Source organism: Homo sapiens, chromosome 5 (genome assembly GCF_000001405.40).
Source record: "Homo sapiens chromosome 5, GRCh38.p14 Primary Assembly".
Taxonomy (NCBI): domain Eukaryota; kingdom Metazoa; phylum Chordata; class Mammalia; order Primates; family Hominidae; genus Homo; species Homo sapiens.
Window position 1 is genome coordinate 177981546 of NC_000005.10, and position 121960 is coordinate 178103505.

A 121960-nucleotide genomic window follows, 5' to 3' on the forward strand; every position below is an offset into this window, starting at 1 on the left:
GACAGCCGCGGATAATGAGGGAGGGGCTCGGTGGACCCCTTGCTAGGTGGGGCCAGGCTCTGGCCCTCTTGTGCATCGCTTTTTGTACATCACGGTGTGGGCAGTGCTGTCCTGGGGCAATGTGGATCCATTATTCACTGCAGCACGGCACTACTGTTATCTTCTTATTTATTTGTTTCGTTATTGTTTATCCCCCAAATAGAATGAATGGCTTGCTGAAGTATCCCTTGTGCCTAGAACAACATTGGCACAGGGCAGGGGCTCGATGGATATTTGCTGAATGGACGGATAAAAGGATGGATGGTGGACACATGGATGGTGGATGGATGGCCGAATGAATGGATGGATGGATGGTGGATAGATGGCTCTGACGGGGGAATGGGAAGTTTGATACGTTGCTTCAGAGCCCAGAGAGGTTGGGGGGGTGGGGGTAGGAGCAGCGGCCCTGCCATCCTTCCCTCCCTGAACCACCCGACCCTCACAGCCCGTCTCAAATGGGCAAGGGGTTCAGGCATCCAGGGAGACGCACAGCTGCTGCCACACCAGGGCTCAGCAGTCTAGTCTTCTGCCCACCACACCGTCTCTCCTGCCTGCAACACCACTCTCCCTCCCACCCCCAGGGCACGGGACCTCCCCTGGGATCTGACCCCTCACCTCCAACGTGGTCCCCAGAGGGCAGGAAGGAGTGCCTGGGACATTTTGCATGGCCTCCAAGGAAGCAGCAGCCAGGAGGCGCCACAGACCTGAGGTTTTGCAGAGGCGGGACAGCTGCCAGCACCCAGGGCCCCGCCCTGGCGACACGGAGGTGCTGCGGCCAAGAGGGTTCCCCTTTGGGTTCACTGCTGCTGCCCACCACCCGGATCTGGGACGGCAAGGCTGCTGGGGACACTTAGCTTAGCTGGGACAATGTCTCAGGAAGCAGGAAACAGTTGGATCTGCATAGTGGTGGCTGTGGAAAGTCAGCACACAAGGGAAGTCCCCTGCCCATCAGTGTGTAGAAGGAGGTCCTGTGTCCAGTCACGGCTTTCAGGACCAAAGGCTTCCGCAGGGGCCCCAGGCCAGGGCTGCTCTGACCCTCCCATTCCTTTCCCCTCCAACCCCCTCCAGTGTACAAAACGCAGCGCCTGCAGGTGTGCTCAGAAGAGGAACTCCGCAGAGTGGAGGTAAGTCTCCGACATGGGAGAGAGGGAGAGGATCCCCTCTAGAAACCTGGCCTGGGCTCACATGATCCTGTCCTGGTATGTCCCAGTGTCCAGCAGGAACTTCTTGGGTCCAAGACAAATCTCCAGCTTCTGGCTCCCTGCTGGGCACTCGGTAGGTGCCTGATAAATATTTGCAGGATTCTGTAAGAATCAGAATTCCAGTTGTGCTATCTGAGGAGTCCGACAGAAAAGCAGAAGAGGTTATACCAGTGGAGGGAAGGTGGTCTTGGGGTCTGAACAGTTCGTCCACTGCTGCTCAGGTAGGTGGTTTCACCCAGGGTCAGTTTTGTCTTCTGGAGATAGGCCAGGTGACCTGACTTCCTTCACCCTGGGGCACCTATCCCTTCCCTGCAACTGGAGAGCCGGTGTGGTCAGGAGCTGGCTGTCAGCACCCCAACCCCTTTCGCCTTGCCAGCACTTAGGCCTCAGGCCCTGGTTCTTGGCGTGCCTTGTGTCCTCCTTTCCCTGGGGCAACATGGGCCCATCACACTGTAGAAAATGCTGGATTCTCCCATAGGTAACCTGTCTACTAGACAAAATACAGTGACTACCTATGTCCCATTCAGAGGAACAAGGACGCCAGGGCTCAGGTGACTCAGGAGTCCTGCAACCAAATTTGATTGGTCCCTAAGCCCCAAAGCCTTCAGCCATATAGCTTGCTAGCCATATACAGATACTGATGACCCCCCCAAACACACAGTCATTCTCTTCCCAACCTCCCTGACATCCACATAACCTGGGCAATGGCCACTCTGTGCAACTGACTCCTACCCCTCCTCCACCTTGGGCTGCTTGTAGGGTGCCATTACGGCAGTAAGGCGCTCCCTGGGCATCCAGATGCTGGTTGTGAGGGGGTGAATTGAGGGGCAGGCTGGAGGGAGGGGTGATCTTGGTGGGGTGGGAACTTGGAAGACTTCCAGGCTAATTTTGCCCACATTCAAAAGAGGAGCCTTAGAGAGCCTCTTTAGTTCAGCTTCTTCTTCCAGCTAATAGGAGAGAGTGTGCGTGCTCCAATTTCGGGGGAGAGGTTCAGATAATTTCAATAAAACCTGGAAAAAGCCATTGTAATGCCCACACAGCACAGTCTTAGAGCAGGCAGAGCCCCTGCTGTGAGGCCAGTCTTGGAGAGCCGTGGGCCTCCTGCAGTAGCGCCTCTCTGGAGGAGCGGGGCGAGTAGTTCCGGGAGCATAGTGGGTAGTTCTCAGGGTCCAGGGCATGTGCCACCCGGAGTCGCAGCCCCTTCTCCCACTTCTAGCCCAGGGTCCCAGTACTGGGATTCCCTGACCGAATGGCACCCATCCTGCTATTCCCGGATTCCATCTTGCCAAGGGCAGGCCGAGCCTTAGGCCCCAGGAAGCCAAGTGGGGGCACCATTTGCGGAGGTGGGGGGTGTAGACCGCTCCAGGACTGGCAAGTGGCGTCCACTCTCCAGCTGGGAGAGCCCTCTCCTGGTACCAGAGGGAGCCGAGCTGGGTAGAGACGCAGGACAGGCAGTGGGCCGGGCTTTTCACTTGTCCTCTCCGATCTTGGGAGCCAGGCGCCCGTTTCTGGAAGAAAAACCAAAGCTGGACTGGGAAGGACTCTTGTGGAGACCCGGACGTCAGGCGTGGCGCGTTGGGGAAGCAGCTCCACGGGGACCCAGGAGGCGCCGGCCGGGTTGAGCCGGGTTGGTTCCGACCCAAGAGAGCTCGTCCCACGACGGAGCAGGTCCCTTTGCATCCCGCGGGGCCGCCAGGTGCAATTTTCGCTGGGCCGACGGCGCGGAGATGGGCCAGAGTCCGGCCATCCAGAAGTGCCTGGAGCGCACAGCAAGGCCCTGCCCTCGGCTCCGTGAAGGTGAGGGGGTAAAGTCGGCCCGGAGTCCCCGGGGGTGCAGGAGGGGCCCCGCGGGTTCCAGCAGACCCTCGACGGAACGTTCCAGGCAGGCGAGATCTCGCACAGAATCTGCCCTTTTAAAGGCTCGGCTTTGTCCTCGTTAAACTTGCGTCTGGCAACGCGACCGCTGCGGCTCCCGAGCAAGATTAGAGGGTTTCCGCTCGCAGGGGCGCGCCCGGGGACCGCGCCTCCCCGCCTGGTCTCGGCGCCCCGGCCCAGGGGTCTTCAGTGGTGAGGGGCGCCCAGATCGCTGCATCCCCTGGAGCTCTGCGCCCGGCCGAGCCACTCAGAGCTCCCGCCCCGCACACCCACTTCGAGCTCCAAGTCCTTCCTTTTCTATACTCCAAGTTGGATCCTGCTGGGAAGGAAGGGCCCTTCCTGAGAGACCAGGGATTGCGATTTCCCAGCACAAAGTCGAATTCATGACTTCAGCTTCAACGGGGCTGCATTCTCCCCTTGGCAGGAATGGGATGGAGCGAGGGTGAAGCTGCTGGAAAGACACTCGTTTTATTTTTTTAATCGTAAACGGGGCAACTTCCAACTCTGCCAGTTTTAAGCTTCTAGAGTATCTCCTCGGCGGAGCGCGGTGGCTCACGCCTGTAGTCCCAGCACTTTGGGAGGCCGAGGCGGGCGGATCACGAGGTCAGGAGATCGAGACCATCCTGGCTAACACGGTGAAACTCAGTTTCTACTGAAAATACAACAAATTAGCCGAGCGTGGTGGCGGGCGCCTGTAGTCCCAGCTACTCCGGAGGCTGAGGCAGGAGAATGGCGTGAACCCGGGAGGCGGAGCTTGCAGTGAGCCCAGATCGCGCCCCTGCACTCCAGCCTGGGGGACAGAGCGAGACTCCGTCTCAAAACAACAAAAAAGAGCATCTCCTCTACCGAGAAGGGAAGACAGGGGAGTCCATCGGGTGCGCACTCCGCTGTCGCCCAGGCTGGGTTGCTGGGGCGCCAGTCTGCGGTGTTCAGGCCCAAAGCCTGCAGCCTGTTCAGTCCAGGGCACCGCAGGCGCCAGAACTCTGGCGGGCGGGCGGGCGGGCGGCGAGAAGGGCTGTCTAGGGCGCACGCCTCCCGCAGGGGCGTCAGAGGGTCGGGGCCGCAGGAAAGGAGGTGGGCGAGGACTAGCGAATGTAGAAGGGAAGGGCGCAGAGAACTTGACTTCCCACCTTTTGCGCTTTCCAGGCCAGCTCAGGGGCGAGTGTGGGCAGGGCGAGTGTGGGCACGGCGAGTGTGGGCAGGGCGAGTGTGGGCAGGGCGAGTGTGGGCAGGGCGAGTGTGGGCAGGGCGTGTGGGCACGGCGAGTGTGGGCACGGCGAGTGTGGGCACGGCGAGTGTGGGCAGGGCGAGTGTGGGCACGGCGAGTGTGGGAGACCCTAGGTCTGCGCCACCGCCGGCGTGAGCCTGAAAAGCTGCTGGGAGAACCAGCTCCGAAACAGAGTGCCCGGAAGAGATTGTGACACCTATGGAAATTTAATGAATTGATAAAGGGATCGATTCGATTCAATGTGAGAATGTTAGTTTATTTAATAAATAGTGCTGGTATAGTTGTCGATCTAGAAGAAACTCAATCCTCTGGTTTTCGGTATACACAAAATTGGTTCTGGATTTATTATAGGTTTTTTGTTTTGCTTTACTTTTAGTCAAATCGTTGAAGAAATATTATGGGGCATTTTTCTAGGCTTTATTATTAACTATTATTATTCGATGAGACAACATCCTAAACTACACTTTTTGGCAAGCTACTCAGGCAGTATCTCTTACCATTTTAAATAAACATAACGTTTAACACAGCAATCCTAACTTGGGACAGCTATCCCACAAAAACAAAAGCACCTGGATAAGAGGAAACTGTAGGGGAAAGTGTTTTGATGGAAACCGGCATGAGGGCCCTCCTTTCCGGTTTTGATTCTATCGGGTCTCTGAGGCCTTCCGGGCTTTTGGGCTATTTTACAACATTGTAGCTGATTGCAATGCAAAAATAGCCCGGCCCCTAGACAGGTACGTGAATTCTGTTCCGTGGAGATTCGGTTGACTACGCTCCCCAACTGTGGAAGAGGCCAGCTGTGTGTCCATTTACACGTTCACTTTGCTATTCATCTATAAATGTGTCTGTTCTTTGGATTGTCCTTGGTTTAAACATCTTCATTATTGCCTCCATAATGAATTAAGATATTTAGTACACAATTATTTTGCATCTCTGAGTCATGATTTTACCTTTAATAAAAAAAAAATCCTTTAGCAATATAACTGCAGAGGCACAAAACAAAACACCAAACAATGAACTGCCAGTTAGCAATGAAAACAATAAAATCTGTATGAGCCACTCGCAAGATGTCCATAGGTTGTTAGTTTTAAAAGGACATTATAACATATATGGCAGGATCCCATTTTTGTTTTTATTTTTTAAGATGGAGTCTCGCTCTGTCGCCAGGCTGGAGTGCAGCGGTGAGATCTCAGCTCACTGCAACCTCCACCTCCTGGGTTCAAGTGATTCTCCTGCCTCAGCCTCCCGAGTAGCTGGGACTACAGGTGTGCGCCACCACGCCCAGTATCTTTAGTAGACACGGGGTTTCACCGTGTTGGCCAGGGTCTCAAGCTCCTGATCTCATGATCTGCCTGCCTCCGCCTCGCAAAGCGCTGGGATTACAGGCGTGAGCCACCCGCACCTGGCAGGATCCCATTTTCAATTCTAAAAAGGAAAAAGCCATTAGCCTGGGCTATATGACAAACACAAAGCCACCCAGATAGCACTGAGTACCCCTCGGTTCAGATCCTGTGTTACACTGTGCTTTCCACTTCTAAGACATGCTGTCATTTGTGTGCCTGTCTTCCGAGTTTACTTCCTGTGTATGCACTGGTGGAGGCTAAAGGAATTCCATCTCGGATGAGAGGCTAGTCATTCTATTTTGGATGCTAAGCCACCAAGTGGAATTCTGATTAACCCCGTTCTGGGATCCAAGATCGTTCCTTGTGTAAGGGTAGGTAAAGAGGTATTCCCCGTAAATCGGCACTTAGGACAAAGTCGTACCCATTCCCTCTGAAGCACGGGTGCCCCTCCCCTCTAGTATAGAATCCCTGGGTCTTGAGGGGGTAGACACCATCTTCTCTGGCCACAGCTCAGGACATGGATGTGGCTTCTGCTCTCAGGCCCTGTTCAATGTTTTTAATTGTTTTGTTTTGTTTTGTTTTTTGAGATGGAGTCTTGCTCTGTCACCCAGGCTGGAGTACAGTGGTACGATCTCGGCTCACTGCAACCTCTGCCTCCCAGATTCAAGCGATTCTCCTGCCTCAGCCTCCTGAGTAGCTGGGATTACAGGCGTGAGCCAGCATGCCTGGCTAATTTTTGTATTTTTGGTAGAGATGGGGTTTCATTATGTTGCTCAGGCTGGTCTCGAACTCCTGACCTTGTGATCTGCCTACCTCGGCCTCCCAAAGTGTTGGGATGACAGGTGTGAGCCACAGTGCCTGGCCTCAATGTTTCTTTTTAAGAAACTGAATTTTTCAGCCTTTGGCCTCTCAGCTTCCTTGGACTTTGGAGTGGGTTTGCACAGGCCTGCCCACTACAAAACAGCGCTCTAACATACGCCATGCAAAAGTAAACATATAATCATTTTTAAACCTTTACATAATGTTTATTTTGCACATTTAAACACTTTATATAAAGGGTATGATATATGGAAGTTGTTTTTTAAATAAAAATTCTGATCAGGCGCAGTGGCTCATGCCTGTAATTGCAGCACTTTGGGAGGCTAAGGCAGGTAGATCATTTGAGAACAGGAGTTCGAGACCAGACTGGCCAACATGGTGAAACCCATCTCTTCTAAAAAAAAAAAAAAAAAAAAAATACAAAAATTAGCTGGGTATGGTAGCATGCACCTGTAGTGCCAGCTACTCTGGAGGCTAAGAGAATTGCTTGAACCTGGGAGGCGGAGGTTGCAGTGAGCCGAGATCTCACCATTGCACTCCAGCCTGGGCAACAGACCAAGACTCGGTCTCAAAAAAAAAAAAAAATGTTTTTTTTAAATTCCTGAAGGACATAACAGAAGTCTGGAAGAAACGACAAGACACACCTTGTGTTTGGATAAGAAAATTAAATATTTTAAAGGTATTGATAATTCTTACATTTCAATCATTAAAAGACTGTAGTGCTGGAACTGGAATAGAGAAACTGATTGATGAAAAAGAATGAGGAGTCCACAGCTGTCCCATATATATATATATACACATCGGTATATATATATATACACATCTGTATATATATATATATATATATATCTGTATATATATACACATCTGTATATATATATGAGAACTCAGTATATGAAAAATTATGATTTTACAAATCAATAGGGTGAAGTTTGACGATTAAGTAAATAACAATGGAATAACTAATTAGCTGATTGAGGGAAATTGCATGACTATTTTGCTGCACATAGCAAAATAAATTTCAGGTGATTCAAGTTGTAGCCTTTTGATCCAAATAATAAAGAAAACATAGATCAAACCACTAAAAACAGATTTCTCACCCGGGGCTCTTCATCTGAACCACACAACACAGAAAATGAACTGAGTGACTAATTTCTAAAACATCTACCAGTTCTACAAAACTGGTGTCATTCTAGATGTTTCAGACAGAAGTTAATGCCTTACATACAACAGGTGTCGGAAATTCGTGTTAATTCTCTCAGGAAAACTTCACTGCGAAAGGCTAAAAGACAAATAACCAACTTTAAAAAATAGTTGCAATGTGTGGCCAGGCGTGGTGGCTCATGCCTGTAGTCCCAACACTTTGGGAGGCCGAGGCCAGTGGATTGCTTGAGCTCACAAGTTCCAGACCAGCCTGGCCCACATAGTAAAACCCCATCTCTACTAAAAACACAAAAATTAGTCGGGCATGGCAGCGTGCATCTGTAGCCTCAGCTACTTGGGAGACTGAGGCAGGAGAATCGCTTGAACCCGGAAGGCAGAGGTTGCAGTGAACCGAGATAGTGCCACTGGACTGCAGCCTGGATGACAAAGTGAGACTATGTCTCAAAAAAAAAAAAAAATTGGTTGTAACATGTATGAATAGGAATTCATATCCCTAATCCACAAAGCTCTCAGACGCTAATAAAAGATGACTATATCAATATACAAATACACAACACAGAGGCAATGCAGAAAAGAAAAATGTAAATTGCCAATAAACATGAAACTTTTAACTCTCACTAGCAATTAATGAACATTTTAAAATAAGCAAACAAGAAGACATCACTCTCAGTTAACAAATTGTCAAAAATGGTACAGGTTAACAAGGAGGTGCTGAAACCAATACTCAGGTTCTTTTGGTGGAATTCAAACCAGTGTAATTTTTCTAGAAGGCAGTCTGGCTCAAGGAGATAATTAGGTAGGAGTGCAATTGTGTAATACAGGGGTTGTGATTCCAGACTTTTTAATAATATATATAAAAAACTACTCACAACTTGAGTATCCATCACTAAAGGCCCGTTTAAAGATTATTCTATGGGACGGGTGTGGTGGCTCATGCCTGTAATCCCATCACTTTGGGAGGCCGAGGCAGGTGGATCACCTGAGATCAGGAGTTTGAGACCAGCCTGGACAACATGGTGAAACCCCAGCTCTCCTAAAAATACAAAAATTAGGTGAGGCTGGGTGTGGTGGCTCACGCCTGTAATCCCAGCACTTTGGGAGGCCGAGGCAGGCGGATCACCTGAGGTCAGGAGTTCGAGACTGGCCTGATCAATATGGTGAAAGCCCATCTCTACTGAAAATACAAAAATTAGCCGGCTTTGGTGGCGGGCGCCTGTAGTCCCAGCTACTCGGGAGGCTGAGACAGGAGAATCACTTTGAACCCGGGAGGCAGAGGTTGCTGTGAGCCGAGATCACACCACTGCACTCCAGCCTGGGCGAAAGAGGGAGACTCCATCTCAAAAAAAAAAAAAAAAATTATGTGGGCGTGGTGGTACATGCCTGTAATCCCAGCTACTCAGTTGGCTGAGGTTGGAGAATCGCTTGAACCCAGGAAGTGGAGGTTGCAGTGAGCTGAGATCACGCCATTGCACTCCAGCCTGGGTGACAAGAGTGAGACTCAGTCCCAAGAAAAAAAAAAAAAAATTCTTCTGTGAAGTGCTGTGAGCACGAGAATGCCGGCTGACAGCCACCACTGCTGCCATCACCATCCACCTCCCTCCAGGGGCTTCATTCTTCACTTCATCGAGCTGCCTCCCCGTCCCTTGTCCCTACCCCTTGCCCTGCTTCTGCAGGAGGTAACCCTGCTGAGGGTCGGGGAGCAGGGCTGCAGGCACAGGGAAACTTCCTTCCCACTAAATGGGTAGCAGGGATGGGACAGGGAAGAGGAGTTGGAAGAGAGGAGAGAGATGAAAGAGGGAGGGGAAAAAAACCAAGAATAAAAATCATATCTAGAGGCACATGAAAAAATAAAAATTAAATATTAAAAAAATCAGGCCTGGCGCAGTGGCTCACACCTGTAATCCCAGCACTTTGGGAGGCTGAGGCAGGTGGATCATTCGAGGTCAGGAGTTCAAGACCAACCTGGCCAACATGGTGAAACCCCGTCTCTACTAAAAATACAAAAAATTAGCCGGGCACGGTGGCACACCCTGTAATCCCAGCTACTCGGGAGGCTTAGGCAGGAGAATTGTTTGAACGCGGGAGGCGGAGGTTGCAGTGAGCCGAGATCACTCCATTGCATTCCAGCTTGGGCAACAAGAGCAAAACTCCGTCTCAAAAAAGAAAAAAAAATTTAATTTAAAAAAGTTTTCTATGAACCCTCCAATAAGAGAGGTAAGCATACATATAAATAAGTGAATTGTGAGTAAAATAAGTGCATAATAAGCAATATCGCATAAAAATTGTACCATGAACTAGGCTCCATGCTGTTTCTTTTGAGAGGGTTCAGACCAAGGCGTTTCCCAGAAGAGGCAGGTCCCTTCCTGGGAATGACCCCTCATCAGCCTCAGACGGTTTCGTCTTAGAAAAGTTTGCCCTAAATCAAATGGTTTCTTCTCTATCAGAAACCACATATGTTAAAATGTGCCGCTGATTTAAAAGTTGAAGGCAGATGTTGAAGACTTCTACAGGCAAAACTAATCAAATCTGATTGATGTATTTTTTATAAGACATTGGAGAGCATTCCTTGATGTTGAGATTTGCACAGGTTTGTTGGAAGTGGGATAGACTAGAGTTAAGGGAACCTATGCGACAATAAGTCAGAAAATACGGGGTCAGAAAAAGCCAAGTGTCTGCTGGAATGGAAAGGAGGGGACACTCTGAAGAGATATTTCGGCTGGGCTCAGTGGCTCACACCTGTAATCCCAGCACTTTGGGAGGCCGAGGCGGGCAGATCACGAGGTCAGGAGATTGAGACCATCCTGGCTAACATGGTGAAACTCCGTCTCTACTAAAAATACAAAAACAAAATTAGCCGGGCGTGGTGGCGGGCACCTGTAGTCCCAGCTACTCGGGAGGCTGAGGCGGGAGAATGGCGTGAACCCAGGAGGTGGAGCTTGCAGTGAGTCGAGATTGTGCCACTGGACTCCAGCCTGGGCGACAGAGCAAGACTCTGTCTCAAAAAAAAAAAAAAAAAAAAAAAAAAGGTATTTCTAGGACAGAATAAACAAAAGTCAGTGACTGATTGAGATGGCGGGGTGGGCAATGGGGAAGGGATGTATAGGTAGACTCTTAAGTCAGAAGCCTTACTGAAATCAGCCAGAAAGAGCTGGGATCTTCTTCAATCGTGATCTCAATTAATGAAGGCCCTCACCTCCTAGCCCTTCAATCATCTCCACTCACCAGCAACTGTCTTCATCAATATCACCCTTCAGCAGGCAGCTCCACCGAGGCATCTTGCCCTGTCTCTTCCAGTAGCTCACCTCCCCAGACTTCCTCCACTAATCACCCCAGTGAGAATTCACCATGATCTCCCATTTTTAAATTTCTAATCGCTGAGCTGACCCTCACCATGCATCTGCTTCACCCATAGATGGAAAGGAAGCCACCCCATTTTCTTGTCTTTTCACGAGGGCCGCAGGCTGGGGATCACCTTGGTGGTACTTGTTTGACCTCAGTTCCAGGACTTGGATGGCTCAAGGCTGAGGGGGAGCATGGGAGGGGGTGGGGGGCAGGGCAGATGGCCGGCAGGGGCTGGGTGCAAGGTAGGGTACCAGTCCTCAGACTGGTGTGACAAAGCAAAGGCGCCTCCTGTGGAGGGCTGGGAAGGGAGGGCATGGCTGTAGGGGTGAGGGAAGCAGGTCACTGGTGGTGGTGGTGCTGCGTAAGAATAGGGGCAAGCAGTGGACTCTGGCAAGAAGCTGGAAAAGGCGGCAGGAGACAGATGGGCCAGAGGCTGAAGCAGTGAGCGCTCTTGCTTCCGTTGCTTAGCTCTGCGGTTCTGGAACCAGACCTGAGAAGGGGTAGGAACCACATCAGAGCCCACACTTGACATAGGTGGTGACACCCTACTCCAATGACAAGAGGTGCAGGGACAGGGAGCAGGCTTCTCCAGCATGGCCAGAGGGAGTAAAGCTCTTCCACAAGGCTTGGCTGAGCCTGGTCTGCTGACAAAGGAACCCACAGACTTGTCCCCAGCCTCTGTCCACATGTGCCCTTTTCTAACACTCGGGGCAAGTAAGAAGTGTCAGCTTCCACCAAGGAGATAAATATGGTGACAATGACATTTCCCTTCCCCAGAGAATGGGAAATTTCCCCTAGGGTTAAGTTTAACGATTAAGACTGTAGATAAATGTAATTGCTATAGACAAGCTTGAATTTAGGGTAGGGTTTACACTTAAGGCTAACCAACCCTGGGGTTAGGATTGAGGGAGCATTTGGCTCATTGAGTTTCAAGGCTATGGTTAGGGACAAGCTTCTGTAAGAATATGGACAGTTAGGATTGAACTTCTGTTGGAATTGGCATCACTATTTTTTTTTTTTTGAGACAAAGTTTTGTTCTTGTTGCCCAGGCTGGAGTGCAGTGGCATGATCTTGGCTCACTGCAACCTCCACCTCCCGGGTTCAAGTGATTCTCCTGCCTCAGCCTCCGGAGTAGCTGGGATTAATTATAGGCACCTGCCACTATGCCTGGCTAATTTTTTGTATTTTTAGCAGAGATGGGGTTTCACCATGTTAACCAGGCTGGTCTCGAACTCTTAACCTCAGGTGATCCATCCAGCTTGGCCTCCCAAAGTGCTGGGATTACAGGTGTGAGCTATTGTGCCCAGCCGGAATTGGCATCACTATTAAATATTGAGGGTAGGTGTTGAAATTCAAGTTAGATTAGCTTATAGCTAGGGTTAAACTCAAGTGATATGATATTCTCAATGCAGTTGCTCTGATGCTGGTGGTGAGATGAGGCCTGTGTCTGGTGACCATTTAGGTTAGGGTTATAATGCCCAACATTCTATGATAGCACCAAAGAAATCTGCATTTCTTTCCTGAGAGAGGAGGATCCTGGAGCATCACCTGGATTCGGGCCTCACTGAGGCCAGTGTCCCGGGCAAGACTCTCTCGGGCCCAGATGTCGGGGTACTGGTTCCTCCCAAAGGCTGACTCCAGCTGTTCCAACTGCACTGGGCTGAAGGTGGTGCGGTGGCGGCGCCGGGAGTGCGGGCGGCCCCTCTGTCCTCCTTGCGGGGAGAACCTTGATCTCCCCCCTCCTGCACCAGGGAGCCTTCTGCAGGGTGGAGCACTCGAGTCTGAGAACGGAGAGAAGGGAGGGGCGGCTTCTGAGGAGGACGCTCCTCGGTGCTGGACCACATGTGCCTGTCCCGGGATTGCGCTCAGTGCGTCCTGTGCTGCTCCAGTCTTTTTTTGAGACAGAGTCTTGCTCTGTCTCCCAGACTGGAGTGCAGTGGTGTGATCACAGCTCACTGCAGCCTCGAACCCCTGGGCTCCAGTGATCCTACTGCCTTAGCCTCCTGAGTAGCTGGGACTACAGGTGCACACCAACATACCCAGCTAATTAAAAAAATAAAAAATTAGAGATGGGGTCTTGCTATCTTGCCCAGGCTGGTCTCAAACTCCTGGCCTCAAGCAGTCCTCCCATGTCAGCCTCTCAAAGTGCTGGGATTATAGGCCTGAGCCACCGCACCCAGCCCTGCCCCACCGGGAATCTTTTAGCTGCCATAGCCTGGTTCCTGCACCCTGCTCAGCCTCGGCCCCTGGTTGCCTCTGAGTCTCTGACACCAGGCTGTGCTGTCTACACAGGGCACACCCTCAGACTCATTCCTGGCCCTGGCACTCATGCACTGTCTACCTGGCAACTCTACTGTCTGCCCACTTCCTATTGCACTGCCAGACACATACCCCTCCATGTACGTTCACCCTTCTGGACACACACGACCACCTGGGGCTCACCCTGTGGGTCTGCTGTGTGCACCTGCACCCTAACAATCGTCCCAGCTGTCTACGGAAGACCCTAGTGCTTGTCCCCTGCTGGCGAGGCTCCTGTTCAACCTGTGCCTTCTTCAGACTGCTGCCATCTCCCGCACCCCTCACCTGGGAAGATGGGCACCCCCCTCTTCCGCTCAGACACACCCTCCCCTACTTACTTTTCATCTCCTCCCTACCCCTGCCCTGGCCCAGCCACCAGGCTGCAGGAACTTGAGCTCGTGGGAAAGGCTTGCCTTCCTCCCCACAGGCTCCCTAAGCCCCCACACTAATTAGTCTGAGAGCTGTTGGGGAGGAGAGAACGGGGAGGGAAAGGACACACCTGGAAGGCGCACACCAAGAAAAGATGTCTGGAGCCGAGGCACCATCCCCATGGGGCCCAAGGGCGTGGACCCTCCTAGAGCTCACTGTCCACCATGGGGGACACACACACGGAGCCCGCCCTCCCGCCCTGGACCCAAAGCCCTGGCCCCTCCAGCTCCCTTCATCAGAGAAGGCAGTGGCTTGGGCTAACCAACTCTGAGGTCAGGAGTGAGGGGACAGAGGTAACTGTCTCACATCCCCACTGCAATGTGAGCTGTTCAGCCGCCCCCTCCTGCCAAGGGCTCAGTTCCCCAGTCTGTAAAGCCAAGGGGTGCTCCAGTCCCTTTTACTTTCAAAGGTTCCCACAGTTTTAACATGATAGGATTCGGGTTTTAATTTCTCCTCCTAACCTTCTTCATGGAGCCTATGCTTTCAGCCTCACACCCGCTGCCTCCTCAGGGACCCACGCACACCGGGACGGTCACTCACCCACCGTGGTGGTCGGGGTCCCAGTGGCCGGGTGTCTCTCAGGCAACAGGTTGCTGCCGACTCGCCCCTTCTTTGGCTTCTCAGCCTGGCGCCTCCTTTCTGCTTCCATGGCTCGCCACGGGGACCAAGTGTCCCTGAATCTCTGACTTGAGATTTCTCTGCTTCCGCAGCTCCTCTCCACACCTGTTCCCTCCCCTTCTCCCTCTGTGTATGCCACCCTCTGGGACTCTGTCTCTGAATGTGTGTGTAGGTGCAGGCAGCTGTCTCTGACTTTTTCACTGTCTTTACTTTTTTTCTAATTGTTTCCTAATTCCCCCTTCCTTGGCTTGAGTGTCAGCTCAATCTCCTGCCTCAGCCTCACCTGTTGCTCTGTTTCTGACTACTTTTCTCTGCCTGGCCCTTCTCCCCACCGGGATGCTGCTCCCTTCTGTCAGCTGCCTACTTTCCCATCCCACCCCTGAGTCTTGGAGGAGTGACCTCCTCCTCGCCCCTGTGGGCCCATCCAATCACTACACGGTCACCAGAGCCCCCTTGCTCAGGGAGGATCACAAGCCGGATGAGGGAAGGTGTTCTGTCGGAGGGTCCAGGGACTGGGGCCAAGGGCTCGTATTCCCAGAGGACCGGATTCTTTTGTCCTGTTAAATCCCCTCCTGGGAGCAGGCAGGGGGAGGAGGAGAAAATGCATTCCTCCCGAGACCCCCTCCTCACAACCCCACTGTGGGGAGAGGAACGAAGAGCAGGGGAAAGGGACCCAGGAGTGGAGCCTGCCTGGCGTCTCAGCATGGGGGTGACACTCAAGGATCTGCTTCCAGGAAACTAAAAAAGGAGAAGTCACAAGTGCATGCTGGCCCCTCTCAGATACCCTGATAGTTCAGAACACACCAGCCAGTGCTCAGGCCAACCTGAACCCACTCCGGAGAATGGGCCTCCAGGACACCTTAGCTCTCAAGTACTTTCTGATTTCCTCCCTCAAACACCACTTCCTCATTCACCCAGAACCCCCAGGACACCATGACCTTCCAAGGTCACCCAGACTCTCCGAAAACCCTGACCTGAACATCTGCATTCCAGCTGCATCCTGACCCCCAAACCCACTCCAGACTCCAGGACTTGGAAAGAGACTGAGATTCCCGTGACATACTACATTCTGATTCTTCAAGAAAATCCTGACACCGGGAATCTCTGAGCAGTCAGGACAGCCTGGTCCCACAGTACTCTGCCCCTTGAGGTTACTTAGACCTGGGAAGTACATTCTGACATCCCCAGGACACTCTGACAGTTTAAGGATGATGCAACAGCCCAGGACCTTAGGATCCCCTGGGACACGCTGACACCCAGAACACTTCACCTCTGCTTCTCAGGATACACTGACCCAGTGAGAACACATGGACCCCCTGGAACACACTGTACCCACAGGACAGTCTGATTCCCAGGGTCATGCCGTCATACAGGTCCTTTAAAAACACGCTGGTGATTCAAGACAGGAAATCAGAATCCTTTAGGATTTCGATGCTTACCGTGTGGTCCATGGATCAGCAGCAGCAGCAGCACCAGCAATGGGAGCATGTTGGAAATGCAGATCCCTGGGCCCCACCTCCATTCTACTGAGTCACAATCTGCCTTGTATCAAGATCTCCAGGAGAACCGAGTGCACGTGGGTCTTAGTCAGCTGGGGCTGCCATGACAAAATAGCATAGACTGTGTGGTTTAAACAATAGACTTCTATTGCTCACAGTTCTGGAGGCTGGGAAGTCTAAGATCAAGGGGTCCGCCTATTTGGCTCCCCTGTGAGGGCTCTCTTCCTGGCTTGCAGGTGGCTGCCTTCTCTCGGTGCCTTCATATGGTGGAGAAAGAACCAGCTCTGGTTTCTTTTCCTCTGCTTGTAAGGACACTAATCCCATCATGGGGCCTCACCCTCATGAGCTCATCTAAACCTAATCACCTCCCCAAATCCCCACCTTCAAATACCATCACGTTGGGTGTTAGGACTTCAACGTAGAAATTTTGGAGGGACACAAACGTTTAGTCCATAGCAACGTAAAATTGGGAAACACTGCTCTAATTTTAACCCTTCTCCCCTACCCTAGGACACACTTTGACCTCCTGGAGCACCCTGAACCCCATGGCAGTCCTAACCTAGCAAGACCCAGTGACATGCAGTCAGCTTGGACTCACAAGAGAACACTGAATTACAATGCATCCTGCTGCCTGGGGTACCCATTCTGGCCCTGTCAGGTCCTTGAATGCTGAGGGCACTGAGGATGCATTCACTCTCCAGGACACACAGACCCTCCAAGAGGCTCTGACCTCTGTACCTTACACTCAGCACAACATCTTGGGCTCACAATCACTCTGTGACCCTCTAAGTCACCCAGACCATGAGGACATGGTGAGATTTGGGAAATTCTAACCTTTTAAGGAATTCCTGACCTTACAGAATCTAGACCGTCAAGGGCATCTTGTCTTCCTGCCTGTTCAGAGCCCCCAATTTGCTTGAATCTTGCAAAGTGCTGTTGACACTGAAAAACCACTCAACATGCCAACCCCAACCCAGGAAATACCCTGACCACACTAGCCTGATCCATAGGATATTTTGACGAAGAAAAGACATATCCAGGTCTCCCAAAGCACTCTGACCATCCAACATGCCTTTGACACAGGGGATGTCTTAATGCCAGGGCTCTCCAACCTTCCAGTGTACTCTGGTTGTCTCAGCCCTAGAGTTGTCAGTAGGCACCCTAGTCACTGTCACTCTCCCACTCTCCCAATACACAGACAGCCCAGCACAGCTTCAACACACTAGGACCCCCTGAATCCAAAAGGTGATTATTCTAACTCTTGAGATTCTGTCCTCTCAAGGCAACTATTCCCTGCAAGACCCTCTGTAGAATACACATTCCCAGAACTACCGGAACATCTTCACCTCTACCATACTCTCACCCCTCTGTAGAATACACATCCCAGAACTGCCAGGACACCTTCACTCTGCCATACTGTCACCCCTCTGTAGAATACACATTCCCAGAACTGCCAGGACATCTTCACTTCTGCCATACTCTCACCCCTCTGTAGAATACACATCCCAGAACTGCCAGGACACCTTCATTCTGCCATACTCTCACCCCTCTGTAGAATACACATCCCAGAACTGCCAGGACACCTCCACTCTGCCATACTCTCACCCCTCTGTAGAATACACATCCCAGAACTGCCAGGACACCTTCACTTCTGCCATACTCTCACCCCTCTGTAGAATACACATCCCAGAACTGCCAGGACACCTTCACTCTGCCATACTCTCACCCGTCTGTAGAATACACATCCCAGAACTGCCAGGACACCTTCACTCTGCCATACTCTCACCCGTCTGTAGAATACACATCCCAGAACTGCCAGGACACCTTCACTCTGCCATACTCTCACCCGTCTGTAGAATACACATCCCAGAACTGCCAGGACACCTTCACTCTGCCATACTCTCACCCCTGCCTAGCACACTGTGCTCATCCAGGACCCTCTGATTTCCTGAAAATGCTTTGATTGCACAAGAATACCTTGGCACTCTACTCCATGACAGATCCATTCAAGTCTACCCAAACCTTCAAGGACCACCTGAGCTCCAGAAAACCTTGATCTCCCGCATTCAAATACCAAAAGTATATGCTGACCTACCTGAAAACCTTCACAGCTCTGGACTCCCAGAACATCCAGGAGCCTCTGAATCACGCAGCCAGACCAACCTCCAAAACATCCTAACTCCATGCAAGTGGTGTGATCTTCCAGGACAGTCTGACCTCGAAGCTGGTGATGTTGTAAGGATACTTCAAGTGTTCTGACATGATGAAAATGCCTGTAGGCCCAGAACACCTGCCTGCCCTGACGCCCTGTCTCTCCAATACCCCTGCCTTCCCAATACCCCTGCCTTCCCAAGATGCTCCAAGTCTCCCAGACTCTCTGACTTTCACCATTAAGATCTCATCTGATCCTATGTGATCTCTTTGGATCCTCTTAACACCCTGTTCCCCAGGGTCCTCTGACCTTTTAAAATCCTACAAGATGCCGGGCACGGTGGCTCACGCCTGTAATCCCAGCACTTTGGGAGGCTGAGGCAGGCAGATAGCTTGAGATCAGGAGTTCAAGACTAGCCTGGCCAACATGGTGAAACCCTGTCTCTACTAAAAATACAAAAACATTAGCCAGGCACAGTGGCACGTGCCTGTAGTCCCAACTATTCAGGAGGCTGAGGCTGGAGAATCGCTTGAACCTGGGAGGCGGAGATTGCAGTGAGCCGAGATCACGCCACTCACTGCACTCCAGCCTGGGCAACAGAGCGAGACTCTGTCAAAAAAAAAATCCTACAATACACTTGGAACCTACATGGGCATGCTTATCATCCAGAAACAAGGCAAACCCACAGGACACTACTCTGACCATACAAGGATGCCCTGAGTCTCCAGTGGATCAGATCTCTATGAGGACACACTGATTCCCCTGAACACCATAAATCCTAGCTTACTTTGAGCATATGAACACCCTACCTTCTAGGTTATTTGACCCTAGAGGATTACGTGTGTGTGTGTGTGTATACGCACATACATATATGTATACACCTTTTTTGAGACAGGGCCTTGCCCTGTCACCCAGGCTGGAGTGCAGTGGTGTCATCATAACACACTGCAGCCTCAAACTCCTGGACTCAAGTGATTCTTTCACCTCAGCCTCCTGAATGGCTGGGACTACAGGTGCGCACCACCATATCCAGCTAATTTTTGTATGTTTTTGTACAGACACAGTCTCACTACAATGCCCAGAGGAATATCTTACTGTACCAAGTGACTCTGATTCCTAGAGCATTTTAGCCATCCAAAGTTACTTAGACCTTCCAGTGCCTCTGACACCTCAGGAAACTCCACCCCCATCCGGACACCCTCCCTATCTAGTCCACTGTGATGCTGCAGAAAAGTTATTGAATAGTAAAGAAATTCTGTGGGAAGAGTGTCCCTTAAGGATACTCTGATCCTAGAAGAACATCCTGCAAGTCGGGTTGTCTGAATTCAAATTCTAGAACCAGCCCTTGCTTGCTGTGTGACCACAGCAAGCAATTTCATCACTTTAAGCCTTACCTTCCTCATTCGCAAAATGAGCACAATACTAGAACTTTCCTTCTGTGTTTGAGCAGGTATGAAGAATGCCCTATGAAGACTCTATCAAAGAAAGGAATTCAAGTTTTTGTTTAGCTCATCTGTTCAGAAAAGACAATGTAAAGATACTAGTATATTGAACAAAAGGAAATATATAAGACATACGAGTAGAATGACGTCCTAAAAGGCTAAGGTTTACACCTTAGCAAAAAGAAGAGAATAAGAATAGGCTCATAGTAAATAATTCATCACATCAACCAATAAAAAACCATATGATTATCTAGCATTTGATAAAACTCAACACTTATTCTTTTTTTTTTTTTTTTTTTTTGAGATAGGGTCTCAGTCTGTTGCCCAGGCTAGAGTGCAGTGGCACAGTCTGGGCTCACTGCAACTTCTGCCTCCTGGGTTCAAGTGATTTGCCTCCCTCAGCCTCCTGAGTAGCTGGGACTACAGGTGCCTGCCACCAGACCCGGCTAATTTTTGTATTTTTAGTAAAGACAGGGTTTCACCATGTTGGCCAGGCTAGTCTCAAACTCCTGACTTCAGGTGATCTGCCTGCCTCAGCCTCCCAGAGTGCTGGGATTACAGGCGTGAGCCACCGTGCCTGGCCTCAATTTTTATTTATTATTTATTTATTTATTTATTTATTTATTTATTTATTTATTTATTTTGAGAGAAGGGACTTGCTCTGTTGTCCAGCTGGAGTGCAGTGGCACAACCTCAGCTCACAGCAGCCTCCGCCTCCTGAGTTCAAGTGATTCTCCTGCCTCAGCCTCCCAAGCAGTTGGGATTACAGGTGCATGCCAGCAATCCTGGCTAATTTTTGTATTTTAGTAGAGACAGGGTTTTGCCAAGTTGGCCAGGCTGGTCTCGAATCCTGGCCTTAAGTGATCCACCCACCTCAACCTCCCAAAGTGCTGGGATTATAGGCGTGAGCCACTGTGCTCAGCCTTATTCAAATTTTTATATGATATAACTATTAGCAAAATATGTAATAAAGGCTATCCGTTGAAACCTTCAAGATATTTTGATAAAAGTAATCTGTCAAAAACTTGTCATTCTTAAATGATAAAATGTAATTAGCGTTCTCCTAAAATCAGAAGAAACACAGGGCTGGCTGCCTTTACTCCTGCTATGCAACATTGTCCGGGATGTCCCAGCCAATCCAACTAGACAAGAAAAAAATAAGAGGTATGAGGATTTGAAAGAAAGAAAATTGTTTTCCTTTCTTTCTTTCTTTCTTTCTTTCTTTCTTTCTTTCTTTCTTTCTTTCTTTCTTTCTTTCTTTCTTTCTTCCTTTCTGTCTGTCTCTCTCTCTTTCTTTCCCTTCCTTCCTTCCTTTCTTCTTCTTCCTTTTTTTTTTTTTTTTTGACAGATTTTCTCTTGTTGCCCAGGCTGGAGTGCAATGGCGCGATCTCGGCTCACCACAACCTCCACCTCCCAGGTTCAAGTGATTCTCCTGCCTAGCCTCCCGAGTAACTGGGATTACAGGCATGCACCACCACGCCTGGCTAATTTTGTATTTTCAGTAGATACAGGGTTTCTCCATGTTGGTCAGGCTGGTCTCGAACTCCCGACCTCAGGTGATCCGCCTGCCTCAGCCTCCCAAAGTGCTGGGATTACAGGTGTGAGCCACTGCGCCCAGCCTGTTTTCATTATTTATAGATCATATCTTTGTCAGTATAAAGCATTCAAGAGCATATACAGAAAATTGTTAGAAAAAGATCGAAACATTTCTAAATGCAAGATTAAAAACAAAATCAATTACATTTACATATACCAGTATACCAGCAATAGCCAATTAAATAATGCAACAGAAAAAAATTCATAATAGTACATAACTAGCAATATTGTCAAAGATTTGTAAGAAATTTAGGGGATAAAGAAGTTATAAAAATGAAACTAGTCCAGGCACGGTGGCTCACACCTGCAATCCCAGCACTTTGGGAGGCCAAGGAGAGTGGATCACCTTAGGTCAGAGGTTTGAGACCAGCCTGGCCAACATAGTGAAACTCCATCTCTACTAAAAATACAAAAAAAAATTAATAATAATAGCCAGGCATGGTGGTGCACACCTGTAATCCCAGCTACTCAGGAGGCCAATGTAGGAGAATTGCTTGAACCCCAGAGGCGGAGGTTGCAGAGAGCCAAGATTTTGCCACTGTACTCCAACCTGGGTGACAGAGCAAGACTCCGTCTCAAAAACAAAAAACAAAACAAACAAAAACCACACACACAAAAAAAAAGATACTGAAGGACATGAAGGATAACTCAAATTAGAAGATAGTCCATTGACAGAATACTCAGTATTGAAGGGTGTCAATTCTCCCTCAAGTTAAGCTATACATTTGATATAATTTTAGTCAAAATCTAAAAGACTTGTCATAGATTTTGAATGCCTGATTTTAAAATATGTATGGAAAAGTAAAGGTTAAAAAAGTAAAGATTATTTTTAAAAACAAATAATCAGAGAAACAAAAACCAAGAGGAAGGAATTTGTCCTCCCCAAATATCAAAATGGTTTTAGATTTTTTTTTTTTTTTTTTGAGACAGAGTCTCGCTCTGTTGCCAGGGTGGAGTGCAGTGGCGCAATCTCGGCTCACTGCAAGCTCCGCCTCCCAGCTTCAAGTGATTCTCCTGCCTCAGCCTCCCGAGTAGCTGGGATTATAGGCACTGGCCACCACACCCAGCTAATTTTTTTGTATTTTTAGTAGAGACGGGGCTTCACCATGTTGGCCAGGATGGTCTTGATCTCCTGACCTCGTGATCCTCCCGCCTTGGCCTCCCAAAGTGCTGGGATTACAGGTGTGAGCCACCACACCTGGCCTTTTTTTTTTCTTGTGACTGAGTCTTGCTCTGGTGCCCAGGCTAGAGTACAGTGATGCAATCTTGGCTCACTGCAACCTCCACCTCCTGGGTTCAAGTGATTCTCCTGCCTCAACCTCCTGAGTAGCTGGGATTACAGGCGTGTGCCACCACACCTGTCTAATTTTTGTATTTTTAGTAGAGAAAGGGTTTTGCCATGCTGGTCAGGCTGGTCTCAAACTCCAGACCTCAGGTGATCCGCCCGCCTTGTCCTCCCAAAGTGGGAGGATTACAGGCATGAACCACCACATCTGGCCTAACGAATGACTTTTCATAGGTCACTGGACATCAAGGAGCCACTTGTGAACCAGGTGGAATGCAGGTGGGATGCATAGCACATGGCCCACAGGACCTGCACTGTGGGTTGGATACAGTAACGGAAGGGGCCTTTGGTCTTTCTTTTTTTTTTTTTTTTTTTTTTTTGAGAGAGAGTCTTGCTCTGTTCCCCAGGCTGGAGTGCAGTGGCGTGATCTCGGCTCACTGCAAACTGCGCCTCCCAGGTTCACACCATTCTCCTGCCTCAGCCTCCAGAGTAGCTGGGACTACAGGCACCCGCCACCACGCCCGGCTTTTTTTGTATTTTTAGCAGAGACAGGGTTTCACCGTGTTAGCCAGGATGGTTTCGATCCCCTGACCTCGTGATCCACCCGCCTCGGCCTCCCAAAGTGCTGGGATTACAGGCGTGAGCCACCGCGCCTGGCAAGGGACTTTGGTCTTTCTTGCTTGGGGCTGGGATGAGTGTGTCCTGTGTGAGAAGAAGGAGGCACAAGGCAGATTGGGTGGCCACAGCTGTAACCTGGAGCCACAGAGCGGGCTTCTGTTACACACTATTCTTCTTTTCTTCACTTTAACAGAACCATCCCTTGAGGTTTAGCTGGGGGCACCTGGCTGCCCAGCTACAGACTAGATTTTCCAGACTAATTTATATCAATTTTCTTTATTCCTTTAAAAGTTGTTTATTTATTGCACTTACATACTAAGATACCATTCTCAAAGGACCACGAAAGCAGAAATGGTTAATATATGAAGCTGTCTATAGGCATGATAGAATAAAAAGTTTAAAAATTATTTGGGTCAGGCTTAAATAATTTTAACAGGTAAAAAAAGTGTTTGACAATATTCAACAAATAATTCTTCACCTAATTTCTTATTGAAGCAATCACCTTAATATTCATTGGCCTTGATAAATGTGAACACTGGTCATATTTATGTAAATAATGGTCATGTGGCTTTCTTGGCATATCTAAATTCATGTTAGATCTGGCTTAACCTGTGCTTATGTATGTATATGTTACAGTTATGTACATTAAATGTGTGTGTAAGAGTTGGAATTATTTGAAAGATAGCAAAATTTTAACTAGAAAAAATAAGTTAATATCTAATGATTGTTGACTCATTGATTAAAATAAGTAGTTATTATGAAAGAGAAAAAAGGTGATTTCAAATTGATTCAGAAGAACTGGCCCAGCAACTAAGATTGTATGCTTTCCTTTTTAAAAAAAAAAAAAAAAGAACTGATACAATGTTATGTGACAATTAAGTACAGAAATTACAAAACTAGTTAAATTGATGTTGCCATTAAAGCAACATTAAATAGTTTTGGGGGAGAAGAAAGAAGCCGAGAAGATGGTATCTGTGCAGTTAAGATGGTCATGTCATTTGATACATGTAAACAGAAAGCAGCCTGAGGCCCACACCTGCACCATGCTGAAAAAGCTGACCAGCGTTATATGTTCAGTCCTAGATGAAATGCTGCATTTATTTTTTAAACACTGGTATGCATTGTTTTAAAAATGTATAAAATAACAGTGAAAAGTTAAAGAATCGTAAGAATGTAGCTAAATGTAAAAAAATTTTGCAAAGCCATAATTTTTATGATGAAACAAATATGTTTTTTATCTTTTATGTGTAATGTTTTAATGCTTTTTTAACCCAATGAAATGTGGAAGTGTTTTGTGATTTTTATCTTACTATAGCGATTGTTTTATAAACAAAGAAAAAATTAATTCAGGGTTGCAGAGATGGTAAACTATTAAAATAGTTTGGTTATTAAATTATGCAATAATTGGGTATTAAATAATTCAAAATCGAAGAGCTGCGATTGAACAAACCTGTAGGCATAGGTAAGTGCTGAGGTGAAAGTGCCAACCAAAGCCGTTAGATTGAACATTTATGCCTGGAGGGAATCAGTAGAGGAACTGGCTGTGGACCTTCACCTCTGCATCCCCTTTGCTTTCTGCTGTAGCTGGGTATCACAAAAACAACAACAACAAAAGCCACTTATTTCTTAAAGACAGAGAAAGGATAGTTCCTTCCATTTAGGCATTCCTAAATTGCCTCCCCGGTGGCCCCTGCGCTCTTGGAGGAGGTCAAGGCAGAGCAGACCCTCAGGTGGGTGAGCGATGCACTTGACCCTGAGGACATCAGGTACCAGGCCCACTAGCCCCCGCAGGCGCGGAGCTGCGGCTGCAGCCACCAGCCTAGACGTGGCGCGCCCGCAGCAAGTGGCTGGACACCGCAGACCAGGCCCGCGTCCCCAGCAGCGCGGATCCCGGGGCCAGCCGCCCAGGCAGCAAAGTCAGGCGGTCGGCTTCGCCAGCAGCCGATGAGTCTCATCCTGTGGATTGCCCAGCGCCAGGGATCAGGATCCGGAGAGGTGTCCAGGAGGAGCAGACCCTCAGACCAGGTAGGCTGTGCACTCGGTGACCCTGACGCCATCCAAGGGAAGCTCCGCCATCCCGCGCCAGTGCCTGAGCTGCAACTGCAAACTGCGCGTCCTGGCACGAGCAGCGGTGGGGGCGGGTGGGGGAAGGAGCGAGTGACTCTCCAGGCGTCTTCCGCTACCTGACACCAGCCAGGCAGCCCCCAGGGCCAGAGCGTCAGCGCCCAAGCCAGGCTTATCCGGGAAGCCACTCCGGTGGCCGCGGGGTGCCCATGCCAGCACCAGATCTCTCTTCGGAAGGAGGAGCGGGGCGGGCTACACGGCCAGACGGGCCCTCCCCTTAAGGCGGGGTGGGCCGCGCGCCTGCGATTTTCCGTCCGTGGTCCTGGGGCAGCCCGGGCCAGCCCAGGAGAACCCGCGAGCCCAGCGGCGCCTGCACCTGCGGCTTCCGGGAGCCGGGCGGCTTTGCGAGGCTCACTAGGTCTGAGAGGTCGGAGGCCGCCAGTGTCGCTGCTGAAGGGCGGACCAGGCGGGATCGCGGATTCTGGGCTAGATCGCAGACTTGGTATCGCGGATTGGGATTTGGATCGGGGATTTTGAGTTGGATCACGGATTGGGGGTTGGATCACGGATTGGGGGTTGGATCGCGGATTGGGGTTTGGATCGCGGATTGGGGGTTGGATCGCGGATTGGGGTTTGGATAGGGGATTTGGAGTTGGATTGGGGATTTGGGGCTGGGTGTGGGGCGAGGGGGAGTGAAAGGGTGACACGGAGCTGCCGCGGCTCAGGAGCCAGTGGTTGGGGGTCTGAGAAGAACTCACCACCTTGAAGAAGTTATTCGGCTTTGGGAGCCGCAGGGGCCGGCGGTCCGGGGCTCCCTAGGCCACGTCTACAGGGGTTCGGGGTACCGAATCGGAAGAACCACAGGGCGCTGTCAAGGGCGAAGCCGCGGAAGTGGAGCGCTGCCTGGCGCGCAGGAGCGGAGACCTGGAAGCCGGGGACAGGCAGCACAGGCAGCGGGGTGTGGGCTCAGCCCAGGGTGGGAGGGGGTCCCCAGGCCCGGCTTCCCCGCAGCCCCTGGGATGGGGCCTCGGAGGGCACCCTCAGAGGGGTGGTGCCAAACGGAGCCTCAGCTGCTCTGCATCCCCCATAATTCCCCAGCTGGAGCGCTTGGTGGAGAATGTGAGTGATTTAACTCACCAAGCTAAGCATACACAGTGTTATTTTTAACCTACACGTTTAAAACATGATGTTATATACATTATAGGAGGTGCCTAATGAGAGAACTCATTCCTCTATCAAAAAATACCGTGAGTCGGCCGGGCGCGGTGGCTCAGGCCTGTAATCCCAGCACTTTGGGAGGCCGAGGCGGGCGGATCACGAGGTCAAGAGATCGAGACCATCCTGGCTAACACGGTGAAACCCCGTCTCTACTAAAAATACAAAAAAAAAAAAAAAAAAAATAGCCGGGCGTGGTGGCGGGCGCCTGTAGTCCCAGCTACTCGGCAGGCTGAGGCAGGAGAATGGCGTGAACCCGGGAGGCGCAGTTTGCAGTGAGCCGAGATCGCGCCATTGCACTCCAGCCTGGGCGACAGAGTGAGACTCCGTCTCCAAAAAAAGAAAAGAAAAAAAAAAAACCGTGAGTCATTTTCAGTAGCGAAAAGCTCTCACCTAAAACTGTCCGTTTTACATCCGTATCCACCTGTGTAGATCGGTTCTTTACTGAAGGTTCTTAGAAGGAAACTTGGAAGTGGGAGGTGGGTTCTGTGTTCCTGAATGGGAAGACACATTTTTCTCAAAATGTGAGCTCTTTCTGTGATTATCAATTTTACATAAGCCGAATGAAAAAATCAAGGTTTTAACATTTTTGCATGACACCTACTGTCTTTTACTATTGTAATGATATTTGTAAAAATTTTAGGGCTGGGCGCGGTGGCTCACGCCTGTAATCCCCGCACTTTGGGAGGCCGAGGTGGGCGGATCACGAGGTCAGGAGATTGAGATTGAGACCATCCTGGCAAACACGGTGAAACCCTGTCTGTACTAAAAATACAAAAAAAAAAAAAAAAATAGCCGGGCGTGGTGGTGGGCGCCCATAGTCCCAGCTACTCCGGAGGCTGAGGCAGGAGAATGCTGTGAACCCGGGAGGGGGAGCTTGCAGTGAGCCGCCATCCAGAAGTGCTGGGATTACAGGTGTGAGCCACCGCGCCCGGCCTGAAAAGTGCATCTTCATTTTACAGGGAATTCTTTCAAATCAAATAATCAAAAACTGTAAAAGGGGGCAAAGTACTTTTTTGCAGATCTACAAGTTTCTTATGTAAATAGGAAAAAAAGCCTTTGCTTTTCTGGTATAAGCATTTAAATTAAAAGAGGAATGAAACTGTTTTCTATCCACAATGTGTGAGGATGTTTTTTATACTGCTGCCTGAAGTTTAAGTTGCTGATTACTTTTTAAATAGATAATTTGGTGGTAAGTACTATATTTTAAAAATGCGTATGCCCGTTACCCTTCAATTCCATTATACTAAAATACCCTTGGGAAATAGAGATACATGCACTTTGTTTTTCACAGCACTTATTTTAAAAAGAACCCATAGAATGGATCTTATAAGTAAATTTCAGTTGCATCCATAGGATGCAATAATATGTGACCATCAAAGGTGACAATAGATATAGAAGTACGTTGATGTGCAAAGATGTATTTTGTTTTAGCCAGCGAGGAAAAAAGAATCAGTTTGATTATACATTTACCAAACATTAAGAATTTAATATGGTAACTTTTATTTCAGTATTAAAATAGCAATTTTATTTATTACTTTTTTATATATAGAATTCGACACCAAATTTTGGAACTTAAAAAGAAGATTCTTAAAACTTACAATCCAGGTAAGACTTCTGATAGTGAATTTCTCATTTCTCGTGGTGGTCCTACTCTTGGTTTAAAAAAATTAAGATGTAAGATTAAGGTAGTTTTGAAGGAAAAGAAAAGTTTAAAAAGATGTGTAAATTGCATGTATATATACATATATACATACATGTAAATTAGTTTCTTATATTTAACTTCTTTAGTTTGGAATTAAGAGTTATTTAAGAAGGTAGTTGTAGCTGATTTATAATCTCAAACAGTATTATCTGAAAAAAAATCATTTACTTAATTATGATCCCGAAAATCCTATATAATATTTATGTTTTCTCTATAGTCACATTGTAACAAATTGGACTTGTTATACATATGGATCTTCTAGTTCATTTTTGTAATAAGTTGTTTATTTTTATAATAAATTGTTTATATTTAGTAAATACATAATTACAGTTGACCCATGAATAATTTGGGGGTTAGGGGCTCTGATTCCAGTGCAGCTGAAAATCTAAGTATAACTTTTGATTTTCCCAATTTAGCTACTAATAGCCCACTATTGACTGGAAGCCTTCCTGATAACATAAACGGTCGATTAACACCTATTTTATTTGTGCTGCATTATTATATACTGTGTTCTTACAATAAAGTAAGCTAGACAAGTGAAGCTGTTAGAAAGAAAATCTGCAGGAAAAATATATTGACTTTTCATAAAGCGTAAATGGATCCTCACAAAGGTCTTCATCTTTATCATCTTCAGGTTGTTCAGGCTGAGAAGGAAGAGAGGTTGGTCTTGCTGTCTCTGGGTTGCAGAGGCAGAAGAAAATCTGCATATAAATGAACTCCTGCAGCTCAAACCCTTGCTGTTCAAGGGTGAACTGTATTACCTGTTAATTTGTGTCACTAAGGAAGTATCTTTAGAACCGGGAACTCAACAATCCCTTTCTCGTAGAATAAATAAATGGCAGTAAGAACTGTAAAAGTGAACCAGTGTGCACCCATACGAATAGGAGATTATTTTTTGAAGATACCTACTGAGTGCAGAAAACAGAAAAGCAATTCCTTTGTGAGAAGCACAAGTTATGTTACATATTCTTACATAAGCAAAATGGTTTTATCTGTCATAGTTTACACACACACGTGCACATACACACATGTGCGTTCGGGTGCGCACACACACACACGCACACAAAGTTAAAAGTCCTGCTGATTGTTAATGACCAAATCCACTGCTTGCAGGGAGTAGTGGATAACACAGCCTACAGCTTGCATGCAATTCTTTTGGCTTTTTGACTTGTTCTGTGATGAACTGCCTTGAATGGGTCAACCATGTTTTAGTCTTATGAGAAATGAAAAGATTAGGGGCAAGTAAAAGGAACTCTATGATCAGTAGTTATACTATTATACTATTATACTATATTCAATGGTTATGCTTTTTTCCAGTTATACAAGTTACTTGAATGATGCACAATTAATTTATTATCATTATTATAAGAGATGGGCTCTCTCTATGTTGCCCAGGCTAGAATACGGTGTCTATTCAGTGGTACAGTCATAGCTCACTGTAGCCTGGAACTTCTGGGCTCAAGCAGTCCTCCTACCTCATCCTCCTGAGTAGCTGGGATTGTAGCCATGTGTAGTTACATCTAGCTGGATACACAATCATTTATTTATTTATTCATTTTTATTATTATTATTTTTTCAGACAGGTCCCCCTCTGTTGCCAGTACTGGAGTGCAGTGGTGGGATCTATCTTGGCTCCCTGCAACTTCTGCTTTCTGGCCTTAAATGATTCTTTCACCTCAGCCTCCCAAGTAGCTGGGACTACAGGCATGCCCCACCACGCTTGGCTAATTTTCCTTTTAAGGTTTTTTTTTCCTCACTATATTGCCCAGCCTGGTCTGGAAGTCTGGAACTTCTGGGCTCAAGTGATCCTCCTGCTTCGGCCTCCCAAAATGCTAGGATTTTACAGATGTGAGCCACCACACCTGGCCTGCACAATTATTATAAAAAGGAATTAAGCCCAGTTGAGTTGCAGAAAATTGACCACCTTTTCATTTTTTTTTCTAGAAACATTCATATTGTAGAACATATTGTCAATCATCAAGATTCCCTATTTTTTATTCTGGTAAAACTAGGATTGCTGCTTATTTCCCATTATTTTCTAACAATTGCTTCACTTATTTCTTTTATGGCTTTAATCAGTTGAGTATAGAAATACAAGAACCTCCAAGTCAAATATCAAGGAAAGAAAAGAAAAACAGATTAGGGAAAGTTATTCTGTGAAATAACCATCTGATTATAGGTCATGTCAACTTAATAAAAACCTTATATAATGCATTTGTGACAAGGGTTCCCAAGACCACCCCCAGGTTTGGTGATTCACTAGAAGGACTCACAGGATTCAGCAAATAATCATATTCAGATCTTTAATTGATTACAATGAAAGGGTACAAGCAAAATGAGAGGGAAAAGGTGCATGTGGTGGTCAAGTCTGGAGGAAACCAGGCACAAGCTTCCAGAAGTTCTCTCCTGTGGAGTTCCCAGGATCTGCTTAATTCTCCCAGCCTCACATTTTGACAACCCATGTGCAGTGATGTCTACCAGTCCCAGAATCTCATTAGAGACTCAGTACCCAAGTGTTTTTTATGGAGGTTACTCTCCCTCATATGTACCCACATTCCGACTCTCAGAAGGAAAGCAGCTGCTCAGAAGTAACCGCATTGTTTCTATAAACACTTTAGACACAGTGACCAGTCTTAGGGCATGGTGGGAACCCTCCCAATTCCAATTTCCTAAACAACAGCCAAGGGCCAGGCTTGCATGCGGGTCTTTCTAAGGACGGCAGTCTCTCTCCTGCTATATGAAATCTTTCCTGCACAACAGTTTTAGCCCCAACTTAATTTTTGGTGCTGTTTTAAAATTTCATTTTAACAGCAAATAATATTATAAGATAAGGTAACCTGGTGCTAGTTTCTGTTGCATGATCCATCCTGTGTTGCAATGCTGGCTACCTTTTTGACTTCTGGTGACTCACAGGTATTTGAATGGAAGTTACCATAGCAATATTAAGCAATTATAATCTGTCCTTCTTATCTCTTTAACCTTTCAGTGAAAGTGTTAAATTGAATAAGCATAATAATTTCTGAGTTAAAATTGGAATAAAAATGGTCTTTTATTTTGATTATGTGAATCTAGTTTTCATATCGTGCTAAATCCCTGTTTAGAGTTAGGAAATAAGATATTTAATCATTTTATCAATATTTTCTTGCCTAAGCTTGCAATTGAATTTATTTGTTTTATGCATTTTCTATACTGCGATTTGAGAAATCATGCCCACATGCTGTTACTTTGGTCTTTAATGATCTCCAATTTTTAGGGTTACCACTGTGTCCTGCTTAAATATATCATAATAACAGATTCAGTGAATATCTTTTATTTTTTATTTTTGTTCTGGAAATCCTGGGATGCATAGACAGTGAATATGTTTTTTAAATCAATAACTCTATTTCTTATAGCAGTTTTAGGTTCACAGCAAAATCGGAGGAAGGTACAGAGATTTCTCCTCTGTTCCATGCCTCCCACACATGCACGGCCTCCCCCATGATTAGTATTTTCCACCAGAGTGGTACATTTGTTACAACTGATGATCCTACATTGACACATTATAATCACTCAAAGTTCATAGTTGACATCAGGCTCCATTCTTAATACTGTACATTCTGTGAATTTGGACAAATGTATAATGACATGTGTCTATTTATTATAGATAGAACAGTTTCACTGCCCTAAAAATGCTCTATTCTCTGCCTGTTCATCTCTCCCTTTCTCCCTAGCAGCTGCTGGAAACCACTGATCTTTTATCTGTCTTCATAGTTTTACTTTTTTCAGGAGAGTCATATAGTTGAAATAATACAATGGATATCTTTTTGAATAGTTAAAAAAGTAAAGTTCCATGGTAATTGAATGTAGTCATTTAAGATGTTCTTTGTCCTTTTGTTTTTCTTTAGCTTCTTTGTCTTTGTAAGGTCTGATGACATATGCTTTACATACTTAGGAAACATGATTTGTATAGGCCTTTGCCACATAATGGAAAGGGTTGAGGAAAATGACACCATGCAATACCACACAGCACAAACTGGAGCATCTTGCTCCAGTGAGGTGGGTCCAGATAGACTCCCTAGCAATGGAAGGGGAGAAGCTCAAGAGGTTGTACTTTAAAAAACTGGAATCACAAAGTCTTTCATACTTACCTTGGGTTGGAAATAAGACCAGGCAGTGAATGTTATAGATAAATACATATGTTCCTCACTGATCCTCTTCCTTTGAGGGATGACTTTGAAAACAGTCTGTGTTATGATGACATGACTCACCTGCAACTAGATTCTGTGTCGTGAGGGACGGCAGTTTTGCTTTATGTGAGGTGAAAAAGAATTTTTTTCTCCTACTAGGGAAAGGGGCAAGCATTGGAACATTCTGGCAGCAAGAGGGCATTGATAGTTTTCTTTCTGTATATTTTTCACATCATATAGTACTGCCTGGCAGCCTGGCACACCTCGCCGGTGTTTCTTAAGCTTCTCTCTGAATGTGAGGCGTGGTTCCGAGTGTATAAGCTCTTAAAGGAGTGATCTTTCCAGTGGTTCTTTCCGTGGGAGGTAAAATGGCAGGTGAATTTGGGCCTTCTTATACGTAGGGCAGAGTATATAGCTACAACTAAGGAAACCACCCAGCACCTTCCCCAGAAGAGTAGTATCCAGAGTAACACATTGAGCTCTCTTGAGCTCTTCTCCACTGGCAGCTGGAAAGTTTTTGCAAGGATCCCTGTTGCTGGTCTGATTCCTACATTCTGCTGGCTTCTGGTGATAGGGTGTTTGATTCTATACTGAAAAGTTTTAACTGAAGAGCTAGAGAGGCTGTGTTGTGTTACAACAAAATAAGTGCAGTAGTTCCCCGTTAACTATGGGAGATAACATTCTAAGACACCCCCAGTGAATGCCTGAGACCACAAATAGTACTGAATCACCCACTGGTTTTTCCTACACATACATAACCATGATAATATTTAATGTATAAATTAGGCACAGTAAGAAACGAACAATAAAATAACAAATTATACTGTAATAAAAGTTACTTGAATGTGGTCTCTTGAAATATATTGTACGGTTCTCACCCATTTTTTTTTTTTTTGGGACGGAGTCTCGCTCTGTCGCCCAGGCTGGAGTTCAATGCTGTGATCTCGGCTCGCTGCAAGCTCTGCCTCCTGGGTTCACACCATTCTGCTGCCTCAGCCTCCGGAGTAGCTGGGACTACAGGCGCCCACCACAAAGCCCGGCTAATTTTTTTTTTTTTTATTTCTTTAGTAGAGATGGGGTTTCACCGTGTTAGCCAGGATGGTCTTGATCTCCTGACCTCGTGATCCGCCCGCCTCGGCCTCCCAAAGTGCTGGGATTACAGGTGTGAGCCACTGCACCCGGCTGGTTCTCACCCTTTTTCTTGTGATGATGTGAAGTGATACAATGCCCGTGTAATGAGATGAACTGAGGTGAATGACGTGATCCTAGATCGTCAGGCCTTGATGTTGGCGGCGGGCTACAGGAGGAGACCGTGTTGATGACTAACGGGTGGACAGCATGTGCAGTGTGGGTGCACTGCAGGACGATTCACATCCTGGGCTGGATAGAGGGTGCTGACGGTTTCACTGTGCTTCTCGGAATGGCACACTAAAACTTATGACCTCTTTATTTCTGGAGTTTTCCGTGTATATTTTTGGAATACAGTTGACTATTAGTAACTGTAACCACAGAAATCAAAACTGCAGATGTAAAATCTCTGGATCTTAACTCATTTGTTGGGTACAATTCTTAAAATCCTTAGGATTTCCAAAGTGATGTTTTTTTGTATGCTAATGATCCATGGCTGGAAGCCCCTAGGTAGCTTCAGGATGGGAACTGGTCACCATCCTGAAGACATGATTGATTAGAGTGTTGAGATCTTCTGTCTCATTCAGGAGACTCTGGAGAGGAGAGAAGAGCTGAAGGTTGTCAGTCACCAAAGGCCAGTGATTAATCAGTGATACCAATATAATGAAGCTTTCATCAAGACCCAAAGTGACTGGGCTTGGAGAGCTTCCAGATGGCTGAATGCATGGAGGCTCCTACAGGATGGTGTGTCCTGGGAGGGCATGGAATCTCCGTGCCACCTCCCCCATACTTTGCACTATGCATCTCTTCATCTGTATCTTTTGTAATGTCATTCATAGAAAACTGGTAAATGTGTTTCCCTGAGTACTTTGAGCCACTCTAGCAATTCAATTTAACCCAAAGAGGGAGTCCTGGGAACCTCAATTTGAAGACAGTTGGCCAGAAGTTCTGGAGTTTCAGACCTACAACTGATGTAGGGAGGCAGTTTCATGGGACTGAGCCCTTTACCTGTGCAATCTGATGCTATCTGCAGATAGAGTGTGAGAATTGACTTAGAGGATGCCCAGTTTGTGTCATCGGCAGAAATGATTGCTTACTTGTTGGTGGAGAAAAACCCTCCACACGTTTTGTCACAGGAGACTTCTTTGTTATTGTTGCTGTGACGTGACAGCAGAGAAAAACAGGTCAAATGTGTCTTTTCCACACATACAGTGGACAAGGGGTACTACTGTATACTCTGTTTGAACTGCCCGTCATGTTTTGGTCCTGAAATCATGCTCTTTGACACTGTTCATTCATCACACCTGTTCTGCTAACAATACCATTTTTAGTCAATCTCACAGGGTTTGGCTAGGATAACTTGTATACTGCGGTTCACTTGTAGATATCAAATTTTATAAATTTATTCTTCTTTGCATTTAATAAATACAAAGTAAGGGAAGTAAGAGTTCTTACTGCATTAATTATCTACTAATAGGTATAATTAATATTAATTCTAATAAGGTCCCGGTTATGCTCCCAAAGGAATGCTATATAACAAAGCATCAGTCCTATGCTTTAAAAAAAGAAAAGAAAAGAAAAGAAAAAAACATGGTCTGAAGTCTGCACACAAGTGTGCATAACTTTTTTGTGAAGATAGAGTCTTGCTGTTTCCCAAGCTGGCCTCAAACTTCTGGGTTCCTCAAGTGATCCTCCTGCCTCAGCCTCCCAAGTAGTTGGGAATACAGGCATGTATCACTGTGCCTTCTTATGCTTTTAATATTCTATACAATTATTATTGATTTATAATGCAGTATACCTTTTTCTTTAATAGATTCTGGGAGTTCTGATGAATATGCAGTCAGGTAGGATTTTACAGATTTAAAAAAATATGTTAACTAAGGAAATATAGATGGAAGAGATTCATATCTGTTGAGTGTTGTATTCTGGGCTAAACCCCTATTGTGTGCTATGCATTTATCATCCCATAAAGCCATTGCAACATCTGTGTTCTTATAACCTACTGTTTATTACATAGGCAACTGTGGTTTAGAGGTTGATTAATTGGCTCATGACCCCGTAGTTAACAAAGTAGCTGACCCACAGTTAAACCATCAGCCTGTCTGGCTTCCAGATCCCTTATCTTGCTCCTCAGCATAGATTGATAGAAATCTGTGCAGCACTTGGATCAAGGTACACGTCTGAATCAGATTAATTTAGACAGTCAAATCTGGTTGTATGTTAACTCTCATTTAAGGTTATTGTTAGAAATGTGGTTAGTCCAAGAGTTTCTCCTCATAAATTTGACAGTTTCAGTGGTAGCCAATATCTTATTTTACCATCAAAGGCTTTAGGGCAAAGTAAAGGTTTGGCCATAGGATTATAATTTTACAAAAGCAAGATTAGACAAGTCTCAGAAATTATTTGACTTCCCAGTTTGGTTTTCCCTTTAGGCTAGTACTTCTGCTTAATTCCATAATACTTTTTTTTAGACTTTTTCCTTTTTCCATGACATTTCTATAATCCTGTCTTGATGTTGTAAAACTTTCTTCTCTGCTTTTCTTGGTCTTTCTTTTGTTGTATTATTTTTTCAAAATCTGCTGACTATGTATTCCCAGTTTTCTTATAGACAGAATCAAAAGCACATAGAATTACAGAATTTTAAGGAATCATAGGACAAATTAAAATAACCTCTAGTACTTTAACCTGTGTTAAACATTCTGGTCAAGTGTTTCTCTAGATAGAGAACGTGAGACTCAAAGAGATTAGGATAGTTTTTTTATATATAGGAAGTGGCAGAAAGGAGATTTCAACTCATTTTAAAGCTCAGTACTTGTCTTTTTTTTTTTTTTTTATCCTATTGGCATGTTTTTCTGTTTGTTTTTTGTTTTATTTTGTTTTTTTGAGACAGTCTCTCTCTGCTGCCCAGGCTGGAGTGCAGTGGCACAGTCTTGGCTCAATGCAACCTCTGCCGCCCGAGTTCAAGTGATTCTCCTGCCTCAGCCTCCTGAGTAGCTGGGATTACATGCACTTGCCACTACACCCGGGTAGTATTTGTATTTTAAGTAGAGGTGGGGTTTCAGCATCTTGGCCACGCTGGCCTTGAACTTCAGACCTCGATCCACTCGTCTCCACCACCCAAAGTGCTGAGATCACAGGCAAGAGCCACGACGCCAGGTTTGGCATGTGTTTTAATAATACAAAGTAGGTCGGGGCACAGTGGCTCACAACTGTAGGTCCTCATTTGCATGAGCTAAGTTTTTCATAGCAATCAAAAGCAAAGCAAGCCCAGGTGTTCGCCATTCTCCTTAATGGCATCAAGCCCAGGGTTTGAGAGCCGTTTTCATTGGCCCCAGATGACCTGTTCATACCTGTCTTCATTGTGCCCAGCTCGGGGCTTCAAAGCTGGCTTCATCCAGGCCTGCAAAGGTGTTCGCAGTGGTCCTCATCTAAGCCAGCCAAGGTGTTCTCTTACCATCCACACGATAGCCAGCCCAGATGTCCCTAGCCGTCCTCATCGAGGCCAGCCAGTTTGTTCACACTCGTGCTTATTGGGGCCAGCCACCTTCATAGAGGTCGTCTCAGGTATTTACAGGCATCCTCACTGGGGCCAGCCCATGTGTCCACAGCTGTCCTCAGTGGGCATAGCCCGGGTGTTCATAGTTTTCCTCACTGGACTTAATCCAGGTGTTCTGAGCAATTCACATGGTCCCAGGCCAGGTGTTGACAGGTGTCCTCAATGGGGATGGCCCAGATGTTCACCGTTGTCTTAATTAGGCCAAGTGCAGATGCCCATAGCTGCCTCACAGGGCTCAGCCAAAAGGAACAAGGCTGTTCTCCTGAGCCCACATCACGTATTTATAGCTTTCCACATTGGGGTCAGCCCAGGTGTTGGTAGCCATGCATTCTGGGCCAATCCGTTATTCCAAGCTGTTTCCTTGGGCCCAGCCCAGGTGTCCACAGCCATCCTCAATGGTCCAGCACAGGTGTTCAGAGCTATCCTCCTTGGCCCCAGGCCAGATGTTGACACTCGATCTGACTGGGCCCAGACCGGGTATGCAAAGCTGTCTTAACTGGGAGCAGCCCATGCTTTCACAGCGGTCTTCACTGGTGTCAGCCAGGTTTCTCAGAACTGTCACTTGGCCGAACCTTGGTGTACATTGCCATCCCCATGGAGCACAGCTCAGGTATCCATAGCCATCCTCGCTGGGGCCAGCTGAGGTGTTCCCAGCCATCCTCATTTGTCTCAGTGCAGGGGTTCACAGCTGTCCTCATTGGCTGAGCCTAGTTGTTCCTTGCAATCATTACTTGAGCAAGACCAGGTGTTCATGGCTGTTCTAATTGGGGGCGAGCCCAGGAGTTAATGGTGCTCCTCATCTGGGCCAGCCCAGGTATCCACAGCCATCCTCATCATGATCAGTTTCAGTGTTCAAAGCTGTCCTCCTGAGGCCAGCCTGGTTGTTCGCTGCTGCTTTTACTGGGCCCAGCCCAGGTTTTCCCAGCTTCCCTCACTGGGGCTAGCGCAGGTGTTCACAGCTTTCCTCATTGGGCCCAGGCCATGGGTTCATAGCCATCTTCATCAGGCAAAGCCAAGGTGTTCACAGCCATTTTTTCCGGGTCCAGCCGAAGTCGCCCTCACTTGGGCCCAGCCCAGGTGTTAATAGTCGTCATCAGTGGGATTAGCCCAGTTGTTCACAGCATCTTTCTAGGGCTGAGTTTAGGTGTCAAGAGCCATTCATCTTGGGCCCAGCCAGCTGTTCATAGGCATCCTCATGGGGACAGGCCCAAGTGCTCACAGTGGCTCTCACTGAAACCAGGGCAGGTGTTTTCGGCTGTCTTCATTGGGCCCAGCCTAGACATTCATAGCTGTGCTCAAGGCGACCAGCCACGATGTTAACAGCTGTCTTCAGGGCAATCGTCCCCGGTGCCACAGCTGTCCTTATTGGCTTAGCCCAAGTGTTCTCAGCTGTTCTCGTTGGACCCAGGCCAGGTGTTCACAGCTGTCCTCACTGGCCCAGCCCAGGTTTCCATAGCCACCCTCACTGGGCCCAGCTCAGGGCTTCACAGCTGTTTACTCTGGGCCGAGTCCAAACACTCCAAGCTGTCCTTAGAGGGCCCAGCCAAGGCGTTCACAGCCATCCTCATTGGTAGCTAGCCCAGGTGTTAGTCCTTGTCCTCAGTGGGCCAGACCAGTGTTCACAGACATCCTTATTGGGCCAGCCCAGGAGTTCCATGCTGACCTCGCTGGGCCCTGCCTAGCACTTCATAGCTGTCCTCACTGGGCCCAGGCCAGGTGTTTGCAGCCATCCCCATCAAGGTCAGCCCAGGGGTTCACAGCCTTCCTTGTTTGTATGAACTCAGTTTATTATAGCAACAGTTTTTGATGGCTGTCAATATCAAGGCAAGCCCAGGAGTTCACGCTACCCCTCAGTAACATCAAGCCCAGGGTTAAGAGCCATTTTCACTGGCCCCAGGCCACCTGTTCATAGCTGTCTTCATTGTTTCCAGCCCAGGGCTTCCCAGCTGTCTTCATCCAGGCCTGCGCCGGTGTTCACAGTGGTCCTCATCTAAGCCAGCCAAGAAGATCTCTGTCATCCACGTGACAGCCAGCCCAGATGTCCCTAGCCGTCCTCATCAAGGCCAGCCAGTTTGCTTACACGTGTGCTAATTGGAGCCAGCCACCCTCATAGAGGCCATCCCAGGTACCGACAGCCATCCACACTGGGCCCAGCCCAGGTGTCCACACCTGTCCCCATTGAGCCTAGCCCTGGTGTTCATGGCTTTTGTCACAGGACTTCTCCCAGTTGTTTCCAGCAGTTTCCATGGTCCCAGGCCAGGGTTTCACAGACATCCTCAATGGGGACAGCCCATCTGTTCACCGTTGTCTTAATTAGGCCCAGTGCAGATGTTCACACGTGTCTTCCTTTGGCTCAGCCAAAATGAACAGAACTCCTGAGCGCATACCAGCGGTTTCTAGCTGTCCACATTGGGGCCAGCCCAGGTGTTCGTAGCCCTACGTTCTGGGCCCATCCCAGTTATTCCAAGCTGTCCTCTTGGGCCTAGCCCAGGTGTCCACAGCCATTCTCCTTGGTCCCGGCACAGGTGTTCACAGCTATCCTCCTTGGCCCCAGGCCACATGTTCACATGCCATCTCACTGGGCCCAGAGCAGCTATGGAAATTTTTGCTCTTGAAGTTGAGGTCTGTTTTAATTGAGGTTTCTGAGGTTGTATAGCAGTGTGCAGATGCAGGTGACTTGTGCCCCAGCACTGGGCTGCCTGGCTGTGCCCTGGGCTTGTGTGACCTTCAGTCTGTGCTGGGCTGGAATCTGCTCTAGAGGTTTCCAGATTTCTTTTTACCCTCCACCCCAACAGACCCTCAGGCCTTTTTGTGCTCACTTCCCAAGCTCCCCCTGGACTCTGCTCCGGAGTCCATGTCAGCCCCGCCTGGGACCTTGACTGCCACATCACCCACATTGCTCCTCTCAGCCTGTGATGACGATATATCCAGACCCCTTTCTGCCCCAGAGCTGCAGTGGGTCTCAGAGGAGCCCAGCTTTACCCCACAGTCTACCCTGGGAAGGTGGAGACACATCTGATACTGTCACTGCAGGGGGTGCCCCATATGGCAGCTGCTCCACCAGGGCTGCCCTGACCCGTCCCCAGCTGTAAGTCCCATGTCACTGGTGTGCACAGGCACTCACCTCTTTAACTTTGTCACGTCCACATTCTTAAGTGTTTGGTGGCACCAGGACCTGGCAGGTCTGAGGGAAGGACCCCTCGAAGCTCAGTTAGTTCTCTATGTCCAGCAAGGATGAGTGTGAGGCCCCGAGCATCGAGCATCGGGAAAACCACGTCAGGTGTTCCTCCCAAGTAGGTGCCCATTGCAGTGCCTGCCCCTGCCAGAGGGCACTGCCTGAGCTAAATCCCCCGTCTCACCTTCCCAGACCTTCACCTGGTTTCAGGGCTCCTCAGCCACCCACATATCGCTGAAATGTCAAAGAGCTTGTGAGGAAGCTTCTGGGGCACCTGCCTTCTAGAGGAGGCTGAGGGCAGCTGCGGATGGTTATTTATGGGGATGTTTTTGGCCTGGGCCACAAGCAGGTGGGTAAGTGGCACAGGGATGGCAGCTTAAGGTGCCCTGGCTTCTCTGCGTGGCTGTCACTGAGCAGAGGAGTCCGGGCCTGCCAGCAGGTTCCATCCTAGCTTATTCTCTGTGTGTCCTCAGTTGGGGTACCTACCCGGTCTCTGCCTCAGTTTCCTCCTCTGTGAGACAGTGATCCTAACAGGCCCTACCTCTGACAGTGGTTTTGATGAAGTACGCGATGTGGGTGAAGCACCTGGAGCTGGCCCACTCACAAAGAACGCGCCACGGACTCTCAAGGTTAATGTTGAAAAGGGGCTGGGGTGGGGCAAAAGTGGGCCGGCCATTTCCGCTCCAGGTGCCTGGGCTGACAGATTGGATTAAATTAGCATGTGCATTGCTGAGTGCACAGGGGACAGTTGCCCAGGCCAGAGGCATCAGGGTCAAAGCTGGTGATGCCTTGGCCTCATCACCCCAGGCTAGGGCCAGTGCATGATGCAGTCGGCCAGGGGAGGGCTCTGGAGCCCTGCAGCCGAGGGGGCCTGGTGACCCTCACAAGGTCATTCACAGGCCACTAGGATGGCCTGCCCTTTTCCGGCCAGGCCTCACTCTAGGAAAAAAAAAATTGATTGTAACCTCGTTGGCAGTTTCCTTTGCATAGAAGTGGGAATTCGCTGCTAGCGAGGCTGGTGATGAACTCCGCAAAAGCTGGGAAATCTCGTTTGAGCAGGAGCGCCCATTATCTTGGCCAAGCTGCTGCAGCTGGGCTGAGCGGGTGTGGAAGTGTGGGTGGTAGTCGTGTAAGTTCTCCAGCCAAGCCCAAGTTCCTCTGCAGACCTGTGCATGACGGCATATCCAGATGATTCCAACCTCCTGCTGTGGATTCAGTCCCGCTCCGTAAGACTTCTCTGCAGTCCCCAGACATCAACAAGGAGCAATAAGCTATCTTTTCTGTGTCTTACCTGAATTCTTGTCCCTGTGAAGCATTAGCAAATTGAAATGTTTGTTTTCTACCAGCATTTGGGGGTATTAGTTTTTTTTATTTAAAAATAATCACAGTAAAGACATCAGGAATAACACACTTGTAGGACATTCACGAGGTACAGAAGAATGCACACCGAAATCTGGACTTGTCTTTTCCTCTTCTGTAGCCTGCCAGCTTCTGCCTCTGGAAGTAACAACTGTTAAGTTTCTGCACATCTTTCCAGATTTATTAATTGAACAATCATATAGCACTGACACCGTGACAAAGCTTTGTCAAAGGACTTTGGCTACCAGTGTAAAAGACTCATTTATTTTCATTTACTGTGAACACTTAGGTGGCACCAGGAAGGAAAGCCTTATGCTCATTCCTTTTTATTCTTCCTAACATATTCTGTTTTTAAAAATGTCTTTTCCAGGGGCTGGGCACAGTGGCTCACGCCTGTAATACCAACACTTTGGGAGGCCGAGGCGGGTGGATCACTTGGTCAAGAGATCGACACCATCCTGGATAACACGGTGAAACCCTGTCTCTACTAAAAATACAAAAAATTAGCTGGGCACAGTGGCGGGCGCCTGTAGTCCCAGCTACTCGGGAGGCTGAGGCAGGAGAATGGCGTGAACCTGGGAGGCAGAGGTTGCAGTGAGCCGAGATCGTGCCACTGCACTCCAGCCTGGGCGACAGAGCAAGACTCCATCTCAAAAAAAAAAAAAAAAAAAAAAGTCTTTCCCAATTTGGCATTAAGAGATATAAATCTGTGGTCTGGTATTTTTTAATTGAGTTTTTTCACTCTCTCTCATATATGTGTATATATATATATATATGTGCACACCTGCCCAATTTTCTATTCAGTTGTTGACAATTAAAATTCTCCATTTACACAGGTAATATGTGTTCCTTCCTAAATTCTGTTAACCACCCCTTCAATTAGATAATTCCTGAAAAAAATTGCAACATCTATGTTAATGCAGTTTTTTTTGTATTTTGTATTTTTTATTTTTTGTTTATTATACTTTAAGTTTTAGGGTACATGTGCACAACGTGCAGGTTTGTTACATATGTATACATGTGCCATGTTGGTGTGCTGCACCCATTAACTTGTCATTTAACATTAGGTATATCTCCTAATGCTATCCCTCCCCCCACCCCCCACCCCACAACAGGCCCCAGTGTGTGATGCTCCCCTTCCTGTGTGCATGTGTTCTCATTGTTCAATTACCACCTATGAGTGAGAACATGTGGTATTTGGTTTTTTGTCCTTGCTATAGTTTGCTGAGAATGATGGTTTCCAGCTTCATCCATGTCCCTACAAAGGACATGAACTCATCATTTTTTATGGCTGCACAGTATTCCATGGTATATATGTGCCACATTTTCTTAATCCAGTCTATCATTGTTGGACATTTGGGTTGGTTCCAAGTCTTTGCTATTGTGAATAGTGCCACAATAAACATACGTGTGCATGTCTTTATAGCAGCATGATTTATAATCCTCTGGGTATATACCCAGTAATGGGATGGCTGGGTCAAATGGTATTTCTAGTTCTAGATCCCTGAGAAATCACCACTCTCTCTTCCACAATGGTTGAACTAGTTTACAGTCCCACCAACAGTGTAAAAATGTTCCTATTTCTCCACATCCTCTCCAGCACCTGTTGTTTCCTGACTTTTTAATGATCGCTATTCTAACTGGTGTAAGATGGTATCTCATCGTGGTTTTGATTTGCATTTCTCTGATGGCCAGTGATGATGAGCATTTTTTCATGTGTCTGTTGGCTGCATAAATGTCTTCTTTTGAGAAGTGTCTCTTCGTATCCTTTGCCCACTTCTTAATGGGGTTGTTTTTTTCTTGTAAATTTGTTTGAGTTCTTTGTAGATTCTGGATATTAGCCCTTTATCAGATGAGTAGATTGCAAAAATTTTTCTCCCATTCCTTAGGTTGCCTGTTCACTCTGATGGTAGTTTCTTTTCTGTGCAGAAGCTCTATAGTTTAACTGATCCCATTTGTTAATTTTGGCTTTCGTTGTCATTGCTTTTGGTGTTTTATACATGAAGTCCTTGCCCATGCCTATGTTCTGAATGGTATTGCCTAGGTTTTCTTCTAGGGTTTTTATGGTTTAAGTCTAACATTTAAGTCTTTAATCCATCTTGAATTAATTTTTGTAAAAGGTGTAAGGAAGGGATCTAGTTTCAGCTTTGTACATATGGCTAGCCAGTTTTCCCAGCACCATTTATTATATAGGGAATCCTTTCCCCATTTCTTGTTTTTGTCAGGTTTATCAAAGATCAGATAGTTGTAGATATGTGGCATTATTTCTGAGGGCTCTGTTCTGTTCCATTGGTCTATATCTCTGTTTTGGTACCAGTACCATGCTGTTTTGGTTACTGTAGCCTTGTAGTATAGTTTGAAGTCAGGAAGCGTGATGCCTCCAGCTTTGTTCTTTTGGCTTAGGATTGACTTGGCGATGCGGGCTCTTTTTTGGTTCCATATGAACTTTAAAGTAGTTTTTTCCAATTCAGTGAAGAAAGTCATTGGTAGATTGACGGGGATGGCATTGAATCTATAAATTACCTTGGGCAGTATGGCCATTTTCACAATATTGATTCTTTCTACCCATGAGCATGGAATGTTCTTCCATTTGTTTGTATCCTCTTTTATTTCATTGAGCAGTGGTTTGTAGTTCTCCTTGAAGAGACCCTTCACATCCCTTGGAAGTTGGATTCCTAGGTATTTTATTCCCTTTGAAGCAATTGTGAATGGGAGTTCACTCATGATTTGGCTCTCTGTTTGTCTGTTATTGGTGTATAAGAATGCTTGTGATTTTTGTACATTGATTTCGTATCCTGAGACTTTGCTGAAGTTGCTTATCAGCTTAAGGAGATTTTGGGCTGAGACGATGGGGTTTTCTAGATATACAATCATGTCATTTGCAAACAGGGACAATTTGACTTCCTCTTTTCCTAATTGAATACCCTTTATTTCCTTCTGCCTGATTGCCCTGGCCAGAACTTCCAACACCATTTTGAAGAGGAGTGGTGAGAGAGGGCATCCCTGTCTTGTGCCAGTTTTCAAAGGGAATGCTTCCAGTTTTTGCCCATTCAGTATGATATTGGCTGTGGGTTTGTCATACATAGCTCTTATTATTTTGAGATACGTCCCATCAATAACTAATTTATTGAGAGTTTTTAGCATGAAGGGCTGTTGAATTTTGTCAAAGGCCTTTTCTGCATCTATTGAGATAATCATGTGGATTTTGTCTTTGGTTCTGTTTATATGCTGGATTACGTTTATTGATTTGCGTATGTTGAACCAGCCTTGCATCCCAGGGATGAAGCCCACTTGATCGTGTTGGATAAGCTTTTTGATGTGCTGCTGGATTCGGTTTGCCAGTATTTTATTGAGGATTTTTGCATCAATGTTCATCAGGGATATGGGTCTAAAATTCTCTTTTTTTTTTGTTGTGTCTCTGCCAGGCTTTGGTATCAGGATGATGCTGGCCTCATAAAATGAGTTAGGGAGGATTCTCTCTTTTTCTATTGATTGGAATAGTTTCAGAAGGAATGGTACCAGCTCCTCCTTGTACCTCTGGTAGAATTCGGCTGTGAATCCATCTGGTCCTGGACTTTTTTTGGTTGGTAAGCTATTAATTATTGCCTCAATTTCAGAGCCTGTTATTGGTCTATTCAGAGATTCAACTTCCTCCTGGTTTAGTCTTGGGAAGGTGTATGTGTCGAGGAATTTATCCATTTCTTCTAGTTTTTCTAGTTTATTTGTGTAGAGGTGTTTATAGTATTCTCTGACGGTCATTTGTATTTCTGTGGGATCGGTGGTGATCTCTCCTTTACCATTTTTTATTGCCTCTATTTGATTCTTCTCTCTTTTCTTGTTAGTCTTGCTAGCAGTCTATCAATTTTGTTGATCTTTTCAAAAAACCAGCTCCTGGATTCATTGATTTTTTGAAGGGCTTTTTGTGTCTCTGTTTCCTTCAGTTCTGCTCTGATCTTAGTTATTTCTTGCTTCTGCTAGCTTTTGAATATGTTTGCTCTTGCTTCTGTAGTTCTTTTAATTGTGATGTTAGGGTGTTAATTTTAGATCTTTCCTGCTTTCTCTTGTGGGCATTTAGTGCTATAAATTTCCCTCTAACACACTGCTTTAAGTGTGTCCCAGAGATTCTGGTATGTTGTGTCTTTGTTCTCATTGGTTTCAAAGAAGATCTTTATTTCTGCCTTCATTTTGTTATGTAGCCAGTAGTCATTCAGGAGCAGGTTGTTCAGTTTCCATGTAGTTGAGTGGTTTTGAGTGAGTTTCTTAATCCTGAGTTCTAGTTTGATTGCACTGTGGTCTGAGAGACAGTTTGTTATAACTTCTGTTCTTTTACATTTGCTGAGGAGTGCTTTACTCCCAACTATGTGGTCAATTTTGGAATAAGTGCGATGTGGTGCTGAGAAGAACGTATATTGTGTTGATTTGGGGTGGAGAGTTCTGTAGATGTCTATTAGGTCTGCTTGGTGCAGAGCTGAGTTCAATTCCTGGATATCCTTGTTAACTTTCTGTCTCGTGGATCTGTCTAATGTTGACAGTGGGGTGTTACAGTCTCCCATTATTATTGTGTGGGAGTCTAAGTCTCTTTGTAGGTCTCTAAGGACTTGCTTTATGAATCTGGGGGCTCCTGTATTGGGTGCATATATATTTAGGATAGTTAGCTGTTCTTGTTGAATTGATCCCTTTACCATTATGTAATGGCCTTCTTTGTCTATTTTGATCTTTGTTGGTTTAAAGTCTGTTTTATCAGAGACTAGGATTGCAACCCGTGCCTTTTTTTGTTTTCCATTTGCTTGGTAGATCTTCCTCCATCCCTTTATTCTGAGCCTGTGTGTGTCTCTGCACGTGAGATGGGTTTCCTGAATATAGCACACTGATGGGTCTTGACTCTTTATCCAATTTGCCAGTCTGTGTCTTTTAATTGGAGCATTTAGCCCATTTACATTTAAGGTTAATATTGTTATGTGTGAATTTGATCCTGTCATTATTATGTTAGCTGGTTATTTTGCTCGTTAGTTGACGCAGTTTCTTCCTAGCCTTGATGGTCTTTACAATTTGGCATGGTTTTGCAGTGGCTGGTACCGGTTGTTCCTTTCCATGTTTAGTGCTTCCTTCAGGAGCTCTTTTAGGGCAGGCCTGGTGGTGACAAAATCTCTCAGCATTTGCTTGTCTGTAAAGGATTTTATTTCTCCTTCACTTATGAAGCTTAGTTTGGCTGGATATGAAATTCAGGGTTGAAAATTCTTTTCTTTAAGAATGTTGAATATTGGCCCCCACTCTCTTCTGGCTTGTAGAGTTTCTGCCGAGAGATCAGCTGTTAGTCTGATGGGCTTCCCTTTGAGGGTAACCCGACCTTTCTCTCTGGCTGCCCTTAACATTTTTTCCTTCATTTCAGCTTTGGTGAATCTGACAATTATGTGTCTTGGAGTTCCTCTTCTCGAGGAGTATCTTTGTGGCATTCTCTGTATTTCCTGAATCTGAACGTTGGCCTGCCTTGCTAGATTGGGGAAGTTCTCCTGGATAATATCCTGCAGAGTGTTTTCCAACTTGGTTCCATTCTCCCCATCACTTTCAGGTACACCAATCAGACATAGATTTGGTCTTTTCACATAGTCCCATATTTCTTGGAGGCTTTGTTTGTTTCTTTTTATTCTTTTTTCTCTAAACTTCTCTTCTCGCTTCATTTCATTCATTTGATCTTCCATCACTGATACCCTTTCTTCCAGTTGATCGAATCGGCTACTGAGGCTTGTGCATTTGTCACATCGTTCTCATGCCATGGTTTTCAGCTCCATCAGGTCATTTAAGGCCTTCTCTGCATTGGTTATTCTAGTTAGCCATTCATTTAATCTTTTTTCAAGGTTTTTAACTTCTTTGCCATTGGTTTGAACTTCCTCCTTTAGCTCAGAGAAGTTTGATCATCTGAATCCTTCTTCTCTACTCGTCAAAGTCATCCTCCATCCAGCTTTGTCCCGTTACTGGTGAGGAGCTGCATTCCTTTGGAGGAGGAGAGGCACTCTGATTTTTAGAATTTTGAGTTTTTCTGCTCTGTTTTTCCCCATCTTTGTGGTTTTATCTACCCTTGGTCTTTGATGATGGTGACATACAGATGGGGTTTTGGTGTGGATGTCCTTTCTCTGTTTGTTAGTTATCCTTCTAACAGCCAGGACCCTCAGCTGCAGGTCTGTTGGAGTTTGCTGGAGGTTCACTCCAGACCTTGTTTGCCTGGGTGTCAGCAGTGGAGGCTGCAGAACAGCGAATATTGAGGAACAGCAAATGATGCTGCCTGATTGTTCCTCTGGAAGTTTTGTGTCAGAGGAGTAGCCGGCCATGTGAGGTGTCAGTCTGCCCCTACTGGGTGGTGCCTCCCAGTTAGGCTACTTGGGGGTCAGGGACCCACTTGAGGAGGCAGTCTGTCTGTTCTCAGATCTCAAACTGTGTGCTGGGAGAACCACTATTCTCCTCAAAGCTGTCAGACAGGGACATTTAAGTCTGCAGAGGTTTCTGCTGCCTTTTGTTTGGCTATGCCCTGCCCCCAGAGGTGGAGTCTACAGAGGCAGGCAGGCCTCCTTGAGCTGCAGTGGGCTCCACCCAGTTAGAGCTTCCCAGCCACTTTGTTTACCTACTCAAGCCTGGGCAATGGCGGGCGCCCCTACCCCAGCCTCGCTTCAGCCTTGCAGTTTGATCTCAGACTGCTGTGCTAGCAATGAGCGAGGCTCCATGGGCGTAGGACCCTCCGAGCCAGGTACAGGATATAATCTCCTGGTGTGCCGTTGGCTAAGACCATTGGAAAAGCGCAGTATTAGGGTGGGAGTGACCTGATTTTCCAGGTGCCGTCTGTCATCCCTTTCCTTGGCTAGGGGAGGGAATTCCCTGACCCTTTGCACTTCCTGGGTGAGGCAATGCCTTGCCCTGCTTCAGCTCACACTCGGTGGGCTGCACCCACTGTCCTGCACCCACTCTCCGACAATCCCCAATGAGATGAACCTGGTACCTCAGTTGGAAATGCAGAAATCATTCGTATTCTGCATCGCTCACGCTGGGAGCTGCAGACTGGAGCTGTTCCTATTCGGCCATCTTGGCTCCACCCCCTATTAATGCAGTTTTTATGCCTCATTAATGACCCATTTGATTTAATAGTTCTTAAAACTTGTGATGAATCAACAGTGATGGAAAGTTGTACTGAATCATATCTTTTTTTATTACTATGAATTATATTGTTAGAGATTGGCTTTAAAATTGAAGTTACACTAATGCATTTTAAATGTAATTTGGAGCTAGTTTAGAATTGTTGAAGCTAGGACTCTCTGGTGACTCAGGAATAGTAGAAATTGGTGGGGAAGGCATTTCACATCAAGGCTGGAATCTCCCTTTATTCTCAATGTATTAGCTTTTCTTATCTTTACCCTGAAATTTTCACTATCAAATATATTTGAGAGGCAAATCTTTTTCCTCCTTTAATGTTTGTTTCATACACATAGAATAATACTGTGTGTCTGAGATTCAGTTTTTGAAATGAAACATGGAGTCTAAGTGACCCCTTGTCGATGTGACAATGGACTGGTCTAGATCACAGCAGTTGGGCCCCATATTGTGACATGGATGCTTGCGAAAATTCTACTGTGACCTGTTGCTGAGGTGATCTGATGATATAGGTCTTGCCTTTCATTTTAACTGCCATTCTGGCAACTGAACGTTGGCAGTAAACGCAGCTTAGTTGTCTCAGAGGACTCACAATGGGATGTGCTTATAGTTGTTGCCTCGAAGGTATGTATGTTCATTTCCATCTTCTGACTGCAATTTCTTCAGATGAGCCAGTTTTCCTGTATGTTAAATGTCATTCTGATTTTTTTAATTTCCCCAGCTCCTATTTGTCTACAGATTTATAAATATGTTTCAGAGTTTTATTACTCAATTTGTGTTTTTTTATTCTTCTATCAAGATTTTTGCCTCAAATACTTTTCTCTAGAAAATACACTGTTTCCAATGCCAATTTTTTTTTTTTTTTGGAAGAGTGAAGAGTCTTGCTCTGTTGCCTAGGCTAGAATGCAGTGGTGTGATAATGACTCACAGCAACCTCCACCTCCCAGGTTTAAGCAATTCTCCTGCCTCAGCCTCCTGAGTAGCTGGGATTACAGGCATCCGCCACCACGCCTGGCTAATTTTCGTATGTTTAGTAGAGACAGGGTTTTACCATGTTGGCAAGGGAGGTCTTGAACTCCTGACCTCCTGATCCACCTTCCTTGGCCTCCCAAAGTGATGGGATTACAGGCATGAGCCACAGTGCCTGGACTTTTCTTTTTTTTTTTTTTTTTTTTTTGGCAGAGTCTCATTCTGTCACCCAGGCTGGAGTGCAGTGGCACAATCTCAGCTCTTTGCAACCTCTGCATCCCAGGTTCAAGTGATTCTCCTGCCTCAGCCTCCCAAGTAGCTGGGACTATGGGTGCCTGCCACCATGCCTGGCTAATTTTTGTATTTTTAGTAGAGACAGGGTTTCACCATATTGACCAGGCTGGTCTTGAACTCCTGACCTTGTGATCTGCCCACCTTGGCCTCCCAAAGTGCTGGGATACAGGTGTGAGCCACCACACCCGGCCTCCCCCGCCACACACACTCTTTCATAGACTAGATACAGAATAAACTGCTGAAAAATCCACTGGGGGGCCACATTTTCAGTTAATTCCCATTAATTGCTTCTTCAGAATGGTTCAGTTGAAGGGAAGTTTATTCTTGGCACAGCCATCAAGTGGTAGTTAGTTTGGAATGTCCTAAGTTCCGAACTACCTTGGGGGCCAAGCAGAACTTGGTCCCTTGCTGTGGTCAGTTGGTCATGGAGGGGTGCTCACTGCCAGACAGCTGACAATACAGGGCAATGGGTAGGATGACCAGACATTTGAATTTGTTCCTCAGAGAGGCTTCGTTTGCGGGAAAGTGCCATATTTTAGCCCAGGAGTTAAAACCTAGAGACAGGAGTTTTGTTTTGTTAAATGATTTGGCTTTTTTCTGGACTCACCACCTCTTCCAAATACATCAACCTTCCTGAAGAGCCCTTGGTGCAGGAGGATTGAGAAAGGGAGTGGAAAGAGCTCCAGGTTCAGGGTCCAGGCCATGATTTAGAGGCCTCAGGTATTCAGGGATCTCTGTCCCCAGAAAACCAACCAAATTCTTGTCGCAGATCTATCATTCGTCAGTGTTGTGACCCTAGGCAGGTCGCTTCAAATCTCTTCATTTCACTTCCCTGAACCGTCAACTCTGAGTGGCAGCCCCTGCTCTGCCCATCTCTCTGGGCCGACGTGGGCATCACAGGAAATTCAAACAAAAACTTTTCACGAGTTCTAAAGCATGAGACCCATGTCAAGAATGAAAAGAATTTTAGCCTCCACTGCCCTGGAGTCCCCCAAGTGGCTTCTCTATTAACCACTACCAAGGGCCTGGCTTATTCTTCCAGACATGAAATAATTGAACACTTTATGGCACTTAGGAAGCACCCGTTTTAAGGCTTTAGGTCCATTTAATTCTTCTTACCCTTTTAACATAACGTAGGCCATTAGGAGGCACAGAGGGATCTATAGAACTTCCTCAGGTTCTAGCAGCTTCTCAGAAGTCCCTGAGCTCAGATCCTATGCTCCGGACCCTATGCTCTTGGTCACTCCAATCTACTACCTTTCTGTAATGTCTCATCTCAATACAGGCATTTGCCTGCACACTTATACGTGCAACCCACAGTGCAAGTCTTTCTGAAGCCCAACTCAGATTCAGGGGGCTTTGCTCTGCAGATGATGAACAATGGAATCAAACATTTAAGCTGTGAATAAATAATTACTCATTTCTCTGATCTTTTGCGGCAAGACACCAACACCTGTCTTTATTTTAATTCATTTCCCAGTGTGTTGTGGCAAGGATGAAATAGTGTATCCTAGGATGCCAGGGGAATCCACCGTCTGCCACCGCGAGCGTGAGAAGCCAATCACCTATCACTGGTATCACTGGCATCCCGGCCATATATACCCTAGAGTTGCATCAATGGAAGGTGTTGTGGAAATTCAGTCATTCAGTTCATTCATGATATGATTTCTAGATTCTTCAGTGTCTCATATTTCAGACAATTATAAAATTGCGATGCTATATTCTTTATTTCATGTGTGCATATTTAAATGTGTTAAGTCAATCACTAGTGCTACAACCAGAGGAGTAAAGGTGTATTTCCATTCCAGATTTGGGTTTACTTTTAATAGTAAATAACATCTCAGTGCAAATTGTAGACATTTTGCTGATTGTTAAAACATTAATTAAAAAGGATCTTTTTCTGAGACAGTGTTGCCAGGTTTGTAAAGTAATGGACATCACTTCAAACTGTTTGGAAGTAACCGAAAAATGGAGGAAGTGGCAACAAAAATTTCCATATACCCACCTTCCTCAGTGTTTTTTGGTGATCCCATCTTTGTGAGTGTGATAACGCTCGTAACAATGACTGAGCCAATAGTGATACATTCTTATGAACAGAAATCCAAGGTTAGCATCAGTGACTGAGCCAATAGTGATACATTCTTATGAACAGAAATCTAGGGTTAGCATCAAGGTTCACTCTGTGTTGTCCAGCCTATGGGTTTTGACAAACTGACAATGTCTTTTGTCACCCTGACGGAATAATTTCACATCCTACACATGACCTGAGCTGCATCTACTAATTCCTCTCCTTTTCTGAGGATTCCTGACAACTATGGATGATTTTACTGCCTCTATAGGTTTCCTTTTCCAGAATTTTATAGAGTTGGAATCATAGAGTATGTAGCTACGTATAACTAACTTATTTTACTTAGCAATATACATGTAAGATCTTTTGTATCGTTTTGAAGCTTAACAGCTTAATAATTCTTATCAGTGAACAATAGTCCATTGGTTTCATCGAACAGGGTTAGTTGGTTCACTCACCGCCTGAAGACCATCTCAGCTGCTTCCAATTTGGGTAATTATGAATAAAGCTGCCCACATTCTTGTGCAGATTTTAAGATGAACATAATTTTCTAATTTAGCTGGGTAAATATGTAGAATTTTGATCACTTGCTGGTAAGACTATGTTTTCCATTGTGTTAGGCAGAATTCACCAGTACAATTATGTGGGCATTTTTTTTTAAAGTTATTACTTCCTGATTAAATTCTATAATGATAGAGGCCTACTCAGATTATCTATCTCTCCTTTGGGTGGTTATGGTAGTTTCTCTCTTTGAAGGCATTTGTCCATTTCATCTAAGCTAGGAAATTTGTGGGTGTAGACACTTGAATCTGACAAGTTGCCTGCTTGGTTCTCATCAAAGGCTACTGTGCTTCCTGTCATTCCTACTCTCAAACTTTTCAATAGACTTTCACTCCTGCACTTAAAAAATTGCAGGCATAGATTTGTTGAAAGTATTCTGTTATTATTTTCTTAATGATCATGGGATCAGCAAGGATAATTCCTCTTCTATTCATATTGTTTGTACATCGTGTCTTCTGTATTTTCTTTGTGATTAGCCTTGCTGGAGGTTTACCAATTCTATTGATCTTTTCTAAGAAGCAGCTTTTGGTTTTGTTGAGTTTCTTTATTTTATTATTTCTATTACATTGATTTCTGCAAATATTGTTATATTTTGGGGGAGGAGGGTTGCCTGGTTTACATTACACTATACTTTTTTCTCTAGTTTCCTAAGGTGGAAAGTAAGACATCTGGATTTGGATTACATTTAGTTTACTGCACAGAACTGTGAATGGCACTGATGCCCCTGAAGTGTGCACTTGATTATTAAAATAATAAATACGATGTATTTTGGCCACAATACTGATTTTAAAGCCAATTAAATGGATGATAAGTACAGGAGGAGCATATGTAGATCAAGGAAAGATAAATGACATTATAACATTTCAACAACAAAAGAAATTTACCGGGCCTCAAAATGCACAAGGGGGTGATGGGACACTGTCATGAAATCAGCAGTGCATTTGTGTGCCACCCTGTGTGAACTCTGCCTTTTTCGCAGTGGTGTGGGGGCTTAGCCAGAGAACCAGGTCCTGACTTCTGTGGCTTTCCTGATGGTCTCATTTGCCTTCCCTCATCACCCAGGAGGGTGTCCCAGTGGCAGCCAAGTTTCTACCCTTAACCCACCTCCTTTACACATGCCAGCCCCCTGTCCTTAGCATCCAAGGTTGCCTAAGGGATTCCTTCAGTGGAACCAACATGATGACAGTTACTCTGTGTTTCCTAGATTACGATGAGGACCTGGTGCAGGAAGCTTCATCTGAAGATGTCCTGGGCGTTCATATGGTAAGTTCTTCTTTATGTTTCTGAGATGGAAATTTTGTTGCTCTTGGTTCTTTTTTATTTTATTTGAATTGAGATATGAAAATCTTACCATGTACATTATAGATGACTTACAGAATATTTTGGTGGGAAAATGTGAGGGTCATTACCAGGTAAGAAATGATCTCAGATGGCATTCTTAGATGACACCTTCAGTTATGAACTGTATGGCAGAAAGAATTTTTGTTAGGGGAAAAGCTTTCTTCTTACAACATTGTGACTATACAACCAAAACAATCTTGAAAGTCTTGCATAAAAATCTTGTGCCTTTCCAGAAGTGTCTTCGAGGCTTTAGGACCATTGCCTCAACCACTGTCTCCCATCTGCTTTTCTAATGTCACCAAGTAAAGAAAAGACTTGTATGGTGAAACCCCATCTCTACTAAAAATACAAAAATTAGCTGGGCATGCTGACCGGCTGCTGTAATCTCAGCTACTGGGGAGGCTAAGGGAGCAGGATCGCTTGAGGCCAGGAGGCGGATGTTGCAGTGAGCCATGATCATGACACTGTACTCCAGCCTGGGTGACAGAGCGAAATTCCAGCAAAGAAAGGGAGAGAGGAAGGGAGAGAGGGAGTAGGGGAGAGAGAGAGAGAGAGAGAGAGGCAGGAAGGAAGGAAGAAGGGAAGGGAAGAAGGAAGAGAAAGAAGGAAGGGAAAGAAAGAAGGAAGGAAAGAGAAAAAGAGAAAGAAAGAAAAAGAAAGAAAAGAAAGGAAAGAAAGAAAGAGAAAAGAAGGAAGGGAGGGAGGGAAAAGGAAAACCTGTGCACACAGGACACAGCATGGTCTGACCCTTGTAGTGTTTTGTTTTTCTCTAAATGCAGGTGGACAAAGACACAGAGAGAGACAGTACGTATTCTGGAATCACCCCTATGCTGAGGAAAAATTCTAGTGTTGACAAAGGTGACACTTTCTTGCCTCATTTTTTCTGGAGAGCCACTCTGGTTTGAACTTCCTGCCAGAAATGTGGTTCAAGCACTTTTGTCTTGACAAGTGAAGAACCTGGTCAAGAAATGTGACCGTTGACTCTGGTGCTTGGAAGGAACAGGGTCATTTGGATAGAAGAGGGTGTTGTGAATCAGAGTTGGGAGGTATGGAGGAATGAGTCAATGTGGAATGATTGTGAATGTCTCTGCGAGTTTGTGTGCTTTTCCCCAGAAAATACGTTCCCATATGCAAAGCACAACACAAAGATTGATATTCTAGAAACAAAATTTGATCACCACTGCATTTTTGCAAAAAATCAACCCATTCATTCCTCACCACAGCTGTAGCTGAAGGTAAGTTTAATATCCCAAGTCCTCACATGGAGATGATGTAGAGATGAATTTTTCAGGCTTTTGGTCTCCTAAATGGAAATGGCATAGATGAACTCGGGAATGGGTGGAAGAGTGATGCTGTGGGCTACTAGTCTGAAGTTATAACATGGCCCTGGTGTAACTTGTCACCATGTCAGAGAGTCCTTAGCATCTATGTGTATGTGGAAGTATGTTGGCCTATAAAGATCTCCAGCACTGTATACCACAATAGAATGGTCTCAATGGTCAGCTGACCCAGAGTTTGAGTAGGTTCATTGTACAGTGAACTTGGGTGCGGTCATTAATATGAAACATACAGAGGGAGCTGCCGGGCCTTTGGTCTTAAGTGATGGGGTATTCCTCAGTTCCTGGTCAAGGGCAGAGAACATTCAGAGATATATTCTATTATATTTAATGAGATCATCACCAGAAATGTTAGAAATGCTCCAATTCAGTAGCACACATACCCAACACACAGCACCCAACAAGATCTCACAGAGCCAATTGGCTGTTAGCCTGGTGCCCATCTCGTCTGCTGGAATCTCTGCACAGCTGGGTAACAGAGGGTCAGCGCCCCCACCTGCTGTCACCCATGAAGGGCTGTCCCATTCCTGGAGCCAGTGTGAGTATGAGCAACAGCAGGCCCCATGACACACACACACAGTGTTAAAAGAAAGAGCAGAAGGACAAATATCACAGGCCAAGTAGAGGTCATCTTTAAATGGTAGGATAATTGAGTGTTTTCAAATCTTGGTTTAGTCTTCTTTGAAACAAAAGGTTAGTGAATATGTAGAATATTTTGGCTAGAATTATATCACCTCTTTGAAGAAAGGTTGCTTTTTACCTCGTACAAAATGTTCTGGCTGAAGACGGTGGCTCATGCCTGTAATCCCAGTGCTTTGGGAGGCCAAGGAGGGTGGATCACCTAAGGTCAGGAGTTCAAGACCAGCCTGATCAACATAGAGAAACCCCATCTCTACTAAAAATACAAAATTAGCTGGGCATGGGAGCACATGTCTCTAATACCAGCTACTCAGGAAGCACATGTCTTTAATACCAGCTACTCAGGGAGCACATGTCTGTAATACCAGCTACTCAGCTACCCATTCATCCTCCACCACAGCTGTACCTGAAGATAAGTTTAATATCCCCAGTCCTCAGATGGACATGCTGCAGAGTTGAATTTCCCAAGCTCCTGGTCTTTTAAATGGAAGAGGCACATGTGAACTCGGGAATGAGTGGAAGGTTAATGCCATGGGCTACTACACTGAATTTGTCACAAAGCCCTGGTATAATTTCTTGCTAGGCCAAGTTATTCCAGCACTTCTGTGTGCTGGAAGAATGAAAACCTATTCAGATCCCAAACACTATCATTATCGGATGGTCTCAATGGTCAGCTAACCCAGGGTTTGTTTGAGTAGGTACAGTGCACAGTGGGCTTTAGTGTGATCATTAATGTAAAACACACAGAGTCCTCAGGCTTTTGGTCTACAGTGTTGAGGTCATTCCTCAGCTCCTGTTCAAAAGCAGACAATAATCAGTGACATACTCTATTGTATTTAAGGAGATAATCACCGCAAGTCTTAGAAATTCAGTGGAAACCAATCCCAACACATAGCATCCAATAAAATCTCAAGACTCAACTTGGGTGTTAGCCTGGCACCCATTTTCCCTGCTGGAATCTCTGCACAGCTGGGTTGGAGAGGGTCAGTGCCCACCCCTTGCCCCGCCTCGCTGCTCCCCATGACAGACTGTCTCTGTGCTGGAGTCAGTGTGAGCATGAGCAGCAGTGAACTCCATGGTGCACACACATGGTGTTGAAAAGGAAGAGCGGAAGAACAAATATCACATGCTAAGTAGGGGTCATCGTTAAATGGTAGGATAATAGAGTATTTTCAAATCTCTGTTTATTTGCCTTGTAACAGAAAGTTAGTAATAAAATCTTTTGGCTAGAATTAAATCTCCTATTGTAAGAAAGGTTACTTCTTGTTTAGTACAAAATCTTCTAGAAGGGATGATAAACAGATCAGCAGCACATGTGGATTCTGAGGAGGAAATGACTTTGGCAGGGATCAATAAGAGGGCAAGTTAGCTCAGGTCAGATTAGGAAGGAGGAGCCCTAAGAGGCTGCCAGGGACACACAGCCTGCACTGCTGGTGTGCACTGTTTGAGATTGGCTATTATATGTTTATGAGGCGGCCTGGAGCTAGGAAGCCAAAGGCCCTGATTCCCTTTCTTCCTGCATCTCTCCTGTGCCTGCTACCCTCCTCCCAAGCCCACCTCAAGCAGTGTTACTGAATTGTTCATGAGCGCCACCACCAAGGTGCTGACGGTCACTCTGTATCCTCCTAGTTGAGATGAAACGGCAACTACGGCGACTACGGGAGCTCCACCTATACAGCACATGGAAGAAGTACCAAGAGGCGATGAAGGTCAGGCCACCTGGATTTGTCTGAGAAAAAACTGTTGCTTTCTTAGCTTTATCTGATTTGGATTAAATTAAGATATGAGACTCTGACAATATGTATCTTAGTTACACAGTGTCCTTGGGGGGAATTGTAAGTGAGAGTCTGTCCCCACTGAGGCTTGATTTAAAACAGTGGGAGAAAATGACAGCATCAGTCACACATTGTGGGGCAGGGAGCTTTTGCCTTACTAATTTTGTTCTCTCTTTGGAGCAAAATCAGTTACTTGCCAACCAACATGGACTTGAGAGGAAATATCCTCTGAGAAAAATTTGTGTCTTTAGTATGAGTTGATTTGCTCTGTTCTTCTTTGGGGTTCCTTTGAACACTGGTTTTTCCATCTTGTTTTCTAATGTCACTAAGTGAAGAAAAGTCCTGTGCTCACAGGACACAGCATGGTCTGATGCTCATAGCAATTTATTTTCTGTCATTACAGACATCCTTGGGAGTTCCACAACGTGGTACGTATTGGGGAACCCCTCTCATACTGATGAGTAATCCAGATGTTGAGGAATGTGGCCCTGTCTCACAGGCTTTCCTGTAGACAGGCAGCCTGAGCTGAGCTTCATGTTGTGAATGAGGACCTAGACTGTGATGGGAGAAATGGTTTTTCTAGATAAGAAACAGTGGCCACATTCTGCAGTCCCCGGGAACAACTGTGTTCTCTGAAGGTGGGGTGGGATCCCGTGCAAGGGGCCTGCCATGTCTTTTGTGAATTCATGTGGTGCCATGGTCCGTGTGTCTGGTGGGGGGGTGTGTGGGTTTCCATACTACATATCCCCAGAGTTTCTAGTGTCCACATTCTCAACAGAGATTTCCGTCACCATTGCGGTCCTATTGTAGGCACAAAAAAAGATTAACTTGTAAGCTTCCAATGTTTGCAGTTTATTTCATGCACAGGGCACTTCAATAAACCTAAAAGAAATCCTGTCAACACAAAGGCAAATTCTTACTGCACACCCATAGAACAGGACTGTGTCAGAATCTCTGCTGATTTTATTTTTTCATTGAGAATTCCCTGCTATACTTTATTTTCTAATAAACCTCACCTCTTCACAGGCCTTTCTATTTCCTCTGCCACTAGAATGGCATGACACCTCACTCTAGCCCCTTCCCTCCTTTACAAGCCTTTTATCTACCAAAGCCCTCAGAACTGACCCTCCACCACCCATCTTGAGCAGGGAGAGTGGGGCAGGGCTTCTTCCTGTGCATTTAGACCCTGGAGCAGCCTCATGCTACAGCGAGTTCTGCTGGGAAACTGAGAAGAGAGGAGCCTGCAGGCGGGGTTAGGGGGAAATCACCCCAACTTTCTCCATAGAGGTCTCATATTGACCATAAGTAATGGGGCCCAGAATGGATAATTCCAGGGTCATGTAGAGTTTCAGCCTTGTATCCCTCAGCCTAGTCATGGTTTCTGTGTGCTCAGCTCAGAAACTACATGAAAAGAAAACCAAGGGGTTTGCCCTAGGGTCTGAGAGGCAGGGTGAGCACTTGCCTTCCTAGCATGATGGAGGGTGGCTCATGCAGTGCTGTGTTATTTTCTCATGTCCTGATCAAAAGCACAAAGTAATCAGGCGTGTTATATTGTATTTAATGGCATAATCTCCACAAGCCTTACATATGCTGCAGTTCAGCACATACCCCCAAGACACAGCACCAAATAAGAACCGAAGGAAAAACTTGGATGTTACCCTGGTCCTCATCTTCTCTGCTGGACTCTTCTACACAGCTGGGTTGGAGAGGTTCAGCGCCCCCACCTGCTGCCCCCCATGATGGGCTGTCCTAGTGCTGGAGCCAGTGTGAGCATGAGCAGCAGCAGGTCCCATGGCACACACACACTGTGTTAAAAGGAAGAGCAGAAGCACAAACATCATGGGCCAAGTAGCAGTCATCTTTAAATGGTAGGATAATTGAGTATTTTCAAATCTTGGCTTAGTCTTCTTTAAAACAAAAGGTTAGTGAATACGTAGGATATTTTAGTTAGAATTAAGTCTCCTCTTTGAGGAAGGGTTGCTTTTTATCTAGTACAAAAGTTGTGACATGGTGACTGACGCCTGTAACCCCAGCACTTTGGGAGGCCAAGGCGCGCAGATTACCTGAGGTTGAGAGTTCGAGACCAGACTGACCAACATGGAGAAAACCCGTTTCTCCTAAAAATACAGAATTAGCCAAGCATGGAGATGCATGCCTGTAATCCTAGCTACTCAGGAGGCTGAGACTGGAGAATCCCTTGAACCCAGGTGGCACAGGTTGTGGTGGGTCGAGATGGCACCATTATACTCCAGCCTGGGCAAGAAAAGAGAAACTCCATCTCAAAAAAAAAAAAAAAAAAGCAAGTTCTGGGAGGGACAAAAAACATAGCAGCAGGACAGGTGGATCCGGGGAGGAAATGACCTCGAGGGGATAAAGAAGGGAGGACAAGTTAGCTGAGGTCAGATTAGGAAGGAGGAGCCCTGGATGCTGCAGTGAAACACGGTGTGGTGTGCCCTGTTTGAGATGGGCTCTTTCATGTCGAAGAGGTTGGCGTAGCTAGAGGACCAAGGCTCTGTCTTCTGAGACCTTCCTGGTGCCCTCCTTCACCATTTGCCTTCCCTCTCCACCATGGAGGATAGACCGGCAGCAGCTGAGTCTGTGCTGTGAACACACCTTTCCACACACGCCAGCCCCGTGTCCACAGCTCCAAGACCACCTGAGGGATTCACTCAGTGGAGCTCATGTGCTTATAGCGACTCTGTTTCCTAGGTGACCTGGAAGACCTGGAGGAGCATCTGCCAGGGCAGACAGTCTCTGAGGAAGCCACAGGGGTTCACATGGTAAAGTCGTCTTCTTTCCTCTGAAAAGGAAATTTTATTTCTCTCGGTTTCTCTGTTTCAATTGAATTAAGATGTATACATCTCACCATGTACACTATAGGTGACTGACAGAATTTCTTGGTGGGCAAATGCCAGAGTTCATTATCAACTAAACAGTGGTTTCAGATGGCATCCACACTTACAAACTGTGTGTCAGCAGGCATTTTCCTTAAGAGAAATGCCTTCTTCTTGAGAAGAGTTTGGAATTGTCAAAGAAAAACAATTGAAAATGTTGCACAGAAATCCTGTGCCTTTCCAGGAATGTCTTCTAGATACCGGGGCCATTGTCTCAACCACTGTTTACCATCTGGCTTTTTAACGTCAACAAGTGAAGACCTGTGCACACAGGAGACAGCATGGTCTGACCCTCATGGTGTTTTCTTTTTCTCTAGATGCAGGTGGACCCAGCCACACCGGCAAAGAGTACGTATTCTGGGATCATCTCTTTGTTTAGGTTTGAAATCTTAGTGTTGTAAAGGTGGCGCTGCTTCACCTGCTTTTGCTCAAGGGCCACTCTGGTTTGAGCTTTCTGCCAGAAATGAGATTTGGGAAGTTTGGTTTAAAAACTACTAAGAGTCACACCGGGCACAGTGGCTCACGCCTGTAATTCCAGCACCTTGAGAGGCGGAGACGGGCGGATCAGCAGAGGTCAGGAGTTTGAGACCAGCCTGACTGACATTGAGAAACCCCATCTCTCCTAAAAATACAAAATTACCTGGGTGTGGTGTCACATGCCTGCAATCCCAGCTACTCAGGAGGCCGAGGCAGGAGAATCACTTGAACCCAGGTGGTAGTGGTTGCAGTGAGCCAAGGTTGTGCCATTGCACTCCAGCCTGGGCAACGAGCGAAACTCCGTCTCAAAAAAAAAAAAAAAAAAACACCCCAACAAACTAAGAGTCCAGTACTCTAACCATGCTACTGCCATCCCTGGAAGCAGCAGTGTCATGTAAGGTGGGGTGGTACATCAGAGTTGGGAGGGACAGAGGAGAGAGTCTATATGGAATGATTATGGATGTCTTTGCGAGTGTGTGTGCATTTCCCCAGAAAACATACTCCCATGTTCAAAGCACAACACGAGGATCAATGTCCAAGAAAAATTCCATCACCACTGCACAGTTTGCATAAATCAACCCATTCATCCTCCACCACAGCTGTACCTGAAGATAAGTTTAATATCCCCAGTCCTCAGATGGACATGCTGCAGAGTTGAATTTCCCAAGCTCTTGGTCTTTTAAGTGGAAGAGGCACATGTGAACTCGGGGATGAGTGGAAGGTTAATGGCATGAGCTACTACACTGAATTTGTCACAAAGCCCTGGTATAATTTCTTGCTAGGCCAAGTTATTCTAGCAATTCTGTGTGCATGTGGGAGAATGAAAAGCTATTCAGATCCCAAACACTATCGTTATCAGATGGTCTCAATGGTCAGCTATCCCAGGGTTTGTTTGAGTAGGTACATTGCACAGTGGGCTTTAGTGTGACCATTAATGTAAAACACACACACTCCTCAGGCTTTTGGTCTAGAATGGTGAAATCATTCCTCAGCTCCTTTTCAAATGCAGACAGTAATCAGTGGCATATTCTATTGTATTTAATGAAATAATCATCAGGCAGGATACCTGCCCCACACTAGTTGCAGGGGAGGTGAGAACGGACCCTGCCTCAGAGCAAGGTGAACTCAGCAAAGGGAGAGGGGCTGCTCCAGAGTCCAGGTGGTCCTTGCAACTCTCCTGTGTGATGTATAAGACATCACTTTGCCTTTTTCTCTGAGATAGTCTTGGAATTGTTAGTCCTAAACTCTGTTTTGCTTTACTCATGTGTAGACGAATCCTGGCCATGGCTGGTCACGGAGGGGAAGGACTATGTCCTCCTCGTTCCTTCTCATCCCAGAGCTTAGCCCTGGGCAGCCCATCTTGGGCCCCAGTAATGTTCCAATGCTTCCAAACCCTTTGCTGAGATCCAGCACCAGTGTGAAAAGGCTTCCTGCTCATCTCCTTCAATCTGTTGTTTCTCATGGTAATTTAGAAACCTGAGTGGATTCTGATCCAAGGTCACAGGAGAATAGGGTGGGTTCCTGAAGTCAATGAAGTGTCCCCCTCATCTCTACCCTGGCTACTTTGGTTCAGCTTTTCTCCTTGCAGAAGAGGCTGTTTTTCTGTTTACGAGTCCTCCTTTGCTGGACCAGGCTTTTTTATTTTTGTTGTGGCATCCCTGCACTTCACAGGGGGCCTGGAGCTTGTTCCTGTGCCCCTGAAGTACCCATCCATGAATGATCAGATCACAGCAGCAAACCACTCTGCCAGGAATCACCAGGGGGGAGAGTCACATCTTCCTCATCTTTGGGTTTAGACCTGTGCATTCCCGTATGGTCCTCAGTGGCATATGTGCCCATTCATGTTAAAATAAATGAAAAAATTCATAACCTCCTCACAAGAGCCATGCTAGAAGTTCCCAGTTGCCAAAAGTCTACTCTTAAGAGAGCATCTCCATTCTCCCAGAATCACCTGGGAAGCAGCTGCTGTGAGTCTGGCCCAGGTTCTGTTCTCTGCACCCACCTAACTCAGTGCATTTGCATCAAGGCTGGAATCTCAGGTTCCCAGATTGGAGGTAAGAGATGCTATGAGCCAGTGTCGGTGAACAGTTGAAAGGGATTATTTCAGGTCCTCTGTCTTACCTGAAGGCTCACAACTGTGAGCAGTGCCTTCATAAAGGCCCCTGAGTTCACAGAGCCCAGGGAGAATCACAGTGGACAGAGCAGTAGTGCTAATGTTTGTGTCTCTGTACATGGGCTCATGGGCACCACCTCTGGATCCATCCAGGAGGAAATAGACTGGTCAGGTAGGGACCAACACTCCAGGGTTGACCAGTGAGACAGGGTTCTTGGGAATTGGGTTACACTTGTTTTGGAGCCTAGGATGGGATCAGTGAAGTGACTAAATATGAAACAGGTGTAGAAGTCTGACTTGGGATTTTTTGTATCTTAATGAGAAAGTCCTAAGAGTTTTGTTCTCATGGGCTTTGTGCGAGTTGTGTATGTCACCATCATTTCTTGCTCTGGTGTCTAAAGATTACATTTTGCAGAAGACCAGATCATTCCTGCCTTTGCCACAGCAAGCACCAGAGCCCTGGGTTTTGATGAGGTAGCATTTTTTTGTGAATAGAGATCACAAGATGAGTATGCAGGTGTAAAGTTGAGTGTGGGGTGGGACACAGCCCCACACAGGCGCTACGTGATCCTGAAGACAAAGTCCTTCATACGTGTGCCAGGAGGTGAAAGGAGCCCACTGTCTTTCTCTACACTCTCGGGACCTGCAACAGCACCTTCCTGTCCTGTCCTCACTGTCTGCTCCTGCTCTAAGGGTGCTCCCTGGGTCGGATGACACAGGGAATCCTTCCTCTGGGATTCCTACGTGTGCCCCAGCATCCTGGAGTCCTGAGGGCAGAACACATGATTGAGCACAGTTTTGGCCTCCACTCTTCACCCAATCCCATCCAATCCCAAATCCCTGTGCTTTGAATGAAACCTAAATTGGCTTTCACTGGAGAGGCCCAAGTCCAGCTGTTGCTCAGGGCCCTCTGTGGCTGGCAGGAATCCTAAGGGATATGTGTGGAGGGGCTGCTGTGTTGCTGTAGGCAGTGGCTCTCACCCTCCCTGTAGCCTGGTCCCTGGAATCCACTGGGCCCAGGGCAGAGCCTCTGGGCAGCTGGCACAGTGGTCACTTGTCTTGTCACACCCTCCTCTCTGGCTCAGCAGCCTTGTCCTTCTCCCCACACTCCAGTCAGGCCCAGATTGTTCTCTGTGTCAGGTCTTCCAGGTACCTTCCCTCCTAGTCTTCCCACAGCTCAGGCAAACCCTGGGAGGGTCCCCTCATTTCTGTGCTGGCAACTGCTGGCCTCACCTGCAGATTAAGGCAACTGGGACAAGGGGCTTTACCTTGAATTCTGTTCCATTGTTTCCAAATATTCAGAAGCTGCTGGGATTCTTTTGAGGGCTGAATATTTTCCAAGTCTCTAAGGTCACTCCAGGCATAGAACAGTCACTGTATAAGTGACATCGGCCATCATCACCTCCCGCAGGCCCCAACACAACCCCAGGCCTGTGGGAGGTGCTGCTGACCCAGGGTGCGATCCGTGGGTTGATTGGAGGCCCTGGCAGTGCAGCCTTGACCTTCTTTCCAGTGTTCTTATTTTGGAGAACAGTAGGACTGGTGGAGGTCCACAGGGTGAAAGGAAATGGGATTCATGCGGGAACAGAAACAGGCCCTACAGGAGGAGAAGGGAGGGAACTCCATGTCACGCACAACGTTGTGAAGAGGGCGCTGCCTCTTGGAGGAACAGAATGACACGGCTTCCCCTCCCTTGGCTCAGTTATGGAATGTGAGGGCTGGGAAAGTACGTGGGAAGTCAGAGGTCCCTCCCTCATAGCACAGAGGAAATGATACAGGCTGTGGAGAAGGCTCCAGAAATGAGCACATCAGAGGCTCTGGGGTTGGCTCCACAGCCCCAGGACAGCAGGGTCTGAGTGGTTCTCTCGACTCTAACTCTCCCCTTTCCTTCTTATGGCCACCCCATCACCGCTGCTCCTCCGGACACTCTGATGCTTGCTTCACAGAATTGGAAGACTCCACCATTACAGGCAGCCACCAGCAGGTAATTGATCTCCTCTTATATGCTGGCTGTCTTTTATCCTCTTTCTGACTCATGAGCTCCTTTTTTAGCTCTAGTCCTTTTCCTCTTTCCCTCTCTTGTGATTGTTCTCCTGAAGGACCTGGTCTCATCCCACAGTTGAGGTCCTCGGGTCTTCAGTGTCGATAAAATCCCTCTCCAGCCCTCCTGCCCACTGCCTTGGCATTGCCCTGTTTACTGGCCCCCAGGTTGCAGCTTTGAATCTTGCTGAACAACCCTACAGGGTCCAGGGGAAGGGGCTGGGCTGGGGTCAGAAGAGCTGGACCCCACCCTGCTGGAGGGACCCCCAGTGACATCTGGGTCTGCTCTGGGCACCGCCTTCACAGATAGGTCTTTTCCTGCACTGGCGTCTCTGGACATGCACAATTGTTCTCTTCCTCACAGATGTCAGCAAGTCCTTCCTCTGCACCTGCAGAAGAAGCAACAGAAAAGACCAAAGTGGAAGAGGAAGTGTGAGTGTGCAGTGCGCAGAATGATGAGGGAAGCAGGCACGTGCCCATGTTCTTCTTGGCTACGCTCACTTTCTTGTTGTCCCATCAGGAAAACCAGAAAGCCCAAGAAGAAAACCAGGAAGCCCAGCAAGAAAAGCCGGTGGAATGTCCTGAAATGTTGGGACATTTTTAATATATTTTAGAGACCTCTGAAGGTAAGTGAAGGATGCCCTGAGAACATGCTCCAGGAAACAGACACCCACTCCATAGCAGCCCGAGCCTGCTGGGCTGAGCCCTCCACAGGCTGCTTAGTGAGGGAGACACTGAGGTGCTGGTCGCACCCCCATGTGCAGGACTCCAAGGGCTTTGCACTGTGTTGTCTGCAGTAACTCTTCAGCTCACCAACATCTCATTTGGGGGGACCTAGCTCTGTCCTCCCAGCCCCTTGAGGACAACAGGGAGCATCACTAGTTCATCCTGAGGAGACACTAGGGTTGACATGAATCCCCCTGGTTCAGGCCTCCTGGGAAAGGTGTGAGAGGGATGGAGGCACCCCCAGGCTCCTTGTCACACAAGCGAGCAGCCCACCCGACCCAGTATTGCGGGCCAGCAGGCCCTCAGTAGGTCCTGGTGTCAAGCAGGGGACACGGCAGGATCCAAGAAGCACTGAAATGTGTCCAGTCCCAGGAGTCCTTCAGCCTCTGGGGGGTCTGGGGGCCTCCAGTTCCAGGGGTCCTTCAGCCTCTGTGGGGGCCTGGGGTGACCTCATGGCCCCATTTTTCAAGATGAGGTTGGAGGCTTCTGTATGTAGAGGGCACTGGCTTGGGCCAAATGCCAACAAAACAAACCCCTGAAGACATTTCAGGGCCATGCTCACTTGGGAGGGTTTGAGGACATGATTTAGCGAGCCTCTGTTTTTTAAATATATTTTCCAATCTTGAAATAAGGTACACATATGAATGTGTGTGTGTGTGTGTGTACATATACACTGTTTTTCACTCTTTCAAATGTATGTCTTCTGTAACCCTTTTATGCTAGAATATACAAACATGAGAAATTTGTGTCTTACCAAAGCATAATTTTAAAAATTACAAAGCAAAGACAGGTCCGGTGGGGGTGCTAGAAAGACCAGGTCTTATTAGGCAATAACAATGACGTGCTCCAGGAAGCTATGCATGTTCAACGTGCAGCTCTTCTCCAGGAAGCTATGCATGTTCAACGTGCAGCTCTTCTCCAGGAAGCTATGCATGTTCAACGTGCAGCTCTTCTCCAGGAAGCTATGCATATTCAACGTGCAGCTCTTCCGTCTGGATGGCACAGAGGATCTGGGTGGCAAGGCAGGGTCACCACCCCCACCCTGTGTCATGAGACCTCCTGCTCCTCTTAGGGCCCAGGGGCATGGGACTCTGCCTGTTGATCCTGGTATGCTTGAAATTCCGTTTGTGTGTGTCTGTTTTACCCTCCGGGGAACCAGCCCCCTGAAGGTGCCCGTGTGAGCGCCCAGGTTCATTCTTCCTCCATGACACTCACACTCTCTGTGGACAGATAACCCCTCAGCAGAGAGCAGCACACAGGGCTCAGTGCCTTGACATCTGAGTAGACCTGATTGTGGGGAGCTCAGGGGCCCCAGGTCACCTTCCAGGGCCCAAGGAGGTCTCTGAGACCTGCACACCCATCCCAGGGAGCCCCTCCTCCCTCCACCTCTGTGCCTCTCTAGTGACCCTTGCACCTCTGTCTGTGTTGCAGATTCCTCGACCACCAGGAAGGGCCCCGACGTGGGGATGTCAACATGGCTCAGACTTGATGTGGATCGTGATCATTTCGGGAAATGTGTTACTCCAAAAACTTTTATAATCTTTGCTTAATTTGTTTTTAAATACTTTCCTGGCTGGGCGTGGTGGCTTATGCCTGTAATCCCAGCACTTTGGGAGGCCGAGGCGGGTGGATCACCTGAGGTCAGGAGTTCAAGACCAGCCTGGCCAACAAGGTGAAACCCCGTCTCTACTAAAAATACAAAAATTAGCTAGGCGTGGTGGCGCACTCTTGTAGTCCCAGCTATTTGGGAGGCTGAGGCAGGAGAATCACTTGAACTCAGGAGGCGGAGGTTGCGGTGAGCCGAGATCATGCCACTGCACCCCAGCACCTGGCTACAGAGTGAGACTTTGTCTCAAAAAAAAAAAAAGAACAAAAAAATTCTGACTTTAACCTCTGTTTTTCAGAGGGCACAAATTGTTCTTGTATTGTTTCCATTTTACATTTTTTTCTTGAAGTTATTTTCCAATTGTTTTCATTCTTTCTGAAGTTTTGTTTACTCAGTTTTAAGTTTTTGTAATTTTGATAGACTTTTGTGCTTTCATTTTCTTAATGACTTTTACCTCATTTTTAAAACAAATCCATAGTATGGTAAGTTACATCAATATGGAGTATTTTTATGTTTTGTGGTGATTTACATTCTGTATGTATTTTACATATATAAATGTTAATGGCCTGGTGCAGTGGCTACCACCTGTAATCTCAGCAGTTTGGGAGACCAAAGCAGGACGATTGCTTGATCCCAGGAGTTTAAGACCAGCCTGGGCAACATAGTGAGACCTCATCCCTACAAAAAAAAAAAATCCTTTAATTAGCTGGGCATGGTAGCATCCATCTGTAGCCCCAGCTACTTGGGAGGCTGAGGCAGGAGGACTGGTTGAGCCTAGGAGGTTGAGCCTCCAGTAAGCCATGACTGCACCACTGCACTCCAGCCTGGGTGACAGAGCAAGACCCTGTCTTAAAAAAGAAAAGTTTATTAACGTGAATATCAGTTAGAAATCTAGTTGTTCATTGCAAAACTAAACCAGATTATAGCAGAAATAAGCACTTGGAGGGAAATGTTACATTTTCACTGCAGGCCTTGAATCCTTAGCCACCAGCTCCGTGTCCTTCAGTGTTCTGTGGTTCCTGGTTCCAGAGAGATCACCTGCTCCAATGTAACGAGTGAAGAGTTCTTTAGGTGATGGCTGCTGGGCCCAGCTTTGCTGTTGTCTTTGCTGTCTTGTAAGCTTTGTGTCGCTCAAGTTCAGTTGTGTATGAGTGTACTAACCACTGTGAGCTTCTCCAAGCATGTGCAAGCAATTTGAGAGGAGCCTAATATTTGCAAGGAATTTGAGAGGAGCCTTTTAAGGATGTTTTATTGGCGGGGGTCAGGTGAGGGAGATAACACGGGGGCAAGAAGGAAAGTTATTAATTCATGGGAAACTACCAGCCCTTCATCACCTAACTTGTGATTTACAGACACTGAGCACATTGCAGGTTGAGAAGGTGCTTGGTCCTTTTTGTAGCCTTATGCTGTGCTCTTCAGAGACGTGAGTGTGCTGCTTTTTCTCACCATTTTGTTTCTTGTAGATTGTTTTCCTTGATGCTGGAAAACATTTTGAAGACAAGACTCTAAACAGTGACCTATGCCACACTAGTTTATTGGAAAATGAGAAACTTACATTACTGACAAGCTTGGAAGATTCTTCAGTCCTGCAGTGACCTGTGTTTCCCTGGTCTTTACCTTACCAATCTGCTTGATTCTCCTTTCTTGTGGCAGTAGTTATGATGCCAACTTTTGGGGTTCTTTGTCCTCCTCTTTTCTTCCTACCTGCCAGCATTCAAATGGCCACTTCTATTAAGTGATGGAATTCAAGAATGTATTTATTTATTAATCCTGATATTGTTTCACTCATCCCTCAGCTTAACATTTAGGGTACAAAGTAGTCACCTAGAGGTGCCACTCAATATACAGCACTGTGTTTAGAAATTGAGGGAGCCGTGAAATATTTAGCCTCTGCTCTCTGAGACCTCAGCCAGGTGCAAAGAAGAGATGCAGAACCACATTTCAGATTGTGTTGTGTACAACCAGCAGCACCAAAATGTGCCTGGGAATCATGGGGGTCAGAAATTTACCTCTGAGGCAGGTATGGCTGAAGCTTTACGAAAAGAGATGGGGCCCGTGCCAGGCCTTAGACGTGCGAGAAGGAGGGCGTGTCAGGAAGCAGAAACAGTATCAGCAAAGGCGCTGCTGGGAGGCATGTGGGCAGTGTTTGGGGAACGGCCAGGGGCTTTCTGTGTCAGGTTTACAGCATCTGTGGGAGGCTGCGTTGGTAAATAACCCCAGAGAAGTAGGCTGGGGCTACTTACATTAAAAGTATGCATGGCTTTGAAGGCCAGCTGAGTGGTATAAATAGAAACTACAAATAGTATCACATTTATTGAGGACAGCTTGTGCTGCCAAAAGAGTTTTTAAAATTTTTTTGGATTGTGTAATTGGTGGATAAAGAATTATTGACCTAAATGTATCTGATCTTAGAGTGTTTTAGTATGCTAGATTATTGGAGGTGAAATGGCTAAGTCAAAGGTGATGAGTGTTTTTGAGACTCTTAATGTTAATTGCAAAATTAACCTCTAAAAAGGTAGGCCGGGCGCACTGGCTCACGCCTGTAATCCCAGCACTTTGGGAGGCCGAGGCGGGCGGATCACGAGGTCAGGAGATTGAGACCATCCTGGCTAACACGGTGAAACCCCGTCTCTACTAAAAATACAAAAAGTTAGCCCGATGTGGTGGCAGGTGCCTGTGGTCCCAGCTACTCAGGAGGCTGAGGCAGGAGAATGGTGTGAACCCAGGAGGTGGAGCTTGCAGTGAGCCGAGATCACGCCACTGCACTCCAGCCTAGGTGACAGAGTGAGACTCCACCTCGAAAAAAAAATAAATAAATAAAAGCCAGTGCCAGCTTAGACCATGACTGAGAGCTCTTGGTTTATCTTATCCTTGCTGAGCTGGGTGTTACAACATTGAAGCCTTCTGCAGTGTCCTCCCTCCCTTTTTCTCTCTTTCTCTCTCTCTCCTCCCTTTCTTCCTTTTACTTCTCTTATGATAGGCTCGTCTGTACTTTTTTGATAGAGGTAACCATTTGCCACACCATTTTCTGAAGGGCCTGCTCTCTTCCCCATTCATTTGTGATGGCACATTTATCCTACCCTAAGCTTTGATAACGTGTCAGGATCTTTCTGTCCTGTCCTCTCAAAGAGGTTAAATATTTTTTTATAATGACTTATAATTGACTGAAGTTATAACAGTTTTCTCATGTCAAGTATAAAAACAGGCCAGGCGAGGTGGCTCACACCTGTAATCCCAGCACTTTGGTAGGCCAAGGTGGGTGGAATGCTTGAGTCCAGGAGTTTAAGACCAGCCTGGACAACATGGGACAACCCCATTTCTACAAAAAAAAATACAAAAATTATCCAGGCGAGGTGGTGCACGTGTGTAGTCCCAGTTACTCGGGAGGCTGAGGTGGGAGGATGGCTTGAATCTGGGAGGTGAAGATTGCAGTGAGCTGAGATCACACCACTGCATTCAGTCTGGATAATAGAACAAGACTCTATCTCAAAAAAAAAATTGTATACTTTATTGACTCATTTATGTCTGATGGGTATTTTTGATTACAAATTGTTTAGTCACTACTTTAAGGCCTGCTTTATTTTTTTCTTAATTTTATTGACTCATTTATGTCTTAGTCTTTTTTATTACAAATTATTTATTGTTCAGTCACTACCTTAGAGCCTGTTTTATTTTTTCTTAATTTTATTAAAGGATGATATTGATGATGAAATGTCTTACGATGATCATTTAGAGGTTTATTTTGAACAACTGGCAATTCCACGAATGATGGAATAAAACATATGAAGTAGAAGGACTGGAACCTCCAGAAAAAGTACTTTAAGTTACCTACAGGTGATCCTAGTCAGGTATGTTACAGTCTTAATGGCTTTTCAGAAATTTGACAGAAAATCACTGTTGATCTCACTGGATGTTTACATGAATTTTAAGCCTTTGGTTTTCTTTTAACTCTGTTTTTTACAGGTATGAATTGATAAGAAATGCCTGCACCTTCCCTCCTTCCTATCTTTCCCTTGCCTACAGAAAATTAAAAGGCAAAACAATGGACATCTACATATTCTTCATTCAGATCAACCAGTGGCTAGCATTTGCCACCTTTTGCAGTTTCTTTCTCTTTCCATAAGTACTTTCTTCTCTGAATCATTTGAAAGTAAGTTGAAAAGAGCATGATGTTTTACCCCAACACTTCAGCGTTTATCTCTTGTGAATAATGACATATTTCTATGTAATTACAGTTCTACCATCTAACTATAATACAGTAATTTGATGTACAGCCCATATTCAGATTTACCTAATTGTCTCCAAAATGTTCTTTATTTTTGTTTTAGATCCACAGTTTAATCAAAGATTAACCTTGCCTTTGGTTGTCACGTCTCTCTATTCTTTTACTTTGGAGTAGTTCTTTCAATACATGAAACATTTTGAAAAATCTAGGCTCTTTGTTTTGTAGAGTGACCCATAATCTAGATATATCTGGTTGCTTTTTTCTTCTCCTGACTAGAATAGATTGAGCATTTTGGCAAGAATACAGATTAAACAGTGTTCTCATGAGTGGATCCAGATTAAACAGGGAATAATGCCTAATTCAGATTAGGCAGTGTTGCGTACTTACCGCCTCACACCAGGAGATGTTTGCGTCTGTTTGTCCCACGATTGCTGATGCTATGTTTAATAATTTTGGTTGAGGTAGTGTCAACTGGACATCTCCTTGTGAGGGTAGCTTTTCCCTTTTGTTATTAGTCATCTGTGGGATGAGACATCAAAGCACTGTGAACATCTTATTCCCCGGCAACCTTCACGAGCTGGTTTCAGCGTCATTGCTGAAGCCTCTTGGAAACATTGATTACACCCGTGGTTCCAATGGTGATTTTTCTCATTCCTTTTACATTGATTACCTGCCTCCTTGAGTAAGGTAGATGTTGTCTACTCCCCATGTTTTCCCTTCAAAATGTTTAATTTTAATTTAAATGATTAATACAGCTAAGTTATTCTTTCAACAGGCAAATGAAAACAGTAGCCTAAAGTGTCAGTTTCAACCAGAAAATAACAGCTCTGATTTCTCATGGCTCACACTCTTCTGAAACGACTCGGGTAGAGGCTGAGGAAGGCCGTGTTGTTTGTCTACCTGGGACTAGTAAGTATAGAAATAGAATTCCTTTGTTCTTAAATTCTACCTTTGACTTTACTTTTAAAATATAATTTCTTTGGTACGATTTAGCTCATGCCTGTAATCCTAGCATTTTGGGAGGCCAAAGAGGGAGAATTGCTTGAGCCCAGGAGTTTGAGACCAGCCTAGACATCATAGGGAGACTCTGCGCACGCACACACACACACACACGCGCACGCTAACCGGGAATGGTGGCATGCGACTGTGGCCCCAGCTACCTGGGAGGCTGAGGTTGGAGGATCATTTGGACCCAGGAGGTGAAGACTGCAGTGAACCATGATTGCACCACTGCACTCCAGCCTGGGTGACAGAGCAAGACCCTGTTTCACAAAAGAAAAAGAAGAAGAGATCATCTATTAGTGTTCTTGATTTTTGTTAAAATGTGATACGTGATAGTTGATAAGCTTTAGGCATATGTCAATCTGTGGCCATTTAATTTTGGGCTAAGGACTTGTTCTATTATAGCACAGTAATCATTTTACTAAATAGTGACTATTTGTCATGAAAAACAGTATATTTAGTTTTAATACAGTTGAGTACTCACAAATTTCTGGGGGAACTTCGTCAGGACATTTCAACTGAGAATTGTCAGGCACCTTCTCACTGATAGGCATGCTGCTCGGTGGTGCAGCTCATAAGCAGACAACCCCCTTCATGTAATTTAGTAGGAAAATGACAGAAATACTTGTGTAACTATAAAGTAAAGCAGAATTCTGGTTATTGAATCACAGCACCTACTGAAAGAAGTTCTCAAGTTCTGACTGAGTTCTAAAATTTTTTGAAGATTAGAATTCTTCATATGTAAGTAAAAACAATTTCTGATGACCCATTTCTAGTCCATCTTCTAAAGAAGTATTTAATCTGGGCCACGCATGGCGGCTCACGCCTGTCATCCCAGCACTTTGGGAGGCCGAGGCAGGTGGATCACGAGGTCAGGAGATCAAGACCATCCTGGCTAACACGGTGAAACCCTGTTTCTATTAAAAATACAAAAAAGGCCGAGCGTGGTGGCTCACACCTGTAATCCCAGCACTTTGGGAGGCTGAGGTGGGCAGATCACGAGGTCAGGAGATCGAGACCACGGTGAAACCCCGTCTCTACTAAAAATACAAAAAATTAGCCAGGCATGGTTGTGGGCTCCTGTAGTCCCAGGTACTCGGGAGGCTGAGGCAGGAGAATGGCGTGAACCCGGGAGGTGGAGCTTGCAGTGAGCTGAGATCGCACCACTGCACTCCAGCCTGGGTGACAGAGTGAGACTCTGTCTCAAAAAAAAAAAAAAAAAAAATAGGTCTCACTGCACCTTTGCAGTAATTATATGAAGGGGTAGCCTGCCCATCCATACCTGTGGGTATATCTTGTCAGGTGGGATGAGAGACTGAGAAAAGAAATAAGACACGGAGACAAAGTACAGAGAAAGAACAGCGGGCCCAGGAGACCGGCACTCAGCATACGGAGGACCAGCACTGGCACCGGCCTCTGAGTTCCCTCAGTTTATTGATTACCATTTTCAGTGTCTCAGCAAGAGGAATGCGGTAGGAGAGCAGGGTGTCAGCAAGAAAACCTGTGAGCCTTTCCTTTCGCTGCTGCGGCCGCAGCCATGAGCATGCTCGGGCCTCAGAAGAGGCTCGCCTCTAGTGTCCTCCGCTGTGGCAAGAAGAAGGTCTGGTTAGACCCCAGTGAGACCAATGAAATCGCCAATGCCAACTCCCGTCAGCAGATCCGGAAGCTCATCAAAGACGGGCTGATCATCCGCAAGCCTGTGACGGTCCATTCCCGGGCTCGATGCCGGAAAAACACCTTGGCCCGCCGGAAGGGCAGGCACGTGGCCATAGGTGAGCAGAAGGGTACAGCCAATGCCCGAATGCCAGAGAAGGTCACATGGATGAGGAGAATGACGATTTTGCGCCGGCTGCTCAGAAGATACCGTGAATCTAAGAAGATCGATCGCCACACGTATCACAGCCTGTACCTGAAGGTGAAGGGGAATGTGTTCAAAGACAAGCGGATTCTCATGGAACACATCCACAAGCTGAAGGCAGACAAGGCCCGCAAGAAGCTCCTGGCTGACCAGGCTGAGGCCCGCAGGTCTAAGACCAAGGAAGCAGGCAAGTGCCCTGAAGAGCGCCTCCAGGCCAAGAAGGAGGAGTTCATCAAGACTTTATCCAAGGAGGAAGAGACCAAGAAATAAAAGCTCCCCCTTTGTCTGTACATACTGGCCTCTGTGATTACATAGATCAGCCATGAAAATAAAACAAGCCTTAAAAAAAAAAAACATGTGAGCAAAGGAATCTGTGTCACAAATAAGTTCAAGGGACGGTACTATGCCTGGATGTGCACGTAGGCCAGATTTATGTTCCTCTCCACCCAAACATCTCAGTGGAGTAAAGAATAATAAAGCAGCATTGCTGCCAACATGTCTCACCTCCCGCCACAGGGCGGTTTTTCTCCTATCTCAAAACTGAACAAATGTACAATCAGGTTTTATACCGAGACATTCAGTTCCCAGGGGCAGGCAGGAGACAGTGGCCTTCCTCTATCTCAACTGCAAGAGGCTTTCCTCTTTTACTAATCCTCCTCAGCACAGACCCTCCACAGATGTCGGGCTGGGGGACGGTCAGGTCTTTCCCATCCCATGAGGCCATATTTCAGATTTTCACATAGGGAGAAACCTTGGACAATACCCGGCTTCCCAGGGCAGAGTTCCCTGTGGCTTTCCGCAGTGCATTGTGCCCCTGGTTTATTGAGACTGGAGAATGGCGATAACTCTTACCAAGCATACTGCTTGGAAACATGTTGTTAACAAGGCACATCCTGCATAGCCCTAGATCCCTTTAACCTTGATTCCATACAACACATGTTTCTGTGAGCTCAAGGTTGAGGCAAAGTTACAGATTAGCAGCATCACAGGGCAAAGCAATTGTTCAGGGTACGGGTTAACATGGAGTTTCTTATGTCTTCCCTTTCTACATAGACACAGTAACAGTCTGATCTCTCTTTCTTTTCCCTACAATTATAGTCCATTGTGTACATGAAAACAAGGCCTTCTGAAAACATGTATTATTGGTCAGAGGCAGCAGCAGTGAGAAGCCAGTGTGTCGTATTGTCCAACACACACTTCCCACACAGCCCTGCCATGCTCACTCATGACTTTCTGACAAACTGCTTTGTTGCTAGGAAGCCCTTAATTTTCCTCTGTGCTCTCCAAGAGAAAGAGGGCCTCCCCATGAGTTAACAGCTGGAGGAAAATGAAAAAGTAAGCTTTTCCTTAGCATTGGAAAACCTTTTTTTTTTAACTTTTATTTTAGGTTCAGGGGTGCGTGTACAGGTTTATCATACAGGTAAACTTGTGTCATGGGGGTTCATTATACAGATTATTTCATCACCCAGGTACTGAGCCCAGCCCCCAATAGTTATTTCTTCTGCTCCTCTCCCTCCTCCCACCCTCCACCCTAAAGTAGGCTCCAGTGTCTGTTGTTCCTTTCTTTGTGTCCACGTGTTCTCGTCATTTAGCTCCCACTTATATGTGAGAATGTGCAGTATTTGCTTTTCTGTTCCTGAGTTAGTTCACTTAGGATAGTGGTCTCCAGGTCTGTCCATGTTTCTGAATAAGATGTGATCTCCTTCTTTTTTATGGCCGCATAGTATTCCACGGAGCATATGAACTACGTTTTCTTGATCCGGTCAGTTATTATGGGCATTTAGGTTGATTCCCTGCTGCTGCAGAAGCCAGCCTTCTGTGTATCACCGCATGGTCCCGTGACACAGGAAAATGCATGTCTCTGGGATAGGATGACTGTTTCTCATCCCACATGGTAAGGAGTTTCCAAAGTTCGCGAGCGTTTATTCAGCACCTGCTGTGAGCTATGCCGATGGTGCCACGGGACAGGTGGTGGGGGACACAGCCTGCAGTAACAGAGAACACCCTTCCCTCAAGAGCCTGCGTTCTCCTTGGGGGAGACAGACAATGAGCCAAGTCCTGGAGCTGCCTGCATGGGGAGTGAGCGAGGAGGAATTGCAGTGAGGGGCAGGCAGCGGGGGAGAGCTTCACGCCCACCGCCCCGCTGGGTCCACACTGTTGTGCTGCCCTCCCTTGGAGGGTCGAATTAGGGCCATGTCAACTTCCTGGGTAGTTCAGATCTAGTTGGGATTCTGGCTTGACAAGACCTTTTCCTGTTTCTCAAGGGGCCCTGGATTGTTCAACTGGGAAGGGAAGCTGTAAGAATCGCCTAGTCCAGGTGATTCAAAGTGTACCTTTGGAGTCTCTTTTGGGGCCATGAAGCGGGGCTGGGGGAAGCCAGGGGTTCTGGGGATTCTACCTTAACTCACCTGTTAACTGGTGAAAGACACCTTCTGACCAAAGATCACAAGATGAAAACCTGGAAAAGCCTCAAGAGAGTCTACATTACCTGGAAGGACTCTGAGGCCTAGAGAGAAAGAACTTGCATAACTGATGCCAGCTGACTTGCCCTCCAGGGCTCTCAGCCCGCTGCCGTGAGCTTTGTCTTGTGGCTTTTGTATCTCCAATGTCAAGTGGCCCAGGGAAAACAGGCACCTGCTCTGTGGATGAGAGGTGTGGCCTGGTGATGTTGCCAGAGAGGGCATATCTGTTTCCTGGGGGTGGAATAAAATGAATTCTCCCAGGTCTTACACCTGCTATAAGATGCTTCTGGTCAATGGGTATTTGGAATACTGCCACGTTAGTTAGCGGGGAGGCATCTGGGATCTTTGATTCTGTGCCACAAAGCAGTTCCCTTTACTATGTCAGAACCCCCCTTACCTTTTGAGCTCACCCGGCCCTGCCACCTGGTATTCCATAACCTTCTCTCAAAGGCAACAGAAAGACCACAAGATACTGTAGACAATCCATTGGTGTGATTAAATATTTTGGAGATCTCTTGGCATTTGCTTCCTGGCAACTGTGGGGTAACGTTCTCTACACCAAATGTCTCAAACTCAACTGTCTACAAGAGCCAAGTAAGTGCCCTAATGAATGAAGTCGGCCAGGCAGGAACTGAGAATTACAGAAGGGAGGCGTCCACCATCACCCTTGCTTGGAATGCAGCCCTCCAAGACCTGGTCTTCCTTTTTTTTTTTTTTTTTGAGATGGAATCTTGCCCTGTCGCCCAGACTGGAGTGCAGTGGCGTGATCTTGGCTCACTGCAACCTCCACCACCCGGGTTCAAGCAATTCTCCTGCCTCAGCCTCCCGAGTAGCTGGGATTATGGGTGCATGCCACCACTCCCAGCTAACTTTGTATCTTTAGTAGAGACAGGGTTTCATCATGTTGGCCAGGCTGGTCTTTAACTCCTGACCTCATGATCCGCCTGCCTTGGCCTCCCAAAGTGTTGGGATTAAAGGTGTGAACCACCACGCCTGGCCAGGAGAACATCTTGAACCTGAGAGGCAGAGGTTGCAGCGAGCCAAGATCGCGCCACTACACTCCAGCCTGGGCAGCAGAGCAAGACTCTGTCTCTAAATAACTAAATAAATAAACATATCAAAGAAGCAATCAAAAGTAGGAATAAGAAGAGACTATCAAATATGAGAAGCAACCAGGTAGATTTCCTTCATCCTCCTATTGGACTGCCAGCTGGGGCTTCCACTTTAGAATGTTAACCAAAATATGCATGGACCTGTTGAACCTGCTTTTTTTTTTTTTCTTTGGGACGGAGTCTTGCTCTGTTGCCCAGGCTGGAGTGCAATGGTGTGACCTTGGCTCACTGCAACCTCCGCCTCCCAGGTTCAAGCGATTCTCCTGCCTAAGGCTCCCAAGTAGCTGGGATTACAGGCGCCCGCCACCAGGCCCGGCTAATTTTTGTATTTTCAGTAGAGACAGGGTTTCACCATGTTGGCCAGCCTGGTCTTGAACTCCTGACCTTAGAACCTGCTTTATTTTTATCATTCTATTTGGATTTCCTTTTGAACGCTTCCTTAACTCCCTTACCATTTGCTAAAATTGGGTAGGTGCTTTATGGTGATGTCCCAACATAATTTTAAGTCTCTTATTGCTTGAACCCGGGACACGGAGGTTGCAGTGAGCCAAGATCATGCCACTACAGCCTGGATGACAGAGTAAAACTCCATCTCAAAAAAAAAAAAGAAGGTCTCTTAAAAGGATAAAGGACATGCTACCTGGTAGAAGTAAACTTAGAAATACTGTCCTCTAAATGCTCGTGTTGTTTAGAGAATTAAAATATTTGGCTTAGCAGCTTGGGTTTCTAAAATGACTTCTCAAAATATTGCATTTACTAAATCTTCTTTCCTGTCCACTCATTGACTTAATTTCTGTCCTTATATGCTGTGTCTAGGACATTTAGATATAGGAGGTAAATTCTAGCACATTTTGGGAACACTGTGAATAGAGGAGCTGATAAACACATGGAGTGAAACGGGCCAAGAATTGCTGTGAATATTAAAGATAAATAAAGGCCAGTAACAGGAAAAAGAAAGGGACACACAATTCATTGATCAGATTCATAGTTATAAAAAAATGCTCTCGCTTAAAGATTATCCCATTTCTGGGAAAATGGTTATTGCTGTCTCTCTGCTCTATTTTCTACATTATCATAGCGTAAAATGAATTTTTAGGGGATGTTTACAGTTCAATGCATCTTAACAAGTGTATAGATTCATGCAACCACCACCACAAACAGGACACAGCACAGTTCCATCACCCCAAAATCTCCCTCATGCTGCCCTCCACAGTCACCCCCCACCCACCCCCACCTCCTAGCAACCACTGATCTGTTCTCCATCACTACAGTTTTGTCTTTTCAAGAATGTCATATAAATGGAATCACACAGAGTTTATAACATTTTGATATTTGGCATCTTTCTCTCTTTCTTTTTTTTTTTTTTTTTTTGACAGAGTTTTCACTATTGTTGCCCAGGCTGGAGTGCAATGGCGTGATCTCAGTTCACAGCAACATCCGCCTCCCTGGTTCAAGTGATTCTGCTGCCTCAGACTCCCGAGTAGCTGGGATTACAGGCATGTGCCACCATGCCCAGCTAATTTTGTATTTTTAGTAGAGACAGGGTTTCTCCATATTGGTCAGGCTGGTCTCAAACTCCCGACCTCAGATGATCTGCCTGCCTTGGCCTCCCAAAGTGCTGGGATTATAGGAATGAACCACTGCACCCAGACTATCTTCCTTATCTTTCAGGGCAATGCCTGATGTCATACACAAGCCAGCTCCTTCAGCTCCTTCTTACTGTCTAGATTGCCATCCGTCTTTAGCGTGATTACAGAGCATGTCTGATTGCAGTGGCAAGCATTAGGACTCACTCAGAGCCTTGTGGCTTTTCTCTTTTTTTTTTTGAGACAGAGTCTCGCTCTGTCAGCCAAGCTGGAGTGCAGTGGCGCAATCTCGGCTCACTGCAACCTCCATCTCCTGGGCTCAAGTGATTCTCCTGCCTCAGCCTCCCAAGTAGCTGGGATTACAGGCGTGTGCCACCACACCCGGCTAATTTTTGTATTTTTAGTAGAGACAGGGACTCACCATGTTGGCCAGGCTGGTCTCGAACTCCTGACCTCAGGTAATCCGCCCGCCTCGGCCTCCCAAAGTGCTGGGATTACAGACATGAGCCACCGTGCCCGGCCACCTTGTGGCTTTTCTTCTCCATGTTGAGAAGCCGTGTACCGGCCTTGACAGTGAGACTGGTGGTGGCCTGGGGAAGAGTTGGCATGTGGATAATGTGTGGTTCAGTCTGAAGCTCCTCAGCTAATGTCCCAGCTGCCTCAAGTGGTGATCAGGACAGCCTAAACTTTTAATATTTATTTATTTATTATTATTATCATTTGAGACAGGGTCTTGTTCTGTCGGCCAGGCTGGAGTGCAGTGGCACAATCGCAGCTCACTGCAACCTCTGCCTCCTAGGTTCAAGCGATTCTCCCACTTCAGCCTCCCAAGTAGCTGGGATTACAGGTGTCTGCCACCACCACACCCGGCTAATTTTTGCATTTTTGGTAGAGATGGAGTTTTGCCATGTTGGCCAGGCTGGTCTCAAACTCCTGACCTCAGGTGATTTACCCACCTTGGCCTCCCAAAGTGCTGGGATTACAGGTGTGAGCCACCGCGCCTGGCCTAAATATTTATTTATAACACTTGTTTGAATTCTTTTTGTACTTAACGCTGGCTCCATTGTGTGCAACACTGCCATCTGCCGTTAGGATTTGTGTCTGAGAACCTGGGCCCACAGTCTCGCTGCGGATGCAGAACTGGCAGAAAAGCCTACTGCACTTCCCCTGTGTGGTTAAACGACGGTGAACAAGTCCAAGGCGGAAAGAATAACCAAGTATATGCCTTAAGATCCTTTCTTGGAGGTCCCCAGGTGAAATACTAATCAGATCCTTCAGCATTTCCTCCTGTCCAAAAGGATCCTGCTGTATTCCTGTTTCTTTGTCATGAACCGATCACGGCTTTTCAATGATGCATTATCTCATTTCGACAAAATATCTGAGAGCTGGCTGGGGCACGGTGGCTCATGCCTGTAATGCCATCTCTTTGGGAGGCCGTAGAGGGAGGATTGCTGGAGACCCAGAGTTCAAGACCAGCCTGGGCAACAAAAGTGAGACCCCGTCTCTACAAAAAATATAAAAATTAGGAGGTCAAGGCAGGTGGATCACTTGAAGTCAAGAATTCAAGTTCAGCCTGGCCTACATGGAGAAACCCTGTCTCTACTAAAAATACAAAAATTAGCTGGGCATGGTGGTGCACGCCTGTAATTCCAGCTACTCGGGAGGCCGAGGCATGAGAATCACTTGAACCTGGGAGGTGGAGGTTGCAGTGAGCCATGGTTATGCCACTGCACTCCAACCTGGGTGACAGAGGCCCTGTTAAGAAAGAAGAAACAAGAAAGAGAGAGAGAGAGAGAGAGAGAAAGGAAGGAAAGAGAAGGAGAGAGATAAAGAAAAGAAGGAACAGAAGTCGAAGGAAGGAAGACACAGATAAGAGCAGCAAAATAAGAGAAGAAAAAGAAGCAGTAGAGAATCAAAAGAGCCAAAAATGGTTTCTTTGAAAAGACTAATAAAATCGACACATTTGTTAGCAACACTAATCAAAGGAGGAAGAAAGAGAACGCAATGTAAAGCTAAGATGAAAAGGGAGTACATTTCTGATTTGAACATGGCGAATTAAAGACAGGATTTCCCTCTTTTCTTTATAGGAAACAATCATAACAAGAATAAGAAGCAAGCCGGGTGCGGTGGCTCATGCCTGTAATTCCAGCACTTTGGGAGGCCGAGCTGGGAGGATCACTTGAGCCCAGGAGTTTGAGACCAACCTGGGTAACATAATGAGACCTTACAAAAAAAAATAAAATTAAATTTCAAAAACATAATTAGATACCAGTGTATCCCCAGCAGATTGACACAAATTAAAAGTCAACAGTATCCTGTGTTGGTGAAGACATACAGCAACTGGAAGTCTCCTGTGCATGTTAGCCATGTTTATACCTTTCATCTCAGCAGTTTCACTCTTAACGATATATGCTAGAGAAACTCTTACTCATGTGCTCCACAGACAGGTAGGAGGGCCCAAGGTAACCTTGTTTGTAATTAAGAAAAAATAAAAACAGGAAACAAGCCAAGTGTCCAATGGGATAATGGATTAGTAAATTGTGATACACAATGAAACTGCATATGTGCGCACATCAACATGAACGAACCCTCCAAACATAATGTTGAGGAAAAAACAAGCAAATCACAGAATACAAAAAATATATAATACCTTTGTATAAAGTTCAAAAACAAGCAAAACTAACCAATATATTCTTCAACAATATGTGCATGCATACGTAAATGTGGTAAACATGAAGAAAAGCAAGGAAGCGATAAAAGCTGAGAGCAGATTACTAGGGGGATAAGGAGGGAGAGGATGCATTTGGGAGGGGCTCACAGTGGCTTCAAAGATATACTTAGCATTCTATTTCTTCTTCTTCTTTTTTTTTTTTTTTTTTTTTTTTTTTTACCAGAGAAGGTGTTGCTCCATTGCCCAGGTTGCGATCATAGCTCATTGCAGCCTTGACCTCCTGGGCTCAAGCAATCCTCCCACCTCAGCCTCCTGAGTAGCTGGGACCACAGGCATGCACCAACATACCCAGCTAATTTTTTTTTTTTTTTTGAGACGGGGTCTTGCTCAGTCGCCCAGGCTGGAATGCAGTGGCATGATCTCAGCTCACTGCAACCTCCGCCTCCCGGGTTCACGCCGTTCTCCTGCCTCAGCCTCCCGAGTAGCTAGGACTACAGACGCCCGCCACCACACCCGGCTAATTTTTTTTTTTTGTATTTTTAGTAGAGACGGGGTTTCACCATGTTAGCCAGGGTGGTCTCAATCTCCTAACCTCGTGATCCGCCCACCTCAGCCTCCCAAAGTGCTGGGATTACAGGCGTGAGCCACCACGCCCGGCTTAATTTTTAAATTTTTTGTAGAGACAGGATCTCACTATGTTGCCCAGGCTGGTCTCATATCTGTGGGCTCGAGCGATTCTCCTGCCTGGCCTCCCAAAGTGCTGGGATTCCAGGAGTGAGCCACTGTGCCCGGCCAGCATTCTATTTCTTAAGCAGCCTATTGGGTGCATAAGGGCTCATTTCATTATTTTGCACACCTTATATATGCACGTATAAATATATATGCTTCTTACATATGGAAAATAAAATCTCATGAGAAAAAAATCTAATCTAAACCAAAAGAGGACTGTGTGTATCTGCAGCAGTTATGAAAAATAAAAATGCTTTCTCGTTGATGCTCCAGGAGAGCTGGGGAGCACACGAGTTGTCAGTGCCTGTCGTCTGCACATCATCATACGTAGCCCCCTTTGGATCTCAGAAGTTCCCCAGATGGGACCCACCAGCAAGAGGGCCCTGTGTTGTTGGAGGTGGCAGCTACCTCTGTGGCTTGTCCCAGGGTCACCAGAAATTCTGGAGAGAAATAGATGTGGTCCGTGAGATGAAATAAGTGAAACCTTCACTTCTGCTTATTTGGAAAGCCTCCCTCAGACTTAGTTTCTTCGTCTGAAAAATGGGCGTAATTACTACCTGATGGGGTTATTGTGAGAATCACATGAGCCAATCTATGCTCAGGGTGCAAAGCATGGAACTCCTCTTGCCTTCTGAAATTATGTGAGAAGATCTCCAGCACCACTCCTTCATCCCGAGACTCTCCCAGCCTTGCACAGTCCAGAGAAGGTCACTGCAGATTAAAATAGACCTAAAAGACACATCTACCAAATGCAGCGTGTGGACTTTAGGTGGATTCTGACTGAAACCCACCAATCCCGCTTGATCCGTGGTTCCACTTTCCACCATTGCAGTTGTCTGTGGTACAATTCAATAAGATAGTCTTAGGGAGATAGACCACATTCACATAACTTTTATTACAGTGCATTATCAATTATTGTTGTTAAACTCTTACTGTGCCTCATTTATAATTACACTTTATTATAGGTGTGTATGTATAGGAAAAAATATAGTATACAAGGGCTCGGCATTATCTGTGGTTTCACGGCATCCACAGGATCTCGGAACATACACCCCGCAGATAAGGGGGTACAGCTATATAAAAATGTATTCTTGAGAAAATCAGGAAAAGGCAAATAAGGATTGGGCATTAAAAGATGCCAAAGTGGCTGGGCGCACTGGCTCAAGCCTGTAATCCCAGCACTTTGGGAGGCCTAGGCAGGTGGATCACCTGAGGTCAGGAGTTTGAAACCAGCCAGGCCAACATGGTGAAATCCCATCTCTACTAAAAATGCAAAAATTAGCCGGGCATGGTTGCGAGTGCCTGTAATCCTAGTTACTAGGGAGGCTGAGGCAGGAGAATCACTTGAGCCCAGGAGACGGAGGTTGCAGTGAGCCGAGATCATGCCACTGCACTCCAGCTTGGCCAACAGAGCGAGACTCTGTCTCAAAAAAAAAAGATGCCAAAGATGCCAAAGTGTGATAGTGCAATTGGGTTTTTAAAAAATTCTTATCCTCCTGGTGACATGCGCCTGTAGTCCCAGCTGAGGTGGAAAGACTGCTTGAGGCCAGGAGTTCAAGACCAGCCTGGGCAACATAGCAAGACCATATATACACACAAAAAATTAGCCAGGCATGCTGGTGTGTGCCTGTAGTCTTAGCTACTTGGGAGGCTGAATCAGGGAGATCACTTGAGCCCAGGAGTTTGAGGCTGCAGTGAGCCAAGCTCACACTACCGCACTCCAGCCTGGGCAACAGAGTGAGACCTCATCTCTTAAGAAGAAAATTTTAGCCTTTAGAGATACAGCCTAAAGTATTTATGGGTAAAATACTATAATGTCTGAGGTTTGCTTTTAAATAATCTGATCGTGTGAGTGGATGTGAGTGCATAAAGATGAAAAAAGAGGCCAGGCGCAGTGACTCATATCTGTAATGCCAGCACTTTGGGAGGCTAAAGCGGGCAGATTGCTTGAACCCAGAAGTTCGAGACCAGCCTGAGCAACATAGTGAGACCTCGTCTCTACAACTAAAAAAAGAACTTAAAAAAAAGAAAAAAGGTGAAACAGGCCGGGTGCGGTGGCTCATGCCTGTAATCCCAGCACTTTGGGAGGCCAAGGTGGGTGTATCGCTTGAGGTCAGGAGTTCGAGACCAGCCTGGTCAACATGGTGAAACCCCATCTCTACTAAAAATGCAAAAATTAGCCAGGCGTGGTGGCGGGTGCCTGTAATCCCCGCTACTCCAGAGGCTGAGGCACGAGAATCGCTTGAACCAGGTAGGCGGAGGTTGCAGTGAACTGAGATCATGCCACTGCACTCCAGCCTGGGTGACAGAGTGAGACTCCATCTCAAAAAAAAAAAAAAAAAAAGGTGAAACAAGTGGTCCTGAGATGCTCACTGTAGGTAACTGATAGCTGCCTGATAGGTACAAGAGAGTTTATTGCTCTCTTCGTTCTTCTTTGATGTATGTGTGAAATGCTTTGTGGAAGGAGGGAAGGAGGATGGGAGAGAAGCAGGGAGGAAGGAAAGCACTCTGAACATTTCCTGTTGTGTAGGTAAGAACTCCAGCGCATCTCAGACCACCAGAGCTCGGGCCACCAAGCTCTGCTACTAAGGGCTGCCCTCCTGCTTGCAGTGACACCACTAGCAGCGTAAGCTTCCAGAAGAGGATGGTTCCACACACAGTGCCAGCTTCACCAGTCCTTCTGGGCACAAACACACCCAAGGGATTCCTGCTTCGAGAATGCAGGGTCTGAGTGGGCTCCAGCATCTCTCCCTGTAGATTCCATGGCCCTTGTCCTCTCCAGGCCCAGGAAATCCAGCACAAGACGTACAGCCACCTTCCTTTTTCAACCTCCTGAAATACCAGAGCAGCTCCCCTTCAAATCATCCCACCCCTTCAGAAGGGGCTCAGATCTGGGAGGAAAAGGGCTCCCAGTGTGGGGCACTGTCACCCTCCACAGGCCACAGAGGACCCTCCTGGGATGGGGAAAGAGATGGGTGGGCTGGGTGGGGAGACTGTTTTCTGGTCACACCTGTTGCTCCCCATTCTACCTCCCCCCACTTGAATACAGACAAGGAGACCTCTTGCTAGAAAAGTGACATCATGGCAGGGCATGGTGGGTCACACCTGTAATCCCAGCACTTTGGGAGGCCAAGGCGGGCAGATCACTTGAGGTCAGGAGTTCAAGACCAGCCTAGCCAACATGGCGAAACCCCATCTCCACTAAAAATACAAAAATTAGACTGGCGTGGTGGCGTGCACCTGTAATCCCAGCTAGTCAGGAGGCTGAGGCACAAGAATCGCTTGAACCCGGGAGGCGGAGGTTGCAGTGAGCTGAGATTGTGCCACTGCACTCCAGCTTGGCTGACAGAGCGAGACTCTGTTTCAAAAAAAAAAAAAAGTGACTGTAAAAGTTACATGCCCATAAATCTCCATGCTACAAGCCAGGGAAACAGCAAGAGGCCATGTGCAGATGGGAGTGGCCCCTTCCCACTCCCAAGATCAAGAGCTCCTTATGCATCCACCAGCTTGTAATCACTTGCTTCTTCTCACAGACGTTCCTGAGAGGAGACTTCCCACCAGCCTGACATATTGTCGGGGAGAAAGTCACTTCCCAACCTTGCTTTAGGCCAGTGTTTACTGAGAGACAGGCATGTGCCTCAGAAGGGAGAAAACTTCCTCCCAAAACATGTTAGTATATAAGTATCTTCCAGCCAATTTCTTTCCTTTGAAAAAACCTTACTGGCCAAAATTTTTCAAAATAAAAAAATTGGGGAGAGGAAGATTCTAAGACAGTGGAGTAGCAAGTTCCAGAAATCTGTCTCTTCACCTAGACAACAATTGCGCCGGCAGAATCTGTCTGATGTGACTATTTTGGCACTCTGGAGTCTATTGACGGCTTCCAACTGTGGCTAATTTGGGTCAATTTCAGCTCTCAGCAGGCAGCAGCCACCCATCTCCCATCCCATGCCCCTGGCAGGCAGCTGTGCACATGTTCCTGGAGCAGCTTGCAGACAGCTGGTGGGTGGGAGCCGGGTGAACAAAAAGGACCCTGTCCTCCAAATACGGGAGGTCTGTGCTCTGCTCACTGATTGCTGCTTCTGATCACTGAGGTGCAAAGAGGTGGTGGTTATTGTGGTTGCACCTGCCCCCAATGTTACAAGCCCTTCCCCCTCTGACTGAAGTGACTTCCAGAGGATTTAAGGACTGTGGGCCTGCCCCCACCTGGTTCACATTTCTCTTTCTCCCCTCTTGGGAGGCAGACATTGAAGACCAGAACATTCTAAAGCAACTGCATATATTGGGGAAATTAGAGAGTCACCATGTGTGCCCCAGGGAAGACGCACGTTCAGAGAAGACTTGAGAAAACCTTAAGTTTATAGCTCTGGCTGATCATTGGCACAGAGACAGACTACAAAGATTAATTTAAAAAAAAAAAAAGTCTGGCCGGGTGTGGTGGCTCACACCCATAATCCCAGCACTTTAGGAGGCCAAGATGGGTCGATCACCTGAGATCAGGAGTTTGAGACCAGCCTAGCCAATATGGTGAAACCCTGTCTTCTACTAAAAGTACAAAACTTGGCTGTGCATGGTGGTTCACGCCTGTAATCCCAGCACTTTGGGAGGCTGAGGCTGGTGGATCGCCTGAGGCCAGGAGTTCAAGACCAGCCTGGCTAATGTGGCGAAACCCCATCTCTACTAAAATTTAAAAAATTAGCTGGGCATGGTAGCACGTGCCTGTAATCCCAGCTACTTGGGAAGCTGAGACAGGAAAATTGCTTGAACCCAGGAGGCAGAGGTTGCAGTGAGCTGAGATCATGCCACTGCACTCTAGCCTGAGCGACAGAGGAAGACTCCATCTCCAAAAAAAAAAAAAAAATTATCCAGGCATGGTGGTGAACACCTATAGTCCCAGCTACTCTGAGAGATGAGGCACAAGAATTGCTTGAACCTGGGAGGTGGAGGTTACAGTGAGCCAAGATCCAGCCACTGAACTCCAGCCTGGGTAACAGAGTGAGACTCTGTCTCCAAAAAAACAAAGAAAGAAAACAGATTGAAGAGGCCAGGCACAGTGGCTCATGCCTGTAATCCCAACACTTTGGGAGGCTGAGGCGGGTGGATCACTTGAGGTCAGGAGTTCAAGACCAGCCTGGCCAACATGGTGGAACCCAGTCTCTACTAAAAACACACAATTATCCAGGTGTGGTGGTGTGTGCCTGTAGTCCCAGTTACTCGGGAGGCTGAGGCAGGAGATGGAGGTTGCAGTGAGCTGAGATCGTGCCACTACACTCCAGCCTGTGTGACAGAGGCAGACTCCCTCTCAAAAAAAAAAAAAATTGAAGAAAACTGAACAGAGTCTATAGGATCTGCGAGACACCATCAAGCAGACCAACATACACATCGTGGGGGCCCCAGAAGTGCATACGTGTCTGTAAGTAGTGTTTTCCCAGCATGACTTGGAGGAAACCCTGCCTTTCTGGCTTAGGCTCGGCCACAGCCATCTATGTGAGACCAACCCAGAAACACTGGCGCCTTGGGGAGACAGTGAGCCTGGTGGAGGGACACTCTGGTTGGGAACTGGACAGCCCCAGTTCTGCAAATAACTGCATGTGCTTGTGAGACCGACTCACCCCACCAATCCTCTCTTCCTCATCTGTGAAAGAGGCGGAACACCAGCACCCCCCTCTGGCAGTGTGAAGGTTTCAGTAGGGGACACATCGTGGAGGATGGCTGGGATTTGCTCACACCACTGCTTAGATGAGCAGAAAAGATGTGTCCAAGTGAATCTTCTTCCCAAGGCATGGGTGCTTGTGGGGGTGGGGGGTGCCAAGACTTCAACTTAGCATCTCAGTCTCTTCTGAGTTTCTTTTAAAGTCCAACTTTGAACCTAGAGATGTGTAAACAGAATCTTGTGAAAGACGATGTCTTTCAGATGAATGTTCTATCATTTGGATGGAAATGATATTGAATCCCCCTCCTTGTGCAAATGAGCCCTGTGTATGTATGTGTATGTGTATGTGTATGTGTATGTATGTGTATGTGTATGTGTATGTGTATGTGTATGTGTATGTATGTATGCGTGTGGGGGTGGGGGGTACTTAGGTGACATGTGCAAGGACAGAAGGCCCAGGGATGCCCTGAGGTTCATGCCATCCTCCACAGTGGAGGGTCTGGTTTGGTCTGGCCTTGGACAAGTGACTGCCATGGGGTGACCGGTCCCATTTGGTCTGTGGGCCACTGCTGCAGTCTCTGGTTCCAGCCATTTGCCTGTGATCATGGAGGCCACACATCTTGGAGCCCATGTGTCCTCACCCCAGGCCTCCACTGGCCCCTCAGCACTCCATGTCTTCCCATGGGGCCTGTAGGAACTTCTGCAGGCCTCAGCCAGGCCATGGGCTGCTGGGAGCCCTGCCTCGGGCTCATCTCTCTGCTGCTTCCTTCTGCCCTACCTACTGTCATTCCTGCACCCTGCTGTGAAAGGCTTCTCCACATGCACCTGCAGACCCTGGGGGCCCTGGGGTTCCCTGAATCCATCTGGATCTATCAGGCATTCCCCCATTGTAGTTTCAACTTGCAAATGAAGCCAACAGTACATGCACCCTGGCCCTCGCTGCTCTCTTTGCCCCTCTTCTTCTTCCCTCATTTTGTGGGCAGGAGAAAGGGGCCTCCTGGACCACATCCCCCTCTTCCCAGGAGACTTGGTGGGATTTCTCTACACCATGGAAAAAAGCTTTATGATTTGGTCCAGTGGTCTTTAAACGTTGTGCTCACTGGTAGCTCACGGAGGCTGCTCATCACCAATTCCCCCTCACCTTGCAGTGCCATGGGAGAGGATTACTCCCTGCCCTCTTGTGCTTGGGTGGGCCACGTAGCAGGAGCAAGAGCAAAACCTGCCTCACAACTCAGAGCCACCACCAACCTGCTATAGAAGGGAAGTGTGACCAAGAAATAGATCTCTGTTTCTACACCCACTAAGACTTCGAGATTGTTTGTAATTGCAGCATATCCTGGATGATCCTGACTGATGTAGCTCCTGAAAGAAGTTGTTAAAAAACTATGTGTATTCTCTGGCTGGGCCCGGTGGCTCACACCTGTAATCCCAGCATTTCGGGAGGCTAAGCTGGTTGGATCACTTGAGGTCAGGAGTTCAAGATCAGCCTGGCCAACATGGTGAAACCCCATCTCTACTAAAAATACAAAAATTAGCTGGTGCCTGTAATCTCAGCTACTTGGTAGGCTGAGGCACAAAAATTGCATGAACCCGGGAGGCAGAGGTTGCAGTGAGCCTAGATCACACCACTGCACTCCAGCCTGGGCAACAGAGTGAGACTCCATCTTAAAAAAAATGAATTTAAAAACTTTTTAAAACTATGTGTATTCTCTTGCATATTTTTAAGATGATATATGAAATTTTCACTATACATTTAAATTGTTGCAAGAGATGTAATTTCCCAACTATTGTAATGATTGACATTTAAAATAAAAACTATTTCATTCATCTTTTAAATGGACCCAATGAAATCTAAGTATTGAAACAGTTTCTTACTACCACCAGATTTTTTTTTTTTTTTTTTTTTTTGAGACAGAGTCTCACTTTGTTGGCCAGGCTGGTGTGCAGTGGTGAGATCTTGGCTCACTGCAACCTCCATCTCCCAGGCTCAAGCAATTCTCCTGCCTCAGCCTCCCGAGTAGCTGGGATTACAGGTGCCCATCAACATGCCTGGCTAATTTTTGTATTTTTAGTAGAGATAGGGTTTCGCCATGTTGGCCAGACTGGTCTTGAACTCCTGACCTCAGATGATCCGCCCTACTCGGCCTCTCAAAGTGCTGGGATTACAGGTGTGAGCCACCATGCCTGGCCTCTTTTTATAACAGAAATAGAAAAGAAAATATTAAATATTTTATATCCAGGGTGACTTCCCACCTCCCCTTTTGTCTAGAAATGCATTCCTCTTGAGGGAATCCCCTAGGAGCAAAGCAAAGAAGGCTGTGGCTTATGTGTGTAATCCCAGCACTTTGGGAGGCCAAGGCAGGAGGATCACTGGAGCCCAGGAGTTTAAGCACCAATCTGGGCAACATAACAAGACCTCCTCTCTACAAAAAAAATAAAAAATAAAACTCAGGTGTGGTGGCAAGTGCCTATAGTCCCAGCTACTCAAGAGGTTGAGGTGAGGGGATACTTTGAGCCCAGGAGTTCGAGGTTACAACAAGCTATGATTACACCACTGCACTCCAGTCCAGGTGACCCTATCTCAAAAAATAAATATATAAAAATTTTAATTGTTTTTCATTTAAAGAAAATATTAAACATTTTAAAGATGAAATAAAAGGAAAATATATATATTCCATTATATGATTTGACGAAAGAGTTTGGCTCCGTTCTTGACTAACACACAGCATCTGAAATAAATCTCACAAAAATATCATCTGTGAGTTCCAGCCAACATGTCTGAAAACGCTGGTATTCCCAGAGAACAGGCCGGCTCCACGCAAGACTCAGCACCACCACCCTCTGCTGCTCCCGATGCTCTGAGGCTTGTCCTGCTAAGGACGCGTCCTAAGATGAGCGCTGAGAACAGGGACAGAAGCGCTTCCAAAGGGGCTGGTATTTTCTATGTAGCTCTCTTGGCTTTGCTCTTAGGGGATTCCCTCCAGAAAGATGCATTTCTAGACAAAAGAGGAGGTGTGAAATGCAAAGCAGTGAACTAAATTTAAATTGCCATCTTAGCCGGGCATGGTGATTTACGGCCGTAGTCCCAGCTACTTGGTAGGCCGAGGCAGGAGAATCGCTTGAGCCTAGGAGTTCAAGACCAGCCTGGGCAACATAGCAAGGTCCTGTCTCTACAAAAATAAACATAAAAATTAAAAAATTAGCCGGGCCTGGTGGTGCATGCCTGGAGTCCCAGTTGCTAGAGAGGCTAAAGTGGGACGATTGCTTGAGCCCGGGAGTCTGAGGCTGCAGTGAGCCATGATTGCTATTGTGCTGTATTCAGCCTGGGCAAGAGAGTGAGACCCTGTCTCAAAAAAAAAATTGCGTTGAATTCCCTAACCTCATTCCCATGCCCCTACCTTCAGAACTTCATCAAAGGGGGACAACCCCACACAGTGACATCTGGGGCAGGCATCATGGAGAAGAGAGACTGTCACCTCAGATGCTGTTCCAGCCTGGCCAACTTTAGGCAAGAAGACATATGGAAGTTGAGTCCTGGAAACTGATTCCCTAAAGCTCTGCCTGTCACTGGAATGTAAACATACCATCCAGTATCACTGCAATATTTTCTGGCACTACCCAAATTTTCAAGATACATCAGCTAAGAATCATAGATAAATCTTTTACAAAAATGTTTTAGGCCAGGCGCAGTGGCTTTCACCCGTAATCCCAACACTTTGGGAGGCTGAGGCGGTCGGATCACCTGAGGTCAGGAGTTCGAACCCAGCCTGGCCAACATGGCGAAACCCCGTCTCTACTCAAAATACAAAAATTAGCCAGGTGTTAAATTAGCTGGGCATGGTGGTGCATGCCTGTAGTTCCAGCTACTTGGGAGGCTGAGGCATGAGAATCGCTTGAACCTGGAAGGCAGAGGTTGCAGTGAGCCGAGATCATGCCACTGCACTCCAACCTCTGTGACAGAGTGAGACCCCGCCTCAAAAAAAATTTTTTTTTAATTCCATATATTAGTGATATGGAAGGGAAGTGCTGGGAAGGGAAGAGTGTGGTCCCTTTAAATGATACAGAAGAGGGGAAAGGAAGTGCTGGGTAGAGGAGTTCATGGTCCCTGGCTAGGACTCCACCCCCAGCCTGTGCCCACGGACCTAGGTAAGGACAGGCATTTTTGTTTTCCTGCCCAAATGTTGCATTTCCCAAGACCACCCTGGCCTGCCACACCCCTATCTTGTGCCTGGAAAAAACCCCAAGACTGTAGCCAGAAGACACACAGGAGGCTGGATGTGGAGAGGAACACACCGACAGGCATGCTGGCAGGCCATCGACTGGTAGAATGACGTAGCGTTTGGCTGGGGCAGTTGGAGGAGATCTCGGGCCACCGAGTGGCCCGACTCCAGGAGAAAACCATCTCCCTTCTGGCTCCCCCATCTGAGAGCTACTTCTACTCAATAAAACCTTGCACTCATTCACCAAGACCATGTGTGATCCAATTCTTCCGCTACACCAAAGCAAGGACCACAGGACACAGAAAGCCCTTTGTTCTTGTGATAAGGCAGGGGTCTAATTGAGCTGTGACTAATACAAACCATCTATGGGCGGCTAAACTGAAAGAGCACATGGTACACACGCCCACTGGGGCTTCAGGAGCTGTGAACATTCACCCCTAGACGGTGCTGTGGGGTCGGAGCTCCACAGCCTGCCCATCTGTATGCACCCATAGAGGTTTGAGCAGAGGCAGCACTGAAGAAGCGAGCCACACCCCACCATGCTGCTTTTCACTAGTCAATAAAGTAGCAAAACCTATTTTTCTTCCCTCCTAGAAAGACTTTGTGCACCCAGAAACCTGTGTACCCCCAGTTTGAAGACCTCCGAGCTTGTCTACCTGACCCGGGAGCTAAAGACATTGAGGAAATCCTTTTCCATTTCAACCTTGTTGGCTCTCAGCGCTCATCTGAAGTAGAAGCTTTGCATTCCAGCAATAGCACAAAGGCAAAAGTTGTATTTGGTCGGAGGCTACATATAAGGGACTGCAGCAGAAAAAAAAGAATCACAATGATAGAACTTAAAGCTCTTGTCCCCATTCTGCCTGTAAAGCACAGTGAGAAGCAAGTGATGAGCACCAAGACCAGGGCTGTCAGAATAGCCGTGCTTCAGAAGCATGAGCTGGGCTCATCCTGTTGGGCTCCAGGCTGTGATGCTGTGGCAGGGGCCAAGTGACTTGGTGCAGAGGGGCTGCTGCCGAGCTAAGGCTCTGAACCAGAGCTTGCCATGGCCCAGAAGTGAAATGCGAACCCCGTGCCAGCCCTGGGCTGGCCCCAGGACCCACTCCAACTGCTTAAGGATCCCCCTGTGGGCTTCAGGCCCCGTGAGATGGAGGTGGAGGGTTCACAGGACCTCCCATGAGGTTAAGTGGGTGGGGAGGCTGCCTGTCATGCTGGGTGGCCACTCGAGTTCTCCATTCCCAGGCAGGAAGCTGCCATCTGGTGAAGAAATGGCAGAGAAAGGCTCAGAGTAGAGGACGCAGCTGGGCAGGTTCTACCCTCCCTTCTGCCCAGTGCAACAGGAAGCCCTTGGAGAGTGGGACCTCTATTTGCAAAACCCCTGAAGGTCCCACAGGGGAAAGAACACAAGACTTGGAGTCAAGTAGACCTGGGCACGCACCATGGCCCTGCCCGACTCACTGAGAGACCATGGCCTTCTGCATTCCACAACGGGGGGCTTATCACAGCCGTGACCCAGGCCCCTGTGAAAAGCCCGCCCTACTCAGCCTGGTGGCCTCTGATGCGGTCCCCTCCTCGGCTCCCATGCCCCCTCTCTTGGGTTTATAACCCAGCTCACATTGGGACAGCCTCTTCATGTATCTAATCTCAACCCACCACCGCCCCGAGAGCTACCTTCTCGTTATTGCCACGTGGTGGAGTCCGGACTCCGTCTGGTTGAGACGTCTGTGAGCAACACCAGGACACAAACCTCGTTCTGTCCAACTGTGGAAACGGCCGTTTCCACTGGCCCATCACTGAGTCACAGAAAAGGCACAGGCCCTACGAATGCCGACATCGCCTCCCATAAAACCTGACGGGGGAAGAGGAGGATCCAATTTTTGGTGTTAGAAAAATTGTAAATTGTAATGAACATGCTAGACGATGTTCCAGGGACAGGCACTTGGCAAGCGTTGTCCTGCAGGGGGTGCTATCCACTCAGCGACCCACAACAGCCTTGGGGCTGAGAGGCGGGGGCTGTTTCCAGCCCAGCTGAATCCCACATGCTGGGGGGTCATTTGCCAGGTATCTACTTGTTAAAATGCTTGCTTTGCTATGAGCCATCCCAGCGAGCTCAGACAAATAACACTGTTCTTCAAAATCACAAAAATATATGTAGCCTGCAAAACACACACAATCATTTATTTCAGAAATACACCACCATGCTGGGTGCAGCGGCTCATGCCTGTAATCCCAGCACTTTGGGAGGCCGAGATGGGCGGTTCACTTGAGCCCAGGAGTTCAAGACCAGCCTGGACAAAAAAGCAAGACCCTGTCTCTACAAAAATTTTTAAAAATTAGCCAGGCATGGTGGTGCACACCTGGGTTAGTCCCAGCTACTCTGAAGGCTGAGGCACAAGGATCACTTGAGCCCGGGAAGTCAAGGCTGCAGTGAGTCAAGATTGTGCCACTGCACTCCAGCCTGGGCAACAGAGTGAGCCCTTGTCAAAATAAAGAGGCTGGGCGTGGTGGCTCATGACTGTAATCCCACCACGTTGGGAGGCTGAGGTCAGAGGATCACTTGAGCCCAGGAGTTTCAGATTGGGAGGCTGAGGTGGGAGGATCACTTGAGCCCGGGAGTTCCAGATTAGACAAGATCTCGCTCTTTCACCCAGGCTGGAGTGCAGTGGTGCGATTTCAGCTCATTGCAGCCTTGACCTCCCAGGCTCAGGCAATTCTCCCACCTCAGCCTCCCGAGTAGCTGGGACTACATGTGTATGCCACTACACCTGGCTAACTTTTTATTTTCATTTTTTGGTAGAGATGGGGGTCTTGCTTTGTTGCCCAGTCTGGTCTTGAATTGCTGGCCTCAAGCAATCTTCCTGCTTTGGCCTTGCTGAGATTACAGGCATGAGTCACCATACCTAGCATCATTTTCTTTTCTTTTTTTTTTTTTTTTTTTTTTTGAGACAGGGTCTTGCTCTGTCACCCAGGCTGGAGTGCAGTGGCACAATCTTGGCTCACTGCAACCTCCGCCTCCCAGGTTGGATCGATTCTTGTCCCTCAGTCTCCCTAGTAGCTAGGATTACAGATGTGTGCCACCATGCCTGGCTAATTTTTGTATTTTTAATAGAGATGAGGTTTCACCATGATGGCCAGGCTGGTTTTGAACTCCCGGCCTCAAGTGATCTGCCTGCCTCAGCCTCCCAAAATGCTGGGACTCCAGGTGTGAGTCACCGCTCCCAGCTTCTTTTCTATTTGTATTCTATTTCAGGTTGTTGTTTTTTCCTTTTTTGGTTTAACTGCACTTTTTGAGTATGTAAGATAATGTTCATGATTCGAAAGTCAAAACCATATCAAAAAGTGAGCTCCGAGCATCTCCCTTTCCCATGGCAGACGCGCATTTGAAGGAGCTGCCTCCAGGCCTCCCAACTCCACTGCTCCGGCCTCCAGCCTGGCCCTCTTGGACACAGAGCTTGGACACCCAGGTTCCTGTCAGGACTGAAGTGGCCCAGAGCTGGCAGGGCCTCTAGAGGTCATCCACCATGCTTTTCCCTCCAGCAGACAGAAAGTGGATGTCAGACTTCGGCCACCAGGGCAGGAGCAGAACTCAGGCGTGGCACTTCACAGTTCCAGAACCCTAGGGTCTCTCAGGCTGGAGTGGGGGTGGGGCACTCACCTTTATCCAGCTGTCTCTGCTAGTCAAGCAAAAGCACTGGGCAGGCTGTTTTCTCTAAATCCTCCTGACAACACTGGGAGGTGCTCCAAGGAAGACACAGACACGTGGAAAGCTTCAAAGACGTAACTGGTCTGACCCAAACTCCTTGCTTTTCTGACACTGTATCACAAAAAAATCTTCTCCTGCCATTCCCACCAATCAATTTCATCCTAAGTTCTTCGCTTACACCAGCAGCAGCATCTTCCAGGCTTCCAGGCCAGCAGTGGAGGAGTCATTTTTAGCTCTTCCTTCTCCTTCACCCTGGCATCCCATTTGTGGGCACAGAGCCCGGCCCTAGAGGGCTGGGAGAAACCGCAGAGGGCATCCAGTTCAGCTGCCCACGTAACACTTGGATTTTCTGTAAACATTTGTGGTGAAGCTGCTGCCCAGGCTCAGCCTAAACACGGCCCCCACCTCTGTGCGAGGGAGCTCGCCACTCCCTGACATGACTGTTGCATCTTGAAACGGTTATGATGTTCAAAAGTCTGCCTCAGTTTGAGAGTAAATCTGCCTCCCTGTTGCCTCCTCTCCTCGCTCCCTGCACGCACGTCCACTGGTTCTAGTTTTTTGCGGGGGTGGTATAGAACCGATCTGACCTCTTCTCTGTCTTAGCCCTTTGAATGAGAAAGCCGTGATCAAGCCCCCAGCGGGTAAATATTCCCCATTGCTCCAGCTGGTCCTCATATGACTAGTTTCAAATCACTAGACAGTCTAGTCCCTTCTCCAATCATGCGTCAGTTCATCTAAACTGGGTGTTGCAAACTCAATGCCTAAGGGGGCCAAGCAAGCGGCATGGGTGAGTGAGACGGGTGGAGCGTAGCAATACGGAGTGGTGGGGACTGCAGCCAAGAGGTGTTTCAGCCAATTGCTGCCATGCAGAAGTGAGGCCCTGCATCCCCAGATCCTCTCGTTTTCGAATAGGAATCAGTATAATTTGGGTTTGGATTTGAAATGTTGATTTTTTGAGTTGGTTATTAGTTTTTCTTTTTTTTTTTTTTTTTCTTTTTTTTGAGACAGAGTCTCACTCTGTCACCCAGGCTGGAGTGCAGTGGTGCGATCTCGGCTCACTGCAACCTCCACCTCCCAGGTTCAAGCGATTCTCCTGCCTCAGCCTCCCACGTAGCTGGGACTACAGGCACGTGCCACCATGCCCACCTAATTTTTTGTATTTTTAGTAGAGACGGGGTTTCACCATGTTAGCCAGGATGGTCTCAATTAATTTTTCAAACACAACACACTATATGAATCAACACTGTGAAGCAAACAAAAACCTATGGGCACCATCCCAGCACTTTGGGAGGCCGAGGTGGGCAGATCACGAGGTCAGGAGATCGAGACCATCCTGGCTAACACGGTGAAACCCCGTCTCTACTCAAAATACAAAAAAATTAGCCAGGCATGATGGTGGGTTCCTGTAGTCCCAGCTACTCGGGAGGCTGAGGCAGGAGAATGGATGAACCCGGGAGGCGGAGCTTGCAGTGAGCCGAAATTGTGTCACTGCACTCCAGCCTGGGCGACAGAGCAAGACTCCATCTCAAAAACAAACAACAAAACAAAACAAAACAAAACAAACCTATGGGCACCAGTGTGCAACCTCTGGTTTACTGGCATCTTAAAATGTGCTACATAAAATTTGCTGGGTGCTGGCCGGGACAGTGGCTCATGCCTGTCATCCCAACACTTTGGGAGGCCAAGGCAGGCGGATTGCTTGAGTCCAGGAGCTTGAGACCAGCCTGGGCAACATGGCAAAACCCCATCTCTATTAAAAATACAAAAATTAGCCGGGTGTGGTGGCACTTGTCTGTAGTCCCAGCTACTTGGGAGGCTGAGGTGGGAGAATCACCTAAGCCAGGGAGGTTGAGGCTGCAGTGAGCAGAGATCACACCACTGCACACCTGCCTGGGCAACCAGAGTGAGACCCTGTCTCAAAAAGATAAATAAATAAAATTTGCTGGGTGTGGTCGCGTTGCCTGTGGTCACAGCTACTTGGGAGGCTGGGGTGGGAGGACAGATTGAGCACAGGACTTCCAAACCAACCCGCAGTGCCCTGACCAGCCAGCTGTCTCCCTCTCCCACCCCTCTTCCTCACCGAAGCCCAGGGCACCCTCATCACCCTGTTGTCAGCCCCTGCCCTAGGGACTTACTGTGGCCAGACCTCAATGCCAGGCCTGGCCCCTCCTGGAGAGCACGCAGGCCAGGGCCTTGTCTCATGCACCCATTGGCTTCTCCCCTCCTTTCTCACCCACTCCTCCACACTTTCGCTCAAGCCAAGCCTGCCTCAAGGTGCCTTCTTCCTCCCCTGCCCGCATCTTACGTCCTCTCTGAGGCCTTCCCTGGTGGCTAAGCCCACAGTGGTGTCCCTCACGTGCTTGGCCAGTACTACGTGTAAAATGGGGAGAATGACAGACCAAACTCAAAGAGTGTCTGAGGAATGAATGAGGGGACTCGGGTCAAGTGCTTGGAGTAGAAGCTGGCACACAGCAGTGCTTGATGAACATCAGAGCCATGCATTATTATTAATATCACTCTTAATATCCCATTTCATGCTGAATCCACACGCTGCCTGGTGCTCTCTTTCACATTTGCTAATCACATCTCTCCAATTGAGTGAGGAAGCAGAAAGGACCCTGGAGGCAGAGACTGGTGGACCTGGATCTGAATTCCATGTTTCCCATGTGTTACCCCAGGGAAGTCACATAACCTTTCTTGGCCTCTGTTTTTGAGTCTGTAAAATGGAGCTAATGAGTCCCCATCCTCAGGGCTGTGATAAGGATCTGATGAGGCAATGTCTGCGAAAGCTCTAAGTAAACTGGGAAGAAATGCTGTGAGAACGACCGTTGCCGGGGAGGAAATTCCAGGCCAGCCATGGTGTTGCTGGAGTCAAGGGCCAGGTGGTTCTGCTTTTGATCAGATCTAGAATGTCCACAAATGGCTAGTCTGTGCCAGACTTTTGAAGTATGAAGTACACTGTAAAGTCACCTCTAAACCTCTCCACTTGTCCCCTCCAGTCTGTCCCCGGCTGCTCTCTGCACCAACTGGCCCTTTTCATTCTCTCCTGGTATCCCAGCCTCCTGACCTCCCTTCCCAGACTCTGCCCACTTAAGTCAATCTCTGCACTGTGGCCAGCATGATCTACCTTCCTGCAGCCCATTCACTCATTCGCTCACTCATACATTACACAATTGTTTATTCAGTTATTACCAGGTGTTCTGGAAATAAAACAGACCAAAATCCCTGCCCTGATGGGTTTTACATTCTAGCAAAATACAGACTTATTATGTAACCTCTGTGCTTTAAAAACTCAACTGGTTTTCCAATTATGCTGGAGTCAACAAAAGTCTTGGCAGGGCGCGGTGGCTCACGCCTGTAATCCCGGCACTTTGGGAGGCTGAGGTGGTCAGATCACGAGGTCAGGAGATCGAGACCATCCTGGTCAACATGGTGAAACCCCGTCTCCACTAAACATACGAAAAGTAGCTGGGTGTGGTGGCACATGCCTGTAGTCCCAGCTACTCCGGAGACTGAGGCAGGAGAATTGCTTGAACCAGGGTGTCGGAGGTTGCAGTGTGCTGAGATTGCGGCACTGCACTCCAGCCTGGTGACAAAGCCAGACTCAGTCTCAGAAAAAAAAAAAAAAAGTCTTGAGCGTAGCCTCCAGGACAGTTTGTGGTCAGCCTCTGCTCCCTTTCAGCTCCCTCCCCGCCTTCCCAGAAGGGAAGGCTGCCTTGGGCTCCAGGTGGGCCACGCCCCTTCAGACGCAGTGACCTTGCTTTGGTTGTTTTCGCAGTCTGGAAAGTCCTCTTTTAAGTTACAGGTTGCTGAATGTTTTCTCCGTAGAGGAGTTTATTCTCAGTCTGGCCTGGTAGCCCAGGTCAGGGGCCTCTCCTCCCCTGAGGTGTGCAGACAGACAAGTCACCCGGAGGCTCCTGACAAGGACTCTGCTTGACCCAATATTAGTCGGGCCCCTGAGGCTTCTCCTAGACCCATCTGTGTGCTTCCTTATACAATCCAGTTTTAGCAAGAACCCTGCTAGCTCACTGTGGCAGAAACCCCCCACCCTCCATATCTGATCACCCTTGATATCTGGTCAGGCTTCTCCTCCCCATCACCCCTCTGGTGATGTCTGGTCACCCTAGCCTGTCTTCAGCTAGAATCGTGTTAGGTGAGTTTAGCTAGAATCCCCGACCCCTGATGTTGCTCTTAGTAATTCCCCATCCCCTGGCCCCCACCCTGCTCCTTGGCTATCACCCCCCACTCGCCCATGCTGTACTGGGAGTTGAGCCCAGTCTCTCTCCCCAACTGCAAGAGCCCACTCCAGCAGTTCCTGTGTCTATCTCCATGGTCCTGAATAAAGTCTGCCTTACTGTGCTTTTTTTTCTTTTTTTTTTTTTTTTTTGAGATGGAGTCTCACTGTGTCACCTAGGCTGGAGTGCAGTGGCGCGATCTTGGCTCACTGCAGCCTCCGCCTCCCAGGTTCAAGTGATTCTCTGCCTCAGCCTCCCGAGTAGCTGGGATTACAGGCACATGCCACCACACCCAGCTAATTTTATTATTATTATTATTATTGAGACAGAGTCTCACTCTGTCACCCAGGCTGGAGTGCAGTGGCACAATCTTGGCTCACTGCAACCTCCGCCTCCCAGGTTCAAACAATTCTCCTGCCTCAGCCTTCCAAGTAGCTGCGACTACAGGTGCCTGCCACCACGCCCGGCTAATTTTTGTATTTTTAGTAGAGACGGGTTTCACCGTATTGACCAGGCTGGTCTTGAACTCCTGACCTTGTGATCCACTCGCCTCGGCCTCCCAAAGTTTTGGGATTACAGGCGTGAGCCACTGCGCCCGGCCTTGACCAGCTAATTTTTGTATTTTTAGTAGAAATGGGATTTCACCATGTTGGCCAGGCTGGTCTCAAACTCCTGTCCTCAGGTGATCCACCCACCTCGACCTCCCAAAGTGCTGGGATTACAGGCGTGAGCCCTGCCTTTACCTTGTGTGCACCCAACCTTTACTGTGCTTTAACAAGTATTATTGAATGACTTTTGTTTTGTTTTGTTTTGCTACAGGCACCAACACGGCTCACTGCAGCCTTGACCTCCCGGGCTCAGACGATAGTCCCACCTCAGCCTCCAGAGTGGCTGAGACTACAGGCATGCGCTGCCACACCTGGATAATTTTTTGTAGAGACCGGGTCCTGCCATGTTGGCCAGGGTGGTCTTGAACTCCTGGGCTCAAGTGATCCTCATGCCTTGGCCTCCCAAAGTGCTGGGATAACAGATGTGAACCACCTTGCCCACCCTCACTTTTTTCTTTAACACTCCCAAAGGTCATTTCCCTAGTTGCTTCCCCAGCATCTACACAGCGGATGCTTAGCTCTGTGTGTGTGTGTGTGTGTGTGTGTGTGTAAAAGCGGCTGGTAAGGGATGTGTGTGTGTACGCACGTGTGTATGTGTGTGGGCATGTATGCGTGCGTGCGTGTGTGTGCGCATGTGTGTGCATGTGTGCATGTGTATGTAGAAAAGGGCTGATAAGGGATAGCAATGGCTTTGTGGGTGGCCAGAGGAGGGAAGCAGGGAGCACTTTCCAACAGGGAGACAAGCGAGGGTCTCTGGAGGATGTGCATGTGGTCAGGGCCTGGATGAATGAGTAGGATGTAACCACAGGAAGAACTGCCTGTTGGGCGACGGGGCCTGCAGGTGCCGAGACAGGGAGGCCAGTGGGATGGGACATACGACGGAGTCATCCAGTGTTCCCTGGGCCAGGAGAGGAAGGTGAAGAAAGGAAAGGAATAGGGAGGGAAAGCGGCAGAGAGGCAAAGCTGCCTGAGTGGGAAAGGCCTTGAGGGTCAAGCTGGGGAACTGGACCCCAGCCTGTGAAGTGGGGTCAAGCAAAAGCTCCCACAGGACAAGAACAGGTTATAGGGGTGGCCAAGGAGAAGCAGAGACTACCAACTTTCTAAAAAGGAGAGGAACTCTTAGCTTTTGGTGATGAGGCCAAGTAGAAAACTGGGCGTGGGGCTGCCACAGCTTCAAGAAGCCAGAAATCCAGTCTTTGTAGTCAAAATTCCTGAATGAAAATGTCACCATCAAATACAACGGGTGTTTTGGGTCTCCGGTTACACTCCCTCGGGCAGAGTTTTACATGATGCAGACCAAAATTAAGGCTGTTGGGGCAGACATGACTTGATAGAGGTTTATTGGAAGCCAAATGTGAGGATCAGCGCAGGAAGACACACTAACAAAGTCACTCCAAGAAAGCTGGGTGTGTTCCAGAGTCCGCTACAAGGTGGAGGCATGGGAAGCTTTTCTAAGAAGTTTTAGGGAAGCGGGGGGACTCCTCATACCAGAGTTGTCCTTTTGCATTAGAGGTGCAATACAGAGGTTACAATCGTGGGCTGCAGATGACAACATGCAGGCTAAATTTTTTTTTCTTTGAGACAGAGTCTCATTCTGTTGTCCAGGCTGGAGTTCAGTGCAATCTCAATCTCACTCACTGCAACCTCTGCCTCCCAGGTTCAAACAATCCTCCCACCTCAGCTTCCTGAGCAGCTGGGACTACAGGTGCACTCCACCATGCCCACCTAATTTTTGTATTTTTTTGGTAGAGACGGGGTTTCACCATTTGGCCAGGGTGGTCTCGAACTCCTGACCTCAAGCGATCCAACTGCCTCAGGCTTCAGAAGTGCTGGGTATGCGCCTCCGCGTGCCCAGCCTAAAACGTTCATGCAGGACAATCAGCAAAGCTTCGGGATTCAGAAACAGATCAGTGTCGTTTTCAGCGTCAGTAGGTTATGTATTAATCAGTATGTTAACAGTTTGAGGAACTCACAGAGGAGCTCACAGGAAGATTCTTTACTCTTCCTGTGACAGGATATAAGCCCCGAATCCTAAGACCTTCACCTTCCCTGGTGGTTAATTTGAAAGCCTGCCAAATGTATCCTGAAGGTTATCAATGGCAAGATCAAAGATGAGCATGGACCTGATGATAATAACGCTGGTGACTGGCATGGAGGTGGCATCAACCTAGGGAGGGCCTCAGCCAGCAAGCAGGAGCAGCCGGCCCACAGGGAGTGGGCTGCATTGTTCAGGTGGGCCTGAGAGGAAGAGGAGGGGAACTGGAAGAGAAGTAAGGTTGCCAGACAAAATGCAGAACACCCAGTTAAATGTGAATTTCAGATAACATTTTTTTTTTTTTTTGAAACAGAGTCTCACTCTGTCGCCCAGGCTGGAGTGCAGTGACGCGATCTTGGCTCACTGCAACCTCTGTCTCCCAGGTTCAAGCGATTCTCCTGCCTCAGCCTCCTGAGTAGCTGGGATTACCGGCACCCACCTCTACAGCCCAGCCAATTTTTCTATTTTTAATAGAGATGGGGTTTCACCTCATCTCTGCTAGCCTGTTGGCAAGGCTGGTCTTGAACTCCTGACCTCAAGTGATCCACCCACCCCTGCCTCCCAAAGTGCTGGGATTACAGCCGTGACCCATCGTGCCCGGCCAGATAACAAATTTTTAAGTGTAAACAATGGTATAAAAAAAAACCTGATTGTTGCTGGGTGCAGTGACTCACCTATAATATTACCCAGCACTTTGGGAAGCAGAGGTGGGAGGATTGCTTGAGGCCAGGGGTTCGAGACCAGCCTGGGTAACATGGGGAACTTTTCTCTACAAAAAATATAAAAATTAGCCGGGCAGAGGCTGAGGCGGGAGCATCGCTTGAACTCAGAAAGTTGAGGATGCAGTGAGCCCTGGTGGCGCCACTGCACTCCACTCCAGCCTGGGTGACAGAGCAAGACCCTGTCTCAAAAAGCAAACAAAGCCTGACGTGGTGGCTCATGCCTGTAATCCCACCACTTTGGGAGGCCGAGGCTGGTGGATCACCAGGTCAGGAGTTCAAGACCAGCCTGGCCAAGATGGCGAAACCCCGTCTCTACTAAAAATACAAAAATTAGCCAGGCGTGGTGGTGGGTGCCTGTAATCTCAGCTACTCGGGAGGCTGAGTCAGGAGAATTGCTTGAACCTGGGAGGTGGAGCTTGCAGTGAGCCGAGGTAGCGCCACTGCACTGCAGCCTGGGCGACGGAGTGAGACTCCGTCTCAAAAAAAAAAAAAAAAAAAAAGAAGAAGAAAAGTAAAGAAAAAGAGAACCTGGTTATCTGCAGTTGCAATTTACCTGAGTGTTCTGTATTTTTATTTGCTAAATCAGCAGACTCGACAAGGCACACTGAACAAGTGGACAGTGCGCCGGCGTGGAACATGGTAGGGCCAACAGTGTCTCCCGAGGGTACCTGGCCCCAGAAACCCAGACTGGCGGTCATCCTGCACAAAAGAGGCGGTTGAATCACCTGCAGCGCCTGGAGATGAGGAGGTAGGCGGGCGCCCGTCATTTCCCCGGGCCTCTCTTCCCCAGCACGGGCAAGCACTCGCCGCCCACGTCTTCTCCGTCCCTGCCCTGAAGGCAGCCAGCTCCGCGCTCCGCAGCGGCATCCCCGGGCCAGGATGGGGTGGACGGGGCGGGGCCCGTGCCTGGTTTCCTTCTCCCCCTCTGATGGCTCCCTCCAAGGGTCTTGCCGGTCCACCTCCTCCTTTACCTGCTCCCACATCTGGCAGCCCCTCCAGCCTTGACCTTGAGCCCTGTTCTCTGTTTTCTCCAGACCATCTCGTCCCGTCCCGGGGTTCAATATGCGGAGTACTTCAGCAGGGCATTTTTAAACCCTATTTCGACCTGTTTTACTGTGCATCCTCTCATGCTCGCCCCACTCTCCCCCATCTCCCTCCCCTCCCTTTCTCCTTTTCTCTCGTTTTTTTTTTTAAATTTTTTTATTTTTTTTTGAGACGGAGTCTGTGTCGCCAGGCGGGAGTGCAGTGGCGCAATCACAATCTTGGCTCACTGCAAGCTCCGCCTCCCGGGTTCAAGCGATTCTCCTGCCTCAGCCTCCCAAGTAGCTGGGACTACAGGCACGTGCCACCACGCCTGGCTAATTTTTGTATTTTTAGTAGAGACGGGGTTTCACCATGTTAGCCAGGATGGTCTCCATCTCTTGACCTCGTGATCCACCCGCCTCAGCCTCCCAAAGTGCTGGGATTACAGGTGTGAGCCACCGCGCCCGGCGCCTCCTCTCTCTATTGTTCACAAAACTGCTCAAAAATTTTTCTTGGATTCCCTAAGAAATGCATAGAAATGATCACTTTTCCACCCCACACCACAAAATAAAATTGACCACTGCTAAACCTGCACTGGGTAAAATTTATGATTAACTTTAAAATGACAGAAAAGCCAAATCTTCTTTAAATAACTTAGATCTGCAAAATCCTATCCAAGAGACTGGGGCTTGGTAGAAACAATGGCTGCAAAAGGAAATGCAAACAGATGATGAAGAAATCAATTTTGTTTAACAAATGAATCAGGCCGGGTGCGGTGGCTCACGCCTATAATCCCAGCACTTTGGGAGGCCGAGGTGGGTGGATCACCTGAGGTCAGGAGTTCAAGACTAGCCTGGCCAACATGGAGAAACCCCATCTCTACTAAGAATACAAAAATTAGCCAGGCGTGGTGGCAGGTGCCTGTAATCCCAGCTACTTGGGAGGCTGAAGCAGGAGAATTGCTTGAACCTGGGAGGCCGAGGTTGCCGTGAACTGAGATCACGCCACTGCATGCCAGCCTGGGCAACAGAGTGAAACTCATCTCAAAAAAGAAAAAAATTGAATCAAATTAAATTAAATTCAAATTAAAAATTGAATTAAATTGATACCAGTGAAAATAATTTCCACAAAATAAAATTTTTATGCAAAAAATAAGTGGTTTGACTGTGCCATATTTACTTTTTTTTTTTTTTTTTTTGAGACGGAGTCTCGCTCTGTCGCCCAGGCTGGAGTGCAATGGCGCGATTTCGGCTCACTGCAAGCTCTGCCTCCCAGGTTCACTCCATTCTCCTGCCTCAGCCTCCCGAGTAGCTGGGACTACAGGCGCCCACCACCACGCCTGGCTAATTTTTTTTTTCTATTTTTAGTAGAGACGGGGTTTCACCGTGTTAGCCAGGATGGTCTCAATCTCCTGACCTCGTGATCCGCCTGCCTCGGCCTCCCAAAGTGCTGGGATTATAGGCATGAGCCACCGTGCCCGGCCTTCTTTTTTTTTTTTTTTTGAGATGGAGTTTCGTTCTTGTTGCCCAGGCTGGAGTACAATGGAGCAATCTTGGCTCACCGCAACCTCCGCCTCCCGGGTTCAAGCGATTCTCCTGCCTCAGCCTCCCGAGTAGCTGGGATTACAGACATGCGCACACCCAGCTAATTTTGTATTTTTAGTAGAGATGGGGTTTCTCCATGTTGGTCAGGCTGGTTTTGAACCCCCGACCTCAGGTGATCTGCCCACCTTGACCCCTCAAAGTGCTGGGATTACAGGCATGAGCCACCGCGCCTGGCCCCGTACTTACATTTTATCAATCAATTAATTTACTTTAATGCCTCTTGTTCCAAGAATGCTTTATTGACAAAACAATCAGTGTTGGCAAATACTCTGATTAAAATATTCCTTTCTTTCCTTTCCTTTCTTTTCTGTCAGAGACAGGGTCTTGCTCTGTCGCCCATGCTGGAGCACAGTGGTGTGATCATAGCTGACTGCAGCCTTGATTTCCTGGGCTCAAGCTGTTCTGCCTCAGCCTCCCGGGTAGCTGGAATGATAGGCACACACAACCATGCCCAGCTATTTTTAAAAATTTTTGTAGAGACAGGGTTTCACTATGTTGCTCAGGCTATAATTAAAATAATTCGATTCAAGATAAGCACCAATCAAAGCAGGTTGAAAATGCCCCCATCTGTTGAAAACTCCCAATTTTATACATCACTACCTGAATTCCAGACTCAAATAACCAACTGCCCATGGGACATTCTCACTTGGAAGTCCCAAAACCTCATCAGACATATATGCCCAAAGGCAAACTGCTAACCTTTTTTTTTTTTGAGACAGAGTCTCACTCTGTTGTCACCCAGGCTGGAGTGCAGGGGCACAATCTGGGCCCACGGCAACCTCCGCCTCTCAGGTTCAAGAGATTCTTGTGCCTCAGCTGCCTAAGTAGCTAAGACTACAGGCAAGTGCCTGATTTTTGTATTTTTAGTAGAGACAGGGTTTCACCATGTTGGCCAAGCTGGTCTTTAACTCCTGACCTCAAATGATCCTCCTGCCTTGGCCTCCCAAAGTGCTGGGATTATAGGTGTGAGCCACTGCGCCCGGCCTGCTGACCCTTCTTTCATCAACTTGTCCTCCTTTTCAGACACCCTGTCTTCGACTGGGACCGTCCAGTTACTCATGCCAAAAACTCAGGGCACCCACCACCCTCACCTCTCTCACCCCCCAAACAAACCTAATGCCAAGTCCTATCAACTCAACAGCCAGGGTATCTCTCAAATCTGCTCTCTTTCCAGCTCTACTTCCAATGCCCTCATCCAAGCTCATGGTATCTTCTTCTTGCTCTCTGGACAACTAGTCTCCTCGAAACCACCGTTGTACCCTCTGATCCATCACCCACACTCATTGTTTAATAGTTTTAAAAAGTCGGTGGGCGTGGAAGCTCACATCTGTAATCCTAGCGCTTTGGGAGGCCGAGGTAGGAGAATTGCTTGAGGCCAGGAGTTTGAGACCAGCCTAAGCAACATAGTGAGACCCCATCTCTAAAAATTAAAAAAAAAAAAAAAAACTAAATTAAAATAAAAATAGTTTAAAAAGTAAACCAGGACCTCCCCTTTCAGTAAAGGCAGACTAGGTACTTCGGACAAAACCTCCTGATAAAAACAGCTACAAAAGTGTTTTAAAAATTTACACACACACACACACACACAATTTTTTTTTTTTTTTTTTTTTTAAGAGACAGGGTCTTGCTCTGCCACCTATGCTGGACTGCAGTCTCCTGATCATAGCTCACTGTAACCTCAAACTCCTGGGCTCATAAGATCCTCCTGCCTCAGCTAGGATTACAGGCACACATCACCATTCCCAGCTAATTTTTTATAATTTTTCTAGAGATGGGGTCTCGCCATATTGCCCAAGCTGGCCTTGAACTCCTGGCCTCAAGCCATCCTCCAGGTCAGCCTCCCAAAGTGCTGGGATTACAGGAATGAGCCACCATGTCCAGTTGACACACACAATCTTAAAAGCATCAAAGAGGCCAGGCATGGTAGCTCATGCCTGTAATCTCAGCACTTTGGGAGGCCAAGGTGGGCGGATCACCTGAGGTCAGGAGTTCGAGACCAGTCTGGCCAACATGGTGAAACCCTGTCTCTATTAAAAATACAAAAAAAATTAGCCGGGCATGGTGGCAGGCACTGGTAATCCCAGCTATTCCGGGGGTGCTGAGGCAGGAGAACAGCTTGAACCCGGGAGGCGGAGGTTGCAGTGAGCCAAGATCACTGAACTTCAGCCTGGGCGATAGAGTGAGACTCTGTCTCCAAAAAAAAAACAAAAACAAAAACAAAAGCTGGGTGTGATGGCTCATGCCTGTAGTCCCAGCACTTTGGGAGGCCGAGGTGGGTGGATCACCTGAGGTCAGGGGTTTGAGACCAGGCTGTCCAACATTGTGAAACCCATCTCTACTAAAAATACAAAAACTAGCCAGGCATGGTGGTGGGCACCTGTAATTCCAGCTATTCAGGAGGCTGAGGCAGGAAAATCACTTGAACCCAGGAGGCAGAGGTTGCAGCGAGCTGAGATTACACCATTGCACTCCAGCCTGGGTAACAAAAGCAAAACTCCATGTCAAAAAAAAGCATTAAAGAGCTAACAAAGTAGTGAAGAATTGCCATGCTGAATCTGAGAGAGAACAGGATTCCCAAGAGGTGACCCAGATACTTGAGGCTGCAGTTGCCCTGGAAGCTTTTGCCAATTGAAAAGAAGGGCTGAGAGGCTAAGCTCACTTTCAGTGGCTTTGCATGCCTGGAGATAAATATCTAAGTCTGGGGCCTGCCAAGAGTGTGGGTGATAAGCTGCCTCCCACACGCGAGTCAGCCCCCAAAGGACTGCATTTCAGAAGTAAAGGTGAACTGAAAGTAAAGCCGTCCTTACCTGAATGATAGTCCAGGTTTGAGTCACCCAGGTTCCCGAGAAAACACCATGCCCTAAGTATGAACTCCAATGATCTCAGTTTGCTGATCCCTCCAGGCACCTGGCAAAAGCAATAGAAAATTCTCTTTGGCCAGGCGCAGTGGCTCACGCCTGTAATCCCAGCATTTTGGGAGGCCAAGTTCGGAGGATCACTTGAGGTCAGGAATTTGAGACCAGCCTGGCCAACATGATGAAACCCCATCTCTACCAAAAATACAAACATTAGCTTGGTGTGGTGGTGGTCACCTGTAATCCCAGCTACTCAGGAGGCTGAGGCAGGAGAATCACTAGAACCCGGGAGTGGAAGGTTGCAGTGAACCGAGATTGCACCACTGCACTTCAGCCTGGGTGACAGAGTGAGACTCCATCCAAAAAAAAAAAGAAAGAGAGAAAGAAAGAAGGGAAGGAAGGAAGGAAAGACTCTTTGGTGAATGAGAAAATCACTCCATTTCAAATTAGTTCTACAAATAATTTCAGAAACACAATGTTTAACATACAAAAATAAAGACACATGAGGAAGCAAGATTCCTTGAGCTAAAATCATCAGAAATAACAGTCAATAGAAATAGAGCCAGAGGAACTCCAGACTATAAAACAAATTAGTAGTATTATGTTCAAGAAATTAAATGCCAAAATTGAAAATTTTAGCAAGGAACTGGAAGCTCTATAAATTATATAGCATATGTGAAAAAGAAATAAATAGAAAGTCAGCCAGGTGCAGTGGCTTGCACCTGTAACCCCAGCACTTTGGGAGGCCGAGGCAAGGGGATTACTTGAGGCCAGGAGTTCGAGACCAGCCTGGCCAACATGACAAAACCTCGTCTCTACTAAAAATATAAAAATTAGCTGGGCGTGGTGGTGTGCACCTGTAATCCCAGCTACTCGGGAGGCTGTGGCAGGAGAATTACTTGAACCCAGGAGGCCGAGGTTGCAATGAGCAGAGATTGTGCCACTGCACTCCAGCCTGGGTGACAGAGCAAGACTCAGTCTCAAAAAAAAAAAAAAAAAAAAAGTCTATGACTAAAAAATTCAAACTACAGGTAAGGCTCAGTGGCTCACGTCTGTAATCCCAGCATTTTGGGAGGCCAAGGCGGGTGGATCATGAGGTCAAGAGATCAAGACCATCCTGGCCAACATGGTGAAACCCCGTCTCTACTAAAAAAAAATACAAAAAATTAGCTGGGTGTGGTGGTGTGTGCCTGTAGTCCTAGCTACTTGGGAGGCTGAGGCAGGAGAATCACTTGAACCTGGGAGGCAGAAGTTGCAATGAGCCAAAATCACACCACTGCACTCCAGCTTGGTGACAGGACGAGACTCAGTCTCAAAAAAAAAAAAAAAAGAAAAAAGAAAAATTCAAACTAAAACTTCAAGCTCAATGGATGGGTTTAACAGCAGATTTGACGTGGATGAAAAATGAGTTAGAGAACTAGAAGGCAGGTCAGAAAAAACAATCCAGAAACAAGCATAGAGAGACACAAGGATGTGAAATGCAGAAGGGAAGACTACAGATATGGAAGTTACAGTGAGACTGTCTTACATATGTTTAATTGCAGTCTCAGAAGAAGGGGAGAAAGAGGACCCAGACCCCCAGACCAGACAGTATATTAAATTGTGGTTGAGAATTTTCCTGAATGGATGGAAGACATCAATCTATAGGTTTAAGAACTCCAATAGATGCCAAGCAGAATTTTAAAAAAGAAATTCACAGCCGGGCACGGTGGCTCACGCCTGTGATCCCAGCACTTTGGGAGGCTGAGACGGGCGGATCACGAGGTCAGGAGATTGAGACCATCCTGGCTAACATGGTGAAACGCCGTCTCTAATAAAAATACAAAAAATTAGCCGGGCGTGGTGGCGGATGCCTGTAGTCCCAGCTACTTGGGAGGCTGAGGCAGGAGAATGGCGTGAACCTGGGAGGCAGAGCTTGCAGTGAGTGGAGATCACGCCACTGCACTCCAGCCTGGGGGACAGAGCGAGACTCCATCTCAAAAAAAAAAAAAAAAAGAAATTCACACTTGACCCATCATGGTGAAAATGTAGGAAATCAAAGACAACAAGAAAATCATAAAAACATAGATAATAGTGCTGGTTATTTACCTCTGGTTTCTGGTCTACGCTCACCCTTCTATAATCTGCTCTGAGATGCTGGGGCTAGGGTCTGCAAGCCACATTTTTCAGCTCCCTTGCCAGCTGACTTCCTGTTAGCTTCTGCCAATGAGAGGCACTAAAGGCAGCTTAGCAGGTGGGAGAGGGGATTCCTTCCTGTCTCAGACAAAAATAGACTCAGTTAAAAAAAAAAACAAAAACTAGAGGCAAAGCACATCACTATATAATAATAAAGGTTTAATTTCCCAGGATGGCATAGTATTTCTAACTTTCAGTCACCTGTTAACGTGGCCTCAAAATACACAAATGAAGTAAAATTTTTTTTTTTTTTTTTTTTTTGAGATGCAATCTTGCTCTGTTGCCCAGGCTGGAGTGCAGTGGTACAATCTCGGCTCACAGCAATCTCCACCTCCCATGTTCAAGTGATTCTCCTGCCTCAGCCTCCTGAGTAGCTGGGATTACAGATGTGAGCCACCACAGCCAGCTAATTTTTGTATTTTTCATAGAGACGGGGTTTCACCATGTTGGCCAGTCTGGTCTCGAACTCCCAACCTCAAGTGATCTGTCTGCCTCAGCCTCCCAAAGTGCTGGGATTACAGGTGTGAGCCACTGTGCCCAGCCTCAAATGAAGTAAAATTTCTGAATGTCCTGATGTTAAAATGGTTGGGAAGCCTGGGTGCAGTGGCTCACGCCTGTAATCCCAGCACTTTGGGAGGCCGAGGCGGGCGGATCACCTGAGGTCAGGAGTTCGAGACCAGCCTCAACATGGAGAAACCCCGTCTCTACTAAAAATACAAAATTAGCCGGGCGTGGTGGTGCATGCCTGTAATCCCAGCTACTCGGGAGGCTGAGGCAAGAGAATTGCTTGAACCTGGGAGGCGGAGGTTGTGGTGAGCCGAGATTGCTCCATTGCACTCCAACCTGGGCAACAAGAGCGAAACTCCATCTCAAAAAAAAGGTTGGGAAGCGCTGACTCACAGTATGTTCCATGAGGCCTGTGCTCTAGAGAAAAATTACCCTAGGTAAGGACAATAGAGATGCAGCAAGTGTAAAGGCCCTGCGGTGGGCCAGTGTGACTGGAGCTTGAATAACGGGACAGTGGGAGAAGATGAGGTCAGAGTCAGGATGGAGCCACGGCAGCTATGACCTGATAGGACATGGTAAAGAGGGGGCTGCGGGAAGCCACTGGAAACAATGAAGCAGAGAAGGAACATGACCAGATTCAAGGCTTAGAAAGCCACTTCGGCTGCTGTGTAGAGAATGGACTAGGTGGAGTGAGACAGGAAGCAAGGAGGCAAGCTGGGTGGTTCCTGCAGGAAGCCAGGTGGGAGGGGGCAGGCGCTTGCACTGAGGGCTGCAGAGACAAAAGAAGTGGAGGGATGTGAGACATATCTGGAGAGAGAATCTATAGAGTTTGTTCATGAATGGGATGGGAGGGGTGTGATACGAGGCGAGGGAAGAAATTGAGGCTACTAGCGGGTTTGGGCTTCCGCTATGGAGTGGATGGTCGTAGCACAGACTGCAGTGAGGAAGACAGGTTCGAAGAGGGAAATCAAGCATCTTGTTCAGGACCTATGAAGTTGTGGAGCCCAGCCAACATCCAAGTGGGGACAGCCCATAGGTGGTATTTGTTGACTGCGTAAGTGAGCTCAGTTCTTCTGGTGGGGAACACGGTCTGTAGTAAGGCGGAGTATTGAGTTTTAGACAACTCTGCCGAAACCCCTTAGGTGGAGAAGACTTCGGCTGCCCTGGGCCTTGCACCCACTGGTTCTGGATGTGCCATCTCCCGGGCTCACATGCTGGATTCACGTCAGTCCTCCCTCCTCCATGGTCACTCTTCAGATGGCTTCACATCGGTCCTCCCTGCTCCATGGTCACTCTTCAGATGGATTCACGTCAGTCCTCCCTCCTCCGTGGCCACTCTTCAGATGGCTTCATGTCGGTCCTCCCTCCTCCGTGGCCACTCTTCAGATGGCTTCATGTCGGTCCTCCCTCCTCCGTGGCCACTCTTCAGATGGCTTCATGTCGGTTCTCCCTCCTCCGTGGCCACTCTTCAGATGGATTCACGTCAGTCCTCCCTCCTCCGTGGCCACTCTTCAGATGGATTCACGTCAGTCCTCCCTCCTCCGTGGCCACTCTTCAGATGGATTCACGTCAGTCCTCCCTCCTCCGTGGCCACTCTTCAGATGGCTTCACGTCGGTCCTCCCTCCTCAGTGGCCACTCTTCACATGGATTCATGTCGGTCCTCCCTCCTCAGTGGCCACTCTTCACATGGATTCATGTCGGTCCTCCCTCCTCCGTGGCCACTCTTCAGATGGCTTCACGTCGGTCCTCCCTCCTCGGTGGCCTCTCTTCAGATGGATTCACGTCGGTCCTCCCTCCTCCGTGGCCACTCTTCAGATAGCTTCACGTCGGTCCTCCCTCCTCCGTGGCCACTCTTCAGATGGCTTCATGTCGGTCCTCCCTCCTCCGTGGCCACTCTTCAGATGGCTTCATGTCGGTCCTCCCTCCTCCGTGGCCACTCTTCAGATGGCTTCATGTCGGTCCTCCCTCCTCCGTGGCCACTCTTCAGATGGCTTCATGTCGGTTCTCCCTCCTCCGTGGCCACTCTTCACATGGATTCATGTCGGTCCTCCCTCCTCCGTGGCCACTCTTCAGATGGCTTCATGTCGGTCCTCCCTCCTCCGTGGCCACTCTTCAGATGGCTTCATGTCGGTCCTCCCTCCTCAGTGGCCACTCTTCAGATGGATTCATGTCGGTCCTCCCTCCTCCGTGGCCACTCTTCAGATGGCTTCACGTCGGTCCTCCCTCCTCCGTGGCCACTCTTCAGATAGCTTCACGTCGGTCCTCCCTCCTCCGTGGCCACTCTTCACATGGATTCACGTCGGTCCTCCCTCCTCCGTGGCCACTCTTCAGATGGCTTCATGTCGGTCCTCCCTCCTCCGTGGCCACTCTTCAGATGGCTTCATGTCGGTCCTCCCTCCTCCGTGGCCACTCTTCACATGGATTCATGTCGGTCCTCCCTCCTCCGTGGCCACTCTTCAGATGGCTTCATGTCGGTCCTCCCTCCTCCGTGGCCACTCTTCAGATGGCTTCATGTCGGTCCTCCCTCCTCGGTGGCCTCTCTTCAGATGGATTCACGTCGGTCCTCCCTCCTCCGTGGCCACTCTTCAGATGGCTTCATGTCGGTCCTCCCTCCTCGGTGGCCTCTCTTCAGATGGATTCACGTCGGTCCTCCCTCCTCCGTGGCCACTCTTCAGATGGCTTCATGTCGGTCCTCCCTCCTCCGTGGCCACTCTTCACATGGATTCATGTCGGTCCTCCCTCCTCCGTGGCCACTCTTCAGATGGCTTCATGTCGGTCCTCCCTCCTCCGTGGCCACTCTTCAGATGGCTTCATGTCGGTTCTCCCTCCTCCGTGGCCACTCTTCACATGGATTCATGTCGGTCCTCCCTCCTCCGTGGCCTCTCTTCAGATGGATTCACATCGGTCCTCCCTCCTCCGTGGCCACTCTTCAGATGGATTCACGTCGGTCCTCCCTCCTCCGTGGCCACTCTTCAGATGGCTTCATGTCGGTCCTCCCTCCTCCGTGGCCTCTCTTCAGATGGATTCACGTCGGTCCTCCCTCCTCCGTGGCCACTCTTCAGATGGATTCACGTCGGTCCTCCCTCCTCCGTGGCCACTCTTCAGATGGCTTCATGTCGGTCCTCCCTCCTCCGTGGCCACTCTTCAGATGGCTTCATGTCGGTCCTCCCTCCTCCGTGGCCACTCTTCAGATGGCTTCATGTCGGTTCTCCCTCCTCCGTGGCCACTCTTCAGATGGCTTCACGTCAGTCCTCCCTCCTCTGTGGCCACTCTTCAGAGACTGGGTCTCTTACTCCTTTCCTCACAGGGCATTTCTAGGCCCCTCACTATCCTATTCAGATCCTTATTTTTGGAGCCTCTTTGAGTTTGAAGACGGCATTCTGTGTTCTGCCACTGCTAGCTCTCGTGCAAACACCGTTTCCTTGATTCTTCATAACCCTGCGAGACAGAGCCTACCACCCCCATTTTAGAGAGTGTAAGCTGAGGCTGAGGGTCACATGCTATATGTAAATTCCACAGGTGGGATTCAAGCCCAGAACAAACGGACTTAAGAGCCCCCCACTCCCTCTCACTCTATATTCTCACTCCATCCCTTTGGTTTTCACATTTACCTGCATTTTCTTTCAGGACTTTTGAATCACCTCTCAAAGTTGAGAAGACAAGGGGCTGAAATCTTCCCCTCAGATGTAGGGGAGTCTCTAAGCTGCTCAGGTACACGTGAGCTCTGGTTACATTTCTGGAAGGACATGGGCAGGAAACCGAGAGAGATGGGAAAGTGGCTCAGAGAGGACCAGCACTGCTCACACCGAGGAGTGGCTGAGCGTGCAATTTCAGAGGCAGCGCCTACAACGAACCAGTCTGGCCCAGTGCAATGGCTCACGCCTGTAATCCCAACACTTTGGGAGGCCAAGGCAGGATGATTACTTGAGCTCAGGAGTTCAAGACCAGCCTGGGCAACTAGTAAAACCCCATTTCTACTAATTTTTTTTTTAATTAGCTGGGTCTAGAGTGGTGCACACCTGTGGTAATTAGCTGGGTCTGGGGTGGTGCGCAACTGTGGTCCCAGCTACCTGAGAGGCTGAGGTGGATCCCTTGAGACTAGCCTGGGCAACATGGTGAAACCCTGTTTCCACAAAAGTACACAAAAATTCGCAGGGCCTGGTGGTGTGCGCCTATAGTCCCAGCTACTGGGGGCGCTGAAACAGGAGGATTGCTTGAGGCCAGGAGATCGAGGTTTCAGTGAGCTGAGAATGTGCCACTGCACTCCAGGCTGGGTGACACAGAGAGACCCTGTCTCAAAAAAAAAAAAAAAAAAAAAAAAACAGGCCAGGTGCAGTGGCTCACGCCTGTAATCCCATCACTTTGGGAGGTCGAGGCAGGTAGATCACTTGAAGTCAGGAGGTGGGAGATTCACTGGAACCAATCAGAGGTTGAAGTGAGCCAAGATAGCACCACTGCACTTCAGCCTGGGTGACAGAGTGAGACTCCATCTCAAAAAAACAAAAACAAAAAGCAAACAAAAAAATAAACCAGCCAGGCGTGGTGGCTCATGCCTGTAATCCCAGCACTTTGGGAGGCCAAGGCAAGTGGATCACCTGAGGTCGGGAGTTCGAGACCAGCCTGACCAACATGGAGAAACCCCGTCTCTATGAAAAATACAAAATTAGCCGGGCATGGTGGTGCATGCCTGTAATCCCAGCTACTCAGGAAGGCTAAGGCAGGAGAATCGCTTGAACCCGGGAGGCGGAGGTTGCGGTGAGCCGAGATCGCGCCATTGCGCTCCAGTCTGGGCAACAAGAGCAAAACTCCATCTCAAAAAACAAACAAACAAACAAACAAAAAACACAGAGTAAATTTAAAAGTAATATTAGTACTGGATTATGACCCATGGAATAAAATAAACACCCATGAGTCCACACTGATATAAGCAAGTGACTGAACAAATAAGTAAATGAGGGGAGAGAGACAGCTCTTTCACACAGAAGAATTCTAATTATTAAATGTAGAAGGACTAAGACAAATAGAAAAATCACCATCACAGCGGCGGAGTAAAACTTGCCGCAGGCAAGATCCACCAACTGACGCAAGAGAGTCGGAGAAAGATATTTGCATACTCTCAAAGCACCCTTCCCTCCCCCACCAAGATATGTATTAGTTAAAAGAGGAAAATAGCAATTTTATTTTTATTTTTATTTTTATTTTTTAATTCTTTTATTTTTGAGACAGAGTCTCGATCTGTCGCCCAGGCTGGAGTGCAGTGGTGTGATCTCGGCTCACTGCAACCTCCACCTTCCGGGTTCAAGTGATTATCCTGCCTCAGCCTCCCAAGTAGCTGGGACTACAGGCACCTGCCATCATGCCCGGCTAATTTTTGTATTTTTGTAGAGACGGGGTTTCACCACGTTAGCCAGGCTGGTCTTGAACTCCTGACCTCAGGTGATCCGCCCGCCTTGGCCTCCCAAAGTGGAAAATAGCAATTTTATAGTGGAGAAACCTGGCAGACACCACCCAACGAAGGGACGAAGGTGGCCATCACCAATAAGTTCCATGATCTATTGGTAACGTTTAGTCTGGATATGCACTGAGGGTACACCTCGGTGTCACCCTTCCCCACAGAGCCTCCTCCAGCATAAGCTGAGGGGTACTCTACAAAGCCTCTGACCAGCCCTCCTCAAAAAGTGAGTCTCGAAAGATGGGGAAAAACTGAGGAACTCTCTGGGACTGGGGGACACTAAGGAGCCGTGCCAGCTCAGTGCAATGCCAGGTTGGATCCCAGACCAGAAAATGGACATTAATGAAAAAACTGATTAAATCCATGTAAAGCTTAGCTGGGCCTGGTCTCTGGTGCCTGTAGTCCCAGCTACTCAGAAGGCTGAGATGGGAAGATAGCTTGTGGCCAGGAGTTCTAGACCACCTGGGCAACATGGTGCGACCCTGTTTCTAAATAAATTAAAAAAAATTTTTTTTGGCTGGGCGCGGTGGTTCACGCCTGTAATCCCAGCACTTTGGGAGGCCAAGGCGGGTGGATCACCTGAGGTCAGGAGTTCAAGACTAGTCTGGCCAGCATGGCGAAACCCTGTCTCTTCTAAAAATGCAAAAATTAGCCAGGCATGGTGGTGGGCACCTGTAGTTCCAGCTACTCAGGAGGCTGAGGCACAAGAATCACTTGAACCCATGAGGCGGAGGTTGTAGTGAGCCGAGATCATGCCACTGCACTCCAGCCTGGACGATAGAGCGAGACACTGTCTCAAAAAAAAAATTTTTTTTTCTTTGAGATAGGGTCTCACCTCTGTTATCCAAGCTGGAGTGCAGTGGCACAATCTCAGCTCACTCAGTCTCGACCTCCTGGGCTCAAGCCATCCTCCCACCTTGGCGTCTCAAGTAGCTGGGACTACAGGTGCAGCCAACATGCTCAGCTAATTTTTGTAGTTTTTGTAGTTTTTGTAGATGAAGGGTTTCACTGTGTTGCTCAGGCTGGTCTCATATCCCTGGGCTCAAGTGATCCTCCTGCCTCGGTCTCCCAAAGTGTTGGGATTACAGGTGTGAGCCACAGTGCTCGGCCAAAAAAAAAATTTTTTTTTTGTTTTTGAAATGGAGTCTCGCTCTGTCCCCCAGGCTGAGGTGCAGTGGTGCAATCTTGGCTCACTGCAAGCTTCCACCTCCTGGGTTCATCCCATTCTCCCGCCTCAGCCTCCCGAGTAGTTGGGACTACAGGCGCCCGCCAACACTCCCGGCTAATTTTGTTTTATTTGTATTTTTAGTAGAGATGGGGTTTCACCATGTTAGCCAGGATGGTCTCGATCACCTGACCTTGTGATCTGACCACCTCGGCTTCCCAAAATGCTGGGATTACAGGCATGAGCCACCACGCCTGGCCAAAAAAATTTTTTTTAATTAGCTGGGTGAGGTGGCACTTACCTGCAGTTCCAGCTACTCGGGAGGCTGAGGCGGGAGGATGGATTTAGCCTGAGAGGTCAAGGCCACGTGAACTGCGATGGTGTCACTGCACTGCAGCCTGGACACAGGGAGACCCTGTCTCTGAAAAAACTATAAAGACTGGAGTTTATAGTATTGTACCCATGTTAATTTCCTCATTTTGATCTTTGTGCTATGATTACATAAGATGTTAACACTGGGCGAGGCTGAGTGAAAGATATAAGGTGTGAAAGGAAACTAAGGCGGGCCGGCGCGGCAGCTCATGCCTGTAATCCCAGCACTTGGGAGGCCGAGGCAGGCAGATCGCTTGGGCCCAAGAGTTTGGGAAGAGACTGGCAACATGGAGAGACCTCGTCTCTACAAAAAATACAAAAATTAGCTGGGCGTGGTGGTACGTGCCTGTACTCCCAGCTACTGGGGAGGCTGAGGTGGGAGGATTGCCTGAGCTCGGGAAATTGAGGCTGTGGTGAGCTGTGATTGCGCCACTGCACTGCAGCCTGGGTGACAGAGGTGAGACCCTGTCTCCAAAAAAAAAAAAAAAAAAAAAAATTCACACTAAGGCTATTACCCTGCCTGTTCCTCTTGCAACGTGTGGATTCCCACATTACGACACCCTCCCTCTTTCCCTCCAGCCTACTTTTACCCTTTAAAAGTGAAGCCCTCAAAATCATCTTTGGAGAGAGGCACAGACCTCTCTCCTGGGCATGCCCTTAACATTGGCAAAATAAAATCCTATATTGATTGAGACCTGTCTCACACATTTTGGTTTACAAAAGGAACTCTATACTATTTTTGCAACTTTTCTCTGTATCTTTTTTTTTTTTTTTTTTTTTTTGAGACGGAGTCTCGCTCTGTCGCCCAGGCTGGAGTGCAGTGGCGGGATCTCGGCTCACTGCAAGCTCCGCCTCCCGGGTTAACGCCATTCTCCTGCCTCAGCCTCCCAAGTAGCTGGGACTACAGGCGCCCGCCACTACGCCCGGCTAATTTTTTGTATTTTTAGTAGAGACGGGGTTTCACCGTTTTAGCCGGGATGGTCTCGATCTCCTGACTTCGTGATCCGCCCGCCTCGGCCTCCCAAAGTGCTGGGACTACAGGCGTGAGCCACCGCGCCCGGCCTTTTCTCTGTATCTTAAAACTATTTCAAAATAAAATTTAAAACAGGCTGGGCGCAGTGGCTCATGCCTGTAATCCCGGCACTTTGGGAGGCCAAGAGGGGCAGATCACGAGACCAGAAGTTTGAGACCAGCCTGGCCAACATCGTGAAACCCCGTCTCTATTAAAAAGAAATACAAAAATTAGCTGGGTGTGGTGGCGTGCACCTGTAGTCCCAGCTACATTGGGAGGCTGAAGCAGGAGAATTGCTTGAACCTGGAAAGCAGAGGTTGCAGTGAGCTGAGACCACACCATTACACTCCAGCCTGGGTGATAGAGTGAGACCCTGTCTCAAAAAAAAAAAAACAACTTAAAACAAAAAAATCAGCCAGGCAGGCGCGGTGGCTGGCTCACGCCTGTAATCCCAGCACTTTGGGAGGCCGAGGCGGGCAGATCACGAGGTCAGGAGATCGAGACCATCCTGGCTAACACAGTGAAACCCCGTCTCTACTAAAAATGCAAAAAATTAGCTGGGTGTGGTGGCGGGTGCCTGTAGTCCCAGCTACTAGGGAGGCTGAGACAGGAGAATGGCGTGAACCCGGGAGGCGGAGCTTGCAGTGGCTGGAGATTGCAACACTGCTCTCCAGCCTGGGCAACAAGGGCAAAACTCCGTCTCAAAAAAAAAAAAAAAAATCACCCAGAGACATATCCTGGCATATTTTCTTCCTGTTCCTTTTCTTACGTGGGGGTGACATTTTCTGCTCCACCTAAGGAAGGTCGTGGCAGACACATGATTCTACACCACTACATTGAAGTATCATGACCAGCCGGGGGCGGTGGCTCATGCCTGTAATCCCAGCACTTTGGGAGGCCAAGGCGGTGGATCACTTGAGGTCAGGAGTTCGAGACCAGCCTGGCCAATATGGTGAAACCCTGTCTTTACTAAAAATGCAAAACAATTAGCCGGGCGTGGTGGCGCATGCCTGTAGTCTCAGTTACTTGGGAGGCTGAGGCACAAGAATCGCTTGAACTCGGGAGGCAGAGGTTGCAGTGAGCCGTGATCATGCCACTGCACTCCAGCCTGGGTGACAGAGTGAGACTCTGTCTCAAAAAAAAAAAAAGAAAAGAAAATGAAATATCTTGACAGGCATCATCACTCTCATTTCACCAACAGAGAAATTAAGGCCTAGGGCAGGTCAAAGAAATTAAGAAGGGCCAGGGCTGAATGTGAATGCAGGTCCCTGAGGCCAAGTTCCAGAATCTCACCACGCCAGGATTCTTGGTGGTTTTTTTTTTTTTGAGATGGACTCTCACTCTGTCATCCAGGCTGGAGTGCAGTGGTGCGATCTCGGCTCACCACAACCTCCGCCTCCCGGGTTCAAGCCATTCTCCTGCCTCAGCCTCCCAAGTAGCTGGGATTACAGGAGCACACCACCACGCCCGGCCAATTTTTGTAATTTTAGTAGAGACGGGGTTTCACTATGTTGGTCAGGCTGGTCTCAAACTCCTGACCTCATGATCCACGCCCCCCTCGGCCTCCCACAGTGCTGGGATTACAGGCATGAGCCACCGCGCCCCGCCCCACACCAGAATTCTTTCGAGGAAGTTCATTCCCTCACTCCTGCACACATTCACTTAAGCATGCCGAGGGCCTTGTG

General features: G+C 47.5%; 1 protein-coding gene, 2 long non-coding RNA genes and 3 pseudogenes across 5 annotated transcripts, besides 10 other annotated features; 3 read left to right on the forward strand and 3 right to left on the reverse strand.

Moving 5' to 3' along the window:
- Positions 652-820: a silencer, noted in NCBI's record as "fragment chr5:177409198-177409366 (GRCh37/hg19 assembly coordinates)". NCBI's record gives its function as "represses an EF-1alpha promoter that drives an FKBP-Casp9 reporter gene in an ReSE screen in K562 erythroleukemia cells {active_cell/tissue: K562}" and the evidence as "EXISTENCE:reporter gene assay evidence [ECO:0000049][PMID:32094911]".
- Positions 652-1275: a biological region, named in NCBI's record as "H3K4me1 hESC enhancer GRCh37_chr5:177409257-177409821".
- Positions 711-1275: an enhancer, noted in NCBI's record as "H3K4me1 hESC enhancer chr5:177409257-177409821 (GRCh37/hg19 assembly coordinates)". NCBI's record gives its function as "activates a minimal SCP1, AML or CMV promoter by ChIP-STARR-seq in naive H9 embryonic stem cells {active_cell/tissue: H9 hESC(naive)}" and the evidence as "EXISTENCE:reporter gene assay evidence [ECO:0000049][PMID:30033119]".
- On the reverse strand, positions 10690-14697 carry PROP1 (PROP paired-like homeobox 1). Its single transcript, NM_006261.5, has 3 exons — positions 14280-14697; positions 12561-12793; positions 10690-11502 (listed from the first exon to the last, which is right to left on the reverse strand). The coding sequence occupies exons 1-3, from the start codon at positions 14386-14388 to the stop codon at positions 11164-11166; spliced, it is 681 nt and encodes a 226-aa protein (NP_006252.4). The 5' UTR covers positions 14389-14697; the 3' UTR covers positions 10690-11163.
- Positions 14849-15348: an enhancer, noted in NCBI's record as "H3K4me1 hESC enhancer chr5:177423395-177423894 (GRCh37/hg19 assembly coordinates)". NCBI's record gives its function as "activates a minimal SCP1, AML or CMV promoter by ChIP-STARR-seq in naive H9 embryonic stem cells {active_cell/tissue: H9 hESC(naive)}" and the evidence as "EXISTENCE:reporter gene assay evidence [ECO:0000049][PMID:30033119]".
- LOC100288656 (ankyrin repeat domain 18A pseudogene) lies at positions 25673-25963 on the forward strand (annotated as a pseudogene).
- Positions 26147-82043, forward strand: FAM153CP (family with sequence similarity 153 member C, pseudogene; annotated as a pseudogene). 2 transcript variants are annotated; one of them, NR_149722.1, is made up of 16 exons: positions 26147-26589; positions 27781-27836; positions 53551-53609; positions 54467-54491; positions 57293-57372; positions 57842-57866; positions 60148-60218; positions 60650-60680; positions 64869-64906; positions 65327-65394; positions 65483-65588; positions 67120-67776; positions 70988-71142; positions 71258-71444; positions 72295-72428; positions 81627-82043. The product of NR_149722.1 is annotated as a family with sequence similarity 153 member C, pseudogene, transcript variant 2 (transcript). The 2 variants fall into 2 exon arrangements; NR_159407.1 differs by lacking the exons at positions 26147-26589; positions 67120-67776; positions 70988-71142; ... (1 more) ...; positions 72295-72428; positions 81627-82043 and having other exon boundaries at positions 27652-27836; positions 65483-66110.
- Positions 28416-28960: an enhancer, noted in NCBI's record as "NANOG hESC enhancer chr5:177436962-177437506 (GRCh37/hg19 assembly coordinates)". NCBI's record gives its function as "activates a minimal SCP1, AML or CMV promoter by ChIP-STARR-seq in naive H9 embryonic stem cells {active_cell/tissue: H9 hESC(naive)}" and the evidence as "EXISTENCE:reporter gene assay evidence [ECO:0000049][PMID:30033119]".
- Positions 36642-39631: a non allelic homologous recombination region, noted in NCBI's record as "DLCR-2B recombination region, recombines with the PLCR-B recombination region". NCBI's record gives the evidence for it as "EXISTENCE:nucleotide sequencing assay evidence [ECO:0000219][PMID:15580547, PMID:15640245]".
- Positions 74027-74723, forward strand: RPL19P9 (ribosomal protein L19 pseudogene 9; annotated as a pseudogene).
- Positions 86995-87074: a silencer, noted in NCBI's record as "silent region_16707". NCBI's record gives its function as "represses an Ori minimal core promoter by ATAC-STARR-seq in GM12878 lymphoblastoid cells {active_cell/tissue: GM12878}" and the evidence as "EXISTENCE:reporter gene assay evidence [ECO:0000049][PMID:35858748]".
- Positions 93162-93351: a silencer, noted in NCBI's record as "silent region_16708". NCBI's record gives its function as "represses an Ori minimal core promoter by ATAC-STARR-seq in GM12878 lymphoblastoid cells {active_cell/tissue: GM12878}" and the evidence as "EXISTENCE:reporter gene assay evidence [ECO:0000049][PMID:35858748]".
- Positions 93563-96725, reverse strand: LOC124901147 (uncharacterized). The gene is made up of 2 exons (XR_007059076.1): positions 96462-96725; positions 93563-94655 (listed from the first exon to the last, which is right to left on the reverse strand). It is a non-coding gene; the product is annotated as an uncharacterized LOC124901147 (long non-coding RNA).
- Positions 94541-94790: an enhancer, noted in NCBI's record as "active region_23733". NCBI's record gives its function as "activates an Ori minimal core promoter by ATAC-STARR-seq in GM12878 lymphoblastoid cells {active_cell/tissue: GM12878}" and the evidence as "EXISTENCE:reporter gene assay evidence [ECO:0000049][PMID:35858748]".
- Positions 100132-100804: a transcriptional cis regulatory region, noted in NCBI's record as "candidate enhancer chr5.4886 targeted for multiplex CRISPR interference". NCBI's record gives its function as "positively regulates DBN1 gene expression in K562 cells {active_cell/tissue: K562}" and the evidence as "EXISTENCE:mutant phenotype evidence [ECO:0000015][PMID:30612741]".
- On the reverse strand, positions 106955-111844 carry LOC105377754 (uncharacterized). Its single transcript, XR_941302.3, has 3 exons — positions 111680-111844; positions 109544-109643; positions 106955-107159 (listed from the first exon to the last, which is right to left on the reverse strand). It is a non-coding gene; the product is annotated as an uncharacterized LOC105377754 (long non-coding RNA).
- Between the last annotated feature and the right edge of the window lie 10116 nt (positions 111845-121960).

Excerpts from the sequence above, each read along its gene's own strand:
- PROP1 (NM_006261.5), bottom strand. The coding sequence starts at position 14,388 with ATGGAAGCAGAAAGGAGGCGCCAGGCTGAGAAGCCAAAGAAGGGGCGA. Across the intron at positions 12,794-14,279 it reads GACCCCGACCACCACGGTGG|ACTCGAGTGCTCCACCCTGC; the intron begins GTGAGTGACCGT and ends CTCCGTTCTCAG. Across the intron at positions 11,503-12,560 it reads TCAGTGAGGCCCGAATCCAG|GTCTGGTTCCAGAACCGCAG; the intron begins GTGATGCTCCAG and ends ACCCCTTCTCAG.